Below are 144,179 nucleotides of genomic sequence, written 5' to 3' on the forward strand. Positions count from 1 at the left end.
TCAAGAATCCCCAACTGTACTTCCAGCCTAAAGAATTGCTTAAGGGAGACCATCTATTCTTGAATAAGGTTGAAGTAAAGGCTTACCAAGGATTATGTCAGCAGCAGAGAGGAACAATTAGCATATTAATTATTTGGCCTTACTTATACTGCTGTTGTATGCTGATATATTGTTCATTTCAGGAATTCTGACTTTGACCTATGACCCAGGAGTTGTACTACCAGGTATTTATCCAAAGGCTACAAAATGCTGATTTGAAGGGGCTCATGCACCCCACTGTTTATCGCAGCACTATCAGCAATAGTCAAATTATGCAAAGAGCCCAAATGTCTGTTGATGCGTGAATGGATAAAGAAGATGTGGTGCAAATATATATATATATATATATATATATATATATATATATATACACATACACACACACACACACACAATGGAGTATTACTTGGCAATCAAAAAGAATGAAATCTTGCCATTTGCAATGATGTGGATGGAACTAGAGTGTATTATGCTAAGCAAAATAAGTCAGAAAAAGACAAATACATGATTTCATTCATATGTGGAATTGAAGAAACACAACAGATGAACATAAGGGAAAGGAAGGAAAAATAAGATAAAAACAGAGAGGGAGACAAACCATAAGAGGCTCTTAAATACAGAGAACAAACTGAGGGGTACTGGAAGGGAGGTGGGTGGGGGGATGGGCTAAATAGGTGATGGGCATTAAAGTGGGCACTTGGGATGAGCACGGGGTGTTATATGTAAGTGATGGATCACTGAGTCCTATTTGTGAAACCAAAGTACACTCTATGTTAACTAATTTGAATTTAAATAAATAACTTTTAAAAATAAAATACAAAATAAAAAGAGATTTAAAGATTTTCTTATAAAAAATTCTAAAAAAATAAAAAAATAAATTCTGATTTTGAAATCATTAATGTCAAGCGTTGACTTAAATGCAATTATTAATTGCCTTGTCTGTCTCTCAGTTGGGGATCCAATCTCATTCAACCTTAGAGATCTAATATCTAGCAGAAGGTCCTAAACATGGTCAGGACATGATGAATGTTTGTTAAATGGCAAGAGGAAGCTCCTTGTAACTAGTCACTCACATGTACTCCAATTTACTGGTATTTTTATTTTTTATTTTTTATTTTTATTTTAGAGAGAGAAAGCATGCACAAATGGGGAGGAAGGGCAGAGAGAGAGAGAGAGAGAGAGAATCTTAAGCAACTATCTATATACTCAGCACAAAATTCAGGAATATAGTACATTTTTGAGAAATTGAATCATTATTATTAATGTCAATGTACTTTATTTTAAAATTTTTTATAGTTTGTTTATTTCTGAGACAAAGAGAGAGACAGAGCACAAGTGGGGGAGGAGCAGAGAGAAAGGGAGACACAGAATCTGAAACAGGCTCCAGGCTCTGAGCTGTCGGCACAGAGCCCAGCACGGGGCTCAAACTCACAAAACCATGAGATCATGACCTGAGCCAGAGTTAGATGCTTCACCACCTGAGCCACCCAGGTGCCCCTACGAATGTCAATATACTTTATAAGCAAATGAAGTCTTCTAAATTGTTTGAAAGTGTTTGAAAACAATTTGCTTTTGAAGGTGTATCAATATGTCAGCTATGTTGTGCAGTGAAAACTATTCCTTGTGGGAAAAGTGAAAATGTGTCAAGTTTTCCAAACCCTTATCTGTTTATAGAACACATGGAAACTTACCACCAACTGCACTGGTTCTCAGTGACGCAGGAGCTCTTCCGCCGCCCTCCTCCATGAGCATCAGCACTTCTGGGAGTTATCGCCATGTTTCCCACACAAGCTTGCAACAGTCTATCCCAGTGGGCGCTATCACTGCTTCCCAGTAACCTTCTGCATCACATTGCACCACCCTGTGCTCGCTGCTGCTTTGTACCTTTGCAGGCCTGCCCCAATTTTCTGATTAACACAGGGTTGTTTGACTGGTATCCTTACCTATTTTTTTAAGTTTATTTATTTTGAGAGAGAGAGAGCATGAGCAAGGGAGGGGCAGAGACAGAGGGAGAGAGAGAAAGAATCCCAAGCAGGCTTTGCACTGTAAGTACCGCAGAGCCCATTGTGGGGTTCAAACTCACGAACCGTGACAACATGACCTGAGCCAAAATCAAGAGTTGGAGGGGCACCTGGGTGGCTCACTTGGTTAAGGGACTGACTTCAGCTTCAGGTCATGACTTCACGGTTTGTGAGTCTGAGTCCCACATTGGGCTCTGTACTGACAGCTCAGACCCTGGAGCCTGCTTCAGATTGAGTGTTCGTGTGTGTGTGTCTGTGTGTGTGTGCCCCTCCCCTGCTCACTATCTCTCTGTCTCTCATAAAAATGAATAAACATTAAAAATTAAATTAAAAAAACTAAGAAATGAGTTGGACACTCAACCAACAAAGCCACCCAGGTGCCCCTTTACCTATTTTTTTCTTGTTTAATATTTTTTAATGTTTATTCATTTTTGAGAGAGAAAGAGAGTGTCAGCAGGGGAGGGGAAGAGAGATGAGGGGACAGAGGATCCAAAGTAGGCTCTGTGCTGAAAGCAGAGAGCCCAGTGTGGAGCTCAAACCCATGAACCATGGGATCATGACCTGAGCTGAAGTTGGACAATTAATTGGCTAAGCCACCCAGGCGCCCCACCTACATTTTTAATAGGTACCCCTGTCTCTGTTGGTTACTCTCATCGATTCTATATTAATATAGAATATAAAAAACATAAAATATTTTCATTTGCTCATATTGTCATTTATGGACACATGAGAATAGTTAAAAAATTTTTTTACATTTATTTATTTTTGAGAGATAGAATGAGACAGAGCATGAGACGGGAGGGGCAGAGAGAGAAGAAGACACAGAATCTGAAGTCACCTCTAGGCTCTGAGCAAGCGTTCAGCACAAAGCCTGACATGGGGCTCAAACCCACGAACTGTGAGATCAGGCCCTGAGCCGAAGTCGGACACTCAACCGACTGAGCCACCGAGGCGCCCTGAGAATTTATATAGTTTTAAGCGCATATTTTAATGGCATTTATCCATGTACCATAATTGATTAAACTAATCCCCTAGTATTGGACGTTTGGTTATTTTCTTTTTTGCTATTATAAATAATGCTGCAATGACCATCACTGAAGTCAAACCTGCACATTTCCTTAATTTTTGCTCTAGGATCATAATAGTGAATTTAATCTGTTTTATAGGCTTCTTAAAATGAGGAAATGATTTCATAAGTAGTTCAAGGACTGAATAGTTTTCAGAATGTAGAGGAGTAACTGATAAAAATAGAAAACACTAACAATCGGACCATGCCTATGCCAGCTTAATGACCAGCTGCGACAATTCAAGGAAGAGCTGTCCAGTGGCCCAGAGCTACTATCTTCCTGGCTACTTTGGTTTTGTGTAAACGCTGCTTACCATCAAGTAAACAATGTGGTTTTGAAAGAATTTTCAGATGTATTCTTGCTTTTGCTTTAAATATGTAACGAAGACATTTGAATCTAAAGAAAACTACAAACAGAATAAGAACTAAATGAGCTCCTTTAATTTCACCATTTTTTACCTGTTTGAGTCGTATAAACATTGAAACAGGCAGGAGAAGTAGAGTTTATAGAAGAACACATTCCGGAGAAGCTCTTAAGGGGAACTCTAGTGATGGCAAAGAAAGGGCTTCAGGAAATTTCTAAAGCAGACCTGGCTGTTTGATTTGCTAGGAAGCACAGGAAAACTGGCTGAAAAATGGAGATTAGGAAGGAGACCACAGGTCTCACCATTTATGTTAGTTCTGCTTTGTTCCCTCTGCTGGCTTCTTCACGGTCAGCCAGAATCTAAATCCGGTTTGTGAGGGGGCAAATCCCAGGTCAATTAACTACCTCTTATTCCAGTCTTCCTTTTTCCAGAGTGGTTCTGTTCACCACAACCTTTACTCACTGAGAGGAAATTTCTCCATGTCCACATAGATCTCCCAGTTTTGACACTATGGGGTGAACTTACAAATTAGTCACCTGCCTAAAATAATAATAGCTATTGTTTATATGTGCCATGCACGTCCCTACTATTTGATTTTACCCTCACAATAAACCTAGGTTGCTGTAGTCTAACAGAAATCTGGCCCAAGCTTGTTGAAACAATAAGAAGTTATACTGGTTCATATTTTTTACAAAAAGAGCAAAAATAATACTGGCTTCAGGCAAGGTTAGATCAGGGTTCTGTTTTCATTCCCCTGCAACTCTGTTCAATTTTACATGTCTGCTGTGTTCAGAAGCTAAATTCCCTGGCTTTATGGAATGGGTGCTGGTGATAGTGGGCACCACTTTTTTGCTTTTTGAAACATTGTGAAGTAGGCTTCAACATATGAATTTTGTGGGGACACCATTCAGTCCGCAGTTTTTCATATCTCCTTAGCCATCCCAGGTTCGATCATTAGCAAGGAGAATGAGATTCTTGTGATTATCTTAGACGGACCAGGTGGGGTAGAAAGAATTTGGGGAAGTCAACTATAAAGTGTATGGAAAACTACGTAAAAATGAGGAAACTGAGATGTTACGGGGTCGGCGAAGGTCATGTACATAACAAGTGGGAGAGTCAAGATTTAAACTCAATGGGCTCTAAGGCCCTTGTTCTTTGCACTCCATGAAACTAGTGTCTCTTGTTTGCTCTTCTAGTTTGCAGTTTATCTGTTCTTTCTGGTTTTATTTTATTTTTTTTAGTCTTTTTTAATGTTTATTTTTGGGAGAGAGAGAGACAGAGTGTGAGCAGGGTAGGGGCAGAGAGAGAGGGAGACACAGAATCCAGAGCAGGCTCCAGGCTCCAAGCTGTCAGCACAGAGCCCGATGTGGGGCTGGAACCCACGAACCAGAAGATCCTGACCTGAGCCGAGGCCGGATGTTTAACTGGCTGAGCCACCCAGGCGCCCCAGTTCCTTCTAGTTTTAGACTATTTCCTCTTTCCACAGCAGGTACCTTGCCCTGGCCTTGCCACCAGAGTGGATAACCCAGGACCCCGAGCTCCATGCCCCACCTTGGGCTAAAGGCACTGAGGACCAGGCCCAAATGTGAAGGTCCCCATTGGTCTTTGGACTGCTATTTTAAAACTTTTTACAAAGTCCTTCCTTCCTAAAGGCATTTTAAGCGTTCCTTCTTACCTTCTTTGGTGGGATGCCACCCTCTACTTTCCTGACACCCCCACTCTCGTCCAATCCGCGGCTTGCAGAACCCCGAGCACACCTTCCGTTATCTGATCTCCTCACACTTTGTGCTCGCTGCTCAATCTGACCGGAGGCCCCTGATTAGATTTTGTGCCCCTCCTGATGGAAAGAATAGAAATGGTGAACTAAGATACCACGATACTGTGATTTATAATGGGACATATAGATTTGATCTTCATCCTTGTTTCTGTTTTACAGACCTCCTAAGTCTCTTGGAATTTCCTGAATGATAGGAGCCAGGCAGCGACTTTTGTTATAGTATTTGGTCTCTTACTCTTGGTTCCCGAAATAGCTCCAGAGCCTTAAAGCTGAAAGGATTGTCTTGTTATTTAGAACAACCACACAGGAGTTTATCTTACCTAGGTGACATAAACCCTGACGGGTTCCTCTAAGGTTGGGAGCTGGTTGCCAGGGGAACCAACCATGATCACAGGATGGCGCTTTCAGTTTCACCCTCCAACCTCCAGGAAGGGAAGAGGGGCTGAAGGTTGAGTCAGTTGCCAGCGGCCAATGATTTAATGAATCGTGCCTATGTCATGAAGTCTCCATAAAAGTTTAAAAGGACAGGGTTTGGAGAGCTAGCGGGTGAAGGTTTGAGGGTAGGGGTGTGTTCAGACAGGGCATGGAAGCCCCACCCCTCACCTTCCCATATACCCCGCTCTATGGGTCTCTTCCATCTGGCTGTTCCTGAGTTACACCTTTTTGAAACAAACCAGGAGTCTAGTAAATAAATTGTTTTCCTGAGTTCTGTGGGCTGCTCTGGCACACTAATCAAAGCTGAGGAGGGGTTTCGGGAACTTCCGATTTATATATACTTGGTCAGTCAGAGGCAAATGGTGCAACCCAGACCTGAGGTTGGCAAGTGAAGTGGAAGTGGTGGGCAGTCATGTGGGACCGAGTCCTGTGGAAATACATTTCTAGGTCCAAGATGGAGCTGCTCTGGCGTCAACAAACTAAAATGTAGATGATTTCTGCATCCCTGTAAATGCTCGCTTGAACACAATCTCAGTATATCCAGCCAGCCAATCCCCAACTGCCAAGAATCTGTAATTATTTCCTTGTTCCAAATAAGGTCAGATATGTGACCTCAGCCAATCAACTGAAAAATACTTTTCCCGTATTCTGATTGACCTGCCAGCCTTTTAAAGAAACCCCCGACCTCCGAGCCAATCATGCCTTGTTTCCATATTGCCTCTTCTCACATTTTATAAAACTCTCTCTTTCCCGAACAGCCTTTCGGAAGGATGCCCCACTGCATCTGAGGCACTGGACTCCACCAACCATGGATTACTTTCCAATGAATAACGACATCAAACTTGTTATTAAATTGCTTTATTTTTTGTCGATTGAGAGTCCTTAACCCGTGGGATCTGACACTCTTCCCAGGTTGATACTGTCAGAATTGAGTAAAATCGTGGGGCACCCAGCCAGTATCCCTGAATTGCTTCGTGTGTGGAAACCCACACATCTGGTATCAGAAGGGAGGTGGTAGTGTCATCGAGTGATGAGAGTAGGGGAGACACAGATGGAGTATTCTTTTTGTCCCTTACATGGGTTCAAGCCCTCTCTTCTGTTCCCTGGCTGAGTGACTAAGGAGAAGTTGCTTCTGAGCCTCGGTTTCTTCCTTTGTAGATTATGGATACTAATACTCAGTTCATAATGTTGTTCTGAGGAATCAGTATCTTTCTGTGAAAATACCTGACAAGGGGCCCCTGGGTGGCTCAGTCAGTTAAGCATCCGACTTCAACTCAGGTCACGATCTCGAGGTCTATGGATTCGAACCCCTCATTGGGCTCTTTGCTGACAACTCAGAGCCTAGAACCTGCTTCAGATTCTGTGTCTCCCTTTCTCTCTGTCCCTCTTCTGCTTGCACTCTGTCTCTCTCTCTTAGAAATAAATAAACATTAAAAAAATAATAAAAAATACCTGATGAGTAATAAGTTACTTAATAAATGGGAAGTCTCACTTCCTTCATAAGTTTTCCTTCACCTTCTCGACCTGAAGTGGTTACTCTCCCTCTGAACAGTCGCAAAAACCACAGCTAACACCACTGGTTTGACTATTAACCAGGCGTTATGTTGTGATAATTCTTCTGTTGTGGTCTTAGACTTTTACTAAAAACTTGTAAGTATGAACTTTCCAATTAGATTATAAGCAACTTGCCATCTCTGTATCATGCAGCATAGTGTTTTGCCCAGTCTGGAAAGAATACCCTGTGCAAAACTTTCTCTTCTTCAGGCATAGTTAACATTATATGCTAAGTAAATACCTATCATTCTTAACTATGAAGCTGATAGTAGAGACACGACCTAGGAAGCCTATGTCTCCCCTGCATTTTGAAGGATTGCAGGGGTCATTGTCAATAAGGACATAGACTCTTATTGTTGTTGTTGTTGTTGTTGTTGTTGTTGAGAGAGAAAGAGAGAGAGAGAGTGTGTGAGCGGAGGAGGGCAGAGAGAGGGAGCTAGAGAATTCCAAGCAGGCTCCATTCTCAGTGCAGAGCCTGATGCTGAGATCGATCTCACTAACCACAAGATCACAACCTGAGCAAATATCAAGAGTAGGACGCTTAACTAAGCCACCCAGACACCCCCACGTTGTATTCTGATATGGATGTGGTTAGTACTAACTCTGAGATTCCCAGTCACCCCACTTAAGCCCCCACATATGGTCTTGGGCCACAGTTCCCATTTCAATACTCTTTTATCCCAATTTATAAAGATGGCTTTTGCCTTGGTTCCTGTTGCAAAAGTTGTTTTCCTGGTATCCTTCTGAGTATTCCATGCCAAGAATGACAAGATGTATTGTCCTAAGTAGGAACTGAGGATGAAAAGGGATGTTATTCGTACTTATATTAAGACTTACTTATACTAAGGCTTACGTTACTCATAAGACATGCTTATATTAAGGCATCACACAGGACTGTTCTAGGCCAACTATACATCCTTCTCCTGGTACTGGAGTTTGCTTACATTTGCTTCTTTCCTTGAGGGCCAAGAGCCTGTCCCTGAAACCCAGGTTGGTTGGTGAGTGGATATCCTGGACAGTAACTGCCTTACCACAGGACAATGTCTTTGCCCTCGTGGATGGACTCCTGTCGTCAGCTGAGACAAAGTCTCCCATCCCCTTCCTAGGGGAATGAGTTGGGCTGAGTCCCAAGATTAGTGCCTGTTTTACTCTGAGAAAATAGCCATGTTTCCATGTGATTGGGCACGCACTGCTGTTAGCCAATTGTCTGGTTAAAGTACAAGCAGTGCTCAAACAAGGGCACAAAGACACAAGGCGCTTTGCACGTAGAGGATTCCGACAGGACCATGTGCGCTGTGATCTACAGTGCTCCCAGCCCTGCACCAAGTACGTCAATGGGTCAGAGTGCTTTTGGAAGGTCCAGCAAACCTATGTCACCTTGGCCATGACTCCCATGCACCTTCCCTCCCACCCCCAGCTTTTCTCCTGGGGGCTCTCTCCAACTTTCTGCCAAGTCATGAACTTGGGCTTTTCTGACTCCTAGTTTTAGGTACCACTTGACACCAAACTTCTCAAGACATCTCTACCTGCCATTATAATTTCTCCTTGAGTGAAAAGCAGTTTCCCTAAAGGTCATATTAAAAATGTACTTTCATGACATTTGAGTGGCTCAGTTGGTTGAGCAGATGATTTTGACTCAGGTCGGGATCTCATGGTTCCTGGGTTTGAACCGTGTTGGGCTTTGCACTGACAGTGCCCAGCCTGCTTCAGATTCTGTCTTCCTCTCTCTCTGTCCCTCCCCTACCTCAAAAAAATTTTTTTTAATTTTTTAAATTTATTTAAAAATTTTTTTAACATTTACTTAATTTTGAGAGACAGAGAGAGACAGATCATGAGCAGGGGATGGGCAGAGAGTGAGGGACACACAGAATCAGAAGCAGGCTCCAGGCTCTGAGCTGTCAGCACAGAGCCCGATGCGGGGCTCAAACCCATGAACTCTGAGATCATGACCTGAGCTGAAGACAGACACTCAACCGACTAAGCCACCCAGGTGTCCATAAAAATTTTTTGAAAAAATAAATAAAAATGCACATTTCCCTGAAGGGAAAGGATGCCAATTGTGACATATAAGATATAATTTCTTTTGGGTTATCAAATAAGGATACTTCAAAAGGCAGAACTTTTAAAGGCGTTTGGGAGGGTGTCCTAGACATATTTGCCAAAGGGTTTATCAGGATAGTTTCATCTCCTTGAAGGTATGTCTGTTAAATAGGAGGACAAGATCAGAAGAGTCCAGTTAAAAGATCTTCCTTGAAATAAGTTTAGTCCCCTTTTCCTGGTCTGGTGATCTTTCCACTTCTGGAAATTCAAGTAAACTCTATTCAATAAGCATTTATTGAGGCAAACTTTGTGCATGGTATTTTACTAGGCACTGGTGATACCAAGGAGAATAAGACATGGGCGTGGCCTTCAAGAAGCTCAAAACCTGGTGGGCCATTCAAGAGAGAATTATATACCCCATAAAACTTGCTATCTGCCCTCATTTAGTCAAAACTTCAGCCCCAACATGTTTTATTTCATTTAAAAATTATATGTGGACACCACACACACACACACACACACACACAATTAGAAAAACAAAAAATTGCACTAAAAATGACCCAACACCCTGAGAAAGATTAGATTATACACGTCTCTTTTAAGGAACATTTCCCATTAGGTTGCAAATGCATTCTAAGTCTCTATGACCTCTAAAGATTTTTTTGTTGTTGTTGAGTCTGTATGTATAAAGTAGATTAAATACAACTAGAGTCACATTTACAGTAAATTCGAATGCATCATTCCTTCCCTCCTGCAGGAGCCAGAGAAAAGACAAAGGTGGTGGAATGGAATATCACAGCTAAAAGCTGCAACCTGCACGGGAGATGTGCTTGCTCTGGTTTTCTTCAAAAGACACATGGGTCCGGATAAGCACCCATGGGCACATTTAGAAGGAACGTTAGCAAAAGTCTTCTAATTACTAAGTCACCTAAAAACAGACTGAGGTTCCTTGAGGTAGTGAGTTCTTTTTCACTAGTTTTAAATAAAGTTGAAGCTAGACAACCTGTTGAAAGGGATGCTATAAAGATGAAGATGCCTCTATTTTTTTTTAATTGCCTCTATGGGCTGTACTCAAGGGAGGGAGGGAGGGACCCCCAAGGATGCTGGGCCAGTTTGAATGGCACTGAACTTTTTGAAGGCTGCCTTGTTTTTCTAAAATATGGCATATTTATTGAATGAACCTCTTCTCTTGGAAATGGAAGGAACTTGATAAGACACAATATTATCTAATGCAGGTTTGGAAACTCCCAAGGAAACTAGGTTTAGCGATCGGGTCCCCAGGTTTTTCAATGTAGAAACTCCCCTCTGTTTGAGGAATGACTCACTTGAGGCTGAAAGGCTATTGCTTAAAAAAAGAGACAGAATCTGGGACGTTAGTCAAGCATTTAGAATAAAGTTTAAACCCAAACTGGAATCAGTGCCTGGGTATTCATCGACTTTGCAAATGAAAACAAAATACAGTTGAGAACAATCTGTTGAGATTAAGTAAGGAAGGAAGAGAGTCATAGGTACATTTTCCTGTTTGTGAAGATGCACTTTTAATAATGTTCTTCCTTATAATGTGCCATCGATGACAATTTAGATACAAGTTTTAAACCAATTGCACATTTTTTTCATAACTGTTTTAAAAAGGACTGTATCACTCATCTGAAAAAACCGGTCACTATGAAATTGTGATTTATAATAAGAAATATGTATTTGGTCTTTTTCCCCCTTGCTCCCACAGAGCTCCTAAAATGCTTGGAATTTTCTAAGTGGTGAGAGCAATAAAAGTATCTTTTGTTATGTTAATGAAACGACTTTGGAAAGCATCTAGGGGAATTGGAGCCAATCTCACTGTATGAAGGTCTGAATTTTTAATCCTACTTCTCAACCTTGAGGGAGGGGAGAGGAGCTAGAGTGGAATCCATCACCAAAGGCTGCTGAGTTAATCCCTAAGGTCTGTGTAATGAGGCCTCTGTAAGAAACGAAAAGGACGGGTTCAGAGAGCTTCTGGGTTGGTGAACACGTGGAGATTCAGGAAGAGTGGTGCACCTGTGAAGGGCTTGGAAATTCCATGTCCTCGTCCTATGCATCTCTTCTATCTGGCTATTCCTGAATTAGATCCTTTTATAGTAAACCAGTGATCTAGTAAGTAAGATGTCTCTCTGAGTTCTGTGAGCCACTCTGGCAAATTAGTCACACCTGAGGAGGGTCTTAGGCCCCTCTGATTTACAGCCAGTCAGAAGTACAGGAAAAAACCAGGACTTGTGACTGGCATCTGAGGTCCGAGGAGGAGGTCATGGGAGCCTCCCATGACCTGTAGTTGGTTGGTTAGAAGGATGGGTGACACCCTGGGCTTGTGAGTGGCGTCTAAGGTGGGTGAAGGGGAGAGACAGTCTCATAGGATTAAGCTTCTAACCTATGGGGTCTGATGCTATCTCTGTAGATGTGGTGGAATTGAGTTGACATCTAGCTGGTGTCCCACAAATTACTTGTTGGTGTGGGGAAACCTCCCAGCCCCAACACTGGAATTAGTATCAGAAGCTATTTATTTATTTTATTTATTTAAAAATGTTTTAATGTTTATTTATTTTTGAGAGAGAGAGAGAGCGAGAGAGCAGGGGAGGGGCAGAGAGAAAGGGAGACAGAATCCCAAGCAGGCTCCATGCTGTCAGCAAGAGCCAGATGCAGGGCTTGAACTGTGAGATCATGACCTGAGCTGAAACCAAGAGTCAGATGCTTAATCGACTAAGACACCCGGGGGCCTCCAGAAGCTATTTGGATGCTATAGAGCATCTCAAGTATTTGCTTGGTTCGTTGTCTAGAAAACTAGCATTCTTAGATTCAGAATTCTAATAAAATATGCCCTTCATAATACGAGATCTTGCAATCCATCCCTGCATCATTTATAGCATTGATTCATCTACATAACAACTGTTCTTCTATGTTTCCTAAAAAAAAAATCATAATAATAGCTTATGCTTACTGAATCCATATTCTGTGCCAGGCATAGTTCTTTTTTAAATATTTATTTATTTTTGAGAAAGAGAGACAGAGAGAGACAGAGAGAGAGAAAGAGAGAGAGAGCACGAGTAGGAGTGGGGCAGAGAAAGGGAGACACAAAATCCGAAGCAGGTTCCAGGATCTGACCTGTCAGCAGAGAGCCTGACGTGGGGCTTGAACTCATGAACTGTGAGATCATGACCTGAGCAGAAGTCACAGGGTTAACCAACTGAGCCACTCAGGTGCTGCAGGCATTGTTCTTTAAATGTATTAACTTAAGAAAATCTATTTTAGGGGTCCCTGGGTGGCTCAGTTGGTTGGGTGTCCGACTTCGGCTCAGGTCATGATCTCACAGTTCGTGGGTTCAAGCACCACATCAGGCTCTGTGCTGAATGCTTGCTTAGAGCCTGGAGACTGCTTTGAATTCTGTGACTCCTTCTCTGTCTGCCCCTCACCCACTCACGCTCTGTCTCATTCTGTCTCTCAAAAAATAAATAAATGTAAAAAAAAATTAAGAATAGAAAATCTACTTTAACCCGTAATTTAAAAAACTTTTTTAAAATTTAAAATTTTTATTTATTTATTTATTATTTATTTAGGCTAACAATCAAAAGGAGAAGAATAGACCTTTTTCTTTTATAAGCAGTATTTTTGTCAGTGACACATGTAGCAGAAATTATCTTTGGGGTTTTGTTTTTGTTTTGTCTTCGGTTTTTTTGTGTGTGTTTCTCAAGGGCCTTGTCATGCTTCCCTTTATTGGAGCTTGTCTTCAGAAAACGGAACTGATTCCAAGACTCCTAAGACTCACTTGTATCAGAATCTCTGCGGGAAGAGTGCTTTAACAGTTTAAACATTTTAAAGAGTGCCCCCCAATGATTTGCATGGACATTAAAGTTTTGAAACCCGCTGCTGTTACCGCTACTGAATTTCCTAAAACCCAGGCAGCCCCTCTCCTTTTGGAGCCTGCACTGTCAGGGTATTCCTCTTCTGCAGTTTCTTGATTTTTCTCTGTCACTGGTGCTTTACTCTGTTGCAAGCAAAATGGAAACCCTGCCTCATCCTGAGAAAATATATTTGGAGTCCTCTTCCTGTATTTCTTTTTTTAATGCCATATTTTGGGGAAGAGGTAGAGAACACACACTCTGGACAGAGATGATTCTTGTTAAGAAGATCAGTCACTATAGAAACCCATACACTGTCAAGATTTGAACCTAGAGCTATCCTTAAAAGGAGTACACGCTTATGGCAAAAAATCAAAACAGTGCAAAAGGATACATACACGTTGAAAATTAAGGCCCCTCCCCCCAGTAACACCCACCACAGACATACTACTGTGGCCAGTTTATGGGGTGTTCTCCAAGGACACCTTATGCACATCAAGCATATAGATGTACACATAACCCCCTTTTTGTACATAAATGGGAGCATACTGTACACAACATTCTATGGCTTCCTTTTTTCATTGAATAGATCCTCTTTTTTCACTTCATGGGTCAAAAGATGAAACTGAAACTTCCTCAATGCTATGCTCATTCTGTTTCTAGTCTTTCCAAATTATGCTTCCTTCAAGACGTACTTCCATATAACTGTAATGAAGTAGCTGTGGATTACTCAATGGCACTCTCTTATTTGGATTCATCCTAGGTCAATCTTAGATTCAGGCAACAATATTGCACAGCTTACAGCTAAGAGGAAGCTAAAAAGAATGCAGGATAGGAGAAATTGCTGAATCACATACCAAGTCTCTGTTAGGGCAGTAGTTTTCAACTGTAGATTCTGACCCACAGATAGGCTGTGAGATCCATTTATTGGGTTTCAAAATCCAGGATACATTAGAATGTAAGAAATGTAGAATAGAAAATATATACAGCACATATAGAAGAGGTTAAGTATTATTTGATAAAACATTTGTTTCAGTTTTACATTCACAAGCACGTGTGTGTACTCGTTTCTGACAGGAACTATATCCCGAACTGAAGTCACAGAAAAACACAACAAAACGAAACAAAACATTGTCCCCACACGTTCTCCTGGAGAAAATAAGTCCATTAAAACTTAAGTTAGAGGTTTGCGATCAAGTAAGTTTGAAATATGTCTGAGAACCAATTTGGCTTTTGGAGATTCAAAACTTATGTTAGTATATGAAAATCCCTGTATAGTTTTACAGTGAAGAAGCTTGTTTAACCAAAAATTTCTCAAAGATTGGCTGCAGAACTTTTTTCTGTATTTCAAAGATAGCATTAACATCCTCCATGGGTGTGAGAAGAAGCACAATTTCATCTGTGTTGTCATGGGCTCCAATTTCTACTGACAGCTGTCTTCTTTGAGAGTGCTAAGTCCTGTCCCCAACCCTGATTTACTTCTGCCTCATTCCGAATGTTAAAAGGAGGGCTATGACCTCAGTCGGTTGAGTGTCAGAATCTTGATTTTGGCTCAGGTCATTATCTCACAGTTCATGGGTTTGAGCCCCGCATCTGGCTCTGTGTTGGACGTTCAGAGCCTGCTTGAGAATCTCTCTCCCTTTCGCTCTGCCCCTCTCTGCTCACTTGCTCTATCAAAATAAATAAATAAACTTAAAAAATAATAAAACACATAAAAAAACAAAATAAGCAAAAGATGGTGGTTATTCCTTCGACAGCACTCAGAAATACTTTTGGAGTGCCTGCCACGTACATGACAGTCACTGTTAAACTTTATTTTTAGAAAAATTCCTACTTGTTAATTGACATTTAAAAGGTATATTTTCCAACGGTGCTTGGCTGACTCAGCCACAGAAGCATGAGACTCTTGATCTCAGAGATGTGAGTTAGAGCCCCATGTTGGGTGTAGAGATTACTAAAAAAATAAGTAAAGTTAAAAAATAAATAAATAACAAGTAAAGTTAAAAATAAGTAAATCACAAGTAAAAAAATAAGGTGTACTCTCCAAATGATGGAAGATAATCATTTCATTGTACTTTGTACTAATCAGACCATATCTGGAACACTGTTCAATTCTAATCACTGCCTTTTTAAGTATAATCTATTGTCAAGCTAGCTAACATACAGTGTATACACTGTGCTCTTGGTTTTGAGGGTAGAGTCCCATGATTTGTTGCTTACATACAATACCCAGTGCTCATCCCAACAAGTGCCCTCCTCAATGCCCATCACCCATTTTCCCCTCTCCCCTGCTCCTCCCATCAATCCTCAGCTCTCTGTATTTAAGAGTCTCTTATGGTTTGCCTCCCTCCCTCTGTTTGTAACTATTTTTTCCCCTTTCCCTTTCCCCATGGTCTTCTGTTAAGTTTCTCAAGTTCCACATATGAGTGAAAACATATGATATCTTTCTCTGCCTGACTTACTTCATTCAGCATAATACCCTCCAGTTCTATCCACATTGTTGCAAATGGCAGAATTTCATTCTTTCCTATTGCCAAGTCGTATTCCATTGTATATATAAACCACATCTTTGTCTATTCATCAGTTGATAGACATTTAGGCTCTTTCCATAATTTGGCTATTGTTGATAGTGCTGCTATAAACATTGGGGTACATGTGCCCCTATGAATCAGCACTCCTGTATCCTTTGCATACATTCCTACTAGTGTTATTACTGGGTCATGGAGTAGTTCTATTTTAAATATTTTGAGGAAACTTCACACTGTTTTCCAGAGCGGCTGTACCTGTTTGCCTTTCCACCAACAGTACAGAGGGTTCCCATTTCTCCACATCCTCACCAGCATCTGTTGTTTCCTGAGTTGTTGATTTTAGCCACAGTGACCAGTGTGAGGAGGTATCTCAATGTACTTTAGATTTTGTATTTCCCTGATGATGAGTGACGTTCAGCATCTTTTCATGTGTCTGTTGACCATCTGGATGTCTTCTTTGGAAAAGTGTCTATTCATGTCTTCTGCCCATTTCTTCAATGGGTTATTTGTTTTTTGGGTGTTGAATTTGGTAAGTTCCTTATAGATTTTAGAGCAACACAGACAAATGAAAGTATTCTCAGAGAAAAGAAGGGAAAATGGAAAAGGAACTTAAAACCATGCCTATATGAAACTGTTAAAGAGGTGTATATTTTTAGTCTAGAGAAGAGCAGATAATAAAGGCACACGGTACTCAGCTGGGTCTCCTCATATATGTAAAAGGAGATAGCATTTTTGTTATATATTGCTCTGGAGAGCATAATCCAGACAGACGGTAGAAGTCATGAGGAGGCATGTTTTAGTTTAAGCTAAGATGTGGATTAGACTCTTGCTTTGGTAATTAATCATCAGAGGCAACCAAGTAGAGGCTAGACTATCACCTGGCTGGAAAACTGTAGCTTTTAATTCTATTTTGAGTATTAGATTCTTGCCCTTCTTGCCCTTTGATCAGTCTGTGCGAAACCCAGAATCTGATGAAGGAATTAGGCCACACTGCACAATTCTACAATATATTTGAAAAGCTTTAGCTAGTACAAGTTGATACAGAACCTAGGTGCTTTTTTTGGAACTGTGTTACTCATAGCTCTAACTGACTACAATGTAGTGCGTGATCTCATTCATATTTTTGATGTGTATTTTCCAAGCATAAGTAGTATAAAATATCTCATACAATGACTTCAAGGACACAATTTCAAGATATGTATAACTTGCAGAGCCAGAAATGTAGTGTTCTGGCTTTTAAAAAATTGAAACTTTAAGAGAATTTTCTTAAAATAGAAGGAGTTGAACTTGCCCTGCAATTTTCTGGAAGAAAACCTGTTATCAATTTTCAGAGAATCATCCTGGAAAGTTCTCTCTGACTTTCAGAAGTAGGATGAAAATCATATCTTATGGGTATCATATCCTGTGTGTGGGTAGAGTGGCTCTATAAAGTGTCACTCATAGAGGCATGCCCTGAGGGTTGGGAAATGGGTGACAGGACAAAGCCAATGAATGCATGTGGCCTGAGGTGGGAGAGGGGGCCGGTCCTGATACAAGACGGAGGCTCTGCAGGAAGAGATGGGAAAAACGGGCAGGACCACAGCAATCAGGGGTTTCAGCATTTAGCAGAGCAGATGAGATTAAGCACAGACCTGGGCAAGGAGACTGGAAAGAGTAAGAGTCCCTTTTTGTTTCCAGAAGGTCACTTAGATGGATGAAAGGAGAATTGTATACTCTCAGATTTCAATCCATTGGTGTTGAAGAACAGAGAAGCCCACAGAATCTGATGGTAAAAATACTACTTTATATTTGCATACTATCTTTGAAATACTATTTTGAATAGAATAGGGTTTTGAAGAATATTTGAAATAGTATTTTCCAAAATTCTGTGTCATTTAATGGGACCAGATATAACACTGTAGAAACTTTAAAATATGCTTGAAGTTTTTTGAGTCCCAAACCTGCTTAATCACTGCAAAATTCAGGCTATTAAATGTCTTTGGAAGGGCAGTGAATTTAGTGGATATCAATAATAACTTCTGCATTTTATTTGTGTAGTAACTAATACAAAGATCATGTATTCAAATTTAACATTCTGGCCCATTTTGCATTTTGGAAGGTTAGAGTTATTTTTGTGATGCAAAATACTGTCCAGAGGGAAACTGGGCCAGGACATTGACTCAATTACTTAAAAGCATGAACAGCAGATCCAAGATGCATTTTATAAATTTATTCTGGTTTATTCTAATAAACCTTATGTTCATATGGTTTTAAGTCTTGTACCAGTGATTTCTCAAACTAAAGCAGAAATGTTGAGTATTATTTTCAAATCAATATTCCTCATACTTTGTGAACTTTCTTAGAAAATGCCAACTCTATTATTTCTCAAGTACGATATTAAGAATTCTATTCAGATCCATTTATCAAGTATTTTTTGAGGAGAAACTCGAAATACAAGGTATGACATGATAAAGAGGGAAATAGAAGGAGTATCGCATATAATAGATAAGGGTGTGGAGTCAGGACCTGTCAGAATTTAGATTCTAACCCTACCACTTACTACATGGGAATTCTTAGGGAAGTCAATTTCTCTGTGACTTGGTTTCCCCAATTGTGAAGCGAGGATAATAATAGGGTCCACTTCTTAGAATTGATGAAAGTTTTCAATGGACATGTAGAACACTCTGAACAGTGTCTAGCCTTTGGCAAATGCTCTACAAATGGTAGCTACCATTAATCAGAGATTTCTACTTGAAGTTCTAAGAATTCAAGGAAAAGCCTCCTTAATCTTACCACGTATTTAGCAGTATTGGGAAAGAATTTTAGACATTAGATTTTTGGGAGTGCCTAGCTGGATCAGTTGGAAGAGCATGTGACTCTTGATCTCAGGATTGTAAGTTTGAGCCCTACATTGGGTATAGAGACTACTTAAAAAATAAAATCTTAAAAAAACTTAGACTTTTAAAGAAATTATACATTTTACTGTTTCAGAATTCCAAATCAATGAACAAATGCAAATATAGTATTGTTTGGATATTTAAAATGAAAGAACTTCATTTTATTTATTTATTTTTTAATTCTGTTAATGTTTATTTATTTTTGAGACAGAGAGAGACAGAGTGTGAACAAGGGAAAGGCAGAGAGAGAAGGGGACACAGAATCAGAAACAGGCTCCAGGCTTTGAGCTGTCAGCGGGGGCTCAAACCCATGAACTGTGAGATCATGACCTGAGCCAAAGTTGGATGCTTAACCAACTGAGCCACCCAGGTGCCCCAGAACTTCATTTTAAAAAATGAGAGAATTTAGGTATATGTAGATTAAGGGACTTGCCCAAGAAGTGAAAGAAAATGAGTATCTTAGGAATTCAGTTTCTTTATAATCTTTAGAGCATTGCAAGCAAAAGTAAATAAATACCCAGAGCCAACTTGGATCACAGATCCAACACTTGTACTTTTCAGTGTTTTATGTACACAGCTTTAATTGCAAGATGATTTATTCCAAGGTAAGTTTAAATGAGTGTGTTGAGTCACCTTACCTTCTGGAAAGTGTACTCATTTGTTTTTCCATGGTAGCAATCTTAAGACAATTATCTATACATAGGCAAGGTAGAAAGATTAACTGGGAAAGCAAACCATATAATTCAAACCAAATGACCCGTTTGGTCTAAACTATCCAAATAACTATGACTATAAACAACACGGTTGGTTTTTGTTTTATTTACTTCATTTTGGAAACTGGAGAATCAGCAAAAAAGTGGATGAAGAAAGAACTGAATTATCCAAACAATTGTCTCAATTTTCTACTCAGGGACAATCACTGTTGACCCTTAAATTAGATAACACAATGTGCTATGAAAGGGTTTTGCCCTAAAATAAGAACCCTAGATCCTGTCATTTCACTACTATGCATAATTTCTATTTAAATTTTATGTTTGAAAAGCATTGCTATTATTAAGATGTTTATTCTATGCTGCTCTCAGCCAAAACCTGATAGTGCAGTGCTGCTATTGCCCATCAGCAGAAAGCAAGGTTAGCACATTGATTTCTAAATAATTTGTTTTGGAGAAGAAAAGGTCTTAGACATGAAGGCCTAATTTTTCAATATGCATGACTTATATTTTGTCTAAAATATAAACCTCGGGATCACCTATCAGTATGAAATCAGTTATTACACATAGAAACAAAAAAGCAGGGCACCTGGGTGGCTCAGTTGGTTAAGCATTTGGCTCTTGATCTCGGCTCAGGTCATGATCTCACATGGGATCCAGCCCTATGTCAGGCTCTGCAATGACAGTGCGGAGCCTGCTTGGGATTATCTCTTTCCTTCTCTCTCTCTGCCCTTCCCCCACTCACACACATGCACTCTTTCTCAAAATAAATAAAAATTTAAAAACAGTTAAAAAAAAGAAATAAAAAAGCTAGAGCAAAATCAAATATCTAAAAATATCAGAAAACTCTTAAAAGTATTTGTCACTATAGTTGATGTGAACTAAACTATTAACTACCTTAACTGATACTGACAGAACTCTACACTTAACTATAGAGTTGTTCCCTTTGATTGCACCTTCCAAATTATCAAATTTCTTTTCAAATTCATGTTTACTCATGAACTTTGACTCAAAAATGTTGACTCATTAAAAACATCTAATGAAAAAATCATAATCATGTAGAATATGTTACCTGACTATGGCAGTGTTAAATTAGAAATCACAAACAAATTATCTTGTTAGGGGCTCCTGAGTGGCTCAGTTGGTTAAGCCTCCGGCTTTGGCTCAGGTCAGATCTCGCGTTCGTGGGTTCGAGCCCCGCGTCAGGCTCTGTGCTGACAGCTAGCTCAGAGCCTGGAGCCTGCTTTCGGTTCTGTGTCTCCTTCTCTCTCTGCCCCTCCCCCTCTCATGCTCTGTCTCTCTCTGTATCCAAAATAAATAAAACATTAAAAAAAATAAAAAAATATCTTGTTATATTTGGGCGTCTGAGTGGCTCAGTCGGGTGAGCGTCCGACTTCGGCTCAAGTCATGATCTCACAGTTCCTGGTGAAATCTGTGCTGACGGCTCAGAGCCTGGAGCCTGCTTCTGATTATGTGTGCCCCTATCTCTCTGCCCCTCCCCTGCTCATGTTCTGTCTCTCTTTCTCAAAAATAAACATTTTTTAAAAAATCAAAAAATAAATAAACGAAGAAAGCAAAACAAAAGATGATGTAGTACTAGTATAAAAATAGACATAGAAGAAAAAATCCAGAATTTGAACTTGAGGTATGTGGTAAAATTGATTTTCTACAAAGGTGTCAAGGCATTTCAATTGGAAAGAAAATACTTTTTTTTTAAATTGTTTTATGTCTTTTTATTTATTTTTGAGAGACAGAGAGAGACAGTGTGAGCAGGGGAGGGTCTGAGAGAGAAGGAGACACAGAATCTGAAGCAGGCTCCAGGCTCTGAGCTAGCTGTCAGCACAGAGCCCAATGCGGGGCTCGAACCCAAGAATGGTGAGATCATGACCTGAACCAAAGCCGGACGCTTAACTGACTGCGCCACCCAGGCGCCCCGGAAAGAAAATACTTTTAACAAATGATGCTGTAATAACTTGATATTCTTATGAAAAAAAGTTAGTGTTGACTCAAACCATTTACAAAATTAACTCGAAGTGGATCATAAATCTAAACATAAAAGCTAAAAACTATAAAACTTGTAGAGAAAACCATGGAAGAAATTTATGTCACTTTGGTATGTTTTGGGGTGGTAAATTCAAAAAATCAAAATTGTAAAATATCAAGAAAAATATACAAATTTAAGCTTATAGATCACTGTGATAAGATGAAACTCATAGAAGTGAATATATCTATGCAACCACTCCCTACATAAAGATCAAGAACATTACCAACACCCCTGAAGCCTATCTTATGCCCCTTTCCCGTCAATATTTCTCCACCAAAGTTTACCACTTTTCTGACATCTGTCATTATAGTTAATTTTACCTATTTTTTAATTTCATAAATGTGGAATCATATAGGATGTCTTTGTATATATAGTACTGGTTCATTCCTTTTGTATATATCCTATCATATGAATATACCCCAATTTATCCACTCTACTTGTCAATAGTCATTTTGAGTTTGTCCAGTTTAGAGTTATTATTAATAAATTCCTATGAACTTTCTTATGCAAATCTTTTGGAGCGTATCTGCCTATGTGTTAAATATTTGAATGGAATTGCTGGGCCTGTTAAAGTATGCTTGGCTTTGTTAGATAAATGAGATATAATTTGTGTTTCTGAGAGGGTTCTGGTGCAGATAAGCAGGCCAGTAGTAGATTTATTTAGTTTCCATAATTCTAAATGTAAAGAGCAGTTGAAGCCAATGGGACTGAATCAACTTAAACTCCCATAACAGAATATGGGAGTTCCAGTTACTTCACATTACTGTGAACACCGAATATTGGCCATGCCATAAGTTTAGCCATTTATGGTGGGTGACAAATGATGTAGAGCACCCTTTTATTTGCTTATCAGGCATTTGGATGTCTTTCTTAGTCAAGTGTCAGTTCAAAAATCATCTGCCTATTTAAAAATTGCAGTGTCTGTCTTTCTTACTGATTTGTAGAAGTTCCAAATATATTCTGGATACAAGTTTTTTCTTGTCATATATGTATCTCGTGAATAGCATCTCCTATTCTGTGGCTTGCATTTTCACTCTCTTAATAATATATTTGTTGTACAGAAATTTTAATTTTAGTCAAGTCCAATTTAGCAATCTCTTTCATTATGTGTCTTGTGTTATATTTATGAAATCATTGCATGTCCTAAAGTCTTGGGCATATTCTCCTATGTTATATTTAAAAAGGTTTTTGGGGCACTGGGGTGGCTCAGCCAGTTAGGCATCTGACTCTTGATTTTGGCTCTGGTCATGATTTCCCAGTTCATGAGATCAAGCCCCAAATTGGGTTCTGTGCTGACAGCATGAACCCTGTTTGGGATTCTCTCTCTCTGTCTTTCCCTGCCCTTCCCCTGCTCACAGTTGAGCACTCTCTCTCTCTAAAAAATAAACGTAAAACAAAATAAATTAAAAGGGTGTTTTTTTCTTAGACATTTAAGTGTATGAGCATCTGGCATAGTTTTTTGATGTCTGTTTTTGAAATTTGTTTTCTGATCCACTGATCCATTTGCCACATTTGAATCAATACTATGCTGTTTTTATACCTATATTTAAAAATAATTTTTGATATTTGATAGTGTACATTCTCAATTTTGTCCTCTTTCTTCAATATTGAATTTGTTATTCTTAGTCCTTTAGATTTTGATATAAATTTTAGAATCAGTTTTACTAAATTTTCTAATACTTCCCCCCCAAATATTCTTTGTTATGGAAAAAATTGTCATCTTTAAAGTATGGAATTCTCAAATCCATGAAGATAGCACAACATTGATTTATTTGGGTATTATTTAATTTTTCTCTGTGATATTTTGTTGTTTTCTGAATATATGTCATGGATATTTTTCATTAATTTTTTTCCTTAGGTATTTGATGTATTTTGATGCAATTTTGTTACATTGTTTTAATATTTTATCTAATGTCAAAGATTTTATTATGTAGTTTTTTCCCCTAGCTTATAGAACTACAACTGATTTTTATATATACTGACCTTATATCCAGTGACCTTCCTAAAATTACTTATTAGTTCTACTGGTTGATACGAAGCTCTTTCTGATTTTCATGTGCACAATTGCATCATCTGTGAATAATGACTATTTTATCTCTTTCCATTCTTTGTAGATTTACTTGTTTTTCTTGTTTAATTGCATAGTTTTTATTAAGTAAAATGTTGAATAAAAGTGGTGATATGGATATCCTTTTCTTTTTCCCAGGAAGGCTTTAGAAATTTCATCATCAAAGGTACTTTCTGTATGAGTTTTGTAGATATCTATGTTTCAGATAGACTGTATTATTTTTCCTTATTTGCTGAGAATTTTTAGCATTAATAAGTATTTTCATATGAAAGCATATTAAATTTCAAGAATGCTTTTTGGCATCAACTGAAATTATTAAATGATTTCTCTCTTTTGTTTTGTTATTGTGATAAGTTACAATGATTCATTTTTCAGATGTTAAATGAATTTTATGTTCCCAGGAATAAACCCATCTTGGTCATTATGTAACATGTATATCTGTAAGAATTCAATTTGCTAATATTTTATTTATAATAATGAACCTATGTTTATGAGTAAATCTATAATTTCCTTGTTTTTATAATTTACTGTTAGGTTTTGATACCAATGTTATGGCCATTAGGTTAAATGAGTTGGGAAGTATTCTCTCACTTATCTAGAAAAGTTTAGGATACTTCTTTTTTTCTTTTACATGTTTGGTAGAATTTACTAATGTCCCTTGGGACTGGAGTTTGCTCTGTGATAATTTTTTAAAAGAATTATAGATGGAATTTCTTTAATAGTATAGTATCATTCACATATTCTGTTTCTTTTGGTTCCCTTTTTGTAAGGGATTTGTTAACTTCATCTAAATACTCAAATGTAGTGACATAAATAGTTCATTCTCTTATTATCCTATTAATGTCTTTAGCATCTATTTTCTTTTTCATGCCTGTCTTTGGAACTTCTACCTTTTTTGTGTTAAATCTTGCGATCTTGTGTTTAATATAAACCTCAAAGAAAAAGTATTTTGTCTTGTTGAATTATCTCAATTTGTTTTCTATTTCTTTGATTTCTGATCTTATGTGTATTATTTCCTTATTTTGTTTAGATTTAAGGTTTTTTTTAATGTTTTATTTATTTTTGATACAGAGAGAGACAGAGCATGAGAGGGGGAGGGGCAGAGAGAGAAGGAGGCACAGAACCAGAAGCAGGCTCCAGGCTCTGAGCTAGCTGTCAGCACAGAGCCTGACGTGGGGCTCGAACCCACGAATGTGAGATCTGATCTGAGTTGAAGTCGGATGCTTAGCCGACTGAGCCACCCAGGTGCCCCTATTTTGTTTAGATTTAAATTGTTAATTTTCTTTTAGCTTCTTTAGTTGGATGCATAAAACAGTTAATTGATAGTATTTTTTTATTGATAAATATTTACATCTCAGATTTTTCCTCTAAGCACTGCTTTCACTGAGTTTCATGACACTAAATGATATGTTTTCATTAGCATTTAGTTCAGAATTTTTCTAATTTCTTTCTGATTTCTTATTTGGGCAAAAGCTATTTAGATGTATGAAATTTCCATGCATTTGTGGTTTCACTAGTTATCTCTCTGTTGTTGTTTTTTTAAATTTTTTTTATGTTTTTATTTTTGAGAGACACAGAGAGACAGCGTGAGCAGGGAGGGTCAGAGAAAGAGGGAGACACAGAATCCAAAGCAGGCTCGAGGCTCTGAGCTGTCAGCACAGAGCCCAATGCGGGGCTCAAACCCATGAACTGTGAGATCATGACCTGAGCTGAAGCCAGAAGCTGGACGCTTAACCGACTGAGCCACCCAGACGCCCCTGTTGTTTATTTTTAACTTAGTTTCTTTGTAGTTAGAGAACATACTCTCTATGATTGTAATCTCTGATATTTGATTAGTCTTGATTTATGACCTAGCATATGATTTATTTGAATAATTGTTCCACGTGTATTTGAAAATAATGTGTATTCTACAGTTATTGGACTAAATTTTATATAATGATTAGGTCAATTTTGTTAAGTGAGTTATTAAAATATTAAATAGCCTTATTCACTCTTTTCTGCTTGTTTATCAATTATTAAAAAGATTCGTCTGGTTTTGCCCCTAATCCTTTAACATTAGCTTTGTATATTGTGAAGTTATATTATTATGCAAACAACTTCATTTTATTTTTAAATTAAATATTATTTTATTTTACATGAGATCTATCCTCCTTACAAAATTTTAAATGTACAATATATAATTATGACCATATGTGCAGCAGATCTCTAGAGCATATTCATCTTGCTCAATTGAAACTTTATGCTCATTCAGTAACTTTCCATTTCCTCCTTCCTTCAGCCCCTGTCAACCCTGCTTTGCTTCTGTGAATTTTTAGATTCCTCTTGTAAGAGAGATCATGTAGTGTTTGTCTTCCTGTGGCGGGCTTATTTCATTTAGCAAAATGTCCCCAAGCTTCATCCATGTTGTTGCAGATTGCAGAATTTTCTTCAAGACGGAATTATATTCAACTGTATGTAAGTATATGCCACATTTTCTTTATTCATTTATCAGTGAATGGACATTTAGTTTGTTTCCACATTTGGCTATTATGAATAGTGCTATGTGGGACTTTAGTGTGCTAACGTTTCTTCAAAATCTGAATTTTGTTTTTTTGTATAATTTTTCAGAAGTGAGGTTGTTGGATAATATTGTAATTGTTTTTAAATTTTTGAGGAACTTCTATACTGTCTTCCATAGTAGCTGAACCATTTTGCATTCCCACCAACAATGTACAGAGCTCCGACTTCTTCATATTCTTGCCAACACTTGTCTTTTGTTTTTCTGATAATAGCCATCCTGATAAGTGTGAGATGTTATCTCATTTTGGTTTCAATTTGCATTTCCCTGATGTTTTGTAACATTCAGCATTTTTTTCATATGCCTGTTGATCCTTTATATGTTTTTTGAGAAATGTCTATTCATATCTTTGGCCCATTTTATTGGTTATTAGTTTCTTTGCTATTGAGTTGTAGGATATACTACATATACGGTTTGCAAATACAATTTCCCATCTTGTATGTTGCCTTTTCATTCTATTGATTCCTTTCTGTGGAATTTTGCAGCTGAAACTACTTGAAAATAATCTCGAAATGAATCTCCTCTTTCTACCTGAATCTCTAAGTGATTATACCTTTGAAATAATCTCTCTTCCTCTGTCTTTTACATTTCTTTATAATTACCCTCTCTTCCCTACTCTGCTTCACATCTCTGGGGAAAGATTATACAGGAGATATTAGTGAACTAGACTTGTGTCTTGATGGTCTAGTTCAGAACCATGGAGAGCAGCCTATATGATTTCAACTTTTAACAGTTAAGATATTATTATAGAAGGATTGTTGGCCTTGTTCGCAACCAATTCGAGCAGGACTGTGAACATTTCCATAGTTCTTGATACATGCCACTAAACTGGCTTTCAAAAGGGGGACGTTAATTTACAGAGCTGCCAAGTAAAACTTCTATGATTTCTCTCTTTATATCCTTCTTTCATTATCTTACACGGGTGGTGAAATGAGTGACTACTGTGTACTTGCTCTCAAAAAACTCAAAATTTAGATGAGGGAACAAATAAGAAAGCTAATGATTATATTATAATGAGATATATACTATATTAAGGTATGCTGTGAGACATGTAGTAGTACACGATATTGCTAAACTTGAAAGAGAATTATCTCACGAAAAGGTGAAATTTGAGCAGAATATCTTTGAGGACCAAGACACTGGGGAGAGGATAAAGGCCAGGTCACAATATATCCTAAAATGTCATGTTAGGGATTTGGGCTATGGAGAGTCACTGAAACATTTTATGGAAGTGAATAACATGTTTAGATATGCATTTTAGAGAGTTCACTCTAGAGAATGGCATTGAAGCTGAGCAAGGCTGGAGGCTTTGAAAGAGCAATTAATGGGCTACTGAAAAATTGAGGTGAGGTATAATGAAACAGTAAAGTGAGACAATATATGAGGATGGAAAGAAGTAGGACTGATTTGAGAGATGCATAAGAACAAAAACATAGGAGGAATGATTTATCATATAAATAACAAAAAGCAAATACATTTCTCATAGAAAGGAATCTGTATGTATGAAAAACATTTTATTTTTATCATATTTATGATAAATCTTTCTTCATGTTCTGTTATTTTCTGAATATCCTTTTTTGTAAATAGTTGTTTTAAATTTTGAAGTAGTAAAATTTACTTATTTCTTCTTTTATAATTCTTTGTATTCTTTTTTTGTGTGTGTGTTTATTTATTTGAGAGAGACAGCATAGAGCCCATTGCAGGGCTCAAACTCACAAACCAGAAGATCATGTCCTGAGCCAAAATCAGGAGTCAGATATTTAATCGACTGTGCCACTCAGTTGCCCCTGTTTTGCTCATATTATTAAATTTAGAATTGAATTTACAGATTAATTTGGGAAGAACTGCCATCCTTACAGTGTTGAGTCCATAATCAAAGTGTATCTATTTACTTAAGTATTCTTTTAATTTTTTTAGTATTTCAAAAAAGTTATTTAATTTTTCAATAAAGTTTTATAGTTTTTTCCACAAAATACTTTCATGTTTTAAAACTTACATGTACATAAGATATGTAAATATATATTATATATATTCCAATCAGGTCAGATATTTAATTTCTATTGAAAGATGTATCTTTTTAAATGTCTGTTTTCTAGGTTTCTGTTGCTGATATATAATAGCACAATTTATTTTTTGATCTTTTATCTAGCAAACTTGTAGAACTCTTTCTGTTGTAAATAACTTTTCTATGATAGTGAAGTATGTTTTCTCTAGAAGTAATATCTGTCAAATAACAAGAGACTTACTTATTTTTCTTTCTGATCCATAGACCATATATTTCTTTCCTGCCTTATTATGCGAACTAAGGAGCTTCAGTATTATGGTGCATAGGAGCAATGATAATGTTCATTCTTCACTAAAGAAGCTGATTCGTCAAGAGGACTCAGCAATACTGAACATTAATGCACGAAATAGGGAGTTTCAAATTATAAAAAACAAAAATTCATGGACCTGAAATGAGAAATAGGCCAATCTACAATTATAGTTAGAGATTTCCATTCTTCTCTCAATTAATAGATGCACATTAAAAAATCCACTTTAAGTCTAAAGACACAGAAGAACATATCCTTCTATGAGGATAGATGTAGGGGTATAAGAATAGATATAAGAATAGTGTTGTGGATAAAACTGCATCTATATAAGAGGAGTATTGAATTCCTAATCTCCATATGTATAAATATGACTTTATTTGAAAAAGGAATCTTTGCAGATGAAATCAAGTTAGATGAGGGTAGGACCTAAATCCAATCACTGGTGTCTTTAAGAGGGGGAAATCTGGAGACACCGAGACATAGGGAAGCAATCCAAGTGACAACAAAGTCAGAGATTAGAGCCAAGAAATGCCAAGGATTATCAGTATTCACCATAAGCTAGAAGAGGGAAAAGGAAGAGGATTCTTCTTTAGAGCCTTCCAAGGGAGCATGGCCCTGTTGACACCTTGATTTTGGACTTGTATATTCCAAAGCTGTCAGTAAATAATTTTCTCTTATTTTAAGCCACTCAGTTTGTGGCAATTTTTGTTACAGCAGTTCTAAGAATAAACAGACAATAACGGCGCCTTGGTGGCTCAGTAGGTTAAGTGTGACTTGATTTTGGCTTAGGTCAGGATCTCATGGTCATGAGAATGAGCCCCATGTCTGGCTCTGCACTGACAGTGTTGAGCTTGCTTGGGATTCTCTCTCTCCCTCTCTCTGTCTGCCTCTCACTCTTAAGTGCGCTCTCTCTCAAAATAAACAAACATTAAAAAAAACTTTAAAAAAATGAACAGATATTAATAAGATAACAGATATGCGTAGAAGGTAAAGATATAGAAGACTTGAAGATCATGACCAATCAATGTTACTTAGTTAACATTTAGAGAACATCCTTCCAAAAAGGGCAGAATACATCTTTTTATTCAAGTATGCACAGAACATTTACCAAGATAGACCATAATCTGAGCCTTAAACCAACTCTTAATAATTTAAAATTATGAATTAATAATAGAAACATGTCTAAAGAGTCCCAATATTTGAAAAATAACTGGGGGTGCCTGGGTGGCTCAGTCAGTTGGGCATCCGACTTTGGCTCAGTTCATGATCTCGCAGTTTTTGAGTTTGAGCCCTGCGTTGAGCTCTGTGCTGACAGCTCAGAGCCTAGAGCCTGCTTCGGATTTTGTGTCTTCCCCTCTCTCTGCCCCTCCCATGCTCATGTTCTGTCTGTATCTCTCAATAATAAATAAAAATGTAAAAAAAACAAAAAGAAAAGAAAAATAACTGAAATTTTCATTGATTGAGATAAATTTCTAATTCAGAAGTATAGATTTGAATGTGACATCTTTTTTTTATAACTGACTTTTCTAATTAGGTTATTCTTGTTCATTGTTATTGATTTTATGAATTTAGGACCCTTTGTTGAATACTTTTTATTAATTTTCATGATGTTTTTTCAGTAAATTTGTCTGGGTTTTCCAAGTATATAAGAGCCTGCTTTTTCTTTTTAAATATTTATACCAGTTATTTTTATTTCATTTGTCCAAAATTTCAGAACAATATTAAATATTAATAGTAATTTACAGTGCTTTATGATTTTTACCAGAATGCCTCCAATGTTTATCAACTTCTCAAAGAGATTTGTGATCCTAAAAATTAAGAATCATTGTTTAGAATCATAAGTTCTTTTTTAAAAAAGTTTTTAATGTTTGTTTATTTTTGAGAGAGAGAGAGAGGCAGGGCATGAGTGGGAGGGAGGGGCAGAGATAGAGGGAGACACAGAATCCAAAGCAGTGTGCTAACAGCTCAGAGCCTGACACGGAGCTCAAACCCACGAACTGTGAGATCATGACCTGAGCCGAAGTCAGATACTTAACCAACTGAGCCACTCAGGCATCCCTAGAATCTTAAATTCTTAGCATTTATTCCTCCTTAATCTACAGATGATGATTCTTGAGATTACAAAGGTTAAGTGACTAGTGTTCCAAGGTCTTATAACTAGGCAGTGGAAGAACCATGGCTAGAATTTCTTTCCATTTATGGTTTTGTTGTTACCAAACTTTACAACACAAATTGTAATGCATTTCCTTGTCTCTGATCTTTTTAAATTGCAAATTACTGCAATTGCACTTTTTAAGCAACAGGCTTATTGAGATATAATTCACATACCATACAATTTCATTCACTTAACTGATACAATACAGTGGGTTTTTTTTAGCACATGACAGAATTAGGCATCCTCATCACACTTATTTTAGAATATTTTTTATCACCCCAAAAGAAGCCTGGCGGCCCTTAGGGATAAGCTTCCAACTCTGCGACTCCTTCTCCTCACTCCTCCTGGCCCTAACCTATTTTCTATCTCTATGAATGTATGCATTCTGGATAAATCATATAAATGGAACCATATGTGGTCCTTTATGACTGGCTTCTTTCACTCAGCATGTTTTCAAGGTTCATCCATGTTGTAACATGTGTCAGTAATATTAACAGTAATATTCTGTTGCATGGTATATACTTACTTATTCATTCATCAGTTGATGAATGTTTGGATTGTTTCCACTTTTTGGCTATTATGAATAATAGCGTTAGGAAGGTTCACATACGAGTTTTTGTGTGGACATATATTTTCATCTCTCCTAAGAGTGAAAGTGCTAATCATATGGTAACGCTATGTCTTTCTTTTTTACTTTTAAAAAAAATGTTTATTTATTTTTGAGAGAGAAAGAAAACACAAGATGAGGAGGGGCAGAGGACCTGAAGCAGGCTTGGTGCAAACAGCTGAGAGCCCAATGCGGGGCTTGAACTTGTGAACTGCAAGATCATGGCCTGAGCCAAAGTCTGACACCTAACTGACTGAGCCACCCAGACACCCTGGCAATTCCATGTTTAATAGTTGAGAAATGCTTATGTTTAATGAGCTGTTTTCCAAACTGCTGCACCTTTTTCATCTTCCCACCAGCAGCAGAGGAAGGCTCAAAGTTCTCCACATCCTTGCCTCACTTTTTATTCTTTATTCTTTTGATTATAGCCATCCTGGTGGGTGTGATGTGGTATTTTATTATGGTTTTAGTTTTCATTTCCCTGATGGTTATTGATGCTAAACATCTTTTCATGTGCTTATTGCCTATTTATTATTTTTCTTTGGAGAACCATCTATTTGTATCCTTTGCCCACTTTTAAAAAAATTTTGAGAATATTTAAATGCTTAATGGCAGTTTAAGTTTCCTTTTTTTGTGAAATGACTTCCTGTCACTAGTCTCCTATTCCATTGTATTGTATTGTTTCCCCTTTTCCTTATTAATCATAATTCTTTAGGTAGATATATATTTTTTCACATCTGTAGTTTGTATTTTTGCTATCTTTGTGGTCTATTAATGAAAAGAATATCTTAAATTTAATTATCAATATTTCCTGTCAGGGTATGTACTTTTGGAATTTTGTTTAAGAGAGCTGTCCCTCCTCTGTCCAAAAGGGAGGCAACATAGTGTCTTAGGACACAGCACTTTCAAATGGATTCAAGAGGCAGATTATCTGACTTTAAATCACAGCTCTTCTACTTAGTAGCTTTGAGACAATTTAACCTCTTTTGACTCAGTTTCCTCATTTATAAAATGAGATGATATTAATAGTACCTAGTTCATTGGGTTGTTATGAGGAATAAATTAATTGGCATTGTAAAAGGCTTAAAACAACAACTAGACTTTTAATAAGCATCAAGTAAGTATTTGCTACTGTTATTTGCAGCTTTATTCTACCTAAACTGTTTTTTAAAAACTTTTTTTTAACATTTACTCATTTTTGAGAGACAGGCAGAGTGTAAGTGGGGGAAGGACAGAAGAGACGGAGAGAATCTGAAGCAGGCTCCAGGCTCTGAGCTGGCAACACAGAGCCTGACATGGGGCTCAAATACATGGACCTCAAGATCATGACCTAGGCTAAAGTTGGATGCTTAACTGACTGAGCCACCCAGGTGCCCCGACCTAAACTGTTTTTTTTTAATGAATTGGATTTTTGTTCCAAAGAGATAACCAATTATTAAAGCACCATTTATTGAATAATCCATCCTTTCCGTATTGTTTATGCTTCAAGTTGGTCTATCCTGCAGCTCTCTATCCTATTCCATTGGCCTATTTGTCTACAGCTGTCTTTTAATAACTGTATCATGACCTTGGTATGTCTGACTTTCTGGGAGAGTAAATCCTTTGAAATTTGTCTTCAAAATAATCTATTCTTAGACCTGTATTCTTAAATGTCAATTTTTAGTTTGTCAAATTCCATAAAATTTCTTCAGGTATTTTGACCGAAATTGCATTGAATCTGTAGATTAATTTTGGTAGAAGCAACATCCTTGTGGTGCCTCTGCCGCTACCAGGGAAAGCAGAAATTAAAGTTCCCCAAAAGCACATCTTCTCATAATTCACTTTCAGATAGGATTCTTGCAAGTATAAGCCTAGCTGACCAAACCCATATCAAATGATGATGCCTTAACTCTAAGAGCTGAAAATATGAGTTCTGCCTTCCCCTTGTGAGACCGCAACTGAAGAGAAGATGAACAGCCATATGAATATGATGAAGGCGCACTGTATATTTAGTCCACAACATCATTTCCAAATAGGTACGGCATTTTTCTCCCTCTTGGAAGCCTATACATTTTGCTTACTTTTCTTCTGTAGCTGCTTTTGTAATGAGGCTAGAAAAATATTGAACAGAAACAGTGATAATGATAATGTTTTTGAGAGAGACAGAATGTGTGTGAGCAGGGGAGGGGCAGAGAGAGACGGAGACACAGAATCCAAAGCAGGATCCAGGCTCTGAGCTGTCAGCTCAGAGACCAATGCGGGGCTCGAACCCACAGACCCTGAGATCATGACCTGAGCCAAAGTTGGACGCTTAATGGACTGAACCAACAGGTACCCCTTATTTATTATTATTTTTAAATTTTGATGAGAGAAAGCACACAAGCAGGAGTGAGAGGGAGAGAGAGAAAGAGGATCCAATCCAATGAGTGCGGAGCCTGATGCAGGGCTCTATCCCATGACTCTGGGATCATGACCTGAGCCGAAATCAAGAATCAGATGGTCAACCCACTGAACGACCCAGGTGCTCTAAACAAGCATTAAAAAAAAATCAATCATTGATTAAAATCTCTTATTTTAGAAGCATAAAGAAGAAAAATATTTACAAAAGATTTTTACCTGCAGATTTAATTGGAGAAGATTTATATGCAGTGTAAATACCTCTAATAAGTATAAGATAGAATTATGCGTTTTGGAGTACAAAATTGTGGTCATGATTCATCCTTAAAATATTAGATAATGGATGTCATGTGTTTTAGAATGTTAATAAATAATCTTAAAACATCTAGTGCAGTAAATAGAATAGAAAATATGGGCCAATATGTGGGTTATAATATATTTAAATCTTTTTTCCCCCTAGCATTTTAAAGCGACATAATGCAAAATCTTTGAGCTTAAGAAACTTTTCGTGTATGGATTTTCTGGGCAGCCTTTGACCTCCAATGCTCTGACATACAGGTAGGTATCTCCTATGTGAGAACTATGTACCCAGGAATTTGCACTGCTTTTACTAGGTTTTAAAAGTCAATACTCAATAGCACCACCTACTGTTGACACAATGAAATTTAATAATACTGGAAAGAATAAAAGATTCTCAGATCTTCACATTGAGATGAATACAAGAAATCTTCTACCCTCAACTTTCTAAACTTACAGATAAAGAATGTGTGGTTCAAGAAGGATAAGTGACTTGTCCAAATCCACAGATTTCTTCCTAAAACTACATATATTGTTGTAAATGAAAATTTCTGTAGGCGCTTTCAAAGCAAGGAAACTTGTGGAAAAGCAATTTATCCTAGTGATCAAGTCTCGGGTGAAACTGTGCTGGTCCTGTCCCTTGCTCCATTACTGGTTATCTTTGGGCAAATTAATTAACTGTCCTGTGCCTCAGTTTCTACTTCTAAAAATCGGCAATGCAAGTACTTCTAAGGATTTGTGTGACAAGTAGAAGTAATAGAGAACGTAAAGCATCATGCCTGGTAGATAGATAGTGGCTAGTAATGGTGACATTGTTTCTATTCACAAGTGGTAGAACCGCTTCTTAACCCAGGCCTCTCTGATGTCAGTGTCTGTGTTCTTTAAACTTGACTTCACTAGCCATCAGAAGAGACCAGAAATACCACACATACAAAATTAAACAATCAATGCATGTTTGATAACACAGTGTACTAAAATATGAGCCCATTGGCTTAGGAGAAGTCTTATGTCATTCTTTGATTTGGGGGAGAGAAGGAAGATAGTTCTCATATTTAATATTGGAAAAGAGGTCCTTAGTTTTGTGTGTTATTGTTACTATTTTGTCTAGTAAGTTTCCTCTCTTTTGATAGACCCTGTCCTTTTGACCTTGAGGTTGGACACATGGCCAAAGCCTGGCCAATCATAGCACCTCATTTTTCCTGGACACAGTGAATAGTCCAGAGGACATGAGATACAAAAAGGGCCAATGTCCAGAGGAATCAGAGAAAGGAGAGATGTGTGGTATACTGGACCCCATAACGCTACATTCAATTATATACAGACATATTCTGCAGAGTATCTTATTAATAAGCAGTAATGAAGTGCAGTGGACACCTGGACTTTCATCCCACATTCCCTCTCCTCCTCTTCATTTAGCAACAGAAGCCTATGTTTTGCAGTCTCTGTTGGAGACACATGAGCTTGCGAGACTCATTGAAGCTAGTAATATGTGAGTGAAGTTATTGAATGCCATGAATACAGTTGATCTTAGTCATGTGGTTTTCCATTCTCTTTTGTCCATTCCTGCAGCCTGGGAAGCAAGTGTGGCAGTGACTCAGCTTTAACCTTTAGATGAGGACATCTTAAAAGATGAACCCCTTAGAAGACCAGGATAGACTAAGAAACAGATTTTTACAGCAAATTACTCACCCACTGTGTGGATGTGGTGATAGATTTGTCAAGTCAGTGCATAAGACAAAAATCCATTTAGGCTCAGCCATAAATAGGAATGAAGTGCGGATAATATGCTACAACATGGACGATCCTTGAAAACATTACCTAAGTAAAGGAAGCCAAACACAAAAAGCCACACCTTGTATGATTCTATTTATATATGTAATGGCCCGAATAAGTAAATCTTATAGAGACAGAAAGTAGATTAGTGACTGCCAGGGGAAGAGAGTGCCTGCTGTGTACCTAGCTTATTTCTAGGGTGATGAAAATGTCCTGGAATTAGATAGTAGTAACGGTTGTCCCACTTTGAATATACTAAAAACCACTGAAATGTATACTTTAAAGGGGTGAATTTCATGGAATGTGAATATCTCAAATAATTTACTTAGGCTAAAATACTCTTTTCAGTCCATGTCAGGGGTGCCCAGGTGGCTAAGTTGCTTAAGTGTCTGACTCCTGGTTTCAGCTCAGGTCATGATCTCGAAGTTTGTGGACTCAAACCCTGTGTTAGGCTCTGAGGTGCTGTTGCACAGCTTGCTTGGCTTGGGATTCTCTCTCTCTTCCTCTCTCTCTCTGCCCCTCCCCGACTCATTATCTTCCTCTCCCAAAATAAATAAGTAAATTTAAAAAAATATTTAAAAAATAAGAGTCCTTAGAGAGGCTAATACAACTAGCTTTAATTTTAGTGTAAAAAATGCATTGCCTTTTTAAATTCTTACTTTGAGTACTAAATAAAGTAGTATGTTTGCACTGAGGAGCCTCATTACACAAAAAATGTATGTTATAACTTGAGTCATACTCACTTGTATGGGATTCTCACACAAGGGATTAAGATCCAAGGTATTCAAAAGGGGAAGTGTACTCCTGGGGATACAAGAGGATGTGTTATGCACAGTTTTAAGGAAATGAATTTACAGATCCTCAACTTGCACGTTACCTTTTCTAAATTGATTTGTGGCTAAGCTGTCATGTCATTATGTCCTGTTGTCCTTTCCTACCTCCCCTCAATTTACAGGAGAAAGGCATACCTCTTGCCTGTCATAAATTCTTACCAAGGTAAAAACCTCAGGGTGTCAACCAAATCCACAATTTGAGATACTAGTGTTGGGGAAGCCTCCTCTAAATCAAGGCACCATAAAACCATGATAGAGCATTGTAGTTTTTCTTGCCTTATATTTTTGGCATATAATTCAGAAGAAATTCAGACGAGATCGGGCGCATTCAGAGTGGTATGGCCGTAGATTAAGTCAGAAGAAATTCAAACAATTGAGTGACCCTATAGTAGAATCCCTTTCATTCACCTCTACTTATGTAACGGAACAATCTCTAAAAAGGCAAGCTAAGAATGGAAGCCAGTTTAGAACTACATTCGGTAAAGAATTACTGGCATCCTGCAACTCCATCACAATGAAGAAAACATCCTAGCATAGTGAAAAAAGAACGTGGCGGCGGACGACTCAGATGTTTGCAAGCATACCCGTTGCCTGCGACCAACAAACATACAGTAGTGCCAGGAGTTTCCCCCTTGCACGCGTGTTAATTCCAACATCCACAAGAGCACACATTTCTGCTCACTGGTTGAGTCCACGTTCGTGGTAGTCCGTTTCTAAACGTCCGGTTGTATTTAAACGATACAAGGTCTGCTCAGGCCGGCGCCACGGGAAACAGGCACACACCGGGCGGGCAGCACACTCTTCCGTGAGCAGGTGCAAGGGTGCTGCACTACGGGGAACGTGGGAAGCAGCGCGAACAGCCACATTATCTGCCTACTGTTTCCAGGGAAAGCCTTGGAGGCTCCAAATAGGTCCGGGCCGCGTGGAAGGCGAGGGAGCTCCCGCACCACTGTGACAGCACGGATCCCGAACGTGGACCCAAAGGTTCACCCCTTGCCTCTCGCTGGGCTTTGCCAAAGGCTTGGGGGAGAACCAGGCCTAAAGTAGCGCGTCTCCGGCTTGGCCCCGCCCACCATGCATATAGCCCCGCCCCACCCCGTAGGGGCCCACCCATCGCACCACTTCCGGCGCCTGCCTCCCAACCGGCCTCCGTCGCTCTTCACTTCCCTCTCCTCTGCTCGCTTCTCCGCCCCTCGCCTCCTTTAATACCGTCACGTGAGGGGCGAGCGCGGGGCCTGCTGGGACGGGTACTGCCGGTGGGTCAGGGTTCGGCCTCAACATGGCGGTTCCGGTCGACCAGTGACCGAGGTTTTGCCGTCGGGAGGACTAACTGGCGATTGTCGGCGTCTCCACCTCTCAGGGTGGAATGCGAGGACGCCAGGGCGAGCCCTGAGGAGCGGCGGTGCCGGGGAGGGGCCCGTGGTGTGTGCCTGGGAGCCAAGGCAGCGGGTCTCTTCCTTCTGTTGGACTCAAGGCTTCAGTGTGGGGCCCCGCCCGGCCGGGCTAGGCCGGCGGGCGGCGGCAGTAGCTGCTGCAGCCGCAGGATCAGCCTCTGAGAGTGGGCCGGAGGGCGGGCGCCGCCGCTGCTGGTGCCGCGGCGATGGCCCAGTGTGTACAATCAGTGCAGGAGCTAATCCCGGACTCCTTCGTCCCCTGTGTCGCCGCGCTGTGCAGCGACGAAGCCGAGCGGCTCACTCGTCTCAATCACCTTAGCTTCGCGGAGTTGCTTAAGCCCTTCTCTCGCCTCACTTCGGAGGGTATGTGGTCTCCTCCCTTCTTCACTGTCCTCCCTCAAAGCCGGGCCGGGAAAAGGAAATTGGGACGGGCAGGGAAGAAAAGGGCAATGTTTACATCTGGAGCCGGTAGAGTGGCGTCTGGGGCTGGGACACCGGGGTGTCTCCGGTGGCGGCTGGGGGAGGGGCCACGAGTGAGGCTGTCAAGACCGCGCGGCCCTAAGCTCTAGTTTTTCTAGGCACTTTCCTTCCCGGGATAAGCCCGGCTGCTGGGTAGTTAGTGTGGGGCGGGGGCGGGGAAAGAGCCCCAGAGAAGGGCGTTGAGACGGCTTTCAACGACCATAGGGAGGGGAATTAGGAAGTTACAAGGCAGGTAAGGATCGGAAGATGCTGCCTTAGACCAATGAGGTCTTAGTAAAGAAGAGGAATCATCTTTCCCTGGGTGTTAAACTGGGCTTTCAGTGTTGTTTTGAATAATATTCTTATGGTAGTGGGGCCTAGCCTTCTCTTTTTAAAGTTTGTTTATTTTGAGAGTGAGAGAGCAGGGGTGGAGCAGAGAGAGAGAGAGAATCTCAAGGAGGCTGTGCATTTGTCAGCACCGAGCCTGCTGCTGGGCTTGATCCCATGAACCCGAGCGAAAGTCTAGAGTTGGATGCTCAATTGAGTGAGCTTCCCAGGTGCCCTGGGGCTTATCTCTTTCTAAGCTTCTATTTAGTTATGTTTTTTCTTTAAAAATATAAACATTTTCTTAGGCATATAGTATTTTTAGCCTCTTGTGAAAAAAGTTATAAAAATAATAAAGCTTGTAACTGCCTTTGTCTGATGGATGAGGAAGTAAGGACAAGTTGTAATTATTCTAGATAGTTGAAATTAAATAGATTTATAGGAATGGAAAAGTCCCAAGATTTAGTTTTTCAGATAAAAGTTTAATCAACGGGAGAAATGTGTCCTTTATTGAAGAGCTGCCTGTTTTCATCACCTTTACATTCTTTATTAGTGAAAAATAAGCATAATAAAACTCTCGAGTATTTAACCGATATACTTACCTTTGTAAACAGAACATGCAAAGTGTAAATAAAGTTCTTTCTTACTAAGGTCTGAATAAAATGAAGGGGGCTGTGACAAAGTTTTGACAAGCAAATAAATGACAGTGATGTTTATTTGGTTTTGATGATTTCCTCGCAAAAAGTGTTGTGCCATAAATGTATGTATTCACATGCCACAGGTGTGTATTCTTTTGAGAGACTAGCTCCATAAGTTCACTTTATTATTTAAAGGAGAGTGGGAGCTGTCCAAAAAAACAAAGTTTGGGAACCTTTGGATTTTCTTCAGCTTGAATCTTAGCCATCAGTATCAGCTCCACCAGTGATATACTAAATCAAAAACAACAAAGTATCTACATTCTTTTTGTTTGTTTTTAAAATGTTTATTTATTTTGAAAGAGAGCAGGAGTAGGGGAGAGGCAGAGAGGGAGGGAGGGAGGGAGAGAGAGAGAGAGAGAGAGAAAGAAAGAAAGAATATCCCAAGTAGAGAGAGAGAGAAAGAAAGAATATCCCAAGTAGGTTCCATGCTGTCAGTGTAGAACCCTATTTGGGGCTTTAACTGCGATCATGACCTGAGTGGAAATCCAGTGTCAGATACTTAACTGACTGAACCACCTAGATGCCCCTAAAATGCCCTACATTCTTAAGATTTAAAAAAAAATGTGAGAATCCGTTTGACTTTGATGTGTATGCCCTTTTCATCTTTGTTGATGAGGAATAATAATGCTACTACCTGATCCCTGGTTTATTTAGCTCTTCTCTTTTAGTTCTCGTTGAATCCTGTGGAGTAGGTTTAAATTTGAGAACATTGAGACATAAAGATGTTAACTTGTTCACAGTCTTATATGTGGGAAAGATTTAAAAACAAGCAATGTGACTCAAGGTGTTTGTTCTTAAGTCATCTTATCTTAGAGCGCAGTGCTGTCCAGCAGAAATATATAATGTGAGTTACATATATAATTTAAAATCCATTAGAAGTTACACTGTGAAAAAAGTAAAAAGCAGGCAAAATTAGTTTTAGTATTGTATTTAACCTAGTATTTCCAAGATATTACTATTTCAACATGTAATCAGTATAAAATATCTTAGTATTTTATATTTTCTTATGGCTAAGTCTTTGAACTTTGGTGTGCATTAAGATTTACATTTTAGTTTGGACTAGACATGTCAAGTGCCCAACCCAATAGCCACATCTGGCTGGTGCTTCCTGTATTGAACAGTGCGGTGAATAGGGGCTCACCTCAGAATCTCTCTGATTTCCTTCTGTAAACTGCAAAGGATTTAGGAAGAAATAAAGTGAATCGGACTTTCACAGTAGGTGGAGAGTTGGTGGAAAGGAAGAGTGCCAGCATTCCTTGTTGATGATGGGGATGAGGTGAGAATGGCAAAAGCTAGAAATTACGATTGAGTGGTTCATTGAGTGGTTCGGGAGCAGCGGGGAAACTGTCCTTATCAGAGTACAGTATAGTAAAGGAAGATGCCTAGATAAGGAAGGATCTTGAATTCTAGGAATGGGATTTTGGAATTCATATCTAATGGTAAATGTGTGGCAGTCATAGATTCTTGAGCAAGGGTATCAAATTGGGGAGATTAGGATTGTATGCTTTATAATGAAAAATAGGAGTTGATAAACATTTCAAAGTTTAAGATGATTAGGACATGGACTTTGGTGGTGGCATTAGAAATTTGGTGAAAAGGACTAAATTTTTCTATAGCTTAAGTTTTTGCTGATAAATAAATTTTAGGGTTCTTAGCTATCCAGAAAAGGCTACTTTTTTTGTCTTAAGTCTGGGAATTCGTTGAAGATAGCTTATCTTTAAGCAATGAGGCATGAGAATATAACTTCAGGCACATATTTAAGAACACAACTAATTAAAACAGCTAAAATTTCCTTAGAAGGAGAAAGGAATGTTAAAAAATGATTGGACTCCATTCTGGCGTGTGGGTGTGTTATTATTTCAGGTCAAAACTTGCTTTGACTATTGAGATATCAATGTACAGTGCTGGGTATTTCTGGCCCCCCCCACTTTTTTTTTTTTTTTTTTTTTTTTTTTAGATTTCAGTAGGAAAAACCCATGGTTTAAAGCTATGGTGGGGAAGGGTTGATAAAACAAATTTGAATACCATGCATGTGTAGGCCTTAAAAATAGAGTTTAGACTTGATATATTAGGCAGTGGAGAGTCATTCTACATTTCTTGGATACATTTTTTTAAATCAACAAGTATTTCTTTATATTAAGTACTAGTGAGTATATATATTTTTCTTATCATTATGTTGGATATATGTTTGAGACCTAAAAGAATATATATTCATCATTTCAACACATAGTTTGTAATCTTACTATTGCTTAAGAAATTTCCAGTGGCCATCTATTTCAAAGTATTACTTAATCAAACTTCACTGTTTTTGCTATCACAGTGATAGTTCTTCAGTAATTTTAAACAGTGTTTGAATGCATCATTTAGACATTTTTAAGACTTAAGAAAATTTCACTTAAACATCAACTTTTGAAAGTATTTGACTGTCACTTTCAAAAAGTATTATTTTTAAGTGGAGTAAATTTATTTTAGGGTTTAAAAATAACAGAATGTAATTTTTATGTAAATCTTGAATATTTTCTGAAGGACCTTTGAAGGAAATTTACTGCCTCTACTTTTCTTTAAAAGGAAGTATTTCATCAATTTTAACTACCATGTTAGTGTGACTAGGTAATTAACCTACAAATTTTTCAAGTACCAAACTTGGGATAAATTCAAGTCAAGTTTCAAAATTTAGATATATATGTTGTTTGTGTCATTTATGTACAAGTTATGATTATTTTCCAGCAATTCAGGTTTTCTATATGTAGTAAAGTTTCATGTGTTAAGTAAAAACATAAAAGATACTATTATCATTTTTTGAAATATATTCCATAGAACATACACATTACCCGAAAATGAATTTTGTGCTCAAATAAGTTTGCTTCAAATAGCATGTGTTTGAGAGAATTACAGTGTCATTTAGCACATTAAAGGCTCTGGGAGGACCTGGCATAATGAGACCTTTTAAAAATGTAATCCTGTGTTTCTCAAATTTATTTGAACATGGAGTTGATTTTTCTAAGCAACTCTTAACTAGCTTGAGGAAACAGTAGTCCATGGAACTGCACAGAGTGGGAAATCTTACTTCATAATGCAGTATTCAAGAAATTATATTTATGAGGCCTCCTGGTTGACTCAGTTGGAAAAGAATGCAACTCTTCATCTCTGGTTTGTGAGTTCGAGCCCCACATGGAGTGTAGAGTTTACGCATATAAAACTAAATGCAAAAAAATTATATTTTTATGGTAACCTATAAAAGTAAGACAATGGTAGAGCTGAATTTCATTTTGAAATTGAGATGTTATATGATTTTTGATTTAGCTTTTGTGATACACTCTTAATGAAGCCAAGATTTTGGAGTTTTTGTGTAAAACAGTATTTTAATCATTCTTAGTTCTTCTTCTCTATTAGGTTAGTTTTGGGATATTCCAGTGTTTTACTTTTCTACTGTTTAACACATTACTCCAAAACTTAGCACTTTGGGGAGAAAAAGCATTTCTTATCTCATTTTGTCAGGAATCTGGGAGTAGCTCAGCTGGGTAGTTCTGTCCCACGGTCTCTCTTGGACACGTTTCTCTTGAGGTTGCAGTGGCTCTGTCAGCCTAGATCATAGTCATCGGAGCTGGAGGATCTGCTTCCAAGCTCACTCATGTGGCTGTCAGCAAGGCTCACCTCCTCACTGGATGTTCTCCTGAGGTCTCTGCTCTGTGCAGTGTAGGCCTCTCCATAGGCTCCTCGAGTACCCCCCCCCCCATCCTATGACAGGTCTGCTGAGAGGGAGTGATGAAAGCGCACCCAGCAGAGATGCTGTTGTCTTTCATAACCTCATTTCAGAAGTGACGTGCCCTTACTTTTGCTGTGTTCTGTTCATCACATAACAACGCTGGGATTTAGGAAGGGATCATACAAGTGTGTGTATAACACAAAATATGGAATTATTAGGGACTGTTACAGAGGCTGGCTGCCACATCTGTTAACTCATTTCTGGATTTATTAGTAGGATTATCTAATAAACGATAAACTCATTCAGAATTTAGGAGGAAACTAGAATGTCTTTTTTTTTTTTTAAAGTAACCTCTACCCCAAACTTGTGGCTTGAACTCATGACTCCTGAGACCAAGAGTCACATGCTGTACAGACAAAGTCAGCCAGGCAACCCTAGAATGTTTTTTTTTTTTTTATGTTAACACTTAGGAATCCTAACAGATAATTAGCCAATTTAAAAATTTGTGAGATGTTTGGTACACACGTGGCTACTTAATGTTTTTTGACAATTATAGATCACCTTTAGGGAGAATACTTATACAGTATTTTCTAAAAAATACCAGAAATGCAGCATAGTGTTTTCATTTTTCATTTTCTCTATTTCATAGTTAGACAAGCTAGGAAGTTTAATTAGGGAAGGAGCCTTGTGTGTATTTATTTAAATTAGAAGACAATTATTGAAGAATTCAGAGAATTTTCTACCAAGCTTCCCACTACCCAGAACCAACTAATAATCCTCTTCTTACATTTACATTGTATTTTTTCCTTTTCTTTAAAAAGAAATCAAACATTATACGGTTAAAGTTCCCTTTCCTACCTTTCTTCCTTTTTTTTTTTAATCATAGGCAGTCATTATCATGGAACTTGTATGTATACTTTCTTTTTTATCAACTTTTTTATTTTAATTTTTTTAATGTTTATTTTTGAGAGCTAGAAAGACAGAGCATGAGCAGGGGAGGGGCAGAGAGAGAGGGAGACAGAATCCAAAGCAGGTTCCAGGCTCTGAGCTGTCAGCATAGATCCTGATGCGGGTTTCAAACTCACGAACCACAAGATCGTGACCTGAGCTGAAGTCCGATGCTTAACCAGCTGAGCCACCCAGTGCTTTTTTGCATGTATACTTTCTTTTTCTTTTTCTTTTTTTCATCATTTTTTAAAAATTTATTTTTTTTAAAACATTTATTTATTTTTGAGAGACAGACAGAGGAAGATCATAAGCAGGAGAGGGGCAGAGAGAGAGGGACACACAGAATCTGAAGCAGGCTCCAGGCCCTGAGCTGCCAGCACAGAGCCTGACTCTGGGCTCAAACCCATGAACTGTGAGATCATGACCTGAGCCAAAGTTGGACGTTCAACCGACTGAGCCACCCAGGCGCCCCTACTTTCTATATGTATATTTATTTTTACAAGTGTACATATTTTGTCATATGTAATATTTTAAAAAGATGATTATGTTAATTAAAAATTTAGAAGTCAACAGAGGACACATAGGAAATTTAGGAAGACATTTGATGTAACTTTATTTTAAAATAGAGGCTTCATAAAGGGGGCTCAGTCAGTTAAGTGTTTGAATCTTGATTTCAGCTCAGGTCATGATCTCAGAGTTGGTGGGTTTGAGCCCATGTCTGGCTTCCTGCTGACAGTGTGGAGCCTGTTTGGGATTCTCTCCCTCTCTCTGCCCTTTTCCTGCTCATACATGTACATTTTATCTCTCCCTCTGTCTCTCTCGGGGGGGGAAAAAAAGCTTGATATAAAAATTCTCCACTGAGGAAAAAAAGTGTTACTATTATTTTTTTAATGGGTAGTCATTAAATAGCCGGTTTTCCAAATTGCTGCTTCTTTAAATATGATGATCCATGCTGTACTTGAAATAATGTATGTGGGGGCGCCTGGGTGGCTCAGTCGATTAAGCCTCCGACTTCGGCTCAGGTCAGATCTCACGTTCGTGGGTTCGAGCCCCGCGTCAGGCTCTGTGCTGACAGTTAGCTCAGAGCCTGGAGCCTGCTTCTGGTTCTGTGTCTCCTTCTCTCTCTGCCCCTCCGCCTCTCATGCTCTGTCTCTCTCTGTATCAAAAATAAATAAAACATTTAAATAAAAAAAAGAAAAAAAAAGAAATAATGTATGTGGTACCTCCTGCTTTCATTTTTTCTTGAGCACCTAACTATATAGTTATGTATGTGTCAGGTTTGGTGCTTAGTGCCTTACACTGAACTATCTCATCTAACAATATCTCATCTAAACTCTTAAAGTAACCCTATGAAGGAGGCATTAATTACATATTATAGATGAAGAAATTGAAGCATAGAAAAATTAAAAAGTTGTTAGGATAACCCAATTAATGTGTGGTGGGCTAGTATTTAAAATGTGACTTTAAAAATTGAGTCCATAATAAGTATAATGGACTGCTTTTAATACTATTATGGAAACTAATGATCTTGTTTGATTATATTTATATGAAAAAATATGCTCATATTTCCTATTGTGCACTGTGGACACTGTCTTCTTGATACAGTCTTCTGCAAACCTATCCTCTGACCTAAAGTTCTGAAATGCTAGTTATAAATCCTGTTGACCGAGGCAAGGCCTATAGCAGGGTGAAGTCAGGGGGTTTTGGGGTGGGAGAAGGGATCTGGGCATTGTTTGTTTGTTTGTTTTGAGTAGACTTTAATTTTTAGAGCAGTTTAGGTTCATAGTGAAATTGATCAGAGAGTACAGAGTTTTCGTATACCTCATGTTCCAGGACATAGACAGCCTTTCCCACTATCAACATCTTGCTCCAGGGTGGGCACTGACTTTTATGATAGTAGAATAGGGCTGAGAATGCAGGCAGTATACTGGGAGAAGCAGAGGAAGTCCACATGTAGCACTTAATTCCACTTTTTTTCCCTTTACTATATTCAGCTTTGATACTACAGATCTCACAGGTCACACTGCCCTGGACTGGCCTGAGGGTGAGTGAGAATTAGAGATTTGATATAGATGGGGTTGGTTCCTGGCAGCTCCAAAAGGTAGGGGGAAGGAAAGGACCTACAAATAGCAAAGTTGTGAGCAGTAGCATTGAGGGAGAAGGTTAGACTGTCTAGCTAGCCCTTTTGATGGATAAGTCAGTTGTATTTCTGGAAGACTTCCACTTGGAAGATTTGTGCATTCTTTTTGTAAAGTATTAACCCAGTTGTTTATTAGCCTTGTTGTTGTTGTTATTGTGTAGGATTAATTTCAAGTTTTCTCCTTTTTTTTTTTAAGTGCATATGAGAGATCCGAATAATCAGCTTCACATAATCAAAAATCTGAAGATAGCAGTAAGCAACATTATCACCCAACCACCACAGCCGGGAGCCATTCGGAAGCTTTTGAATGATGTTGTTTCTGGTAGTCAACCCGCTGAAGGATTAGTAGCTAATGTGATTACGGCAGGAGATTATGACCTCAACATCAGTGGTATGTAGTAAGTTTTATTACTGCTATGTAAATGAAGTTTTCTTTTGTCAGACAAAGTAATTCTGTATCTTGGGAATCATTCAATACTTAAATGCCTACTGGGTGCTAGAAGAGACTGGGAATACAGTGTTGGGGAAAAAAACAGCCCTTGCTTTTACAGAGGTTACAGTCAAGTAGGCAGCCAACTATGAATTACATCATTCCATTTTTTTTATAATGAAAATGTTTTTATAGTTCTAATTGTAAGGTTAATAGAAGGCACAATGAGAACAGGAACTTTGGCTCTTTATTTTCTTTCCAGTACTTAAAAGTAATGCCTAAAACTTATGTACAATAAATCGAATGAAAGAACTAGCAGTAGCTAGAAAGCAATACATTCTTTTGTGACATAGGTGATACTAAAATAAAAAGCATTAAGTTTATTTTACTTTTTATCCTGCTTGGTATTAAGTTGAAGACATTTTTATAACATGAGTAAATATTTAATCTTTTCTAAGAGCTTAGTTTTTCATTTTTTATTAAAACATTTTTTTAATGTTTATTTTTGAGAGAGAGAGAGAGAGGGAGACAGAGCATGAGCAGTGGAGGGCCAGAGAGAGAGGGAGACACAGAATCCGAAACAGACTCCAGGCTCCGAGCTGTCAGGAAAGAGACCGACGTGGGGCTTGAACTCAAAGACTTTGAGATCATGACCTGAGCCGAAGTCAGATGCTTAGCCCACTGAGCCACCCAGGAGCCCTTCTAAGAGCTTATTAATCTGATTTAAGTGGTAAATGTTTTCATAGTAAGATTAGTAGGTGAAATATTTATAAAGTGAGTTCTGTGTTTGATGTGACTCTTTTCAAGAATGAAAAAGACTTATTAGAGACAAAGGATAGACTTTTAGAGGGAAAATATTAAAAGTATATCATCTAAGTAGAATATTTTGGCAACCTAATAAAAAATATTTGTAATCTAATATTTTAACACCTAATTGCGTATTTAAAGATTTCCTTAAACATACAAAGAGAATTTAAGTGGTATGTTTTAGGTCATAAAGTTAGTTGGTTGCACTTGTATAGTTAGAAATATTTGTAGAATTATTTTGTCTTTCTATGTCATTAGTTCATTTGATCATTTTAAGTTTAGATTATTTTGGTTATCTTTTATACACTAAAAGAATCTGAATTTCAGGTTCCATCTTTTGAGCAGTTCCTGGCATGTTTCAACACAAGAAAAATTTGGTTACTTATGGGAGTGAGTGTCGGTTTGAACTATGGTTTCCTTGTCATAAATGGGAAATTCATGTTAGAACATGAAGGACAATACATGCCAGAGGGTCCCAAGGTTTTATATCACCATGTGCATTAGTTAATTGGATAATTTGAATGAGTCACTTTTTAAGATTTGGTTTCATTCTTTGAAGACAAGAGAATTTATCTAGATTTTTTCTTTTTTTTCTAATGTTTATTTTTGAGAGAGGAAGAGAGAAAGCTTGTGGAGGAGAGACAGAAAGGGGGACAGAGGATCCAAAGCGGGCTCAGTGCTGACAACAGACAGCGCAGAGCAGACGGAGCCCGATATGCACTTGAACTCACAAACCGTGAGATCATCATCTGAGCCAAAGTTGGACGCTTAACCCACTGAGCCATCCAGGAGCCCCTTTCTAGATTCTTTCTTAAGCTTTTTCTAGAACTTTAATCCTGCGATTCTGTTTTATAGGGCCTTCAACATTTTTGTTACTCATGCGACAAATATTTATTGATTTTCTACTGTATGCCTTGCATCGAGGTCATAGAGATGAATAAGACATGTTACATGAGTTCATAAACTGGTGGGGAGATAAACATGTAAATTAATTATCAGAATATATTCTAATTTACAACATCTTATAATCACAATACATTGTAATAGGGATATGGCATATCTCATATGCCAGAGTGTTAAGAGTGCACAAAGAGGGATTAACTCTCATATTTAAAAAACAAAAGTAACTTTTTTATACTGCAGATGTCTTCCTAACCTCCAAAGCCCACAATACCTTTTACTTAAAAAAATTTTTTATCAAAATGATATGTGCACATAGACATAATGCTGAAAAGACTCCCAAGGAAAAAACAATAATGATGTGCTCCGTGCATCTCTTCCCCATCAGTTCTTATAGTGGTTTCCTCTAGTATTAATGTTTTTAAGTAATATTTCCATATGGGTATCTATGACCTAATCAATTATAAATTTTATTTATTGATTTCTCAATGTAATTGATGAAGATTTAGTTTAATTATTCCCTTTTCTCCTTTCCCCATCTTCCTAATGTAGTTTTCATAATTTTTGGTTAATAATTCAGCATTTACAATATTAAGATTCAATATTGTTCACTTCATTGCAGAGCCAAATATTGGGCTCGTTTGTTTTTATACACCATTTCGTTGTTTTACAACTCAGTAATTCCCCCCTCCCCCATTTTTTTTAAAGTAAGTTCTAGGCCCAGCATGGGGCTTGAACTCATGACCCTGAGTTCTGGAGTCAGATGGTCTACAGAATGAGTCAGCCAGGTGCCCCAATTGCCTATTTATTTATTTATTTATTTATATTTATGTTTGAGAAAGAGTGCAAGCATGGGAGGGGCAGGGAAAGAGGGAGAGACAGAATCTGAAGTAGGCTCCAGGCTCCAAGCCATCAACACAGAGCCTGATGTGGGGCTTGAACTCACAATCTGTGAGATCTTGACCTGAGCCCAAGTCAGACGCTTAACCACTGAGCTACCTAGGCATCGCCGCCCCCCCCCCCCAATTGCCTTTGTAAAAAGCAAATTTGCTTAGAGTTCTTTGTATCTCTTGCTAGTCTTTTAAACTTTCAATAGCCTCTTCATAAGATTTTCTGATTGACAGATTAATTTATCAGGTAATCCATTTATCAGGATCTCCTTCCTGAACCTTCCTGAAGTTTTCTCTCTTTAGACTGCATTCTCAGTGAGGAATGATATCATCTGTTAGTGGGGGGAAGATTTGGCTCTGGTGGTGCAAAAATCCTAGTACTACAATGGTTTGTGGTTCTCCAGAGGACCATGGCACATAAATAGGTGCATAGTGTATCTATGTATCTGTGGTTTTATTTAAAAGTTGTTTGGTTTTTTTTTTTTTTTTAGAGGTGGGAAGACTAATTAGAAATGTCTAAAAAGGCTCATGGTGGGGGGAGATAATGAAATAAAAGTTGTGAAACACTGTTCTGCTGCATGTTGGTCTCGTTACTTTTCTTGGAAAAGGCTTGTTCCACAGCTGTCAGCCTGGGGATTTCCTTCCCTTTTCTGTAGTCTCTCCGTTTTATCTTTTTTGGACTATTTTCCTAATCTGGTGAAGGACATCTCCAGTAGCTTCCTGAGAAAAGTTACTTGGAAGGTAAAGTTTTTTGAGCAATAAATGTCTGAAAATGTTTTTAGCTTTTATACTTGGTAGTTTGGGTGTATATGTTAGAAATAATTAGAATATATTAGAAATAATATTAGAAATAATTTCCTTCAGATTTATTCCACTTCCTTTCGGCTTATGGTATTGCTGTAATGAAGCTGGAGGACTCTAGGATACCTATCCCCTCATTCTCTCTAGCCTTCAGAAGCTTTTAGAATCTCTTTATCTCTGTTTTGACATTTCATGTTGGGCCTGATTTAACACTTTTTTTTCACTCATTGTATCAGCAGCCCCTTTTGATAATTTGGGCATACATACTCTTAATCTTGACAAATTTTCTTATATAGTTTCTTGGTTAATTTCTTCCTCATTGTTTATCCCTGTTCTTTCTGGAACTACTTGTTAGTTGGATGTAGAAGTTCTGAGTTGCTTCTTTAACTTTCTTTCTTTTTTTATAAATATTGTTCATTTCCATCTCTATGTCTTTTTGTTTTACTTTCTGGGTGATATCTTTGACTTTATTTCCTAACCTTCTGTTGAAATTTTAATGTTCTGTGGGGTGGGGGGTTTGAAACTTTGTCTTGCTCTCTTGGTTTTCCTATTTTGTACTGTGCAGATCTTGTGTCATGTGGTATTTTAATGCAGGATATCAATAAATTGTCATCAGCTTCTTTATTTATTTATTTTTTTAATTTTTTATGTCTTTTTACTTATTTTTGAGAGACAGAGACAGTGCAAGCAAGGGAGGGTCAGAGAGAGAGGGAGACACAGACTCTGAAGCAGGCTTCAGGCTCTGAGCTAGCTGTCAGCACAGAGCCCGATGCGGGGCTCGAACCCACAAACCGTGAGATCATGATCTGAGCCGAAGCCTGACTCTTAACCGACTGAGCCACCCAGGCGCCCCTGTCATTGGCTTCTTTTAGTATTTAAGTTTTCTTTTATCTTGTGGTTTCTTCTCATTTGTATTCTACGTTTTCAGTTTGTTTTGGTCACTTTTTCACATTGGGAACTTTTCAAATATCTGGTGAGCCCGTGGTATTATTTTCTATTTCAGATTGAGGCATTAAAAGCCCCACTGGGCATAACAAGTGCTTGTTATCTAGCAGACTTATGGACTGGGTGGTGAGGCTGTGAATAGGCTCAGTACTTAATGTTCTTTTATTTGGGGCAGTTACGTTTCTCCAGAGAAAGATGCTCAAGTCTGATGTCTGACTATCTGTAAAATGGGGGAGGGGTTTTGTGTTTTGTGTTTTTGTTTTATTTACTGTTTTGTGTTTTTTTTTTTTTAACAGTCTATTAAGGTAGTTTGGTAGATAGAGAACATCATTTCCCATGAAGATTCCTTTCTCTTTAACCAAATTATTATTTTCTCTTCTTTTCTTTTCTTTTCCTTGGTGCTGAGTGAAAATACACTTTCATATTCTAGCTGAACTAATTTTGACTGATTTGGGGGGAAGATAAAGATTATTGGTTGGTCAGAAAGAAAAGGGGTTTATAACAGAGACTAGTATTGCCATTCTCCGATTTTTGCCACTTTTCATATAGATTACAGTGTTTCTAAGAATGCTTTTTTTCTCATAGAGAAATGAACATGAAGTTGTTACATTGATAGTTATATGGCACCGGGTTAGATATTATTATTATTAGGCCAAGATTGAATGGCTTTTTCCCCCTCTTTACAAACTTCCAGTTGGTTAATGTAGTATTGTAATGTGAACAAAGTATATTTGCTTTTTCAGTGATTGAGATGAAATGTTTGGTAATTGACCTGAATAGGTAGGAATAGAGTATCCTTTAGTAAAACTGTGATTCATATCTGTTTGAACTTTGTGAAGTGATCAGTCTAATGACTTAACTTGCAGTTTAAAAACCAATAAAGAAAAGTTGTAAAATGCTTAGCAAGGAACAAAAGAGGTTTAACATTTTAAGAATTACATTATATACATTTATAAGAAGTGAAATCACACTTTATATTTGATTCCAAGGTCAATATACTTTGAAACTTCATTTAAAGAAGTTTTGTTATTGTCATACTCAAGTAATCAAATTATAAAGTAGGGGTTGTCAGCCTTACTGCTATTGACATTCTGAACCACATATTTTTTTGGGGAGCGGTCTTGTTCTGTTCATTGTGGGATGTTTTGCATTGTTCCTGATGTACTTGCCTAGAAGCCAGTAGCACCCATCCCCATCCCTAGGGTGACACCCCAAAGTATCTCCAGACATTGCCAATTATTTCCTGGGGGTCAAAATCACTCTTGGTTAAGAAACCATTGTTTTGAAGTGATGTTTATGAAGAGAAGCCACTTGTAACAACAAGACTAATGGCAGAGGCACAAAAGTTTTAGAATCTTTTTACTCATCTAGGTAATATTTAAAGGATTAAGTAAGTTGTAAGATCATTGTGTAGGTTTAGGAATAAGTCAGTTTTATTTTTGCAAATATTTATTCTCATATGCAAATATATTTGTGTGTATGGCACAAACATGTACACATTTTAAAGCAGGGGTAGAAAATGCTTGTTTTATATTTTTAAGTACAGGTGAAAAATGCTTATTTACTATTGGGAAGCTTTCACACCTTTTAGGAATATGGACTTGAAATTTTGTCTGTTGTAAATTGATTCTATTGAGGAATTTAAACTGTTTTATGTCTTGTTTATTTTAGCTACTACCCCATGGTTTGAGTCTTACAGAGAGACCTTTCTTCAGTCAATGCCAGCATCCGATCATGAATTTCTAAACCACTACTTAGCATGTATCCTTTGACCTTTGTGTTTTATTTATTTATTTATTTTTATTTTTTGAGAGAGGGAAAACGCACGAATATGGGCAAGTAGGGAAGGAGAAGAGGGAGAAGAAGGGAGAGAATCTTATTAAGCAGGTTCCTTGCTTAGTGTGGAGCCCAAAGTGGGGCTTGATCTCATGACGGTGAGATGTTGACCTGAACTGAAATCGAGAGTTAGATGCTTAACCAACTGAGCCACCCAGGTGTCTGACCTTTGTGGTTTCTTAAAATCAAATGTTTTGGAAATTAGTAATCTTAGAAATAGTTCTATGAAGGCAAATTAAAAACATTTTTAAAAATATTTATTTCTGAGAAAGAGACAGAGCAGAAGCAGGGGAAGGGCAGAGAGAGAGAGGGAGACACAATCCAAAGCAGGCTCCAGGCTCCAAGCTGTTAGCACAGAGCCCAACGTGGGGCTCAAACTCATGGTCCCTGAAATCATGCTCTGAGCCGAAGCTGTACGCTTGACCAACTGAGCCACCCAGCTACCCTCGGGAAGGCAAATTTTTTGAGAGGACAGAGGAGAATAGAAAAATTATTTTTTATTCATGATGCTTCAAGTTTTTGTCACTGCTATTTTGTTAAAGGGAATCCTATACACAAGGCTGGTTTTAATAAGTTAATTTTTATTACAAAGTAAGAATAGTGAGGGCTTGCTTATTTTTCTTTTTTTCTCCAGCTCAATATTTCATGTTTAGTAAGTTTCTGAGCCATTTTCCAAAGAGTAAATGTGAACTCTCATTGTTAACTGCTTTTGCTGATTGCCTCGATTAATTGCTTATGCAAAAGCTCATATATAAAAGCAGTTTTTCCTTTTTTTAGTAACCTGTTTTATAGCTGTTAACCTCTTTTGATGATTATGACTTTTTAGTTTTATTAATGAAGTTGCCGAGAAAAGTTAGGTAGGATGAAGTATGAAACTACAGTGAGATGGAATGGAGAGGAGCAAAATTCAGCAGAATTGTTCATTGTGTTGATGTATAATTTTGATATTGTACATTTTTATGTTTATGGATTTTCTTATATATGTAAAATAACCTAAAAACTATCATCAAAAAATATTTAAGATTTAAAATTTTGAGTTACTTGGAAATGCTTTAGAAATTATTTTGTGTTTGCAGTGAAAATCTATGAAATGAGATTTTTTTTAGCTTAGAAAATTTCCTTAAAGTTTCTTTTAATAGGATAATATTTCTCGTTTAATGATAAGTGATAATTACCTTAATGTGGTTTACAAGGTATGTTGGTAGCATCATCTAGTGAAGCTGAACCTGTGGAACAGTTTTCAAAGTTATCACAAGAACAGCATCGAATTCAGCACAACAGTGACTATTCCTATCCCAAGTGGTTTATACCAAATACACTTAAATATTATGTACTTTTGCATGATGTAAGTGCAGGAGATGAACAGAGGTAAGCTTTATTTTTTTAATTTAAGAATTTTCTCTGTTACATGATTAAATATTAGCACATGACTTGTTTAAATTTTAGATGTATTTTTTTTTATCTAAGAAAGTAAAAGCTTACTAATAAAACACTTAACTATATCTTTTATTCCAGAATTACATTCAACAGCTAAGTCATTTTATGTTAGGTTTCATATGTGTATCCAGACTTCCCTTTCACTATATATGTTACTACAATCTTTGTACAAAAGTGCATGCATTTTACACCTGTAGGTCTTAGCTGTTATTTCTTATGTTAAATTATTTCTCATTTTTTTTCTTTTCTCCTTCTTGGTTTTTTTTTTTTTTTAACTTTTCACTTCTTGACTTTTTTAAAAGGCTGTTTTCACTCTTCACCCTATTGTCACTTTATATTTTTAGCCTTGATGTTTTCAGTATCAAAGACATCTAGACATTTTCTTTTCTTTCTCTTCTCTTCTCCTCTCTTCTTTCTTTCTCTCTTTCTTTTGAGAGAAAGAATGGGCACAAGTGAGGAAGGGGCAGAGAGAGAGAGAGAAGCGGGACTCACCTGTGGCTTGAGCTCACCCAGAGCAGGGCTTCTGCTCACCCGAAGTGGGGCTCAAACTCAGGAACTGTGAGATCATGACCTGAGCCGAAGTCAGATGCTTAATGACTGAACCACCCAGGTGCCCCCAGACATTTCCTTCTTATGTGCCCTTTAATGTTCATTATTAGTGCTTTCCTATAGTCCTTTTCTTTGGAACAAATGATTAACTTGTCTTTAAAAATATAGCAAGTTCCTGAAAAATAAGATAACATAATAAGCAACTTTATGATTTTGGAGTTTATTTTGACTTTTGGTTCAGGATGTGGATCAAATTAATCTTTTGTTTCAAACTATCAGTCTGATAAATCAGTGCCATTTAGGATATGCAATCAAATGATCATTTTTTGCCCTTGTTTTGAGCACATGCCATTATCTTTTAAATAAATATTCCTTTTATGTATTTGTTATTTTAATTTATTTAAAAGTTTTTATTTTTAAGTAATCTCTACACCCAATGTGGGGCTCAAACTTAACAGCCCCAATGTCAAGAGTTGCATGTTCTACTGACTGAACTAGCCAGGCACATTTTCCTTTATAACCAAAGAATTTTTCCAAGAAATAATTAATATTTAGGATTTGTTTTGAAATCATAAACAGGCTGTAGCCTGTGGATAAAGTATACTACATAAATAGAAATCATTTGAACTGGCTATTCAAATTAGTTTCTATCTATAGAATATGGTATATATCTTTCATATTGAAGAGTTGTACCTAGGATGTTTAAGTGGTAATTCAGGTATTAGATTAGTGATTCATATATTTATCAGTATCACCAGTAAAGTGAGCAGTTTATTTTATTGTACTTGAGTGTAAATACATAAACTTATATCTGCTTGTATACCTTTATAACTTTTATTTATCCAGCCTTAATTTTATAGTTTGTAAATATGATTCAGTAATCTTGCAGGCTTGTTATTTGTGTAGTATTGTCTTTTGCATTTGAATATAATATAAAATTTTCCAAGTTCCCCCCCCTCCCCATGGCTGATTGACTTAAAAAGATACCATTTAAATTAGGTTAACTCTATTTACTAAAATTTCAGTTTTCATCAGAAGATGATGTTTGCGTTTTAGGCTGGCTATCTTACCACTTGAATTAATTTTTCATGTACCAACTAGCATAGCTTAGTTAACAAAGTATGGAAATAAAACAGCTTTCTGTTACATCTAAGATGTAACTCATGGATTCAGCTATTATAAATTTTTCAAGAAAAATGGGTGGATTTTATTTAATACCTCAGCTGCTCTTGATTTTTCTCTCCTTTTCTATCTTCGAACTGTATCCCTTTGAAAACAACTAAGTGAAGGGTAAACTGTAGCAGTGAAAGATGTTTTATAAGTTTTGGGATGCTTTACTTTTCTTTTTCAGCACTTACATTTTTTGATGAGTGCTTGTTTTCTAAGATGGAATTTCCAAAAGCTTACTCCCCCAAATCTGGTCCTTACAGTTGAAAGAATTCTTGATCTATAAATTTGAAGCCATTCTTTGGAAATTTACAGTGCACATTAGTAAGTGGAAGGCCTGGAGGTGATCTGCTGGCTTTGTTTACTATAGTTCTCCAACTAGTTTGACCACCAGAATGGTCTCTTTGAACAGCCAAGATTATCTTGCAAAATTTTATTCTTTGAAACACATTTTGTTAACTCTGCTTTAAGGTGATATTCATGCTAGCTAAATTTCAGTCAGGATCATGATCTTTGTTCTAATATTTTTTACTATTTTATCTCTGATTTTCTGTTCTGCCTTTTTTAGGGATTATTTTTGCATTATTGTAATATCTGTTATTGCCTAAGGTATGCCCTCCATTTACTACAAACTTTTTTCCATTTTTTATTTTAGAGCTGAATCAATTTATGAAGAAATGAAACAGAAATACGGAACTCAGGGTTGCTATTTACTTAAAATTAATTCTCGAACATCTAATCGAGCATCAGATGAACAGATACCAGATCCTTGGAGTCAGTATCTCCAGAAAAATAGTATTCAAATCCAGGTATATGTAAAAAACAATAATGAAGCAAACCACAAAAGCTGTACTTTAGTTTTATGACATAATGGCATCACTGTAGAGTTTTTTAAGGCTTCATTTAACTAGTAGAATTGTTAATATTTATTTTATGAAATCTGGCTAGTTCTGATCTGTCAGCATGTGAGCTCTTAATTCAGTGGTTTAAAACTGTTTGACTAACACATAATCCCTTATGTGTACTCCTTTCAGGTGTATAATATCTGTGTTAATTGATCTTTTCTTAAAAGGTGAAAAGTGAATTACATAAGAATTAAATGAGATTGGCTAGACATGTAGAGAATAGAAGTTTTTACTTGTATATATAATTCCTTATGAATGCTTACAGTCAATTCTTTATTATCCACATGCTCTGGGGTTGCCTTCCTTCATTTTCAACATGCTGTTCTTATGGCCCACCTTTTGGAGCTCATACTTTTTAGGTGGGTGGGCTTTTTTCCCTAACTTTCCTTTGATTTTCTTTCCTTCTGAATTTTTAGGAAGTGTTATTTCTTCCTAATTCTCTCCTTTCTTAATCTAGACTCCTAGACTAATGTTAATTATTTATTCGTTGACGTGGGCAGGTATAAGGTTTCATGGTCTGTTGGACTTTCAAGATAGAATTTGCCACTTGGTATAGTCAAATGCCAAGTTCCCATGTTTAGTTCAGATAATCAAGAGTTGACTTTTTTTGGGGGTAGAAGGGGGATTTTGTAAGTAAATGGAAAATATATTTGTGTTTTGTACATTTGAATTACATTGTGTACTCTGTGATACTGTTTTTCTGAAATATCACTTATAAAGTTTATGTAATTTTTGATGTCTTTATATATATATATTGTTTGATAATCTGTTTGCCTTATTTTTCTAATATATGGAATTTTTGATCCAGATATAGTGTTACACTGATATTTACTCACTTTAAGAAAATGCTGGAGGAAAGTGAGAAAAAAGAAAAACTAGTTGCATATGAAGAGTTTTATTTAAAAAAATCGTCTTTCAGGACCTCAGAACAGAGATAATATTGAAAAATGGCATTTATTATTATTCTTATTATTCTTAGTGTTTACTTATTTTGAGAAAGGGAGTGTGAGCCAACGGGGGAGGGGCACACCCTGTGAGATCATGACCTGAGCTGAAATCAAGAGTCAGATGCTTAACCAACTGAACCATTCACGCATCCCCCAAAAATGGAATTTAGAGTACAGCAATTCTAAGGAAGGGAAACATATGTCAGATTGTCCAGTTTAACAGAAGACCGAGATATCTGAAATTCTGTAGCCCAGGATTGGAAGATAGCTTTTTTATTTTTTATTTTATTATTTTGAGAGAGAGAGCAAACGGGAGAGGGGCAGAGAGAGAGAGAGAGAGAGAGAGACAGACTCTCAAGCAGGCTCTATGAGGAGCCTGACACAGGACTCAATCCCATGACTGAGATTTTGACTTGAGCCAAAATCAAGAGTCAGACGCTTAACTGACTGAGCCATTCAGGCACTCCTGGGGGATAGTTTTAGACCTTATCAAATCTAACCTCTGATCTACTACTTTAATTTCCTTTACCTATGAATAACCTCATCTAGTTAGTACTCACTCTCTTCCCAAGTAACCTGTCCCATGTATGAACAGCTGGAGGATCAACCGAAATTTATCTTCCTTTGCTTATATTTCTTGGTCCTTTGGGACCAATCAGTTTTTCATTAAGTTATCTTTCAAATATAGAAGATAGTTTTCATGTCCCTTCTATATTTACCAGGCTAAATATAACCAGTTTTTTCAACTCTTTCCTGAATGGTAGTTTCAGATTGTTTCTTGTCCTCATCACTTTTATTAAGTTCTAGTTTGTATATTTCCCTCAAAGCATGACACTCAGAATAATACCTCAGAAAAGTGCTCTCACGGAGTAGTCTGAGTATTTATATTTTAAGGGGTTTTTTTGTTGAGAAACCAGTGCCTTTGTACAAATATTGCATTGGATATTTTTCTAATGTACTATGATAGATTCAGAATTTACTCCAATCTGTTAACACCGTATCCATAACCCAGGAGGTTCTATACCGTCCTCTTATTTCCCCCTGCCTGTCTCTAGTAGTCCTTCCCTCTTGGCATTTATTTCTTGCTTCAGAAAACTGCAGGTGTTCATATACTTATTCCATATAAACAGGTAAATTGAGGTAGAGATCATTTGAATTCAGAAGAATTAGGATAGTAGATTGAACGTGAGAGGGCATTTAGGAATATAGTAGGTGTGGATTAGAATGGTAAAATATATGGAAGAAATTAAGAATTTGGAGAACTAAAAAAAAGTATCTTGCTAAAATAAATGAGGCTTATCGTTAGCAGAACAACCACAGTGGATGGATTGGGTGGTATCTTAAACATGGTTAATTTACTAACTGCTAATGCTTTTTTATTTTATTTTGATAGGACTCATATGAAGATGGCCCTTGTACTATAACTTCAAATAAGAATTCTGATAGTAACTTGCTTTCATTGGATGGATTAGATAACGAAGTCAAAGGTCTTGATATACTTTCTCTAAGTTTCTCTTTTGGTTGAAAAATCTGCACTATTGTCAAAGCATGCTAATCTCTATAGATAAAAGATGGGGAAATTTTCATAATAAAATGGGAAGATTAGCTTTTCCTTTGATGATTTTTTTTTGAATTTGACATTTTTTGACATTTAAAATTCGTTTAACAAGAGTAATATATACTATTCCTTTAAAAAAAATTTTTTAGGAAGCAAGGGGGAAGGTCCTGTGTGCAGCATTAATTATTCCCCAAATTGACATGATTTTGAGAGCTTTATTTCTGTATTTTAAATTACAGTTTTTGCTAGTGATAGTTTGCAAATTAAAAAGTTTTTTTTAGTATTTATTTTTGAGAGAGCACACATTTGGAGGAGGGTGGAGAAAGAGGGACACAGAATCTGAAGCAGGCTCCAGGCTCTGAGCTGTCTGCACAGAGCTTGACGCAGGGCTTGAACTCACAAACCTTGAGATCATGACCTGAGCCGAAGTCAGATGCTCAACAGACTGAGTTACCCCAGACACCCCTTTCATATTATTTTGTTAAAATTTTCTTATTGCTTAGCTGTGATATTTAAATTTGTTCTTTATATTATTTTAACACTGTATTTTTCTTCATTTATTTATATGAATATAATTTTTTTTAATTAGAGAGTGCATGTGCACACATGTGAACCAGGTAGTGGGGAGAGGGAGGCACAAAGAGAGAGGAGGGAGAGAATCCCAAGCAGGTTCTGTGCTGTCAGAACATTGAGATCATTACCTGAGTCGAAATCAAGAGTTGGATACTTACCCGACTGAGCCACCCAGGCTATTTACATGAATCTTTAAATTGCTATTACATGTAACAAGTATTAACCCAAGTCCTGTAGTTTTGGGAGAGAAAAGGTAAATGTTATTGTATCTTAGACTTCTGAGGTACACAGAAAGATACAGGGTTCCAGCATTCTTCTTTTTTTTTTCTTAAGCAGTATGGTAGTAATATCACAATTTTCTGTTGCATTCTGAGAGTAAAAGAAAGATCTCTTTTTCAGTAGATGGCTTACCAAATAACTTTAGAGCTCACCCACTTCAGTTGGACTCATCCAGTGACGCTTCTAACAGCATTGATGGCCCAGAGCATGTAAAATCTGCTTCATCATTACATGAGACAAAGAAAGCAAATACTGGAATTATTCATGGTGCATGTTTAACCCTTACTGATCATGATAGAATTCGACAGTTTATACAAGAGTTCACTTTTCGAGGCCTTTTGCCACATATAGAGAAAACAATTCGGCAGTTAAATGATCAGGTAAGATTTAATTGTTCGGATTAGTATTTTTAAATTTTCAGTATATTAGTATAAGTTATTTAAAGTAATGGAGTTTTTTTTTTTTTTTTAAGATAGACTATGTTAGGATTTATTAGCATCACTGTCAGTGATGAAATTCTCTTAAATCCTAGAAGATACATACTCATTTACATTAGGGATTTTGCTAGCATGTTGGACAGTTTTCTTTAAATCAGTGTTGTTAAAGTGACTATTTGCTCACTATATATTACAGCTTTTTAGTTATTTAGATTTTTTTGTGTAAAGGCAAAATATTAAATCTCATATTTGTAACATATAATTTTTTTTGGTAGTTAATATCAAGAAAAGGCTTAAGTCGATCTCTGTTTTCTGCAACTAAAAAATGGTTTAGTGGCAGTAAAGTTCCAGAAAAAAGCATTAATGAGCTGAAAAATACATCTGGATTGCTGTGAGTAAATTATTATTGTTTTGTTTTTCCTCTGATTGGTGTTTGACTCTGTGATGACCGGCAAAAAATGATTATCTCTTTAGTTTTTTAGTTTCATATTGGTTGAAACTTAGGTAGATAAGAGCAGTGACTATAAGCCAATTATATTAAAAAATGTTTTTAAACCATTAGGTAATTGGATTTCTAAAAATAAATAAGAACGGAGAAAGTCCCTTACTTTGGGTGTCTTTCCCTATTTATAAAAAGATGGAGTTAAAAGAATATTCATTAATAACTCACCTAAATAAAATATTATGGTCTAGTGTTCTGAGTTATGGCATATATTTAGAAAATTTTGTGTTAAGGGAAAATAAAATTCATTTTGTGTTTTTGTGCTTATATATAAAGTGAGTCACCTAGAATTGACCATTTGCTTCATAGTTTGACCATGGAGAAAAAGCTTGTCTGTTTTTGAGAAGCTCTTAGTATAGGGCTATAAATTATATGAATATAAATGTTTCTAATATCTTTGAGAAATGACAGTATGTCACTGGTGATAGAATTCTTGTTGAATCAGATTAGTTTTCCTGATATCTTACACTCAGTTATCTAGCTTGTTAAATGTTTTACAATATTTAATGGTTCAGGGGTTATAAATTATAAATTGCTTTCTTAATTCATTTTATACTTATAGGTATCCACCGGAAGCACCAGAGCTTCAAATCCGAAAAATGGCTGACTTATGCTTTTTGGTGCAGCATTATGATTTGGCTTATAGTTGCTATCATACTGCAAAGAAAGATTTTCTTAATGATCAAGCAATGCTTTATGCAGCTGGTGCATTGGTTGGTATTCTGTAATATTATAATTTCTTATTTCTGCTATCATAAATGATTTAGCAATTTCTCTTTATGAAATGGCAAACACAGTACCTAGGGATAAAGTTGTACTGAAAGAGGATATAATGCTTTTTGGGTTTTAAATTAGTTTATGTTGAATCGATGGATTTTCCTCAAACTAGTACATTTAAACATGGTTAAATATAATGGTTGATGTCTTAGCTTTGGCTAGTACCTTCTAATTTTTGTGTATGTTTTCAAAGTTTGAGTTTCTGTTATTATATTGAGTATAAATTTTTTTTAGCAGATGCTTTTAGACCTATCAAAAAATCTTTTAAAATTGCTTACATGTTTTTTTTTTCTGATGTAAGACTATATATTGGTTAAGAACATGTACTTTGGTGTGAGACAGACTGTCATCTTAGGCAAGTGTTGAACATCTCCTAAGCCTCACTTTTTTCACCTTACGATGTGAACCGTAATGGCATAAGTTTAGATGAAGAGGTATAAGGGTATGTGATGTGCCTAGCACACTGTCTTGTATGTAACAAGTTGTCAGTAAGCATCAGCTATGTTTTTATAATTGATAATGTAAACCTTGGTGTGTCGGAGATTTATTTTGAAAGGGAGAGAGGGTGAGCACCAGCAGGGAAAGGGCAGAGAGAGAGAGAATCTCAAGCAGGTTGTCAGTGCAGAGCCAGAGCGGAGCTCAAACCTGTAAACCATGATATCATGACCTGAGCTGAAACCAAGAGTCAGGTGCTTAACTGACTGAGCCACGCAGGCACCCCCAGAAAGAATTTAATATACCTGTTGCCTTATAGTATTTTGATGTTCCTTAAAAATTGTCATACTTATATGTGTAATTTGCTTTTTGTATATAGAAAAGAATAAAATTAGCACTGTTGCTTTCTACATAATCACTTTAAAAACATGTAAGCTTGTAAACAAAAGTGTGAACAAAAATGTATGGGAATAATTGGTAATTATCATGTAGGCATTTGTTAGTGATTGCCATTTATTTTGCATTTATTTTAATATGTATGTATAAAACTGAAATAGGCAACTTAAAAATTTAAAGGTAAAATAGCAAAATTATATTACTTTCTCTTTTTAATTTTGTAACTTTTTTTTTTAATGTTTACTTTTGAGAGAGAGAGAGTGAGCAGGGGAAGGGCAGAGAGAGAGGGGGACAGAGGATCTGAAGTGGGCTCTGCATTTGACAGCAGAGAACCCGATGTGGGGCTCAAACACATGAACCATGAGATCATGACCTGAGCCAAGTTGCAAGCTAAACCAACTGAGCTTCCCAGGTGCCCCTGTAATATATTTTTTTAATGTTTATTTATTTTGAGAGAGGGAGGGAGAGAATCCCAAGCAGGCTCTGCACTAACAGTGCAGGCTTGATCCCATGAACTATGAGATCATGACCTGAGCCAAAATCATGAGTCAGCTGCTTAACTGACTAAGCCGCCCAGGTGCCCCTTCCTGTAATACTTTTTAATGAAAAACATCTGCTAACTTTTGGAAACTTTCTTCAGGAACTGAAAATATGCCATCTTTATAAATTGAAGTGTTTGAAAACTTACATGAATTTTCCTTGGCTTGACATTCTGTAATCTTTTATTATAGTGATCTAAAGTGATGACTATATGAATATGAAATAATACTTAATGTTATTTCATAAATATAACATTATGAATTGATAAAATTTTACCTTATGTACTTGCTAATTCACTGTTGGTATATAGGTAGATCTTATAAGGTATGGCAAAACATTTCTGTGGTTTCATGGTGTGTAAGCTTTTTAATTTTTATCTACAATCTGATAACTGCCTTTAAGCCATTTAGGTGGAGGTATTAGTAGCAACTGTATGAGAGAAAATAGCTTAGCAATGGAAAATAAAGGCATATCTGCTGTAACATAGTATATGTATACCTGAAAATCCTTGTAGTCTATAAAACTGTCCTAAAAATAATAGGCCATGGAGAAAAATAGGGTTGGGAAGTCTTCTTAAAACCTATGTATGTGTCTTTGAAACCAAAGTACAAACAAGAACACAAATTATGTTTGTACCTTGAGAGATGACATATGTAATCTTGTGAGACTGCTCTAGCATGCCTAGAAGTTACTTAAAAGAATAAAAAAGAATACACAAAACTAGTATGTCACTACTGGCTGGGAGTAGAGGCAGGGAAGAAGAGGTCCTAACCAGTTGTGGTGCCACGATGGAGGGTGGGGTGGGAAGTGCAGACCTGGGCAGTACAGCTTCTCCGGGGAGTGAGTCTGTGAGCACCAAAACTCGGGCATCTGGTTTTTGTTTTCTTCAAATACAGATAAAGGGAGCTCCTGTCTGGGTAACAGCTGAGCTCAGGGCTTGCTCCTTTCCTGCTGAAGGTTATAATTTTATATTTGCTATTTTTGATCCCCTTGCCTAAGAAAAATTGTTTATAAATGAATACAAATTTTAAATGTGTTGATACCACTTTTCTATTTACCATTCACATATTTATCTAATTGATAAGTTCACAATGTGTTGTAGTAGAACAGACTATATTGCCTGCCTTTTTAGAAGATATTTAGTTACGGTATCTTTAAAGTTAAAATAAATATCATAGCAAAACCAGTAATAGGAATTCTTAAAGAAATACTGGTTTTTTTGTAGTTCAGTCTGTTATATAACTACCTTAACTAACTGAAAGGGTGAATAGGTCATTCTGGTTCTTGATGAAAAATTTTGTCAAAAGTATTGATCCATTTATTGATGACTATAATAAATGATTTAATAGTTGATATAGTAACTGGGGGTGTTCATTGAATTTTCTCACCAGAACTGTAAAAATGACGTCAGTTTTGTTTGAATGTATACTGATTTAATACTTGCAGATTTATATTAGAAAATAACTTTGAATTTGGGGGCCTATTTTTCTCACAGGATTTTTTCTTAGTACTTATATGTGTAATATATATAGTTTGTGTATAGTAAATAGGTATTTTATACAACATAGTACATTTATAGTATATATAGTATGTTATATATATAGTATATAGTATACCATATGTTCAATACATATTTGCTTTTTTGTATAATATAGAAATGTGTATTCATTGTATTAGTTAAAATATAAAGTAGTTCAGAAAACATGTTTCAGAACTGTAGTGTATTTTGTCACATGGGTATAATGTATTTTCTTTAAGTTTATTTATTTTGAGAGAAAAAGTATGGGGGAAGGGCAGAGAGAGGAGGAGAATGAGAATCACAAGCAGGCTCTGCACTGTTAGCGTAAAGCCCTTCATGGGGCTCAAACTCACAAACTGAGATCATGACCTGAGCTGAAATCAAGAGTCAGACACTTAACCTAACCAGCTGAGCCATCCAGGTACCCCTGGATATAATGTATTTTCATTCAGTTTGAAATATTGAGTAAATTTTCGAGCAAACACTGCTGGTACTAAGGATAGAACGACATTCTGAAATAGATACATTTTACATTGTCATGTAACCTGTCGTCTGCCAGATTAAAGGTCTTAGTTATTCTCCAGTTTTTAGATAATTATTCATATTTTTTGTACTTTAAAAAATGTAGAGAAATACATTTTTTCCTCATAAAAGTGTTGGCATTAACAGTTCCCCCCAATTTATGAAGATTTAATTTATTTCTAGTTAAATTTTTATTAAAACTTGGTCTATAAAAGGACATATCGTAGGATATTTTATGAAGAAAGCCAAAACCCTATTTGAGTCTTTCTTTCTAAATTCATGAGCACCATTGTATATTTTTTGCATTAATTTAAGGCATAGACATTGACAATAGATTAGCTTTTAAAAATCAAATTAAAAGAGTAGCAAATTGATAGTAATACAGGTCTATGAAATTAGGTCTTTGTGCCTTTTATATGGTATAGGGTATACATTAGAGTGTGTAAATGGCTGAAAATGTATATAGTTCAAGCTGTTGTGAGTTCTCTTTTCATGTTCTGATGCCAGTAATTAGAAAGAAACATACTTTATTTTGTCTTGCTCTAGATATTCTTATCAATGCTCTCTTTCCTCAGTGAGGAATAGGGAAGAACAGAGAGGAGGTGGTAGCAGAATCTTAAGCTAGTTGTATAGATACGCCATAACTCAAAATGTTTGTCAGATCTTCTTGAAAACCTCACTTAAATTCTGAATGACAGACTTGGGTATTTGACTGTAGAATTTACAGACTAAAAGCATATATTTTATATTTTTCAAGTCTGCATTAATTCATGAAATTTATATGTCATTCATAAAAAACCCCCAGCAAACTTCCAATTTTTAGGCTAAACATCCAATTTTTAGGCTTCCAAATGCTAAATTATAAGAATATTCCTTCTTTTGAAATAGTATAAACAACGTCTTTTTCCTTAGGAAATGGCAGCAGTGTCAGCTTTTCTTCAGCCGGGAGCACCCAGGCCATACCCTGCGCATTACATGGATACAGCAATCCAGACGTACAGGGATATCTGCAAGTAGGTGTCTAGAATGTTTGTGTTCTGTCCCTTTAGAGGTAAAGTTAACACTTATCTTATTATTAGATTTGTTTTTCAGGCTTTAAACTTAAACAAGCTGCTAAATCAAGTCATTATACTCAGAGATAAGATGAGGTTTTTTTTTTTTTTTTAAAATTAGTATTTTCTTACATCCCTTATTTTCCTGTTTTGTTTGGATTTGTGCTTAGGAATTTGTTATATGTTACATGGGTAGTTGTATTGTGAGGACAGCTCTAACCTAAACTGTTCTTAAGCCAGGGGTTAGCCATTTTGAATTTTCCTTGTTAAATAGGCAGAACACAGAGAATTAAGTAGTAGTTCAGGGAAGAAAATAGGAAGTGTTTTGTGCACACATAATGAGCTCTCTTGGAACTCTATAGGAGTTAGAACTCACCACCTGTAAGGAGACTATGATCCGGTCCACAAAGTGGTCAGAGAAGGTTTCATAGTAGTTTTGAGGAACAAATCTAAAAGAAAGGTAGCTGGGACTTGACAGCCATGAGTACATTTGAGGAATTGTGATTGGCAGGAATAATGTTTTAGAAGAACATCACTGATAAAAAAGGAAATGGAGCCTTGGCTAGGGTAGAGGGTGTGCATGAAAAGGTGCTTAGAGACATTGGTGTGGAGAGCCTTCACTCTCATTTATTATTGTTATTCTTAAGCTGTAGTTAAAATTTATGTAGTAGCAAATGGAGAGTCCCTGAATATTCATACAGAGCCTTGACATAATAAAAGAAAATTTTCAGAAAGATTGATCTGACTCTTCTATAGAATGGATGGGTTGGAAGACAGATAAAGAGGCAGTCTTGTTTCTTATAATATTGTTTAAGGACTAGTAATAGCGGTGTGTTTGCAACACAGCACTAATAATCATTAATGTTTATTTGTGTTCCCAGCATTTGCCACTATGCCAAAGTAATTTATATGCCTGTTGAATTTTTACAACAAATCTGTGAAATGGTGGATACTATCATTATCCTCACTTAGAGATGAGGAGAATGAAACTTAGAGTTTAACTTGCCCTTGGACCGCAGCTAATTGGTGGAGCCAGTTTTGGATCCCACCTCTTACACTTTACGATCTATTCAAGAATATATATGTACATTTGGTAGGAGATATGCCCTCTGTGAAAGAGGACCCATTGAAGGATTCTGAAAAGGTGATGTTCAGAAGGTAGAAGAACTAGGAGAGTGAGGTGTCATGGAAACTAAAGTAGTAAAATACTTCCAATGAGTTTGAATATTGTTCTCAGAGAAGATTTTTCTTGTTTTCATAAGGCACAGAGTTTTGGTGAGATGCACATGGAATGATGCAAAAGAGAAGGCATAACACCTAGTGACCCAGATAGCCAGACAAGTCTGGCAGTCTAGTTCTGTCCTCTGTCTGCTATAGACTGTCAGCTTTTTCTGAGTCTAATTTACTGTTCTGTAAAAAATTTACCTTATAATTTTCATTCTAAGTTATCAGATTTATCATCAATTTAATATATATTTTGGGATTAATGAGAAACACTGTATTAATTATACATATGCATTTTAAGAAGCTCCCTGATCTCAGAAATATTAAAATGTAAGTAAATTTTCTTGAAGTACAGGAAATATTACATTTACAATGCCTCTTCTTAGAATGCCATGCATCATCTTTTAACTGGTGAGATCCTATTTATCTTAAAAGATTTCCTTAAATATTTCTTTTATGATGTTGTCCATTCTGTTTCTCTTGCCAAATCATAGTATCAGTTATTCCCTGTTAGTTATCTGTGTTTTTTTGTTTGTTTTTTACAGAGAGAGAGAGAGAGAGCACATATGCGATGAGGGAGAGGGGGAGAGGGGGAAAGAATTTCAAGCAGGCTCCACTCAGTGTGGAACTGGTTCGGGGCTCAGTCTCATGATTAAGATTATGATGTGAGCTAAAATCAAGAGCTGGATGCTTACCTGTTACTCAGGTGCCTGTTACCTGTTTTGTACCAGTTTCTGTTTTTAGGTAGGGATTATGTCATGGAGATTTTTGAATTCATAGCACTTCCAATGCCTGAACCAAATGATTTTTTTTTAATGTAGATGTTTTTGTTAATTCAAAATTTTAGCCATTCTGACATGTGTGAGGTGATATCTCATGTGATTTTGATTTGCATTTCCCTGGTGATGAGTGATGAGCATCTTTTCATGTGATTGTTGGCCATCTGTATGTCCTCTTTGGAGAAATATTCTTGTCTACTGTCCATTAAAAATTTTTTTTTATGTTTATTTATTTTTGAGAGAGGGAGACAGTGTGAGTTGTGGAGGGGCAGAGAGAGAAGGAGACCAAGCAGGTTTCAGGCTCTGAGATGTCTGCGCAGTGCCTAGTGTGGGACTTGAACTCACAAACTGTGTGATCATGACTTGAGCTGAAGTCAGATGCTTAATTGACTGAGCCACCCAGGTGCCCCTCTTTCTGCCCATTTTTTAAATTGGACTGGTGTTTAATTGTATTCGGTGTTGAGTTATACGTGTTCTTTATATATTTTGGATAATAATCCTTTATCAGGTCATTTGCAAATATCTTCTACCATTCAGTACGTTGTCTTTTAGTTTGGTTAGTTTCCTTGTCTGTGTAGAAGCTTTTTATTTTGATGTAATCTCAATAGTTTATTTTTCCTTTTGTTTCCCTTGCCTTGGGAGACATCTAGAAAGGTGTTGCTATGGCCAGAGTTAGAGAAATTACTGCCTATGCTCTCTTCTAGGATTTTTATGGTCTCAGGTCTCACATTTAGGTCCTTAATCCATTTTGAGTGTATTTTTGTGTGTGATATATAAGACAGTGGTCTAGTTTCATTCTTTTGCACATAGCTGTTCAGTTTTTCCAATACCATTTGTTGAAGAGACTTTTTCCCATTGGATATTTTTGCGTCTTTTATTGAAGATTAGTTGGCCGTATAATTGTGAGTTTATTTCTGGGCTTTCTCTTCTGTTCCATTGATCCATGTATCTGTTTTTGTGCCAGTGTCCTACTGTTTTGATTACTAAAGCTTTATTTCTTTTTTTAAGTTTATTTATTTATTTTGAGAGAGAGAGAGAGAGAGAGGGAGGGAGGGAGGAAGGGAGGGAGGGAATATGAGAGCAAGGAAGGAACAGAGGGAGAGATAGAATCCCAAACAGGCTCTGCACTGACCGTGTATAGCCTGACTTGGGGCTTGAATACATGAACCGTGAGATCATGACCTGAGCAGAGATCAGGAGTCAGACACTTCCCAACTGAGCCACCCAGGCACCCCTGATTATTGCAGCTTTATAATATAATTTGAACTCTGAAATTGTGATACCTCCAGTTTTGTTCCTCTTTTTCAAGATTGTTTTGGCTATTCAGGGTCTATTGTTTCATATAAATTTTAGGATTATTCTAGTTTTGTGAGAAATGCTGTGGGATTTTGATAGGGATTGCATTAGATCTATAGATTGATATCCTATCCATATAGACATTTTAACAGTATTCTTTCAATCCATGAGCATAGATTGTCTTTTCATTTGGTTGTGTTGTCTTTACTTTCTTTCATCAGTGTTTTATAGTTTTTAGAATACAGGTCTTTTATCTCTCAGGTTAAGTTTATTCCTAGGTATTTTTATTATTTTTGCTGCAACTGTAAATGGAATTGTTTTCTTATTTCTGTTTCTGCTATTTCATTATTAATGTAGAGAATTGCAGTGGATTTCTGTACATTTATTTTATATCCTGCAATTTTAATGAATTCATTTATGAATTCTAGTAGTTTTTTTGGTGGAGTCTTTCAGGTTTTCTGTATATAGTATCATGTCATCTGCAAATAGTGAGAGTTTTACTTCTTCCTTGCCTATTTGGATTCGCTTTCTTTCTTTTTGTTGTGTGAATGCTGTGGCTAGGACTTCCATTACTGTGTTGAATAAAAGTGGTGAGAGTAGACATCCTTGTCTTGTTACTGACCTTAGGAGAAAAACTCTCACACTGAGTATGATGTTTGCTGTAGATTTTTCATATAAGGATTTTATTATGTTGAGGTGTGTTTCTCTAAACCTACTTTGTTTTGAAGGTTTTTATCATAAATGGATATTGTACTTTGTCAGATGCTTTTTCTGCATCTATTGAAATGATCACATGGTTTTTATACCTTCTTTTGTTGATGTGTATCATGTTGATTGATTTGCAAATATCTAACACAAATGATGTTTTTAAATGTTGCTTGAATAAACTAATAATATCTTGGACTTGGTAGCATTGTAATCTAATAACTGACCACATGGAGCAAAAAGGTGGGGAATCAAACAAAAATAAGTAAAAGGATAGTGTTAAGATAATAAGAGTGTTTATAAAGTTTACTTAAGAAAACTCTTTAAGAGGGGCGCCTGGGTAGCTCAGTCAGTTGAGCCTCCGACTTTGGCTCAGGTCATGATTTCACGTTCGTGGGTTCGAGGCCCGCGTCAGGCTCTGTGCTGACAGCTCAGAGCCTGAACCCTGCTTCAGATTCTGAGTTTCCCTCTCTCTCTCTGCTCCTCCCCCGCTCACTCTCTGTGTCTCTGTCTCTCAAAATAAAATAAAACATAAAAAAAAAAAAAGAAAACTCTTTAAGAAGGGAACATATTTAAGGGGCATCTGGGTGGCTCAGTCGGTTAAGCATCGGACTTGAGCTCAGCTCGTGATCTCACGGTTTGTGAATTCTGGCTCCACATGGGGTATGGAGCCTGCTTGGGACTCTCTCTCTTCTCTCTCTCTCTGCCACTCTCCTGTTCATTCTTTTTTTTTCTCTCTCAAAATAAAGTTAAAAAAAAAAGTAAACATATTTGAGCATATATATGAGTAGGTGTTACTAATTAGGAGTTAGGCTTCTGTGTTCATTAAGATAACCTTAGGTGTTCATAAATACTAACCTAAGAAAGAGAATGAGTTGTAGTAAGCTTATGGCAGATACTTTTTGAAAGTAGAAAATTGAATTTTTAAAATATCACTGTTGAGAAAGAGCCTCAAGTTAGTAATCTTTGTAATTTTAAGGCCAATTTTGATATAAGGATCAGAAAATTAAAAAAGCTTTGCTATTTCCCAACAAAAGATTCCATCTTAAAATTTCACAGTAAGAATATTTTTATTTATTTTTATTATTATTATTGAGAGAGAGAGGAGGAGGGACAGAGTGTGAGGGATAGAGAAAATCTTAAAAGCAGGCTGCATGCCTATATGTGGAGTCTCTCATGACTGTGAGATAATGACCCGAGCTGAAATCAAGAGTCAGATGCCTAATCAACTGAGCCACTCAGACACCTCTATTCTTATTATTTTTAATTTTTTAATGTTTTTTTATTTATTTTTGAGAGACAGAGAGAACGTGAGCAGGGGAGGGGCAGAGAGAGAGGGATACACAGAATCTGAAGACAGGCTCCAGGCTCTGAGCTAGCTGTCAGCACAGAGCCTGACATGGAGCTCGAACCCACGAACTGTGAGATCATGACCTGAACCAAAGTTGGACGCTTAACCGACTGAACCACCTAGGCAACCCTATTCTTATTATTTTTAATAATGATATTTTATTATTTTAAATTATTGTTGATGGTAGTCCATGAAGAAAAATCAACTGTGTGTTTATACAAAGATTTTTAAAGATTTTAAAAATGTTTTTATTTATTTTAGAGAGAGAGACAGACAGAGCATGAGTAGGGGGGGGCAGAGAGAGAGGGAACGCAGGATCTAAAGCAGGCTCCAAGCCCTGAGCTGTCAGCACAGAGCCCAGTGCAGGCCTTGAACTCACAAGCTGTGACATCATGACCTGAGCTGAAGTCGGATGCTAAACTGACTGAACCACCCAGGTGCCCACAAAGATTTTGCTCAGGAGTCAATTAGGCATCACTATGCCTCGTGCTGTCTCCAGTTGAAATATCTCAGTGGTACTACTAGATGGAAAGCACCTAAGTATTCCTCAAAGTAGCCAGTAAATTAAAACACACATAACCACAGTTTACAGTGAGGAAAGAGAAAAATATGGGTGAAATGTTTATATTCTTCTCGCTTCATAGCAAGTTTTATTTGTTAACCAGCAGCTGGTTCAGATAAGTTAGGTTCTAGTGTTTTGTGTTTAGAAAAGGTGGCTTTTCACTTTATTTTTACTATGAAATTATATGATAATAAAAAGTTAACCTTTTTGGTAAGTTGAAAACAAGAACATGGATTTCTTTTTACTCAAGAACTTGAATTGGAACTTTTATGGAACATGTAGTAACTATGATATATTAAGTTATTACCGTAGTGCTAATTATATTTTTCTTGTCTTTTCCTCTTTAGGAATATGGTTTTGGCTGAAAGATGTGTATTGCTTAGTGCTGAAATCTTAAAAAGCCAGAGCAAATATTCAGAGGCTGCAGCTCTCTTAATACGGCTGACCAGTGAGGTACTGAAAATGTATTTACTTTAATAATGTTTCATAAATTTTAAAAATGTTTCTTTTTTCTTGAGAGGGTGTGCAAAACATAAAAGTAGAGGGGAATTTCTTTTTGGGAATTTACAGTGTGACTACTTTATTTGTTGAATTAATTTTAAATGTGATATTTCATAAATATTTTATGAATTTATTTTATTTATAGATTTTAAATCTACATTATTACTAATCACAAACATATTGTACATCTGTGAATTCGATTCTGACTTATGCACAACTATTTATTTAGATTTTTTTCTTTTGAAATGTTTTACTTTGAGTATAGTTGACATACAATGTTATGGTTATTTTCAGATGGATTCAACTTCTCTCTGTACTTTACACTGTGCTCACCACGAGTGTAGGTACCATCTGTCACATACAGCACTGTTATACTATAGTATAGTATCCTTGACTATTCCCTGTGTGTGCCTTTTATTCCTGTGACTTATTCATTCCATACCTGGAAGCCTGTATTGCCCATTCTTCTTCACCCATTTTTGCCCATTTCCCCAGTCCCTTCCCTCTGGCAACCATCAATTCTCTATATTTATAGCTCTGATTCTACTTTTTATTTATTCATTTAAGTTTCCACATATGAATGAAGTCATATGGTATTTGATTTTCATAGTCTAACTTGTTTCACTTCACATAGTACCCTCTAGGTTCATCTATATGTTGTTGCAAATGGCAAGATTCATTCTTTTTTATGACAGAAATATTCCTTTATGAATATATGTATCCATTTGTATATCTGTGGACCCTTGGGTTGCTTCCATATCTTAGCTATTGGAAATAATGCTGCAGTAAACAAGGTGTGCATCTATCCTTTCAAATTAGTATTTTTGTACTCTTTGGGTAAATAAATACTCAGTAGTGTGATTACTTGATTATAGGGTAGTTCTATTTTTAACTTTCTGAGGAACTCCATTTTATTTTCCACAGTGGCTACACCGGTTTGCATTCTCAGCAGTGCATGAGGTTTCCTTTTTTTCCACATTCTCACCAACAGTTTTTTCTTGTGAATTGAGTTTAGCCATTCTGACAGGTGATGTCTCATTTTAATTGTGATTTGCATTTCCTTGATGATGAGTAATGTTGAGCATTATTTCAAGTATCTCCTGGGCATCTGTATGTCTTCTTTGGATAAATGTCTGTTCATGTCTTCTACACCACTTTTTAATGGGATTGTTTTTGGTATTAAGTTCTTTATATATTTTGAGTATTACCCTTATTGGGTATATCATTTGCAAATATCTTCTCCTATTCAGTAGGTTGCCTTTTTGTTGGCAGTTTTTTCACAATGTAAAACTTTTCATCTTGATACAGTCCCAATAGCTTATTTTTGCTTTTGTTTCCTTTGCCTTATACATAAAAAGAGACATTTCTAGAAAAATGTTGTTGTGGTCAATGACAGGGAAATTGCTGCATTCTCTTCTAGGATTTTTATGGTTTCAGATCTCACATTTAGGTCTTTAATCTATTTTGAATTTATTTTTGAGTGATGTAAGAAAGTGGCAAGTTTCATTCTTTTTGCATGTAACTGTCCATTTTTCCCAGCACCATTTATTTAAAAGACTTTTTCCCATTGTATTTTCTTGCCTCCTTTATCATAGATTAATGGATCATATAAGGGTGGCTTTATTTTGGGACTGTCTATTCTATTCCATTGGTCTGTATATCTCATTTTTGTGCCAGTACCATGCTGTTTTGACTTTTAAAGCTTTGTAGTATATCTTGAAATCTGAGATTGTGATACCTCAGCTTTGTTCTTTTTTCTCAAGATTGCTTTGTCTATTCAGGGTCTTCTGTGGTTCCACAAATTTTAGTAGTATTGTTCTGCTTCTGTGAAAAATGCTACTGGTATTTTGATGGGAATTGCATCAAATTTGTAGATTGCTTTGGGAAGTATGGTAGTTTTAACAACAGTAACTCTTCTAGTAGATAAGCATGGATTATTTTTCCATTTATTTTTATCATCTTCAGTTTCTTTCATCAGCATTTTACAGTTTTCAGAGTACAGGGCTTTCACCTTTTTGGTTAAGTTTATTCCTAGGTATTTTATTCTTCTTGGTGCAGTTGTAAATGGAATTGTTTTCTTATGTATAATAATATTTAAAGCAACATGCATGCGCATCATTCTAATATGCAGTTGATACTTAACAATGATAGTCACTGAAGACTTAAATCTTGTTTTCACAATCATCGTAAGCATTGAAAATAATATATATTATGAATATTTCAAAAGACAGAAAAAGCAGTCCATTGTTTACAGCAGGTATTATTAAGTTGCACTGACTCCTGGCTTGTAAAGAAGGGTAGTGTTCTGTGAGTGTGGTTAAAGAACAAAAGAACAAAATCCAGTACCTCCTTTACTTGCCTTTTAAATGTTAATATACCCTATGGCTTTAGTCCTTGGGCCACTGTAATTTTTACTGTACACGTTTTTGAGGGTGATCAGTTCTTAGTGATGATTTTTACTCTTAAATCGGTCTCTAACACTGACCTCTCTTTGATGTTTATAGATTTGGTAATGCCAGCTGCCTTTTAGACTTACCTACATGGATGTTTCTAAAGCACCTTAAGTCAACTTATCTAAACTGAAACTTTGTTACCTTGTTGATCATGATTTAAAATTCTGGTTTCCTATAACCAGCTAGTTTCTTGTTTGCTCGGGGCAGAAACTAAGATGTGCCGATATTCTCCTGTACTATCAGTAATCCAGTTGGGTGTTTTTTGTTTCTCTCTTTTTTTCAATTTATTAAACATGTTTTCTTTCTGTATCTCCAAATAATTTAACCCCCCCCCCTTTAAATCCCTCCTATTGCTGTCTTGGTTCATGTCCTTAATGTCCTTCTGGACTGTGGCCCTTTTCCTGTTTGTTCACCTTGTCTACAAGTCCTTATACAGTCTCTTTCTTCAGAGAGTTATCTGCAGTACCCTGGGTTATCCTACGTGTCTCTATCCTCCCCTCGTATAATGCTGGAGGACCTGACTTGTCATAAAACACTGGAAATCATATTTCAGTTCTTGAGTGTAGGGAACGGTGTTGCCTTCTACATTTTTGTCCTTTGTGCCTAACACTGGCTTTGGCACATTGTGTATAATTTATATATATTTCTTCAACTGAACCATTAATTATTCTAAAAAGGTTCCATAAGACATAACTAATTAGGTTAAGGGATGATATTAACAATGTTGAGTAAATAATGCTCAGTATGAATAGTTGCTAGACATAAACTATTTGGTAGAGCTGAACATGTAGACTCTTGAGTGTGATGATATATTGTAATAAATCTTAACATGGGTTTGAATATCTTGCTGTTTTTCAATCTAGGAATTATCAGTGAATGTAAAGGGAATTTATATTTTAGGAGCTTGAATAAAATTTATTTAGAGAAAATTCTTCTGTCTGCTTTGCAACCTTGTTATTTTCTGTCATTCTCTTTTCCTTTCCAAGTTTGTTTTCACTTTCTCAAACCTGGATAATTTGTTTTGTCATGAAATTTGAGGGAATTTACCATTGTATTGCTTTGTAGTAAGGGGTGGGGTGAATGGTGGTACATTTCCCCAGAAATTGTGGTTCTCAGTGGGTTTTTTTGTGTTATACCTTCCAGATACTTCTTTGAGATAACTAGAAAGCAAAGACGGTGAGGTACAGTGTGTATAAAGTTATGTTAAATTTTAATTAATAATTATAGTCATTACACGTATTGTTACTTAAAAAGGCTGTGTAAGATGCAAAAAGAGCCCGGTCTTGAGGACAGGGAACTGAGTCACATACTCTTGACTCCTGAGTTATGTTTCCTAGATTTTTGCTAACACTGTTTTGGAAGAGACAGCCATGAGGCCTGGGTGGAAGTAGTTGTACTTTGGCTTAATTTTTGGACTGCAAAAATGGATCAAGTGGATCTTATTATTGTTAGGCCCTGGGATTCTCAGAATGACAAAGCAAACCCAGGTCATGATAAAATATGCCACCTTTACCACCACATAGGACAGCATGTCTGAATTTGGTGCTTAAGATTTGATGCTTTTCTTCTACTAATGTCTTTGTTTTTGTGCTGAACATTTACTTTGGTCTAAATAGCCCCTTTGTTATTACATTCAAACACAGTAAATCAGTTTTTTACTATCAGGGAGAGTAATAGCAGTTTTTACAAGGTTCTTCACCTTCGCAGGAACTGTTACTGTGGTAAACTGATCAGCTCATAGCGCCTTTCCTACCAACTTGACAGTTACGCAAAGAAAAAGTCTGAAAGCCATCCTTGAGATTTGATTCATTTAAGGTTGTGCAACCAGGGCCTGTATCAGTTCTGTTTTTATGGAAGTGTTTATTGAAGCCTCTACCTCAGATGATTTTCTCCCTATATTTTCATATTTTAGGTGAATGTTGCAGTTTTTGTTAAAATTATCTCTTGTGTTGTGGGCAGAGTTTGTATGCTAGAGTTCTTGCTGAAGTAGTCTCACATATTTTTTTTCTGAGTTCCTTATGGAGTGTAATAGACTGTTCATGTCATACGAACTACCGCTATAATAAAATTTTATTCTTCAACTCATTCAAAGCCTCTGCTTTCTAGATAAAACTATCACTTTGTGAAATTCTTTCATTTTTCTTCCATCAACATTGATGGCAGTTGTGATTCTTTGCAGGGCTATCTTTTGGATTCAGAGGAAGGTTTTTTCTGCTTTAGGTGTCACACCATAAGAGATAGGGACTACTACTGAACAGAGTTGCGGTGAGTCATGAGTGTAGGGCATTCAGCACAGCGGATGGACTCTTCCTCGGAGCGGCCATACTGGTTTCCAGAGTCAGATTTTGCTTCAGCTAAATTACTATGTGTCATGGACTTCAGGTCTCTTCTAAATTGGTCAGCCCTGGAGTATTAAATTTGACAATGCTGAGGGTTTATGTCCTGGTATCAATTAGGTTACTCATTAGAATGATTTACATACCATAAAAGATTTCTGGGGTATGTTCCTTATCTTAATCAAAATGTCCAGGATTGCTGCCCTTCCAAGTTTTTGAGTTTGATGAAGCCTCATAGGAACTAAAAAAATATGTATGTCATTATGCTGTAGGTTTGTATGTGACAGCATGTGTTTGTATGCACATATTAGGAATAGACCTAATTTATAGCACTTTAAAAAAAAAACCTCTGAAATACTATTGAGAAGCCTAAATAAATTCTGAAACAGAAGAAATAATTAGAGAGAATTGCTATTCCAGATATTAAAATGTTGTAAAATTACAGAAATGTAAACTTTTTACAGTGATAAGAAGAGACAGAGTAATGGAATAGAATGAGAATTTAAATACAACATAAGAGAAGGTGTCATTAAAATTAGTGGGAAACGTTAGGTTATTAACCAAATGGTATTGTGTCATCTAGGTGTTTGGGGTTGGATTCTTGTCTTACTTGTTATATGATAATATCATAGCTTGATTAAGTTATAATACAGAAAATGTAACAGAATATATAGGAAGACATTTTTTAAAATCTAGGAATGATATCATCTTTTCTTAGTTTGACACAGTATCTTGAAGCTATAAAGGCAAAAGATAGTATGCTTGACTACTAAAGAATAAACTCTTTCATGTAAAAACTGGGAGATACTAATGCAAATGCATGACAAAGACCTAATATTGATTAAACGTACAAAGGGCTTTTAGAAGCCACATAATGACAAAAACCCATTCACAAAAAGAGTATAAATGGACACTTCATAGAAAAGATACAAAGATCCGTAAACATGTGAAAAGATTACCAGCCTTACTGGTAAATGTATGTTGAGCAAAGTGTCATTTATTTCTTTAATTAAAGAGGTAAAATTTTTTAAAAATGAGTTTTGGCTGAGTGGATTGGAAAACATACACACTCATTCTCTGTTGAGGAGACTGTATGTTGGTATTACTTTTTTTTTGTAGTAGTTTGACTCTATTGGTTAGAATTTGCACTTTATACATAGCTTTCATTAACCCACTGGTTCTACCTCTAGAAATGTGTCTACTAAAAATGTATAATTACTCTCAAAAATGATCTTATAAAGATGTTTATCAAAGTATTTTTTGTAGTAACAAAATTCTGAAGCAATATTAAATCAGTTAGACACTATTAATAAATTATGATATATTTATTTAACAGGATACAATGTACCTTTAAAAGAAATGAGATGTAGGTATCTTGGAAGGATGTCCATGATATTATCATAAGTCAAAGAAGAGATAAAGAATATTCTGTATAACACCATTTATGTATAAAAAAGTACATGTATTTTTAGAAAACTGTATGTATTCACCATAAAAGCACAAATATGGAGTGAGAGAAAGGACAAACACCAATACCAAGCTGATAACGGTAGTTACCTCTAGAAAGGTAGAGGAAGCATGGGGTGGGAAAGAAAGATGTTCACTTTTTTTTTTTTCAAAGATTTATTCTTTAAGAAAAAAGTCTTTTTAAAGAAGAAAACATTTTCTTAAAAAATAAAAAAAGTATACTCCCTAGGTGCCCTAAGTAATTCTGATGTAAACCCTTGGATAAGAACTGCTTGTTAATTGTACATTCCTGATTTTCCCACTTACTAGCTTTTGGATCTTACTTAGAAAAAAACATCTATTCAGGTATTTAGTTTTTGTTGCAAGGGTAATAATATCTACCATTTATTGAATGCTTTCTAGATTGTTTCCTCAGATCTGTTTCCACTCTAATTTTGTGATTGCTGCAGAGATAGTTATAATAATCAATGATCTATGAGCACTATTTGATGTAACTATAATTTGTTGACATTATTGCATTTAAAGTAAATGTTTTCTGTTTTCAACTTTCCCTGGGGAAAATAATGGCAGCAGAACACATGGAAGGGCATGGTAAGTTCAGCTTGAGAACAGCTGAAAACCTAGAGAAAGTTTTGGTGAAAATGTTGTTGATACTTGATCAGCAACCTTCACTACTTTCTCAGTTATTTGTAAAGTGATGATGGCTCTTTCATTTGAAAGGTTGTCCTTATGGGTGAGGATGTAAATGCAGTATGTGGTTTTTATAGACACTGTTGTAAGAGTCTGTTGAAGTGGAAAGTATTTTGAGTTGTACCATTTACTAGTAATAATAAGAGGTGATAATCTTGGAAGGGAAAGCCTTCTAAATTTTTTGATGAAAAGCAGTCATTTTGGCATTCTTGAATTAAGCAAAAATTGAGAATTGCTTTTAGAGGATAAAGTAGTAGATTAGATTATCTCATAATCTACACACATTCTCTTTTTATCTTTTTTTCTTGGGTGGATGGAAATATGCTATCGGATGTTACAGGTCAATTACCAGAAGAAATTAGATAATTGTGAATCTTGTATTTTTCTGTACTCTCTTTTCTGGTTTGTCTTTATTTAGTACACCTGTATTAAATTCTCAGTTTATATACTTTTTTGCCATTTGAAAAGGGATTACATTTCTTCAGAGATTTATTACATGGTACATATTCATAACCATACATTTGGGTTTATGAAAAGCAAAATAAAATATTTCATAATAGAGAATGTTTTGAAGGATTTAAAAAAAAATTGTGCTTATTGGAAGAAAGAATCATCAAGATTGGATTGCCCCTTGATCTCTACCCTCAGATACCCTTAAGTGAAACAGTGAATATGCTATATATTATTTTTAGAAAGTAATTTTTTTTTTTACCAGTTACCATTTTACTTTTAATTTTGTAAAACTAATCTTATTTTCTTTTAAACATTCAATAGGATTCTGATCTTCGAAGTGCACTTCTTTTGGAACAGGCGGCACATTGCTTTATAAACATGAAGAGCCCCATGGTTAGAAAATACGCGTTTCACATGATATTGGCAGGACATCGGTTTAGTAAAGCAGGGCAAGTGAGTGTATTTTCTTTAAAAAATAAGATATTTTAATTTCTGTTATAGTTTTATATTTTATAAATGTATATTTGTCAATTTTTTATGATTTAAAATTAATCCTAAAGATGGAGGTAAATTTTCTTATATTGGTAAGGGCATGAGATTTGGATTTAGATAAATGTGGGTTTCAGTCTTGATCTTCTTCTCACAACTTGACCAGGGTTAAGTTAGTTCTTTGAGCGTCAGGTTGTGTACTTATAAAATATGAAAAATTTCTCAAATTTTTGTGAGGTTAAACCAAATTGTATATGTGAAGGGACCAATATACTGAATATATTCAGCCAATTTTAATTATCTTTCACAGTGGTTGGTCTGTCCCTACTTCAGCTCTAGTCTTCTGTTATCTCTCATAGGGCTTTATAATGATATTTTCTAAATATTTAATGAATAGAAATCATCTCTCTCTTGTACCTGAATGCAGTTGGATTGGAGAGATGTTTAATTTATATCGATTAATTTAGAGTGATTTTCTCCAGCTCCAGTTGCCCCTTTAAGCATTAGTTGGAAGGATTTTGCTGGAGGCAGAGTGGTAGCAGCAGTAAATGGTGGTTTACTATAAATATAGATAGACATGTGGCTTGAAGAATCCTCCCTTTGTGTCTGGGACTCTTGAGGAACTTAGCATGAACTTAGCATAAAATCATAGTTTTATCTTTTTATATGGTAGGACAATACAAAGATTTTTAAAAATTTAGTTAATGGCAGTTGTATTAACATGCTTACATTTTTCAAAGTCTGTGCTAACCAAACATGCCATTGTTTCTTTTTGTTGATTTAATTTTTTTAATATTTATTTTTGAGAGACAGAGTGTGAACGGCGGAGGGGAGGAAAGAGAGGGAGACACAGAATCTGAAGCAGACTCCAGGCTCAGAGCCAGATCTGGGGCTCAAACTCACAAAGGGGTGAGATCATGACCTGAGCTGAAGTTGGATGCTTAACTGACTGAGCCACCCAGGCACCCCTGGTTTTTTTTTTTTTAAGTTTATTTATTTTGAGGCAGAGAGTAGGGGAGAGATGGGAGAGATGGGAGAGATGGGAGAGAGAGAGAGAGAGAGAGAGAGAGAGAGAGAGAGAGAGAGAGAGAGAGAGAGAACGTACTCCACACACAGGCTCGAACCTATAAACCATGAGACCATGACCCGAGCTGAACCAAGAGCCTGTCAGTCAATTGACTGAGCCACCCAGGTGCCCAAAACATACCAGAGTTTTACATCATATGTTATTACAAAGGTGCAAAGAAACGAAAGTGTCCAAAATTACTTCCAATTTCATGTAAGAAGGACAGGACTTTAAAAAACTAGTATTTCAAGATTGGGTTCCCTTCTCTATTTTTGGAAACTGGCAGGTAAGAAAATATGTGAGCTTGCTTTATATTAGATGTGAAACTGTAAAGATACTTATAAAATTAAATATCTTTATAATAATTGATAAACACCATTAATTAGAATTCCTCAGATTCTAAAGTGGAAAAAAATTTTAAACCGTCACAGCATTTCTTCCATAGTAAATGCAAATGCATCTGAAACATTTTTTGCCATTGTTTATCTTTATTTAAAAGTCTTCTGTTCATGGGGCACCTGGGTGGCTCAGTCAGTTAAATCCAACTCTTGATTTTCATTCAGGTCATGGTCTCACGATTTTGAGATTGAGCTTACATTGGGCTTCATGCTCATGGCATTCAACCTCTTTGGGAGTCTCTCTCCCTCTCTCTGCCTCTCTCCCACTCATTCTCTCTCTCTCTCTCAAAATAAAAAACTTAAAAAAAATAAAAGTGTTCAGTTCAAAAATTTACAAAATATATAAAGTATGTGGTTCCCTTTGCTTGGGAGGAAAATTATATACCTCATTAGGAATGGTCCATTGTCTCTTATTAGAAACAAGTCATTCTTTCCCCGCATCTTTGTCCACTTTTGTGAATGGTTTCATTTGTGAACATGATGATGTCATTGGAACTGGAAATAGCCACACATATTCATCATCTGAAATTATAGGGCATGTTGCTTCTAGGAAATGCATAGCAATTTAAAAATGCTACATGTGTATTAGGTTGACATACATTTACTATTTGGCTGGTTAATCGCCTTAAGCTGTAGTTATATCGTGGAGTTAATAATTCCAGAGTACCTGGTTTTGTATTCTGTGAACATTTTATGTGTACCCTGAATCTCTTTCCCAGACAGTATATAAGGAACTGAAAGCATGACTAGAAATGCTTTTCTGATGGAAAAGCAAATGCGTATCCTCTTGAAGGTGGTCAGAACAGTATCTTCCTTGGAAGGAGGGACAGAGAACACAAAGGCCAAATTATTTCTGAGAAGCACCACCTTTTCATGACATTTCCATTAAAATGTGTGTTGTTGGCAGAGATGGAAGGATAATAGAAGAGATCTTGTGTATATAGTAATGCCATTTCTCAGTCCTCCCTGAGAATTTGTGCTGAATTGCTTATCTTGTCCCTAGAAATTTTTACATTTTAATTTTTTTATTATTTTTTAAGAGGGAGCGAGTCTGTGCATGGGAGTGCAAGCTGAGGAGTGGTAGAAAGGGAGGGAGGGAGAGAATACCAAGCAAGTTCCATGCCCAGTGCACAGCCTGACATGGGGCTTGATCCCACAACTGCAAGATCATGAACTGAGCTGAAATCAAGAGGTATATACCTAACTGACTAAGCCGCCCAGCCGCCCCTAGAAAAATTTTCTAGGCTTTTTCTCCCCATTAGTTTTTTTTATTAAGATTGTGAACAAGTGAAAGGCATTAAAAAAAATAAACTGGCATTACCAAAGATTAAAATTTGTAATTTTTTTTTAACGATAATAAAGTTACTAAAGAAAACTTAAGGAAGTGCTGAGGAGGGGGCGCCTGGGTGGCTCAGTCAGTTAAGCGTCCAACTCTTGATTTCATCACAGTTATGATCTCACGAGTTTGTGAGTTCAAGCCTGGCATCAGGCTTTGCACTGACAGTGCGGATGGAGCCTGCTTGGGAATCTCTATCTCCACCTCTCTCTCTCTCTCTGCCCCTCCTGTTCTTACTCTCTCTGAATAAATAAATAAACTTAAAAAAAAAGTGCTGGGGAGGATATAAGTATATGTGTCCAAGTATACCCCTAGACAGTCTTTCAATTTTTACTTTAAAAGGCAGACTTTAAATCCTTTTTACCTTTTAAATCACAGATGCTTTTCCAAGAAATCCTAAAAATGCATTTGAACTGAGCATTTTGACATATTCAGTTGTATTTCTGTATCTCTTAGTTTTAAGACTTGTTATTTGTATTCCTTTTTACTAAATGCAGTATGGAGATTATGGAAATATTTCCTATTTCCTAGAAACAAGACTTTCCCCCCTATATTACCATAATACAACAATTAAATCAAGATAAAGTACCAGCAATATTTAGACTCCGTGCAGGTTTTGACAGTTGTCCCTTACAGCATAAGGGTCCTGTTCAGAAGGATCCTGTGACCTTCATACTTTTGAAGATTACAGGCCAGTTATTTTTGTAAATTATCCCTCAATTTAGATTTATTTGGTGTTTCCTTCTGATGAGATTCAATTGGGTATCTTTGTAAGAATATCACAAAAGAGAGATGAGTTCGTAAATTGTATGGTATTAAGTGGCAGATGATTTTTATTTGTTTTAATTATTTATTTACAAGGAAACATTTCTTTTAAAACATGAGCAGTTCTGGATATACATGCTACAAAGTTTATAATCCACCCTGTAGAGCAAAGTAGGTACAAAGGTATACTCTGACGCAAAAGGTTCAGTGGGGAGAAGCCTCTCCCTTGGTACCAAATCCGAGTTTTAAGATAAAGGTTGTCTGAGTTCAGAGGGTGGCAGTGATAGGTAATTAGTGCCAAGTAATAGCTCATGGGTGTGGCAGGATATAGCAGTGGGCAAAAGAAAAGAATATATCCCACCCTTACTCCCAAACAAAACAGTAGTTTAAAAATGTGTATACATATATTTATTTATGTATACACATATGGGGTATTCATTCAGCCCACTGCAGTGGTATAGAGATGATCATAACAGAATTAGTAGGATGGTTCTCAGTTGTAACAACCAAGCTTCTGACTAAGTCATGACTCCATATGCTACTGTTCTGAGAACTCCCAGATGGTTTTTTATAAAGTCATTATTATTTCTGACTTCTTAGACTTCCTGCCCTTGGACAAAGCAGTTAACTTCCTGCTTCAGGACCTCTTGGTTTTTAGTAATAATTGCAAAGCATTTTCATAAATGTTAGTTTCATTTTTTTCATCATTCCAGTCTCTGTTAGAGGAACTTTCAGTTAACAGTTATGTGATTCTTTGTGTGTGTATTTATTTTTTATAGTCTAAGAGAAATTTGGATCGTAATAGTTTGTTTTATTTTCTTACAGAAAAAGCATGCTTTACGCTGTTATTGTCAAGCCATGCAGGTTTATAAAGGAAAAGGCTGGTCTCTGGCGGAGGATCACATTAACTTCACTATTGGGCGCCAGTCCTATACCCTTAGGCAACTGGACAATGCTGTGTCTGCTTTTAGGCATATTCTAATCAATGAAAGTAAACAATCTGCTGCTCAACAAGGGGCCTTCCTCAGAGAGTATCTTTATGTTTACAAGGTGAATGCTTATTTTCAGGAGTAGATACTAAGATTATATTTAAGTTATTATTTTCAGCAAAAAGCGTATTCAGTGCTATCTAGTAGGACTTGAATAAAACGGCTTTCTTAGAATTTATATGATTATCTGCCATAATAAAGTGTGGCAGGCTATGCTCTTTAGTCTTAGATGTGAGTTGCATTGCTCTTCTGCAGTTCTTTAAAAGGGGATTTTAATATTTCAGTAAACATTTGATTTATGTGGGAATTAAAACATTCTGGACTATTCATTATTTTTTTTAATCATACAGATTTTTTTATATTGGGTTCTCAAACCTTCCCTTGGAAGAGTACATTCCTCTTTTTAAGATCCTTATGAAAGATGAGGAGGTATGGGTCTGTGGGAAGTAGACAAATTATTATTGTCTAACCTAGAAACATTAATAGGAAGGGAAAATACTTCACTGAGACAAGAGGATAGAAAATATAAAACATTTTTTTACAGAAAAAGTGGAAGGTTGTGAATTTTTTCTCAGGACCTATGGATAATGAATATTTTATCTATCATGCAGAAAATACCTTTTCTACTTTATTAATTTGAGCTCATATGGGTTAGAATTTTGACAGGATGCTATGATGACTCACAAGAAGTAAAGTGCACCAAAATAATACTTGCAAGTTTTAACATCCAAAGAGAGCTAATAACTAGCTGAGTAACTTTAGGAAGATTCTCTTGGGCCAGAATAAATGATATCTAAAATTTTATGATCAGTGTATTAAGTGAAAACTAGTAATTCTTTATCTTAATATTCTTCCCTAACATGTTTTTAATACCTTGTATATTAAAAAGTGAGGACGCAAATATGAAGAAAATGGAGTTTTGTCAAAAACTTTCTTTTGTATTTCTCCTAGAACGTAAGTCAGCTATCACCAGATGGCCCTTTACCACAGCTACCTTTACCGTATATTAACAGTTCAGCCACACGGGTTTTCTTTGGCCACGACAGACGACCAGCAGATGGTTTGTAAGATTTTATTTGGCCTTTAAGTGCTTTTTTCTTTACTTAAGAAATGATGTTGTATTTGCTAAAGAATATTTGAAGATAAGTAACTCTGTACCATATCACTTAGCATCCTGTCACTTTGAAGATAACCACTACTATAGTGGTTTTTTTTTCTGACTCTAAAAGCCAAAAATAACAAAATAGCTATAATTATAATAGGTTTTCTCACATAATGTGAAAAATGCTCACGTTATTACATATCTTTTAACAAATTTTTTTTAAGTGTTTATTTTTGAGAGAGACAGAGCACAGGCAGGGGAGGGGCAGAGAGAGGGAGACACAGAATCCAAAGCAGGCTCCAGGCTCTGAGCTCTCAGTACAGAGCTCAGTGCTTGAACCCATGATCCATGAGATCATGACCTGACTCAAAGTCAGATAACCAACTGAGCCACCGAGGTGCTCCCTTGTTATTACATAATCTTAATAAACAATGTTAATGGCTATAAGATACCTTATTCAGTATAAAGTATTGTCATGTTTGCTTCTTATATAGTTGGACTGTTTTCTTCTTTCCCTTATATAAACATTATGATGAACATTCTTGTGGATAAAACATGTTAACTTTTTATTATGGAAATTTATTATTAATCTATAATTCATTAGTAAATTTATTAACTTTATTATGGAAATTTCAAATGTACACAGAAGCAGAGAACAATTGCCAATATTCTGCTGTCCTTGTTGTAAGACTTTTTAAGATATAGGCTTATTTTCTTAGGATTGAACCTTATAATGGTGGTACTGGGCCAAGAGTAAAAGTATATTGATACATGTTAAAGTAAACTTTGTGATTCTATGCATTCTTATATTTAAGCTTAAATCCTTGAGATTTAATTTAGCATTTTATTTAAAAATATTTATCAAGATGTTTATGGCAGCATTGGTTTTAATAGCAAAAAAGAAAAGTGAAACAGGAAAAGAATTGATAAATTTTGGCATATTTGTACCAATGGATTCATCGTGTAGGAGTAGTTCCATATGTTTCAACATGGATAATACACCATAATGTTGAATGAAAACAGTTACAGAACAATCAGTCAAAAGTGATTTTATTTATATAAATTTCAAACCTATAAACCAGTTCTGTGCATTATTTATGTGTACATTCGTGTGATCAAGTAAAAATTAAGTATGGATGAAAACACTGTACTTCAGCTTTGGAATAGCTCTGGGAGAAGTGCTTGTGGAGATGAAGGAGAGCAGGAGGACCTGGGGGGTTACCCAGAGGGCAGGAACTCTTGTCTGTAGCATTTTATGAAGACTGTTTCGGATCTTGGGACAAATGTTGGCACTTGTTAAATTTTGATATATAAATATTTGTTATTCTCCATATGTTTCTGTATATTTGAAGTATTTCATAGAAAATTATTTAGAATATTAGGAAAAATATATTTTTTCAGAGTCCAGAAGAAAAGAACATCAGTATTATAAGCCAAGTTCCAGTTAGACCAGGGTTAATAAGAGGTTATTTTTCTCTCAGATAATTTAATAGGCAAGAGTATGCATGCATATATATTTATTTGGACTTTTATTTAAAATATGTTTCAGAGGTGCCTGGATGGCTCCGTTGATTGAGCATCTGACTCTTGATTTTGGCTCAGGTCATGATCCCAGGGTTGTAGGATTGAGCCCCATGTTGGACTCTGTGCTGAACATGGAGCCTGCTCAAAACTCAATCTCTCTCCCCTCCCCCCCCCCTCACCTCTTCCTCTCCATCTGCCCTTCTCCCCTGCTTGCACACGCATTCTTTTTGTCTCAAATATGATAAGAATAAGAATATGTTTCATTGAAGGCAGGTGTTAATAAATGTGTGTGTGACACTTTTTTTTAGGTGAAAAGCAAGCAGCTACTCATGTAAGTCTCGATCAGGAATATGACTCTGAATCCTCTCAGCAGTGGCGAGAACTTGAGGAACACGTTGTAGCTGTGGTTAACAGAGGAGTAGTTCCATCCAGTTTCCACCCCACACAATATTGTTTGAACAGTTATTCAGATAACTCAAGATTTCCATTGGCAGTTGTAGAAGGTGATATACTTGAATTTTTATTCATGGTTTATTATTTACAGCTTATGCAAGGTAATTTTCTGTGTGCCAAAAATCACTGGAAGCCAGGCATGCAAAAATAAGTTAGGAATTGTTACTTAGTAAGCTGCGTTTATAAAACCAGGCACTGTGTAATACTGGTATATACGGTGTGCTATTAGAATAGAGAAGAGAGAATGACATTCGTTACTACATAGGAACTGGGGACATCTTCTAGAGGAAGTAATTTTAAAACAGTCCTGCATAAATGGACATTTGTAAGCTGGCAAAGGACAGTCTATGCAGAAATGCAGAGCTGTGAAAGTAAAGTGTGTTCAGAGAATTGAAGCACAGGGTGATAGATGGGGTTTATTAAAGTTATTAATTTAGGCCTTTCTTTTTGTAGAACCAGTAACAGTGGAAGTGGCTTTTAGAAATCCTTTGAAGGTTCCACTTTTGTTGACTGATTTGTCATTGCTGTGGAAGTTTCAGCCTAAAGATATTCGTGGAAAGGATAATGAAGAAGTTAAAGAACTAGTAAGTTATTAAAAGGTATTTGTAATAAGCATGTTTCAGTAATAGCCTAGCAGATGTATAACATTTCCATTTTCTGTGTTGTGAGCTACACTTCCACTTTTTTTTAATGCCTATTTCCCCTAGTTATAAAAAGTATGATGTATGCTTATTCTTCAAAATAGAGAATCCAAAAAACATATGGAATAAAAATAAAACTGTCTTTTCAGTATAAGAAATAACCACTTTAACACTTTTCTATGTATCTTTCCAGTCATTTCTATTTGTATGTTTTCGCTCATATATGGGAATTTTTGTACTGTGTATGTTGGGTTTTTTCATTCTGTTGCTTTATATGCACATCTTGATATTAACATGTCTTAATATTTCATTTCTGTGTAATGTTCCTTCATGGATGATCTATAAGCTCTTCTGTCTCTCTATTGATAGTGGTTTTAGCAATTCCCATTCGTTGACTCTCATCATAATTCACTGGTGAAAATTTGGGTGTATACTTTATTCATCCTGATAATTTCTGTAGTAAAGATTCCTAGGCATGAAGTTAAAACATTTTAGGGAAATAAGTATGTAGTGTTCTGTTGGTTTCCCAAGAGGTTATAATAAAGCTTTTCATCAACAGCACATGGGATTGGATATCTCCTCTTTGCAACATTAAGCATTCTTATGGGAAAAAAAAATTGATTTACTAAGTAAGAAAAATGCTGTTTTACTTTATTATTTTCCATCACATTCATTAATTACTGGTGAAGTTGAAGTTCTTATATTTCCTCGTTTTGAATTGTCTTTATATATATTTATATATTTATCTTTTTCTTATTTATGTCTGTAATAAGCTCTTTATATATCTAAGATTTTTTTTTAAGTTTATTAATTTTGAGAGAGCACACACGTGTTGAGGAGGAGCAGAGAGAGGGAGAGAGAATCCCAAGCAGGTTCTGTGTTCACAAACCAATAGATCATGACCTAAGCTAAAATCAAGAGTTGGACACTTAATCAACTGAGCCACCCAGGCACCCACCCCTAAGATAGTTATTTTTGAAGTAGGAATGACCTGGACAAATAATTTTTGTTACCAAGCTAATTGTAGCAGAAATAACTGGGAAAATCTATTTTTTATCCACTTACTAGGCTGTTCACTACTATCTACTATATAACTTGTACTTCTTTATACTACCTTGCTATATGCTTTAATCATTATTTGGAACTGGGAAGTCCCAACATTTTGGCGCTGATTTTTGAAGGGAGAACTTGAAAGAAGATGTATGTCGTACTAAACATTACTATAAAATTATTTCTCAAGTGTTTCGATTTTTAAAGATTGCCTTATATAAAGTCTTGTTGGTTAAATCCATTGAAGACATTTTGTGATTACACTCATTGTGAATAGTTCTAAAGATTGAGATTTTGTAGGCTCTATTCTGACTTGAATTTTAGCAACCCCATGAATTTTTCTCCTGTTTCTTTTGATGCCTGGAATACAAATAAGCATATGAATGGTTCACTCTTGGTAGAGTTTCTTAAAAGATCCATTAGCTTTTTAGTATATTAGTATGTTTAATATAGGAGGTTTATTAAAGTGAGATATTTCATTGTGTATAATATAGGAGGTTTATTAAAGTGAAATATTTCATTGTGTATTTCATTGTATATACCTTATCCTCTAAATTTTAAACTCCTTGGATTTCTTCATAACTTTTTGCTGCTGATGGACTAAGATACTGGAATTTAGGGAAATGTAATTTTAGTGTCTCGTGTGAAATAACTAGCTTCGTGGTAAAAGTAAAACAGTGTTGATGAGGACCAGTTTTACCCCAGGTGTGAGTCAGCTATGCTTTGTTATAGGACCAAAGATAATAGGCTCTTACAGAAGTCATTGATTTGGAGGAGACCAGCCTTTTTTTAAGCTCTCTTCTACTGCCTTTATTCTCCACTAGCCTTTTATGCATCTTGCTTAGGCTGCCATTACTTTATATAATTGGCCAATTTGGAAAAAGAGGCCAGTCAGAGTAAAAGATGGAGAAATTTTCTCTTATTAAACTAAATGTCCATTTTGGCCATTTTTAACCATTAGTAACTGAATTTTATCTCTTGAAGTTTTATCTTCTTGGTGGCTGCAACTTTGAGTAGATCACTTATCCTCCTCACTTGAATTGGACTGAATGAAATGGAAATATATATCACATGTTACATCACTCCAGGTGTGAAAGTCAAACACGTTGTATATTGATCAGCACATAAAGAACCTAGTAAATACTAACTGTAATTATTGTTATTGTTCTTATATATTGACTGTAGGAATGTTAATAGTCTTCTGATACTTTTCATTAGAATATATATTTTACAAAATATTTTCCAGGTAACAGGTGAACCTGAAATGATTGGAACTGAAGTTATTTCAGAATTTTTAATTAATAGTGAAGAATCTAAAGTGGTAACTATTTTCTTACTATTTTTCTGTCTTAAGCCTTTCAAAAAGTAAGATGCAAACAGATTTAAAAAATTAATTTATTCAGTTCATTTTATATTCTAATTTTTTTAAAAGCTAAAAATTGGAAGATTAGGAAATAGGAATTGCACAAGAGGAAATTGGTGAGGGAAGAGTAGTCTTTGGTTTGTTAATTTGGTTTCTTAATTTTCAAAGAAGCCTGGTGAAAAGTTTTTGGGTTTTTGGGGGGAGTGGTGGTCAGTATGGTAATTTCATATAACATTTGGTTGACCAGAATATTTTGTTGTTTGTTGACTTTGAAGTGTTGGTTAAGATCTGCGCCTGTAATTATAGAATTTATAGATTTCCTTTTGAAGAAAATGCTTACCAGTATAAGAAATTAACTGATTATTCAAAAGCTTAGGTCATGAGTTTAATTTCTGCAATATTGTAGAACTTAGGTATTGCACTATTTAAGGAATTATGAAAACAGATAATAAGAGTGACTTAAATGTCTCCACAGGCAAGACTAAAGCTCTTTCCCCACTGCATAGGGGAGCTGCATATTCTGGGAGTAGTGTATAATCTTGGCACAATTCAGGGCTGCATGACAGTAGATGGCATTGGTTCCCTTCCTGGATGTCACACAGGTAAAACTGTAGCATTGCTAAACAGATACAGAACTAATAATTAAATCTCCATAAAATAAAATGAATGAAAATGGAGTGTTTTTAAAATAGGTTTAATGTACCTTTAACACAGGCATTTAGTCAGATTATTTGGATTATTTTAAACTCTGCCATTGCTTCAAAAATAAACAGTTGTGTTCCTTTCTAATGTATTTTGTATCTGCAAAGTAAGTAAATCCTAAATGAGAAATTGAGCAGCATACAGTAGGTATGGTTAAAAATAAAAATAAAATGTGCCTAATTCTTTGATTAACCCTGCTACTCAATAATTGTCTAGAATTTTTCTAGAAATAATCTGAAAGTTACAGTATTCAAACTAAATTAATGTCACTTAACATAACCAAATTATTTTAGGGCATTGATTATTTTTTGTTTCAGGAAAATATTCCTTGAGTATGTCAGTCAGAGGGAGACAGGATTTAGAAATTCAAGGTCCTCGACTTAACAATACAAAAGAAGAGAAAACATCTATTAAGTATGGTCCTGATCGGCGATTAGATCCCATTATCACGGAGGAAATGCCACTGTTGGAGGTATTTCACTTTTTAAAATTTCATGGTCTTAATAAATTATGTATAAGGTCAGATATTTTCAATAAATTAATTTTAGACTTTGAAAGTACTGATGTTACATTGAACCATACTTTTTAATTATTGCTAAGCTAGGCTTAATAGATCTAATTTACAAAGATAAGTCACAGCCAGGTTTTAAAATACGAACCTCAAAATATTGATAAAAATCAAGAAAATACATTTATGAAACACTTTGTTTATTAAAGTCAATGGCTCTTTTTTGGTAAGATTCAAAAATAATACGGGAATTAATGCTTGTAAAAAACTTTACACAAAATAGATAAGTAGATGTATAAGAAACAGTATTCCCTTCATTCTCTCAGTTTCCCACCGCACTGTACTTTTATGCCATATAAGTTCAAGCTTATTTAGTTGCAGAAGAAACTGATGCTAGGTAGCATAAGCCAAAAAAGAGAAAATGTATTCCTTAGTTAAAGGATATTGGGACATTTAGAAGCTAAAGTATTCTAGAACAGCAAGTCTCAGGAAAATAAGGAAACTTAGCACCTCCAGGAAATTTAGCAGCAAACGTTTGTAAACCTTTTGAAATATTTGCTTTAATTATGACCTTAGTCTAACAACTTTTACAATCTTTGTGCCACTTTATTGCTAATTTCAAGTTTCTGGGAGAGAAATCTGGCCTACCTTGGCTCGGTTGTCTACCTGCGGGGCAGACCTATGGCAGGCTTGTGCCCTGTGACAACGCTTGTGGGAGGTCTCTCCTCCTGCCTCCTCAGCTTTTCTTCGTGGGGGAGTTAGAAGCTTAGCCACTCACTACCTTCTAAAAGTGCTAGTGATACTAAATTGGTGTCTTCTCTTTTCAGACCTTTCACTGAACACTTACATGTAGTTTTAGTAGTTATAAGTGGAATCATACTGCACATTTTACCCTTACTCACTTTTTGTCTTTAACAACATAACTTGGTCTTTGTTTTCATTCAGTAAAAATTGCTCATTTTACAGCTATATATGGTATTCCTTTGTTTAGATATGATAATATATTTTAATCATTTATCTGTTGATGGGTGTGGTTCTGGTTTTTCATCATTACTGATAGTTCTGCAGTAAATCACTTTGTGTTCTAGTTTAGATTAAAGTGGAATTGCTGAGTCAAAGGCCATATAATTGAAATGCTTTGTAATATACTACAGAATTACCTTCAGCAAGGCTGTAGCAATTTGCACCCATCTTGAGAATGAGAACATCCATTGCCTCACATTTATGACATACTGGGTATTATCGCTTTTTTTTTTTAACTTTTGCAAACCAGATTGGTGAAAAATGACATTCTTTTTATTTATATTTCTCTGATGTATTATAAGATTGATCAGTCTTCACATGTTCATTGTTCATATGATTTTTTTTCTTCTATATGTTTATATGATTACCTGTTGATATCTTTTAAATTGGGTACCATTTCCCTTTTCTCATTGGATAGTTTTTATGGGCACTAATCCTATGCCTGAAGTGAGGAGGGTGAGAGATACTCATGAAAAAATAAAGGGGAGGGTTGTGTTGAGGGGAGGGTACTGCTGAGCCACATGTTTTCTGCCCAACTTTTACATTTGCTTAATTATGGTAAATGTAAATAGTTATGTAGGGCAAATAAAAGACTTATAGACTGACTTCAGTGCTAGCTTCTGTTTGATAAATATTTCTTATATTCTAACCTTGATTTGGCATCTTTCACCATGTTAAGGCATTTAACACATATGAAGTCCTATCTGATTGTCCTTCATTGCTTCTGAGTTTTATAGACATTTATTGTCAAAACTTTTACTGTCTTATTTTTTAATGTCTCTGTTCTGTTTTAAATCAAGGGAATAATACTCTTCTGAATGTCAAGGGTAATGCATCAATCTTATAGTCCAAATTACCATTAATTATTGGCAACTTATTATACCATCTTCCTAATATACTAGTATCCTTAAAGTATGGATACCTACTTTTTGGAGTTTTTTTTTTTTTTGGTTGATACCTATTCTGCTTGATAATAATTCCTTCTCTTTCTTTGTCAATACTGTATTCTTGCTTTATCATTTTTTAATCTGGCAAGCCAGATTAAAAATTAATCTCTAATTTCTTTTTTCTTCTACTTGTACCATTTTTATAATCGCTTGTCAAGTTCCCATAGTAATGCCCTAGATTTTTATTCGGATTTGCATTGCTGTACCTAGGAGCTCTAAGGCTGAAGATGGATTGAAATGATTTGGGATTCAAATTTATTTTAGGGCTATTCATCATTATTTATTTATTTATTTATTTATTTTTCAGCTTATATATATTGAGAGAAAGAGTGCATGTGCGAGCAGGGAAAGGTCAGAGAGAGAGGGAGAGAGAGAATCCCAAGCAGGCTCTGGCCTGTCATCGCACGGCACAGGGGCAGACACAGGACTCTCTCTCACAACTTGATACTGTGACCTGAGCTGAAGTCAGAAGTTGGACACTTAATTGGCTGAGCCATCCAGGCGCTCCCATCATTATAGTCACTAACTGATAACCGTTTTCTTGGAAATCTGTACGTAAGAATTTGCTAGAGCTTACTTTTTAAAGGGAAGAGAGTGACCTCTCTGGTTAAATTGAAGTCAGTCCATAGAGGATGCCAAAATACTCACTTTTTACTGATTTTACTAGCTTATGGGGTTTTTTTTTAAAGCTTATTTATTTATTTTGAGAGAATGAGAGAGCATGAGTAGGGTAGAGGCAGAGAGAATAACAGAGAGAGAGAGAGAGAGAAAGAGAGAGAAAATCCCAGGCAGGCTCTGTGCTGTCAGTGCAGAGCCTGACTTGGGGCTTGATCTCATGAACTGAATGGTTCAAGACCTGAACCAAGATCAAGAGTCAGATAGTTGAATGAGTGAGCCACCCAGGTGCCCCAGTTTAGACTTTTCATTGTACCTAATCATTAAGATATTCTTTATAACTAAGATTGATAAAAGTACAAATGGTTTTTAAGTGCAGCACTTCTCAAATGATATGTTATTATGTATAGAGCCTTTCTTTTAGACTTCTTTCTAAGCTCCATCTCTAATAATCTGACCTTAGAAAGTTTCTTACGAAATGAGAAAAATTGAACCAGATGATGTTTAATTTTAAATCTGTTTATACTCAGTAGTCTTCAAAATTATATATATGTATTTTTTGATATTACTTGTTCTATATGTTTTCTTGCATACCATACTGGGTTTAAGAAAAACTTTATTGTCACAGATGCAGTTTTCCTTGCTGAGGGTATTTTAGCAGAGGACCTCTTATTCTACATAATAACTGGGGTTTGGTTTATTAAACACAAAAGCTTGTGAAGTGAATAACAAAAAAACACAGTACATCCATGCCATAAATATTTTGCCTTAAGAAAATATATAAATATACATTTATTCACTGTTTTGTGGGGGAGAGAATTTAGGTCAAAGGCCTTTTCTTTAATTTTTTTTTAAATGTTTATTTTAGAGAGAGACAGAGCATAAGCAGGGGAGGGGCAGAGAGAGAGGGAGAAATGGAATCTGAAGCAGCCTCCAGGCTCTGAGCTGTCAGCACAGAGCTTGCTGTGGGGCTCAAACTTGTGAACTATGAGATCATGACCTGAGCTGTATTTGGACACTTAATTAACCAGCTGAGCCATCCACGTGCCCCCTTTTTATATCCACTTTTAAAGCTTCTGATATCCAGAGAATTTGCTTTTCTTAAGACTATGTTCATAGTGAAATTCCTTTTAAACTTAGATTAAGAAACTTAGGTTTTTCCACTGGATTTTTATAACTCCTCTGGGACTACCAGTCATAACTTCATTAGAACATTTTCCTTATACTTTTACCTTTATATTCCTCCTTTCTTGGATACTTTCAGTGTACTTCCAACATTTACCCTTAAGGATCTTTTATTTTTAATTTTATTTAAGTTTATTTATTTTGAGAGAGAAAGCAAGTGCACTTGTGTACAGAGAAGGGGGAGAGAGAAAGGGAGAGAGAGAATTCCAAGCAGGCTTCACACTGCCAGTTCAGAGCCTGCTGTTGGGCTCTAACTAACAAACCATGAGATCCTGACCTGAGGGAAAAGCAGGAGTCAGACGCCCAGCTGAACCACCCAGGCACTGGACTTACGGATCTTTTAAATGCAAATAACTTACTAGTGGTTGCTAGCCCATATTTCCAACTCTATAATATTCACATTACCTTATCTGGAATCCTGAGGCCAGATGTATGTTAGAAATCATATTTTCCCCTTAATTTTTAGAAGCCATTTGTGTGTATGTGTGTGCATGCATGCCTGTTTGTTTTTTTATCTAACGTGTTATCCAACCTCTGTTGGATTTGTGGTAGCATCTGGAAATCAAGAAAATTAGTATTGTGTGACTGAACCATGTGAATGAATATCACACTAAATGGGCAAGGTATTAAAACCTCTGTTAAATTGGGTTTTGCTCCCATGTGAGTTACTAAAAGTTTGAGGTCATTTGGAGCTTTTTGGTTTAAAATTATGGATATGAATCATGGAACTGTACATTCCTTCCTTTTAAGACTTATTGTGTATGATGTATAGATAAATAGTTGAGCTACTTTTCAAGTTGACATTGGTAAGGACTTTGCAACTGACAATTATTTAACAAATAGCCATGTTAAATTTCTTATGTCTTCTCTTATCCGTAGTCTACACAGTTGTCAGAGTTTTGCTGATAGCTCACTTGTCACTAATGTTTTGTCTTTACTTCATAACTCTGAAATCTGCTAGTGAATAACATTTGTCTCTGTCTCATCTTTTCTAAAATGGTGTTGTTAATTGCCACAAACTCTGGGAGACACCAAAGAGAATTAATAAAGTTCTCTTTATAAAGAAATAAATAAATTGTTATTCATTAGAGGTTCAGAATTTTTAACAGACAATATAATAATATTTTTTCCCTCCAATGCAGGTATTCTTTATACATTTTCCTACAGGGCTCCTCTGTGGAGAAATCCGAAAAGCATATGTAGAGTTTGTCAATGTCAGCAAAAGTCCTCTTACTGGATTGAAGGTTGTTTCTAAACGTCCAGAGTTCTTTACTTTTGGTGGTAACACAGCTGTTCTAACACCACTAAGTCCTTCAGCCTCTGAGAACTGCAGTGCGTACAAGACTGTTGTGACAGACTCTGCCGCTGTGTGTACGGCACTCGTGTCATCGGCTTCCTCCGTAGACTTTGGCATTGGCATTGGGAGTCAGCCAGAGGTGATTCCTGTGCCCCTTCCGGACACTGTTCTTCTGCCTGGAGCTTCAGTCCAGCTGCCAATGTGGTTACGTGGGCCAGATGAGGAAGGTGTCCATGAAATTAACTTTTTGTTTTACTATGAAAGTGTTAAAAAGCAGCCTAAGATACGGTGAGTATTCTAAACATTTCTTGATTTAACCTCTGTGTTTAATGTATGTGTACAAATCCAAATAAACAGTTTGATATTTATTAACATGTCATTGTTTATTAAAAAAAAATTACCCCTTCCTATATTATGCATGATGTTTATAATTGATCTTGTCCCTAATGTAAGTTCTGAGTAGCCAAAAATGGAAAAAATTGGGCTACTGTAATCTTAGTGGCTTCTGTTAATTTCATGATTCTTTGATTCAGCCAAGTACTATGTACTATGGCCAAAGTTACTACATAATAATGAAGCGCAGAAGTACCATTTATATGTGAAGACAACCTGTTTATAGTCATCCTGTGTCAAGAAAATTGTTTTGTTTTACTTTCCTTTTCCCTGTGCTTTCTCCTGATTCCTGAGAATGTATTGGCGGGGGGAAGGGAATATATATTTGCAGAACAGATGACTAGAATGGTGTTATAATAAGGGCCACTGAAGAAATTTGCCTTGGCACTCACAAAGATCTGTGGCCTACATATTATTAAACAACAGATTATTTTATTTGTGATAATGCTGTTGTCATTTTTGTAAAATTAACTAGGAATAATTGTATTACTCCATTTATTAATGGAATATCCAAAATACCTTACAAGACTTTGAGGACAAAGTGATACAGTATTTATAAGCATGGGGACATATTAGATACTCAATATTCATTCTCCTTCAGAGTACAGTAGAGCATACTCTGGCCAAGGCAGTCAGAGAAGGCTTTGTGGAGTATAGTAGTGGTGAAATGAGCTTCCAACGAAAGTAAAGATTTCAAAATTTGGGTATCAAGGGGGATAGGCAAGAGAGTTGTGGATATCCCAGGGAGTGGCTGTAGATATAAATGAAGATGTTCAGATTGGGAAATATAAACTGAATATAGTTTGATCACAGTGTAAAATATGTATAAACAAAGGGGAAACTGTTAGAACTAATGAATTCCATAAAGTCAGGATATAAAATTAACATATAGAGATTGATTGCATTTCTGTATGCTAATAACGAACTCTCAGAAAAAGAAATGAAGAAACTAGTCCTATTTACAATTGCATAAAAAAGAATAAAATACCTAGGAATAAATTTAACAAAGGAGTAAAAGACCTGTACTTCAAAAGATATGCTGTGTTCATGGATTGGAAGAATTAGTATTGTTAAAATATTCATACTTACAAAGCAGTCGACAGATTCAGTGCAATCCCCATCAGAATATGATTGGCATTTTTTACAGAATGAGAACAAAGCATCCTAAAATTTATATGGAACTACAAAAGACCCTAAATGGCCAAAGCACTCTGGAGAAAGAAGAATAAAGCTAAAACTATCATGCTCCCTGTTTTCAAACTATACTACAAAGCTATAGTCATCAGTGCAGTATGATACTGGCACAAAAAATAGGCACGGATCAGTGGAACAGAATAGAGAACCCAGAAATAAATGCATGTGTATGTGGTCAATTAATCTTGACAACAGAGGCAAGAATATACAATGGAGAAGATAATCTCTTCAATAAATGATTTGGGAAAACAGGAGAACTGCATGCAAAAGAACGAACCAGGACCATTACCTTATACCATAAACAAAAATAAATTCACATTGGATTAAAGACTTGAAAGCAAGATTTGAAACCATAAAACTCCTAGAAGAAAACATAGGCATTGAGCTCTTTGACATTGATCTTAACAATATTCTTTTGGACCAGTCTTTTCAGGCAGGGGCAACAAAAGTGAAGACAAATGGGATCACGTCAAACTGAAAGCTTTTGCACAGTCGGAAAGAAACCATCAGCAAAACAAAAAGGCATCCTACTGAATGGGACAAAGTATTTGCAGATCTTATATCCAACAAGTGATTAATATCCAAAAAATACAAATAACTTACACAATTAATATTAAGGAAACCCCAACTTAGGGATGCCTGGTTGGCCCAGTCAGTTAAGTGTCGACTCTTGGTTTCGAGTAGGTCATGAACTTGTAGTTTGTGAGGTCGAGCTCCATGTTGGAACGGAGCCTGTTTGGGATTCTCTCTCCCTTTCTCTCTGCCCCTCCCCCACTTGCTTTCTCAAAATAAATAAACTTAAAAAAAATTAAAAGAAAAAGAAAGTCCCAATTTAAAAATGGGCAGGGGATCTGAGTAGACATTTTCCCAAAGACCTACAGATGGCCATCAGGCACAAGAGAAGATGCTCAGCATCACTAATCAAGGAAATGCAAATCAAAACACAGTAAGATATTACCCCACACTTGTCAGATTGGCTGTTATCAAAGGCACAAAATAATAAATGTTGGTGAAGATATGGAGAAAAAGGAACCTACATATACATGGTTAGTGGAAATGTGAATTGTTACAGCCCCTTAAAAACAGTATGGAAGTTTCTCAAAAAATTAAAATAGAACTACCATATGATCCAGCAGTTTCAATTCTGGGTATTTATTTGGAGAAAACAAAATCACCAATCCAGAGATACACTCTCATATTCACTGCTGTATTATTTACAATAATAGCTAAAATGTGAAGGCAACCTAGGTGTCCCATTGATAAGGATAAAGAAGATGTGGTGTGTGCATGTGCACACAAAGACACTTGGAGGAACATTAGCTATAGAAAAGAATGAAATCGTGGCATTTGTGACAACATGGGTGGACCTAGATGGGTATAAGAGAAAAGACCACATTATTTTACCTATATGTGGAATTCAAAAAAACAAACCAGAAACAGACTCCTAGACTCAAGAAAGAAGCTGTTGGTTACCAGAGTGGGGAGGGGTTGCTGGTATGGGTGAAATAGGTGGAAAGGATTAAGAGGTACAAATTTTTAATTATAAAAGTCATGAGGATGCAATGTACAGTGTAGAGAATATAGTCAATAATAATTACAATAGCTTTGGATGATAGGTGGTAACTAGATTTATCAAAGATGTCATTTCATAATATATGAAAATATTGAATCACTGATTTATCACTGAAATTAATAGGATATTGTATTTCAATTAAACTTTTAAAAAAAAACAAATTTAGAAGATAACATTAAAAAAAAAGAAGTAGTGTAAAGGGGAATTAGCACTGAAATGTAAATAGCTCTATTGTGGTGGGCCTTCAATTCCGGCTGAAAGTTTGGAGTTTACTTGGTAGGGGATTAGTTACTTTGGAACCACTGTCAAAGAAGCATAATCAGAACATTGCTGCATGAAAATTATTTTCATGTGCCAGGCTGATGAGTTTGGTGAGCACACATGACTAGAGTCCAGGAGACTGTTAGTTTTCCTTCTGAACTGAGAATGAAAGAATTGAACTGAAGTTACACGAGATAATTTTACTTTATTATGCCCTTTGGTTTTTTGTTTTGTTTTTTGAGTATAAACGATCCTGAGAGCACTTAGGTTTTAAAAGCTTTATATGGAATTAGAGAATCATAACACATGGAGAGGTTTTTACCTTAAACTTGCTACTTTTTATTTCTTCAGCCACAGAATATTAAGACACACTGCAGTCATTTGTACCAGCCGATCTCTGAATGTCCGGGCCACTGTCTGCAGGAGTAATTCTCTTGAAGATGAGGAGGGCAGAGGGGGCAATATGTTAGTCTTTGTGGACGTGGAAAATACCAATACTGTAAGTTGGTTTAAAACTAAATTTTATTTTTAATTATATTAGAAGTGTTTCCTTTGTTCTTAGTAAAGGATTCTTTTTTCACAAGATCGCAGAAGCTAGGAGTTTAGGAATATTCATATGCAACAGTGTAAAACATCTTAATTTTCCATTAGCTTTGTGATTTTAAGTCTCTTCAAATAAAATGACCTGGTAGCATTAACGTGGTACATATTCATATGAAAGGTAGCCCCAAACATGAGTAATTAAACTCAAAAGAGATCTCATAAAGTGCTTTCTTGTTTCACCATTGAGAATCTATTGATGTAATTAAATTTATAAAGTGCTGTATTAGGATTTCACATTCAGTATTAACTTGATAATCTTTACTTACACATTTCTGAGAGTACCATTTCCTTTATATAAAACATTTCAAACATTTTACCATTCCTATTTATTTTTACACTCTAAATATAAAAATGAGTATTAAAGAAGGGAATGTGAGCTCCTGATTAAAATAGCCTCTTAGTGGGGCACTTGGGTGGCTCAGTTGGTAAGGCGTCTGACCGTTGATCTCCATTCAGATCTTGGTCCCAGGGTTGTGTGAGTTCAAGTCCACATTGGGCTCCACTCTAGGTGTGAAACCTACTTAAAATAATAATAATAATAATAATAATAATAACAACAGTAAGAATAATAATAATATAGCATCTTAGCATCAGATTGATTCAGTTCAGATACTTAAATGAACTGTTACCTCTAATTGTGTAGTGAATTCTGTAATGTCCTTTGCTTTTAGCTTCATAAATTTGTAAGGTTGCTTTTAAGGATATTTGGGGTTTATATGCTTACTACTTTGGTGATCTTCAAAGAAAAAAACATTTGTAAAAGTAAGAAAATTGTAATAATTTCAAATTAGCTTTTTCCAGGTGAATAAAAAAATTGTATACAGATTAACTTTATGTGCATTGGCTGTGTATAGAGATTGATTTGTTCAGTTGTTGTTTATTTTTGCCTTAATGAGAATGAGGTATCTCAGAAAGATGAGAAGGAATAAAAAGAAAATGCTACAGTTTTGATTAAAAATTGATGACAAATACTGTTTGGTTAAGTACTATGAGTAACTCATTATGATAGGTTCTCATGATTGAATACTCCACTGGGAGTACATCATAATTAAATACAGTTCTTGTATAAAATGTTGACTTCTCTGTTTTAAGTTAGTTTAAGGAGGGATTTAAATAACTTAAGCTTTCTGAAATGTATATTATTTTTTTTCAAAATAAAAATTCTATTTCATGCTAATCAATACTTGCTTTGGTAGCAGAATCAGAATATTATTTACATTAGAACATTCGAAGTTCATGCTCCTAAATCCTAAATGACTCTTATTTCTTTTTGATAGAGTGAAGCAGGTGTTAAGGAATTCCATATAGTACAAGTATCGAGTAGTAGCAAACACTGGAAATTTCAGAAATCTGTAAATCTCTCTGAAAACAAAGGTTTGTCCCTTTTTCCCTCTTCATAGTAAATTCTCAAATCTTCATTGCTTAATTTTTTTCAGAATAGTATTATAATATCAGAAGGTTGTTGGTACCTTTTTTATAATTAACTTTTTAAGCATTAAATTGTGACTCAAATTACCTATCTTAATACATTCTTTCCCATTTTTTTATTCCCTTCCACATCATTCTGTTTGCATTTTCTTTATTCAGTTGGAAAATCAGTGCCAGAATAGATCACTTTCAAAATTTCAAACAGTACAGAAACATAGACAAGTATGTGGGAGGTTCTGTCTGTGACCTTTGCCATTGGTAGACTCTTGTTTCTGTGTATAACTTGTACCTCTGCAGTGATTGACTTTATCCCCATACAAAACCTAAAAGAATATACATACTTGTGATACATATTGACAGATTGTTTTCCAGAATATTTCTGTCAGTTATCCTGGGAGTAACACGAGAATGCCAGTGCGTGGAAGAGTGGAGGGGAGCAGATAAAATGAAATTTGCTCTTTCTGGAGAAAAATTATACAGTATATTTCAAAAGCTATAAAAATATTTAAACTCATACTTAGCCTTTCAGTAATCCTTATTTTTATAATTTATACAAAGGAATTAATTCAAAGCATATACTGAGAGCAGGGCAGTTTATTGCAAGGTTATGTTTAACAGGGAGAAAATCAGTGTGGCTTTAATATAAATTAAATTATAACTCCGACTATTTTTTAGTCACTAAAATATATTAACATTTTAAAAGTGTCTGTAATAGCAAGGAAATGCATCATAGCACAATATTGATATAAATCATACATATAAAAAATACTGAAAGGAAATGAATAAATGATAGAATGGTGGATTGTGGGCTCCCTGGTTCCCAGGTTCTGATCTGATTTTAAACTTTTGTTTATTTGTAACGTCTCAAACACACACACAGAAGCACGTGCGCGACCATGTATTTCAAGAAAATTGAATTTCATCTGTTTTAAGGGCTCAGTAAAATTTGCTTTATTGAGATGAAAACAAAGATGTTTCATTAAACATTATAATTATGAATTATTTTCCAATTTTACTTAGGAAGTCTGAATAATAAATTAAGTTTTACCATATCAGAAGCTGAGAAAGACATTTGAAATTTTTTCTTTTCTTTCTAGATGCCAAACTTGCCAGCAGGGAGAAGGGGAAATTTTGCTTCAAGGCAATACGATGTAAGGAAAAAGAAGGTAGATTCATTATATTTTCAGACGTTCTTAATGGTATTTTATATTTCATGCCAATGATATGATTAGTTTGTTTTCCCCTGTCTTTTAGTTGCCACACAGTCCTCAGAAAAATATACCTTTGCAGATATCATCTTTGGAAATGAACAGGTATGCAATATGCACGATAGCATTTGATCTTTTGGATCAAAGTCAAGGTTCTGGAATATCTGTTTTGGCAAGACTGTTGCTTTAGTAATCCTCAGAGTCTCCAGTGGGCTTTGTAGCTTCCCCTCATGCTCTGAAACAGACCAGAAATACTGTATTATGCCTTTTTAAGTAGTTATTCAGACTTTCTTTTGAGGGTATCACAGGAAAAAATATAAACCTTGATATTAAAAAAAGAAACCAGATATATAAGGGAACTGGTTTATTAGGGAAAGTGGTCACAGTAGAACATAAAGATGATAATTCTCTGTGAATTTTGGTGTATCATATGGTTTTGAGTCCAAAATAATAAGCTCTTTTGTAGGCTAAAATCTTTTGTCCAAGACAGTGGTACGTCAACTTAATTATTTGTAAGAATAACTCGGAGCAGTGGTTTTCAGACTTTCAGAAAATGTGCATACGAGTCGCTTGGGGCCCTTGTTAGATTCACACTCTGTTCCAGCAGGACTAGGGCGGGACCTGAGATTCTAAGTTGCTGTAAGCTGGGGCACCTGGTTGGCATATTCGGTAGAGCACGTGACTCTTGATTTTGGGGTTGTGAGTTTGAGCCCTACGTTGGGCATAGAGTTCACTTAATAAAAAATATGTATACTAAATTACTATAAGCTCCTACATGATGTTAAGGTTATCAGTCTGCAGACCCTCTTTTTGATCTGGGAATTTTGTAAAGATGAAAATTTTGCTTTCCTGCCTCCAAAACTTTGATTCATTATGTCTTGGATGGAGTTTAGGAATATGCATTTTTTCTCTCCCTCCCTCCCTTCCTGTTTATATACTTTGAGAGAGAGAGACACAGAGACACAGCACGAACTGGGGAAGGGCAGAGAGGGAGAGACAGAGAATCCCAAGCAGGTTCCACACTGTAGCGCAGAGTCTGATGTTGGGCTGGAACTCACAAACCGTGAGATCATGACCCAAGCCGAAATCAGAGCTTAACCGGCCGAGCCACCCAGGTGTCCCGGGAATATGCATTTTCAGCCAGCTCTGCCTATAATCTGAAGAGGTGATCTGGTGATTTGCTTTGAGAAATACTGGACCAAGGGTGTACACTTAGATGAGTCATGCCCTGGTACTGTTACCAGTGTTACTGTTTGTGTTACTGTTTCTTCTTTGGGGTATTTTTTCTTTGATAGAAGAGTCCAGACATTCTTATGCTTTTGTATTTCTCTTATCATTTGCCTTTATCTGACACTCCTTGTGGCTATCATTTGACTATTTGAAAAAATAGTTATTTAGAAATATTTCAGAGTACCAAAAGCCCAGTAATTCCTAAACAAGTATACTTTTGGCAACATCATGCCTTTTGAAAGATTGAATTTAGGTTTTATGATTTCATTTGTCCTTTTCATTTCATTTTTAAATTTAAAATCCCTAGAGACATAGTCAAGACCCTTAAATTATATTGTTTTATCATTTTTATTGTACTTATTGGCATATAATTTTGTATAGTAGTACCAAAGAAAGTAAAAACAAAAACAGACATTTTTCCTGTTGATAATCTGGTTGAGTAAATGGAACTCACTACGCACTACAGAATGATGAGAAAACTATGGGGACAATCACTGACCAGAAAATAGTTCACTCTTAAAGGGGAAAATGTGTATATTTATTAATATTTAATAATTAACTTGAAGCTTAGCATCTGTATATACTATAGCCTATAATACAGAGAATCCTAAGTATGGACATTTAATTATGAAGTATAATATTCCATTTAAAGGAAATCATATACTTCCAGTTTCATTAAAATTTTTTAGAACATTCTTTTCTCATGTTCTCTTCCTTCAAGTAGAAGAGCCCTATTAAGACCAGTAACTCAGTTTGCATCATTTCATTGGATGTTGTCTAGTGTTCTAAGTATTTGAATGAGAACTATTTCTGTTATTTGAATAGTACAAAAAGTCTTACTTTTCAATAATTTATTTTTTATTCATTTTCTTGAGCTACCCATCATCCTCTCTGGATACTTGGAAGGTCAAACCTAATGTCATGGCAGTGCAGATTAATTATTTTGAGGTAACAGCTTTAAGATTCAGGGTAATTGAAAACATTTATGTAGATTCGTGATTTTCTTTTAACAGATAATAAGTTCAGCAAGTCCATGTGCAGACTTCTTTTATAGAAGTTTATCTTCTGAATTAAAGAAACCACAAGCCCAGCCATCTGTGCTCGCTGAAAAACAGTCAGTAGAGGATGCTGTGAGATTAATTCAGAGGTGCAGTGAGGTGGATTTGAATATTGTCGTATTATGGAAGGTACGTGTTATTACATTATTTCAGCAAGCCTTGATTATGGATATTTGAGCCTTAAGCCAAAGAACAAATGTAAGCTGATATTTTCATTTTTCTGCTTAAAATTTTCAGTTTCAATATTAAAGTTGTTTTAAACTTTATTTAATCGTTCCATAATGACTTTTTACTTAAAGAAAGAATTCAAACTACATAACTTTCTTCTTTGCTGTTGTTACTCCTGAGTGGTGCTAAAAATATTGTAGACTTGCTATCCTCCATGAAAACAACTCTTATTATTATATTCTTTATATATATTTACATAAAAATGTTTGAAAAACACTGAAAAAGGAAAAAATAGCACTGTAAACTTTCGGGTACCCATTCCTCAGGCTCCATAGTCACTAATTTGTTACTGTTCATCTTTCATCTATTCCATTAGCCCCTCTCCTTTGTTTTCTTTTATCTTTACCTTCCTTTGTTATTTACTGTAGTATTTTTTTAAATGACATAATATTTTATCTGTAAATTTTCTGTATTTACTTCTAGCAGATGAGGACTTTCTTTAACATCTCCAGAGTATTGTTATCCCGTTCGACCAAACTAACAATAATTCTTAATTATGATCTATTGGTTGGTCTGTTTTCATTTTTTCCAGATTATTTTAAAATATTTTAATTAAAGTCATATCCAAATAAGATCCACACATAGCAGAGCAAAATGAGATTGTTTAGAAATTAGTCTTCCTTAGAGTCACCTGAACTATATAATACAGAGGACGCTTGTTTTGCACAGTGTACCCTTTCTATTTTAGACATTTATAGTAATATATAAATTATACATATTGCATAGAATATATAATAGAATTATATGCTTCTTTTTAAAAAAACAATTCTATAGTGAAATTAAGGATCTTGGATAAGGATATTCACCTGAACTGTGTGGGAAGGTTTCATTTGATGTTGTCTGATACCAGGGCTCACTCACATAGAAGTATTTCCATAGTAGATGATCAAAACATGTGCTTTTAAATTGGTTCAGATTCTCTAGACTATTCTTTTTATCAAATCACACATTTTTAAATAAACTTTCTTGAAACCAAGCTGGCATGAGTTTTTTTATTATTTTTTTGCATGAGTTTCAATAAAACTGCTTAAACAAATTGGTTCTTTTGTTGATTACAGGTGTTTAATATTAAAAAGGTCAGTTACACATTTTTAGCTTGAAATCAAATGTTCTTGAAGCTTAGAATTAGGAGGATTCTGTTTTCAGGCTTAGCAGTATTTATGCAGACATTTATGTCTGTCGAATCTAATAAATTGGGCTTGTTAAAAAAATTTTAAACCTTTATATTTGCATAATGTGAAAATAACAGTGTATCAGAGCTATTTACATATTATATTTTCTCTGGGACAGAAGCAATTCAAGGGGGAGATGAGTTATGTGCTGGAATCAGTATTTTGATATAGATGAAATCAGCCTTTTTTTTTTTTAAGTATACAGAATTAGGTTTAAGATATCTCTAAGGGTGTGACATTTCCACTTACAAGATTTATGATTGTATTCACAATTATGTTCTACTAGGTGATAAACTCTGTGGCGTTTCATAAGCATGTACATTTTGCCTGTATTTTGGTAGCTCAGTAACTAAAAGGCTTGTGTTATAGCATTAGTTTCTTAAGAGCTCTCAAGAAAACTCGAAGAGATTTTAAGATGTGTCCCTCAAATATCCAGGCCCAACTGTATTATACTGAGGTGAACGGATTTTGACAGATTCTTTATTGATTGAATGAATAAATAAAAGTAGAAATGCTGACACAGCCACCGTGTTGATCATTGATAAATAGCCATAATATTTCTACTTTCCTTCAAATATTGCATTCATTACTTTTGAGGAACTGCCAAGCAAGGTAACATTTTTATGCTTTGTATGTCTTAGGCTTATGTAGTGGAAGATAGTAAGCAGCTAATTCTGGAAGGTCAGCATCATGTCATTCTTCGCACTATAGGAAAAGAAGCCTTTTCATGTCCTCAGAAACAGGTAATAATAGTGTTTGCTTTGGTTCTTCTGGTGAACTTGAGGTTTTTTGTTTGTTTGGTTTTTGAGTTTTTAAAGGGGTCTGCTGGTATGTGCAGGCTTTTATATTGAGATTTAAGTGGGGGTTGGTGGCAGAAGACAAATTAGAATGAGAAATGAACATAAATTAAAATCCATTAGTATCTTGTAGGAGTATCAGGTATACTTATGATCTTGAGGTTTCCTAATAAATATTCTATATCGAAGCTAGAATTCATAGTTATAAAAAGAATTAATTTCCTTGAGAGGAAGGGAACCATGCTCACAGCACTGCAGATCTCCAGAGGGGGCATATCATGAAAGAAATGTAAAGGATGGCCCCTGGAGTTGTGCAGCAGTTGGGAATAGTGTTTAATATGTTTTCTGATTTCTCATAAAATACTGTTTCATCTTACCAACAAGTTCTTGTAGTATATATGAACAAAATCTCCAGTAATTCAAATAGTGACCTTGTATTGCATTTATAAATAATGAATCTTAATTTCAAACTTTCTCATTGTTTTTGAAAACTTATTTTGAAATAATTTTCAAACTTACAGAAAAGCTGCAAGAGGTATAAAGGACTCTCTTATACCTTTTACCAAAGTTCACCAGTGGTTAGCATTTTACCTTCTTTGTTTTATCAGTTTTTCTCTGTTTATGTACACAATTGACTTTTTTCTTAATCATTTTTAAGTAATTACTCTCAAGTAAATTTGCAGAAATGCTTCTTCTCTATCCCTATTTACCTCACTGAATATTCCTATGAATAAGAATAGTCCTTTAAATAGGGATGCCTGGGAGGCTCAGTCAGTTAAATGTCCAACTTCAGCTCAGGTAACGATCTCAGGGATTGTGGGTTCGAGCGCCACATCGGGCTCTGTGCTGACAGCTGAGAGCCTGGAGCCTGCTTCCGATTCCGTGTCTCCCTCTCTCTCTCTGCCCCTCCCCCACTCACTCTCTGTTTCTGTCTCAAAAATAAACATTAAAAAAAAATCCTCTCCCAAATCATTACACAAAAAAGAATAATGTCTCAAATAATCACAACTATGAACTAAATTCAGGAAGTTTACCATTGATGCAGTACTCCTGTATAGTCCATATGCCCGTGTCATCAGAGTTCTCCATTATAGCCTTGTTTGTTTTTTCCTATCAGGATCCAGTCCAAGATTATGCATTGCATTTATTTGTCATGTTTCTGTAGTCTCCTTTAATTTGGCACAGTTTCTGAGCCTTGATTTGTCCTGTGTCCTATGATACCTTTGAAGAGCATGGGCCAGTTATTTTCATGTAAAATAATACGTCTTTGGTTTTCTCTTGTTTCTAATGACTAGGTTAAGGTTAGACATCTTTGGCAGGGATACTACAGAAGTAATGTTATGTCCTTGTCAGTGAACTACATCAGAAAGCTCTTGGTATTTATTTGTTTCATTATCATGATGGGTCACTTGATTAAGGTGGTATCCACCTAATTTCTCTACAGTAAAGTTACTGTTTTTCTAATGAGTAATTTGTGGAGAAATAATTTGGACCTATATAAATGTCTGATTTCTTATTAAACCTAGTTCCACTAGTTTTAGCATCCATTGGTGGTTCTACAACTTGAATCAGTTTTTACTTTGATGATTAATAATGGTAATATTCCATTAGGTTTAATGAAGGTAACAAGTTTAACACTGGACCTATTTCTAAATATAAGAAAATTGTTTTTTCCCTTTTAAAGTCCCAAGCTTTGGTTGTGTATGTTATAAAGTTTTGATGATTTAGAGTATCTCAAACATTGGCAAAATAAGTATTTAGAAAATGAAGAAGTGATTTACATGAAACTTACTCTTGGGGTACCTGGGTGCTCAGTCAGTTAAGCATCAGACTTTGGCTTAGGTCATGATCTCTCAGTTCCTGAGTTTGAGCCCCATATCGGGCTCTGTGCTGTTAGTCAGAACCCATTTCAGATCCTCTGTCCCCCTCTCTTTCTGCCACTCCCCTGCTCCCACTCTCTCTGTCTCAAAAATAAACATTTAAAAAACTTGTTATAGTTTCATTTTACATACCATGAGTACCATCTCCTTCTTATTTCTCTGTATTTCACTTTTGAAATATTTTATATTCTCTTTGTGTGACTAACTGAGCTTGGGACATGAAGAAATTTCATCACACTGTGAATAGATTTGGAGCCCAGAGACTTTCAGATTCATGATCTAGTTTAAATTACTTACAAAACTTAATGAACTTTAGCTTACTATTCACTTGTAAAACCAGAATAATAATTCTTTACACCTTACCTTCTTGTGGTAGAATTGTCATAAGGTAGAATCAGATCCTTATTGTCAAACTGCTACACCAATATTTAGTGCTGATTGTGAAAATACTTTTTGCTACTCTAAAGCTGGGAGAGGGGAAAGTCTTTTAAATATTCTGTCTTAGTAAATTATGTCAGACCTTTGGTATCCTTTCATGGCCATTGTTCATATATTTTCCTCCTAATAAGTGGCATATAGAAATTTATTTAGTATAATTTAGAAGTCTCAAATAATAGCTTATTTTTTGATGATTGGAATATATTAAACAACAGTACATTTTTGAACTTTCTATTGAAGTGTAAGATAAATACAGAATAGTTGAATAGCTCATTGAATTTCACATATTGAAGAACACTCCAGTATAACCAGGACCCAGATAAAGAAATAGAACATAACCAGCACCCCAGAAAGTCAGCTTCTATTTTTTTCTTCCAGAGGAAACCTCTAGTCACTTTTCTCTGACTTATAATCAAAAGCAAATTTAGTTCTCACTTTTACAGATATATAGGTCAGGGATCAGCAAACTTTTTCTGAGAATAAGCAGGTGGTAATATTTTAGGCTTTACTGGCCAGAAGATCTTTGTCTTAATTACTCATCTCTGTTGCTCAAGTCCAAAAGCAACCATAGGCAGTATGTAAACAGATGGATCTGGATATGGGTCAATATAACCTTTTTTTCCCAAAAAAACAAAAAAAACAGGAGGCAGGCTGACTTTGGCCCAGGGGCTATAGTTTGCCAATTCCAGATGTAGATCAGTATCCAACTAGGCTAACAAGAAATTAAAACTCAAAATTTTCCTGGATGGTAAAGGGAAATGGAGAAAAAATTGTTAAGAAAAAAATACCACTAGAAAGGGGATAATATTCTCTGTTTTCAGTTAGGTGATTATGATATTTATTGAAATGTTTACAGTATGCCTGACGTTGACTTTTACACGCATGCTAACCTTTGGTTAATACAGATGAAGTGTTATAATCTATAAACACAGCAGTTTATTTTCAAGATGAAATGTTAAGGCAGTTTTAGTTCTTTAACTATTAAAGCAGATGCTATGCAATTGCATGTCTGTAGCTTAAGTACTAAGCAGTAAGGAATTTTACTAGATGAGACCCACAACAGATTTTGAAAGTACTATGAGACTTTTTTTATAAATGAGGAAATTAAGTCTTAAGGTATTAAATACCTTATCCAAGATCATAGAGCTAATTGTGAAGTTGTTGGAATTCAAGTCTAACTCCAGCACATAATAAATAGGGAATGAATAAATGATTCTGATCCTAGATTCTTTTTAAGTTTATTTATTTATTTTGAGAGAGAGAGAGAGCATGAGCGGGGGAGGACAGAGAGAGGGAGAGATAGAGTCCCAAGTAGGCTCCATGCTGTCGGTACAGAGCCCAACATGGGGCTCCAACTCAGGAACTGTGAGATCATAACCTGAGCCATGACCAAGAATCAGATGCTTAACCAACTGAGCTACCCAGGTGCCCGCCCCTGATTCTAGATTCTTTATCTTAGATTGTATCACAGATGATTCTTTTCGTTTAAATAATAGCAGAAAAATATTGTTATGCTTTCTTTTATCTCAGCTGGTTTTAACTACTTTTGTTTATATATGCTTTATTTTAACAAGGCAGTGTTTTTATTGTCATATATATATATTTTTTTCTTTTCTCAGGAGCCACCAGAAATGGAACTATTAAAATTTTTCAGGCCAGAAAACACTACAGTTCCTATAAGACCATCAGTAGAGCAGCTTTCTAATCTCATTAAAATGAGTCTTCACTATCCAGAATCATTTAATCATCCATTTCATCAAAAAAGGTCTGAGGTTTATTTTTGTTAAAAATTTTCTACAATGCATGTGTGCGCACCCACGCAGACACTCTTAATATACTTATTTTAACAATAGCATTAACCCAAATACTGAAGAAGAAATTCAGAATAATATTGAGTATCTGTAAAGTGCTCTTAAATAATTTACCCTTTACTCTGATTACTGCACGTTGCACCTGTGGTTAGAGATGGATATTTGCTGTAGACACCTCAGTTGTCAAAAGTTTCAGTGAGCAGGCTTATCACAAAGTCAAAAACAAGAAAAAAAATACTTTTTTTATGTTTGAAACAAATTTAATGTAAGAAATGACTATAGATTCGTCAAACTGTTCAAATTTAGATAGCATCATTTACTTAAGATTTACTAAGAGCTAAACTTCTTGGACAATGATATTTAGTTCAGTTGAACGATGCAGTTCAAACTCTGTGGGTCTACTTATATGTGATCTTGGTTTTTTTGTAAATGTGTTTTCTCTTAAGGATTTTCTTTAGCTTCCTTTATTGTAAGAATATAGTATATAATTCATATGCCATTCAAAATATGTGTTAATTGACATTTTGCGTTATTGGTAGGCTTTGGGTCAACAATAGGCTATTAAGTCCTGAGGTATCAAAAGGTGTGCACGGATTTTTGACTGTGGGGATTGGAACCCCTAACCCCTGCGTTGTTCACGGGGTATCTATATTTGTAATTTTGGTAAGTAGATTGATTACATAAACTTAAGGTTCTGTAAATAAGAGTCCTAAATCAGATGGCACTTCAAAAAGTTGCTGGTTTCCAAGTATAAAAAAAAAATGGAGAGAAGTCTATTAGAACCAGTCTCTATAAGTGAAAATTGAAGGTATGAATTTTGGTGAGGTCACCCTGGATGGGGTGAGGATGGGGCGGGATAGAAGAACAAAAAGAGAACAGTGGCCTCCAGAGCAGTGATATCTGAGAAGAAAGCTAAGGAGAAAGCCATGAAGAAGACTAGTTGAGAAGTAATTAGGAAGAAAAGACCAATGCGGAGGAAGAAAAGACCAATGCGGAGGAAGTAGTATCTCAAGAATTCACTGAGAACAGTTCAAAGAGAGAGAAATGGGTTAACTATTTAAAATGCTGCAGAAATGTCAAATAGTAAATGGATGAAAAAGTTACTTATTGAATCTGACAGTGAACAGGTTGTTGATGGTGTTTTAGAAGTATGTTACAGTATGGTGGGAGTGGAATCAGGAGATAGTAGGTTGAAGAGACATTGGGAGGTAAGGAAGTAAAGATGCCAGTAGAGACCACCTATTCAGGAAACGGCTATGAATGGGGATCCAGGAATATCCACTCAGTATGTTTTTCTTACTGGGTAAAATACGGATATGTTTGTGGTCTTGAAGGAAATGATGGGATTCAGGGAGAACAACAGAGAATCCTTAATAGATGGAAAGATACCTACACCAAAGAAAGACAGGGTTAGCTTTGGGCTTAAGAAGGGACCTCCTTACTATGGAAACAGGGAGAGAAGAAAGTAGGGAGAAATTTTAACACATTTACACATTCTAGAGTGCCTCCATTTTAGGGAGTGTTTCTAGGAGCAAGGTTAAATACAGTAATGTAGGAGATAAGAGAATAAAGGATAGAACATCTTTATTTTAAGATTTTTAAATTTAATTTTGAGAGAGAGAGAGAAGGAGCACCAGCAGGGGAGAGGCAGAGAGAGAGGGGGACCGAGGATCCGAAATAGGTTCTGTGCTGACAGCCGGGAAGCCCCTTGAGGATCTTAAACTCACAAATCGAGATCATGACCTAGCCAAAGTTGGATGCTTAACTGACTGAGCCACCCAGGCGCCCCAAGGACAGAACATTTTTGAGAAGTGAAATTTGAGGCTAACTCCTGAGAGGCATGAGAAGCAGCTGGCTAAGGACACACAGAATGCTGGGCGAAATTAAGACCTTGACAGAAACTTAACGTCAGAAGTATTTAAAATGGTAACTTAAATGGTGCTCACCATTTTTAAACCTTTTCATTGTTAAATATAACACACAGAAAAGTGTGTTCAAAGATCAAAAAAAGTGTGACCACAGGTGATAAGTATTTGGGAAGATGTCGAATGTGTCATCTACTTAGACCGTAGAGTTGTCAGTATTAAAAAGAAGAAAGCAAATTCAGGCTGACACTTCTAATAATTGAAGCCAATAGATGATATGGAAGAGAAGCCGTGGAGTGGGGGTCTCTCCTGCAGGTGGTAGGTCTCTGCTTCCCAGTGGAAGGTGGGAGGTCAAGCAGGGGGTTCCCTCATCTTTACCTCGGATACTTCAAGATACTCATCCTTTCTCCCTCCCCCAAAGAATCTGCTATACTCGTTACCATTGCTGGTTTTAGTATCTTACTACAAGCACATAAAAAGATTAAAAACCATGGAGTAGTTTATGAACAAAAAAATGGGTGTTTTGACAGAAGGGTAGGAGGAAGAAATCCTCAAGAAGTGGCCCTGAGAACTACACGGATGATACATTCTGACCCGAGATACCAAAGAAGTTGGAAGAAAAACAGCATCTGTTGTTGAGAAGGCTACAGAGGATGCTGTGTACTCAGCTAACGTTCAGTCACAGCAAGATACAGAGACATAACGAGATTGAGGGTCTAGAGGAGTGTTCCTAATGTAATCTAGAAATGCGGGAGGGGTGCAGCCGCAGGAGGTTTGGTTACGGCAGGAACGAGAATATGAGAAAGAGTATATGACCAGAGACGACAGAGGTGTGACACCCTGGGTTGAGCTGCCATAGCTTCAAAATAAGAACCCACATTAGACGTTGCTTATGGGGCTTTTGCATCCTCAGCACTTAGCGTATCTGATCTCACCGAATCCTCCTAACAGACCCAAGAGGTAGATACAGTTACTGTTCCCAGTTTGCAGTTGAGAAAACTGAGGTACAGAATCAGTGAGCTGACATTGGAGCCTGAGTCTAACTATAGAGCCTATGCCTTTATTAATGCTAAGTTTGTGGTGGGGGGATAGTGGTCAGCAGTTTGGTCTCGAGGGACTGTTTGTGCCTCATCAGATTAGCATTTTTGAAAAACTTTTACATAAAATGGTTTTTAAAAAAATTTATTTATGTATTTTGAGAAAAAGAGAGCAGGGGGAGGGACAGAGAGAGAGGAGACACAAAATTTGAAGCAGGCTGTGTATGAGAGAGACTATGAGATCATGACCTGAGTGGAAATCAAGAGTTGGATGCTTAACCAACTGAGCCACCCAGGCACACCTAGGTTTTACTATCTCTTTATTCTTTGTGTTTATAGCATAAAATGTTAATACTAGTATGTAACAAGGCTTTATTTGTGCCCGAGTTAGGTTCATTTATCATATTCTTGATTTGAACATACACCAGTCTATTCACGTGTCTTCTGTCACTGCCTGCTTACTAATGCATTAGTAATTTATTAATTCTCAAGTGATACCAGAAACTGCGTTACCTGGGTAAATGTGTCCACTTAAGAAGGCTTTCCTCATAATTTGTTCTATAGAAAGAATTTTCATATTCTCTATAACACAGTGGCTTTTATGCGAATTTGGTAGAAAAGCAAATGTCAATCTAGTCCAGGTTCTCAAAGTAATTTTCAAGAAATGTAAAGAGAACAGGATTATTTGTTGGCATTTACATGATTTATTTTTTCTTTATTGATCTTAGTTGAGATTATATACTTTTGTTTTTCATTTTGAGAAATAACTACCTAGAAACACTTGGGTTATTGTTTTATGAGTAGCTATAATAAATGGAAATAAGGTCGTTTTGTAGACGTGTATATTCTGGTATTTAGTATGCAAGTATTGTAGTGACAGGTTTTTCTTCTTATTTACACAAATAATTTGTCTTGAGTAATTTGGAACTCAGTATTTTTCCCTACTTGAATCTAACTATTTTTAAGGAGATTGTTAGGTATTCTTAAGTGTTATTTTCAAGAAAGTTGATTTAAAAAAGAAAATACACAGCTTAACCTTCTCCTTTTTCTCCCATAGCCTTTGTTTAGTACCAGTCACCCTTTTACTTTCCAACTGTTCTAAGGCTGATGTTGATGTAATAGTTGATCTTCGGCATAAAACAACAAGGTAAACATTGTTTTGTAGTTTAAGATTGATTTGAGAACAGGTTGATTATGGATATAATCACCTGATGAGGACAGAGAAAGTTTATCCAGGCCTGCCCTGGGTGTGTGTTTGGTTTCACGGAAGCGTTCTAAAAGAGCTACAGAGGATTGCCTCAGCATTACAATAGTGCTAAAATCACAGGCAGTGTCCAAAAGCAGCAAATCGTTTTGATCAGAGATAGAAATTTTCATAAAAGTTTGTTGGTGATAAAGAACTCCAAAATTAAAAATCAGCAAGTTTGTGATAGAACTTTCTTTAAGGTTTTTCTTTTGTGTTTGTAGTTATAAAATAAGACTTACCCCCCAAATTACAGGCACACTCTTCCTTATCTGATATCTCAAGGCTAGATGCTTTTCGGAATTAAGAAATTTTGGGATTTTTGGAAAAGTAATATGAAGCATGCATGGATTATTTCTGTATAACACTCCAAATAGGATCTGGGGCAGGTCTCTGGAATCCAGACACATCCTGTGTATGATTATGTGTGTCATAAATTAATGCCTTATTGGTAGATACTGGGTTACTTTGCATTTTTCAGCATTAAAAATGGTTGCAGTATGATAAGCATTCCTGTATATGCATTTATTTTTAGGTACAGATAACCAGTTGGTTAAAAGCTGAGGTTTGAAATCCGGTTCCATCATTTACCGGCTGCTGTTGTGAACGTTAAATGAGATAACACTTGTGCCTACAATATAGTGTCTATTAACAAATGCTAGCTATTAGAACAGTAGTAATACTAGCTATTATCATTGTTGCTATTAAGAAACAGTTGGCTTCGTGAAAAAGTTTCTAGAAGTAGAATTGCTAGATGAAGGGGTTGTGTTAGTGGGACTTGGGGAAAAAATTTATGAAGCAAAAAGCCCTCAAACTTACCATTTTCTTTCTCTCACGTAGTCCAGAAGCACTGGAAATTCATGGATCATTTACATGGCTTGGACAAACACAATATAAACTTCAGCTTAAAAGCCAGGAGATACACAGTTTGCAGCTGAAGGCCTGCTTTGTCCGTACAGGCGTTTATAACCTTGGGACACCGAGGGTATTTGCCAAGTTATCGGACCAAGTTACAGTGTTTGACACGAGCCAGCAGAACTCCATGCCTGCCCTGATCATCATCAATAATGTGTGACATCTTGCAAATTTGTACCGAAATCCACAAGAATCAGTTTTATTTTACCGAATGGGTTTTAACAGCAGTATTTGTTATACCTGACTTGTTATGGAGGTTGGTGTTGGATCGCTGCAAAATACTTTTGACTTGTCAATCTGTTGATGATGCAAAGCACGTTGGACTGAGAATACTTATATTCTTTTTTTGTATTTCTTTAAACCCTGGTAATAATTTACATGCTCATAATACAGAATTTCAACATATCCATGCACCTTATTAAGCCCTATCTTAAAAACCAATGTCTAAGTCTGCTGTTACAACTTATTGATGGAATATGAATATTGCCACATGATTTTGAGGAAGGAAAGGCCTTGTTGGCAATACTCCTGTTAAGCCATTAGTCTATAATTCCAGCTTTACTGTGAGGTTCTGTAGAGTGTTAAATACAAATTTTCCTGTCTTGCTTCACACAATTCTCTAAAATCCATTTTGAACTTTGGTTATAGAGTCTTCATACTTCAGTATCTGGTGGTTCCTATGGCTTATACATAACTTTGTAAAAAGAAAAAAATTTTTCTGATGCTTTGAATATAGTTTTGAAAGGAGTTTGACTTTTTTTTCCTCATTCATCTCAGTATAGGGTGCACTATTTCACAATATGAGATTTTTTTTGTCATTTAAATTATCATATTCTTTATTATGTAACTTTAACATTTGAGTTGATCTGTTTAAAATATAAATCTCAAGTTAATTAAAAATAAGCTTTTCAAAAATGTATTATATTTATAACAAATGTAAATAGAATAAAGACATGCTATTCACTGTATAGATTTATTAGATGCCTTTTTTTAAATTCTGAGGACATAATATATTCTTTATTTAAATGAATGCTAACCATATTAATTATAGCAGGACAAACTAGTTTCCTGAGAAAGCCTTCTTTTCAAACATGAAGTACAAGTCTGTTCCGATAGCCCTTGTCGGCCGTGTTTTACATGAGCAAACAAATTTTGACTTTAAATGTGTCATGTCTGACATCCAGTTAAAATTTAGAGAATTGTTTTATTTCCTGGGAGAAAGGAAGATCATGCTTACTGAACTACTGAAAACAACCACATTGCAGTCTGATGCTGGGTATCGTAGACTAGGTCATTTAGCCTTCCTGCTGAAGAAAAGTATAGAGTCTAAACAAAAGAGAAGAAAACATCTTACAGAAAACAAAGTGTTAACAGTATAGTCAATTTTTAGTGGATCAAAATCTGGGGAAAAGTCTAAAGAGGAGAGACCAACATTTGAGGCTACTTTGTCTTGTGTTTATCTACTTAGGAAGAAGCAGCCGATAGGCAGAGTCTTACGTTTGACATACTTTGAAACAAGTCTGGGTCAGGAGAAATCATCTAAACCGAAGCAAGAAGACAATGTTTGGAAAATAGGCACAAGAAACTAAGGTTCAGTGAGAAAGTTTTAGATGTTTATTTGGTGTTCCAGAAGGAGAGCGAGGGTAGGGCAGAAGTGGTATTTGAAAGGAATCTTTCAGAATTTTCCAAGATGAACATCAAATTTCAGATGCAAGTGGTTTAGTAAATCCCAAACAACAGAAATACCAAAAAGCCAATATCTGGATGCCATGTAGTGAACCTGCTGGGAGTTAGAGAAAAGGGGAACACAACCTTGAATATAGAAGACAATTGGTAGCATAACGAATAGCATATTTCTGAACAAAATGGAAATCACACTCTGGTTTCTCTTCAGATTGCTTAAATCTTTTGCCTTTTACTAAAAATAATGGAAATCAGAAAACGGGGGGTATCTTCAGAGGGCTGAAAGAGACTAACCACCAAGCCAGAATTTAAACTCAGACAAATAAAACCTAGAGTTTATTTCCAGGCGATGTTTACCTAAATCTTCATCTTTCCCTTCATTCTGCAATTAAGTATACAAATCAACAAGAAGCTGCACGTAACTCCTACCTTTGGCACAACCAGACAGAGAATACGACTAACTTAAAATTTTCTGTACCTGGAGAATGTAGCACTGAATTCCAACAAACTATCTCAAGCATCTACTACAAGCCTTTGTAGAGAGTGGAGGTGGGGAAGACAGGAATCCCAAAGGAAGTGTGGAAAAGAGACAATAGAACACAGGGTTTAAGGGCCAGCTGAAGTCACTCTCCAAAGTCTACCCTTCGGTGAAAGTACTCAAAGATAGGGTGCCTGAGTGGCTCGGTCAGTTAAGTGTCTGACTTCGGCGCAGGTCATGATTTCACAGCTCTTGAGTTCAAGCCACACGTCAGGCTCTGTGCAGAAGTGTGGATCCTGGAACCAGCTTCAGATTCTGTGTCTCCCTCCCCGACCCCCATGCACTGTCTCTCTCTCTCAAAAATAAATGTTAAAAAAAAATGTTTTAAGTACCTCAACAAGAGACCTGGCAAATAGAGCTCTGATGACATGTGGGGCCTCGTAGGAGCAGCAAGAAACAGTGTCCATTCATCAGGTAGCTCAGGAAATGGGAATAAACCGTATCAATTGGCTACTTAGAAGAGAATTGAGTATTTTGAAGCTTGTGCAGCTCAAAGAACTTTCAATCTCAACTGATTTTTTTCATTAAATTTCATGCCCTTAGGCCTGACTTCCAGAAGACTCCATTAAAATGCAAATAACCTGTGAGTGCCCTAATAGCCACCCTAATCCGTAAGATTTGCCAGACTGCTTGTAAGAGCACGCTCCCTGTGGACTGGGACACGGGAACAGTGCCTAGAAGGAAGGTGAGGCGTGCTGGTGGGAGGTGCAGGGGTCGGGGCAAGGGTCTGGAGGAGCCAAAGAGAAACCTTTGACCCATCCCATTTTGCTTAGGGTCAGCCGTGTCCGATACCGCATTGCTTGTTCCCAGGGTTACTGGGCTATAGATCTTGGCCTCAGAAGAGTTTGCACGTCCTGTAGTTCCCCCTCCTCCCCAGGTTTGTTTTGATCTTTAAGCTGGGATAGAAGTCAGCTTTATTAACCAGCAGTGCGCACTTCCGTAGCTATTGAATTAATTATGCTCTACTTGGTGGGAGGAAAGGACACTTCTAAGAATTAGATGTTTTTGTGAAAGGCAAAGCCATTCTCTTTTTGCATTTGAATGGTATGTCTTAGTTCAGTAAACATTCCATGAGGATTATCCTTTCACGGCTATTACGGCTATTACTATCTGTTGATTAGAAAGTCTGGTTTCCAAATAACTTATTAACCAGAGGAGAGGTTGGCTGGCACAGGCAACTCCTGGAATCTTACCCCAGAACCCTGATGCAGGCAGATAAAGGAAGAAGAGGAGCTTTTCCTAAGGCTGACCTCTGTAACTGAAGGAGCATGGGCTGTGGTGCGGGCCAGACGGAGCCGGGCTCAGCTCGTCTGGAGCAGGTGGAATCCTGCGCCTGTGCTTTCAGTGGTTGCCACGGTTTATTCTAGTGCATATCCCAGCAACCCTCTAAGGGGAATTGCACAAAGTGAGGAGAGAGAAAATACCTCATTTTCCAGATTCAAGAACATTGAAGATTCAAAACCCAGGCACAGAGCAATTCCTGCTCAGGGCTGTGGGGGCGGGAGGTGGGGGGCGTGCCTCTGAGTGGCTCAGTCAGTTGAGCGTCTGACTCTTGATTTAGGCCCAGGTCATGATCCCAGCGTAGTAGGATGGAGCCACATGTTGGGCTCCTCACAGAGCTTGGAGCCTGCTTGAGATTCTCTCTTCCTCCGCCCCTCACTACTCACTTGAGCACCTGCTTCCTCTCTTTCAAAACAAAACAAAACAAAAACTAAAAAAAAACCCCGCAGGGTTGCACACTTCCCTGAAAGGCGGCTGGCACTTCTGGCTCTTGGGCTACTGCTCATCTGTTCCCAGCTCCACATTCAGGGGCGTCTTGCTCTGGTAAAGCTTGAAATTGCCCTTAGTGGGAATATTTACCCCGAGGAGATCAAATGGTACACATTAGGGCTTGATGTATTGATTTTTGCTGTTTAGTTCTCAGAAAGCAATGGAGACTATAATCATGCAGATTAAAAGTGTTGCATTCAGGTATTACATCATGAATAGCACAACTCTTTGAGGAAATCTCTCTCTAGTATCTGAAAACTATTGTCCAGATCAGCAAAGCAGTTGCTCATGTCACTGATGTGGACAGCATCAGGTGAGGCCTGGCGTGTCTTCTCACTTTCCTCTTCCTCAACGTAAACAAAAATATCAGCCAGACTCCTTGCAATTATTCTCATTTGTTGATCACAACATAAGTTGATTGTATAAGAGTTTGGCAAGACTCAACAAAAGCCTTCGGTGAGGATCAGTGGGCTATATCGAATTTGTAATATAGAATATTGCATATTTTATTTGTAAATTGTGCTACAAAGACTTAATATTTGTTTAAGAACTTTTTTCCTGTAAGTTTATGAACATTTCCCAGCATATCTCTGGGTATGGGCATAGACCATAAAAAAGTTCTGACATCTACATTGCAGTTAGCCAAGAGCTAAGGTGTCTAATGGAATATTCCAGACATTAGTACTCAATAGGGCATCAGTTCTCAAAGCGTATGGGCGTAATAAATGGGGTCACTACTAAAAATGGAATTCCATGGACTACTTCCCTAGAAATTGATGGTCTACCTACCTAGACCAATTCTCTTGGTGTGGTTTGAGTGTGGAATCTTGTTTTTGTTGTTGAGGTTTGTTTATTGCTTTTAAATCTTGTAGTTTTGGGAGCCTGTGTGTCTCAGTCAGTTAAGCATCTGTCTTTGGCTCAGGTCATGATCTCACAGTTCCTGAGTTCGAGCCCCACATGGGGTTCTGTGCTGACAGCTCACAGCCTGGAGCCTGCTTCAGATTCTGTGTCTCCCTCTCCTCCCTTCCCTGCTTGCTCTCTCCTTCTCAAAATAAATAAACACTTAAAATTTTTTTTAAATTAATGTTGTGGTTTTAACAAGCCCTGAAGCTAATGAGGGGGCCTGTACACCACACTTTAGGGAACATTGCCTTAGGGAGCTTGTGAAGTCCTGTGTGGTTTTTTTTTTTAGTCAAGTTTGTTTCTATCTAATTTTTAGTCACATCATAGAAATGTAGGCCAGTGGTTTAGATATAAGCCTCTGAAATATGACAAATTGTTCAAATATTAGTTTTCTACTGAAGGATATTGAAATAAAAATTCAGTTTATAATAGCTCTTATGCTCAATTAGTTAACAATTAGGCTGTGGTTGATGTTCAGTCTCAGCTTGCCTCTCAACTTTATTATTTCCTGGCCATTGATCATCCATAACTGTTAGCTTTTGATGTCAGTTTTGCCACTCACAAATACTAGGTATAGGTTTATGAGAGCTGTACGTAGGATGGCCGTAAGTTTTCACTGAAAATGAGATATTTTGAGAGTCAAAGGGGGTGCTGTTAGCAATTTCAGTGGGTCAAACAGGCATAACCTGGGTCTGTTCCAGGCACACTGGGATGTGTGTTCGTATGAGCCTTGGCTTTCCTTCCTCTCAGGTTATTTGCTGACTAGTGTGCTACAGGGAACTCTGCTACACAGAAGTACTGTAGTTCACGAAGTGGCCATAAAGACTCGTTCATAGATGCTGGAGAAGTTCTCGTTCCCTGCCTTTTAGCAGAAATGTTTACTCAATTCTTGGGGTGCCTGGGTGGCTCTGTTGGTTTTGCATCTGACTTCGGCTGAGGTCATGATCTCACCTGTCAGTGAGTTCGAGCCCCGCAGCAGGCTCTGTGCTGACAGCTCAGGGCCTGGAGCCTGCTTCAGATTCTCTGTCTCCCTCGCTCTCTGCCCCTCCCCCACTCATGCTCTGCCTCTGTCTCTCAAAAGTGAATAAATGTTAAAAGAATTTAAAAAAAAATGTTTACTGAGTTGAGATGCGATGATGAGTGGCAACATTCGGCTAATCTTCAGATTGGAATCAAATGGCAGAATTCCTTGATACTTAGTAGCCAGAACCAGGGCTGAATTTTAGGCCTGGGCTGAGAAAGCCTCTCCAGGGGATATAGGCTACTGGCCTCTCTAGTTCCTTAAACCCCCTTCATGTAAGTGCGGAGGACCTGCACAGTATCTCTAGCCAACATGCACATCTTGAGCACCACTTCTGTCAATGTTGATTGAACTTGCTAGTGTTAAGTGAGATAACTGATACTTGAAAGGTTTGATAGCCATCTTTGGATTACGGACTGATGGGAAATTTTCAATGGCTAAACAGCCATCCCTGGGTTAGGTGCTTCAAGTGTTTTTTAACTACCAGGTGGTTAAAACAAACTTAATTTATATATCCCGTGTTGGTGAACGATTTTAAAGTAAATTATACTCAGTATAACATTTAACTATAACTTATGTAAATGAGTATAGATGCACGAAAATGGAATATTTCCTCTTAGACTGATAAGAACTGTCATAATAAAACAATGCTTTAAGCACAGTATGATAAAATAGTGTTTCCCAAAATGTTTTCCACTGAATAGGATGTCTATAGGTATTAGATGAAAAAATAGTTTCCTAACTGCTTATGTGCATTCATGGGGGTTTCCCAAACATATCTGATCAGGGACCAGCTGCCTTTCCTTGCCAAGCATTTTTCAGAACTAGTGATAATGCTCGTAGACTAGAGATTGGCAAATTTTCCTGTCAAGTAGCAGATAGTAAGCCTTTGTGTCTTCGGGATCATACAATCTCTAACTGCCAAACATGGTATGTAAATGAATAGGTGTGTGGCTGTTTTGTAAATAAATACCTGTTTTTTGTAGATAAAGTTTTATTAGTTTGACACTGAGTGACAGCATCAGTACATTTTGGCAACCTGAACAAGACCAGAGGAGACAGGAGGAGAAAGGAGAGAACAAAGCATAGTGAGAAGAAATGCCTCACTCCTCTCTGGCAGGTCTCCCTAGAATTCAGCAAGTGACACCTGAAACCAGCCATATCCACCAGAGGGCACCAGGAGTGCAATCTTGCATTGGTGCCATCCTGACCTTTTGCTTTTAAAATGTTGAAATTTATCATTTTATGAGGTAGCACTTAGTGGAGTTTAGGTTAGCATTTTCCTTCTGCTACAGAGAATTAGAACCAGGCAAGTTAATAATTTACCAACCTAACAGTAGTGAGATTAAGCCAGGATATACTTCATAATTATAACTTAATGGACTTTCTAGTAGCCGTTACCTCATCCAGAGAATCAAGATGGATGGATTTTCTTAAAACTTTCAATAATTTAAGGCACTGTAAAGTTTTACTGATCAGAAAGTCCTTTTCATTTGTCACAGTGCAATCAGAAATGGAGGCTACGTTGGGAAATTATTAAATCAACAAAATCTCTGATAAAAGATGACGGTAAGAATTCTCTCATCCTGGGGCACCTGGTTGGTTCAGTCATGGAGCACATGATTCTTGATCTCGAGATTGTGAGTTCGAGCCCCACCTTGGGTTTAGAGATTACTTAAAAAATAAAATGTTAAAACAAAATTCCTCCACCCCTACTTGTTGGCCATGGACAAACCTCTTAACCCCTTTATTCCTTAAATGCAGGATTCTTTTATGGTATATTTATGTCAGATAATGGGTTTGAAATAGGGCACCCAAGTGGCCCAGTCAGTTAAGCGTCCAACTCTTGGTTTTGGTTCAGGTCATGATCTCATGGTTCCTGAGTTCAAGCCCCACGTTGTGCTCTGTGCTGACAGTGGAAAGCCTGCTTGAAATTCTCTCTCTCCTTATTTCTCTGCTGCTCTGCCAACTGCGTACTCTGTCTCTCTCTTAAAATAAATAAACTTAAAAAAAATAAAATGTTTGAAACATGGTTGGCGTCCAATCCATAATTTGCTAAATCACACGTGGGCAGGCAACGTGTTGGAGTTTCAATGTACCTATAGCATTCCTCCCAAGGGGATGATATTACAGACAAGAAGACTGAAACTGGAAGACACCCCAGGCTGCTGGGGAGAACAGGAAACCTTACCAGCTGGATCCAGTCATTGGGGCAACTTTTTGAACCTTTCGCCCAAAAGTCAGAATCTGGGATTCTTTAGAAGTTGGCATAATCTTTAAAATTAAAAAAATTTTTTTTTAATGTTTTCTTTATTTTTGAGAGAGAGAGAGAGAGAGAGAGAGAGAGCGAGCGAGCTTGGGCAGGAGAGAGTCAGGGAGAAAGGGAGACACAGAATCTGAAGACAGGCTCTAGGCTCTGAACTAGCTGTCAACACAGAGCCTGACGCGGGGCTCGAACCCACGAACCATGAAATCATGACCTGAGCGGAAGCTAGACTCTCAACCCACTGAGCCACCCAGGTGCCCCATAATCTTTAAAATTTTAAAACAGAAGTTGCAGTATTATAAACTAAAATCTTGGTTTCAAAATTAGTACCAGAATTAGGGGATCGAGTATAATACTTGAAAACTTTAAGTATTTAAAGGGAGACTATAATGTTTTGTAAGCAATAAAGTAAGGGTCTGTGATTTGGGGCTTGTGGGCTTACTTGTAGATAATGGGCTAGAGCCTCTGCCAACAAGGCTGCTTCAGAGGACCTAGAGTGAGTGGCCCCCATAGCAGACCCCCTGGGTTTGAACCCACAGCGTTACCCTTTACCGAATGTGAGACCTTGGAAGAGGAAAGTGACGTGACTGCCCGTGTCAGTTTTCTAAGCTGTATGGGGTGACAACAACATTCTCATGTCACTGGGTCATTGTGAGGATCAAATGACTTCAGTCCACAAGTCTCTTAGTTCACAGATTGACAGTAAATACTCAATAAATTTATTGTTTTTAAACATAATTTACTTGGGGCACCTGGGTGGCTTAGTTGGTTAAGCGTCTGGCTTCGGCTCAGATCATGATCTCATGTGTGGGTTCGAGCCCCGTGTTGGGCTCTGTGCTGACAGCTAGCTCAGAGCCTGGAGCCTGCTTCAGATTCTGTGTCTCCCTCTCTCTCTGCCCCTCCCCTGCTCGCTCTGTGTCTCAAAAAAAAAAAAAATTAAACATAAATTACTTAAATTCCCTTTGAGAGTGCCCTGGTAAGCCCCTCTAACAGATGCAATTTGAAATGACCATATAAACCATAAACTCATAATCAATTCTAGCTATAGCAACCCTTACACTAAGTTTCCAATTTTGTTCAAGATGATAGGCTTTATTTCGAATGCAAGCTGAGGCCTCATACATATTAACCATGAGATTTGCTTCCTTCATATCATCCCTTAATACCTAGAGCCGTGCATGATGCACACTAGAAATTCTTGTTGAAGAATTTAATTGCTTAAATTACTTTTGTCGATTATATGACCTGAACGAATTTTGTGATTAGTGGTGCCAGTATGCAACAGCTCTTCAGTGGCTTTAATATAGCATATATGTGATGCTTTGTAAATGACAAATAGTCATAGTCCTGGCATTTAGCTTACCAAAAATGAGTTTTCAAAAGTAATTCACATAATTGCATGCTTAGCAATTCATTTTTCTGTTAAAAAAATGGGAAAAATAGTAACTGAGCCTTCTTTCCACGACAAAAAGTGTAAGGGATTTAGGAAAGCGGAAACTTTGGGTTTGCTTCTTTATTGTGCTTCCTTGCCAATATTGTCATAAAAAGTGATTTCAACTGTAGAAGTTATAATGTGTAATTTATTCAACAAATATTAACAGGCTCTTGCTCTTGCTCTGGCACTGTGCTTGGTGCTAGAAACACTGCCCTGGGTCGTTGGCTGTAGTGATATCTAATGTTAATTAAAGAGATTAATTTTTAGCTTAATAGGTGGCAATATTCAGGCGACAATTACAAAATATTGCATTTGTGAAGAACCAGAATTTCATGTTTAAAAGATACAGGAAAGGGTGCCTGGGTGGCTCAGTCGGTTAAGTGTCTGGCTTCAGCTCAGGTCATGATCTCATAGTCATGGGTTCAAGCCCGTGTCTGGCTCTGTGCTGACAGCTCAGAGCCTGGAGCCTGCTTCCGATTCTGTGTCTCCCTCTCTCTGCCCCCCCCCGCCCCCATTCATGCTCTCTCTCTGTCTCAAAAATAAAAACATTTAAAAATATGTTTAATAATAATAAAAAAATAAACATTAAAAATTGTTTTCAAAAAAAAGATACAGGAAAAGTTTTGCCATGTGCACTTACCAGACTAAGAAATGGAATCTTTTTACTTTTTACTAGTTATTACATTAAAATTTTTTTCACTTTCTTTACATACTGTAAAATTAGCTGCTTTCTGTATCCACTTTTGAGTTCCGACAAACATGTAGTCTCATGACCACCATCAACCCAGGTCCGGAGCAGTTCCGCTGCCTCCAGATTCCTCCATGCCGCCCTTGGCTTCAGCTTGCACGGGCGGCCACACCAAGGTAGCACAGCCTGGCTGGATGATGCTCCAGAAACTTACTGACCCAGTTTGGGAAGCTGGAAGTTAAGATCAAGGTGTTGGCGGGTTGGTTCCTTCTGTGAGAGAGAATTTATTCCCGGCTTCTCCCCAGCCCCTGATGGTTTGCTGGCAATCTTCCATTGTGCTTTGGAGTGTAGAAGGGTCATCCTGTCTCTGCCCTCATCTTCACCTGGCAATAATGACCGTCATTATTAACAGTGGACAATGGATGCTCACAGGACAGGAACAGGGGGCAGACTTCCTTTTCCTCTAGAGTCTTTGTCACCATTTATATATCTAACCCTGGAAATACCTTTATTTACAAATTACAATAGGTAAAAACAAAAAACTTTATTTTTTAATGTTTATTTTTGAGAGTGAGAGAAGAACATACACAAGTGGGGGGAGGGGCAGAGAGAGAGAGAGAAAGAGATTTGAAGCGGGCTCTATGCTGACAGCAGGGAGCCCGAAGCAGGGCTCAAGCCCAGGAACTATGAGATCACGACCCGAGCCAAAGCTGGAGGCTTAACCGACCAAGTCACCAAGGTGCCCCAAACAAACAACTGTAAAACTAATTTCCAGTCTCTATGCCAGGGATTTTAACTAAGCAGATCTGACTAAGAACCATGAATTTACATATTTAACAGCAAAAATTTTCCTATCTTAGGTTTCTTCAGGATTGTGACATTTTTATGAGTATAATGATAGAATTTAGAATTACCTCCTGAATGAATGTATAGTGTCAGTATTTACCATATGGCACTTATGCTGGTAAGTACCATAGTCTTCACATTATAAGTGGCATTTTGGATCCATTCCCCTTGATAACAAGGAACTAGAGTATTCTCACAGAGATTCTCGGGAATTATTTATATATTCAAGTATAATTAATGTGTATTAGTTTCAGGTGTACAACATACCGATTCAATATGTGTATATGTGGAGGAGTGGGAGGTACAGGCTTCCAGTTAAGCAATGAATAAGTCACAGGGATAAAAGGTACAACAAAAGGAACATAGTCAATGGTATCCTAATAGTTGTAAGGTGACAGACGGTAGCTACGCTTGTGGTGAGCACAGGTTAATGAATAGACTTGTCTGTCAAATCATTACGCTGTACACCTAAGACTAATGTAACACTGTGTGCCAACTATACGTCAATAAAAAATTTGCATACATTGCAAAATGATCACAGTAAGTCTAGTTACTGTCACCGTACAAAACTATACAAATTTTTTTCTTGTGATGAGAACTTTTAAGATGTGTTCCTTTAGCAACGTTCAAATATGCAATACAATAGTACTGACTACTCAACATGATGTGTGTTACGTCTCCATGACTTATTTATTCAGCAGCTGAAACTGGGTACCTCCTGATTCCCTTCACTCATATCAGGCACCCCCCACCCCTCCTTTCTGGCAACCACCAAGCTGTTCTCTGTATCTATATGCATTCTGTTTTGTTTTGCAGGAATTATTTTACATCACTCATCTAAAACTTACGGAGCAGACTTGTGCCATTTGCTCTTGCAATGCCTGATCGTTGCACTTTCTGAAGTGCCAATGACCCAAACTGTTTCATGGAGGCTTGAAGGTTTGTGGCAATGGAGGGTTGTCACATTGTAACACAACACAACACAACACAACAGCAACTGAAAATTAAGCACCAGACCCTCAGGCAGCGCTCCTTCGGTGACCTTTATCCCTGGCATCATTTTCCACTGATCTGCTTTCCCAGTTTCCATCCCATCATCTGGCTACCAAACCTCACTCTCTCCCTTTTTCCACCTGCCTCCTGAAATGCAATCTTCATGTCGTATGTCCTTATGGACCCTGTAGGATGCAGCGGAAAACAAATCTGCTTCCTTTCCTTCCCCTCCCCAATGACACACCAAAACCCACCCCGGTGAACTGAATGAAATTCGGGCACCATCCTACTTTCAGTCACCTTAAATCTCAAGAATGGCCTCAATTTCAATAACTAAAGTTTCCAGAGTGCCTGGCTGGCTCTCTCGTTAGAGCATGTGGCTCTTGATCTCAGAGTTGGGAGTTCAAGCCCCACTTTGGATGGAGAGCTTACTTAAAATTAAAAACAAAACAAAACAAAACCTGTTTTGGTAAACATGGCCTTAGAAAATAACTATAATTTTCAAGCACCTTATTTATGTATTTAAATTTTTTATTTTAATTCAAGTACAGTTAACACACAGTGTTATATTTGTTCCAGGTGTACAATATAGTGAGTCCACAATGCAATTCCGAGCACTTCGATAACCACGCAGTGTGAATTCCATAAAGTTAAACCTTTGTTTCTCGACTGAGAAGCCTTAAATGGGGCAGGAACATGGCCAACTTGCCCTGTTTTCTATTGAGTCTTCTCCCCTTCTCTCCTGGCTGCCTCCGAATCTTCTAGGATTTGGTGAGAGGGCTCCGTAGGAGACACGGGGTTAAGAAAGGTCTCCCCTCACTGGCACTGGCATTGATGTCCTCTGCACTCTCTGGTCTTGGTAGTTGTTTACCTCTGACTGTATCAGAAATGTTTTGTGTTTGGGGGAGAACTGCCATGGGTAGAGACCTCTCATCCCAAGTTCCTCAGAGGCGGCCATACCTCTGTGGGCGGTGGTTTACGGCTTGCTTCCTCACCTGGGTTTAGGGCTCCCACTTCCCTCTCAGGAACCCCTTTATTTTTATTTTGATTTTTTTAATGTTTTTTATTTATTTTTGATACAGAGAGAGTCAGAGCATGAGAGGGGGAGGGGCAAAGAGAGAAGGAGACACAGAACCGGAAGCAGGCTCCAGGCTCTGAGCTAGCTGTCAGCACAGAGACTAACACAGGGCTCGAACCCACAAACGTGAGATCTGACCTGAGCCGAAGTCGGAGGCTTAACTGACTGAGCCACCCAGGTGCCCCAGGAACCCCTTTAAATACAGCTGCAAGTGGGCGCTGTCTTGACCATGGCCCACACCTGGTACTCCGTGCCAACAAACTGCAAAGGCAGACTGTTCCCAATGCAGCCACCTCTCTTTGACCTTCTATCGGAGGAACGAGCCACAGTTTCTTGCATTTAGGCTTTTCCTCCCATGGGCCTGACACCCCCCTCGCGTCCCAAGTCTCCATGAGACCCAGGCCAAACTGCCAGTTCCCCCGAAGCCCTCTAGACTTACCCTGTTTAATACCCTTGAGGTGGATGTTGAGTCAACTGGACTGTGAATCCTGCACAGGCTGTTTGGTGCCTTCCTTTGGAACATGGGAGTACTTTCTACCTTTTGTGGTATTCTTAGAATTTGGGATACTAGTGAAAATGGAAACACAAGGACTCCCATTTAAAAAGCCTATTTCATTCATTATACAGGACAGTTTAGGTTTCTCTGTGTCATTATCCTCGTGTTATTGGCCATTTCCAAAGGTAATAACAACTAAAATGACCCGGCAAAACTTTTGATGTTGTTCTCTCCATTTGTAAGGAGTTTGGTTCTGTTCATTTCCATTTCATTTCTCTTCATTTTTTCAATTTTGTTCCCAATCACCCTGTATTTTCAGCAGAGTCTCGTTTTTGTGCTGCTTCCAATATAGACTTCACTTCTACATTTTGAGTTTCCACTTTTTTCAAGTCATTCTCTTCTTGTCCTTGTGATCTTATATCTCTTGGCCTCACGCTCATGTTATGTACAGGAGATTGCTTCATTTAAGTGTTTGTTTTCTAATTTGATGGGTAGACCTTTGGTCGCCTTTTCTGTCTGCTTTATGGCAACACTAATGCTTTTTCTTGTTTTCCCTTTTTCCATATACTGTTTTTTTTATATCCTGGTCTGGTTTCTAAAGTCATCCTGCAAAGAAATGAGTTCCTTGACCACTAGGTTTGCAAGAGGTTCGTGGAGAGAGGGTCGTGTATTTTGACAATGCTATGTTGCAATATTTGGTGTGTGTGCTCCAATAATTTCCTTGTAAACGAGGCTTATATATACAAATAACGTTAGTCTGTTATTTTGTAGCCAACCACGATGAATAACTGTAGAATTTCCTTGTGAATATTTGCCTCCATCCTGCCTCAGTGAAGGGTTTTTTCCTTACGAAAAGGTTTATCCATGTAATTTCTTGTCTCACCTGCCTTCTCTGTTTTTCTCAGATTCAAACTAGAGAGACTCCCATCTTGACTTTCACGGCAGAATATGCTTCTGGGCTTCCTTCAATACCTTCAATGCTTCTTTTGAGACTCTTTTTTAAGCTCATTTGTCTTTATCCAACCATCAACAGTAGGGTCTAATTGTTTGTTAGAGGGTGGACTAGTTTGGGCACAGCATGAGGTTTCAGTTAACAGGAGAGACTTGAGGGGCAGCTGGTGGTTCAGTCAGTTGGGCGTCTGACTTCTGCTCAGGTCATGGCCTCACAGTTCATGAGTTCAACTTCATGGGATTATCTGTCTCCCTCTCTCTCTGTCCCTTTCCTACTCACTCTCTCTCTCTAAATAAATAAATAAAAGGTGAGACTTGGGGCACCTGGGTGGCTCAGTCAGTTAAGTGTCGACTTTGGCTCAGGTCATGATTTCACAGTTCATGAGTGTGAGTCCTGCATTGGGCTCTCTGCTGTCAGCACAAAGCCTGCTTTGGATCCTCTGTCTCCCTCTCTCTGCCCGTCTCCTGCCTGCTCTCTCTCTCTCTCTCTCTCTTTCTCTCTCTTTCCCGCTTTTCTCTCTGTCTCAAAAAAAATATTAAAATTAATTTTAAAAAAGAAGAGGCTTGATTCTACCCCTATTAATCTTGGGTTAGTAATCATAGATAATTATAGGGAAAGTGACTTTTCTCCTGAATTTTCAGGATGCATAATTAAGCATTTAAAAATTAACAGTGCTCGGGACTCGATGAATTAATAAAGAGGACAGCACAGAAATGGCTTTATAATAAAAAAATTCTAGAGTAACAAGGAAAAATAAATTTTTTAAGTGTTCTTACATAATAAATGAAAGGTAAGCCTGATGCCATTCTTTAGAAAGCTATTCCTCTATTGTATAAAGTAGAATTGTCAACTCAAGGAAAGTTAATTAAAATATGGAATGTCTGTTAGCCTAAAACATTAAGTTTAATATTTTAAAAATTGGGACTGTCTTTCTAGCACATTTTTTATGCTGCATATTTCACATTAATGTATTGAATCAATCAGAAAATTGGATAATTGCAAGTCATTTTTATACGTAAAAGAAATGATTGTTGCTGATGTAATAATGAATGTAATATAATATAATGTAATGTAATAATTCTTAGGTTCTTATACAAAGGAGCTTGGGAGTGGCCATTTTATACAAACACTCAAATGCCTATTATAGTTATTTTAAAATGTAAATTTAGGTCCACAGCATAGGAATTTGGAATTGGAAAGTTTTCACAAACTCTCATTTGTCAGTTATAATTATTTTTACATGAAAGCTTAGATTCACCACTTGAACATGATGATCAGTTACAAATTGATATCTCCAACCAGAATTTCTGAGCGTCAGCCCTGCACATTTAAACTCAGCATGTTCTGAGCTATCCCACCTTCCTCTGCCTCGATGCTGCTACCAACTGCTTTCTCTCAGTTGACTACCGTTCAGCCACCCACCAAAGCCAGGACACACAGACTTGACCCTAACAGACTTGTCTCTCTCATTCTCCACAGCCAGTAAACTGTCATGTCTCGGCAAGGCTATCTCCAGTCACATGAATTTGTCTACTTTTCTCCTTTTCCATGGCTACTTCCAGACTCTAGGCTTCGGTGATGACTAGTCTGCTTTACTACAAGAGTTACCTAGCAGGTTTGATCCTCCTGTTATCCCACAACCAATCTAGTTTCTAAATTATATCCAGAGTTTCCTTCTAAAGTGCAAATCTGATCAAGTTATTGAAAGTGTTATGTACAGTGTCTGAGAAGCATCCTTAAAGGGAAGGGATATGCCTTCCTTCTCTCATTATTCTTGCGGAAGGCCAGGATGCATGACTGAATGGCTGGGGCCAGAGCAGCCATTTTCAGCCACAAGGTAGATGCCACATATTGAGAATGGATCAACAAGCTAGTAGAATTCCATAGTTCTAATGATAGCAGCATCTACATAGTAGTCTACAAAAGTAGACGTTTGTGAAAAAAAAAAACTTTTTTTTTAAAGCCATTGGTATTTTTATCGAACATAACCCTAACTAATAAAACTATATAGCCATTGCCAGTAAGGCTAGTTTCATGTGCCATATTTTATTTTTTATGCCCAATTCCTAATACAGCAGTTAATTTGTTGGGTTTAGCATTGTCTTGTGGACCAGTTATTCTTCCAAAGTCTCCATCTCCCATACTTATTTATTTAACAAAGTATTTTAAAAAGATTTTTAAAATGTGTTTTATTTATTTTGAGAGGGAGAGTGAGAGAGAGAGGAGAGAGAGGGAGGAGAGAGAGAGAATGAGTGAGGGAGGAGCAGAGAAAGAGAGAGAGAGATTCCCTAGCAGGCTCCTACAGACAGCACAGCTTGATCTCACAAACCATGAGATCGTGAGCTGAAATCAAGAGTTGGACCCTTAACCGACTGACCTACCCAGGCACCTCCCCCATATTCAGTTTTTTAAAGTCCAGTCTTTGAACAGGTTCCCTTCTCTATCTCCAAGGATGTTTATTTTACTATAAGTCCATCCTGGCTTTCCTTGTCGGCATAGCTGCTGCTCTCACCTCTGGCGCCCCCTCTGGCGCCCCCTCTGGCCATTGGGCAAGTAACACACTTCTCTTTGGCTGGAGCTTCTTCCATGCTGCTTGGCCCTAAATGTGGGCCAACCCAAAGCACAACGGATACTAAGCTATGGCACTGGAGCAAGATTTCACTGAAGGCTTGCTGTTAACAAGAACACCAGCTAGGGGCACCTGGGTGGCTCAGTCGGTTAAGCATCTGACTTCAGCTCAGGTCATAATTTCACAGTTCATGAGTAGAGTCCCATGTTGGGCTCTCTGCAGACAGTTCAGAGCATGGAGCCTGCTTTGGATTCTGTGTCTGCCTTGCTCTCTGCGCATCTCCTGCTTGTCCTCTATCTCTCTCTCAAAAACAAGTATTTTAAAAAAGTAAAATTAAACTTAAAAAAAACCCCAAAAACACCAGCTAGAATCTGTTTTCTAAACAGAGTAAAACTGCCTGGATGCCGAATTTTTCTAATTTAAGCAAAAGCATTAAGTCCAGTCTTTACCGATGAATCTGTCTTGATGGGCTTTTACTGGTTGACTGGGGGGCAACATAGATTCAAGTGCTGTTTTATAAAATTTGTGTGTTTTTGTAATGGGCTTGAAGCAAACACACATGACCATCACTGCATACAGGACATTAGCTTTGTTATCCTGAATGCTGGCTTCTAAGGTTGTTAACTAGACAGCATTCTGCAGAAGGTGGCCTGAAACAAAAGGCTCCTTAATGCTCACAAGACCTGCAGAAATACGAGACCCATGGAAAACTGTCTCCCAATGGAAGGGCATTATGTCCCTTGGGGGGTAACACTGAGCACTTGAGAAGCTTTCTTGAGTAATGTTAAGAGTAGCAAACACTTTTAGAATGTACTCCACCTGGAAAATTACCCATAGCATATAATCTTTAAAAAAAACAAGTGTTATATCAAAAAATTGTTAGACTTGCTAGCCAAGGTTCTAGAACATGGATGGGTTTAGAAACCGTATTTGTAACCTCCTGTGTTACATCATAAGATCTGTGCTAGCCATTTATCTCTTGGTATCACAACTCTATTGAAGATAATCAGAAATTCTTTGCAGATGAAGACCATTGTTCTATAGTCTGTATGTTCTCAAATCACAGGTAATGCAATTCCGGGATTCCCAATATTCACACACACTTTTCCATTTGCGGAGGCTGACACCTGGTCCGTTATTTCCTTTTTACTTCCTATTTTGGCTTTGTATGCATTTAAATGTTCTATAGTTAGTTTGACTCTTCCCGCATGTAAGGTGGTGTGATATTGTAGAGAATTTAAATTCTTGCCAGCTAATGTAGCTTTACCTTTAGTCCCTTATTTATAATGGAAATAACACAACTCTTGTATTTTATAGTATTTTTGTTTTTTTTCAGTTTTTCCTCGGAAGGACTAATATGATAGGAAAGATAACTGTGCTTTCTGTCGGTTCCTGAGACAAGCCCAGGTCCACATAATGGGGAAAGTGACTGGTCAAGGAACAGCACCAATCCAGCCACTGTGTTGGTCTAGGGCTCTATGCGTGCACGGCTCCAGGGACACAGCAAAATGGCAACTGGTTAAGACCATGATTAGTCTAGAATTTGAATTTTCTGGCTTGTAGTTATCAAGACCCTTCCTCCCAGTAGTCTGGGACAGCTGTCAGCGTTACCTGGATGTGTTGGAGACCCACTGTGGCATGCAGATTTTTAGCTTCTATCCACAGAAGGATGCTTCTGGCACCAGGGAACAAAGCCGTGTTCAAAAGCTCATCCAGAGATGTACAGAGGACGCAGAAACTAGAAATGTTTTTTATGACTATGCGTCTTTTCTGGATTGTTCCCTTCTTTCTGGTAGAACATCACGTATGTCCCCAGGCAAATCATGGGAATTCTGGATGTTTCATACAACCCTATGGTTTGAAATTTATTTAAGTCATGTGAATTTGGCTGAGATTGAGGATTTTGATACTATTAGGAAGTAGGAAGTCCCAACAGATGTAGCAGAAATCTTCTAAAGCAATTAGCTGGGACAGCAGAAGCTATAAAAGGGAAGTCATTATGCAAATACAGGGTCATCAAATTCCTCGAATAAATAAGGTCAAAACCCGTTTCAGAGCCAAAGGAAGGGAGGATGAATGCGTCATGGTTTCTTCCAGCACGGTTCACCGGACTCTGGCTGGCCTCACTCCACCCGGCTGACAGGAAAGACCCGCAGCTGATTTCTGATGGAAATGATGTTCATATCACATGCTAGTTTGCTCCCCACTCAGTATCTCTCTTCACAACTTTGAAGGTTCCCCCCCCTCCAAGTCAGGGAGACTCAAGAAAATAAGCAAGGGAAATAATCTTTGAAAAACATAGTCCATTTCCCACCTGTAATGTGTGTTTCCAGACAAAGTGTATCCATTTTCTCTTCATTGCTCAATGGATCGTGACAAATGGGTGTGATTCCTCTTTCTCCTCGCCTTCTTCTCTTCTCAAGACCCGGACTCGCGTTAAAAGAGAACTCTGGTTGCCTCCATTTTGACCTCAAGCTTTCTAGTTGGGTTCTTCTTTCCAGCTTATCTCTTGGCTCAGGTGGAAGACCCTGAGGGCAAAGTGCCACCTGCTGGGAACTGAAACTGCACCTTCAACAGAAAGGACCGCCCAGAGCCAGCGGGGACCCCCGCCATGATTGAATCCAAGACGTGATTTGACCTTCACTGCCCAGGTGCACGTACCCACCCACCTTTGCCCCACATTTTCCTTATAGAATCCTGGAAGTATTTTTGGCACTTTGGAGTTAGTCTTTGAGATGCTAGTCTGCTGTCTTGCCGGTGTTGGCCTCGCTGAAATAATTTCCTTTCTTGTTTCCTATCATTTCCTCCTCTGCCTTTGGCTTTTGTCAGAGGTGAGTGGCCAAACCTGGTCTGTTTGGGGACCGCCCCCCCCCCCCGGGGCCAGGGGCTCAGGCACTCCTGCGCCCCAGCTTACACTCTTATCTCACCTGAAGACTCCAGGCTAGAAGAGGAAATAAACCTGTTGTACACCTGAAAGTCACGGAACACTGAGTGTCAACTACACTTCAATTAATAAATAAAATGGAAACAGGGACAATCATAAACTTCATATTATTTTGAAACGTTATATTGTTATATAAACTATTTTGTACAGTCGTTTATAACAACAACTAAAGAGGCAAGAAACGGGTGCTATAATTCTGTAGTTCAGTTGTTGCCTAAATGAAAAAGCCTCAAGACCAAGAGTGCTTGCATCCCAACAGGTGAAGGGAGAGAACAATGGCATTGTGAGGTTGCCCTGTATTTCCCCACAATGATCGGGGCACCGAGCCAGGGAGGACTGAGCCAAACTGGAAGGAATGCAGGGGGAACGATCCAGAAGCAAGCAGGAGAGAGAAAGGACAAGCTGAGGCTTGAGAAGAAAGGGCAGATCTGGTGAGACAAGCATCCATTTTGGACCGAAGGTCCTAGAAGGGAAGTTTCGTTGACCTGGAACCTGAAGGTTGGTTTTCCCATCAGTTCTGGCGCACAGGGGCCGCGGAGGCATCCAGGGCCGTCTCCGTCACCCTCATGGCGGAGAGCAACCAGGAGCGCAACGGAAATCCTCTGAGCTGAATAGCAGAAGGCAAGTAAGGTGAGGTCTCAAGAACGTGACAGATAACTTGAGGCACATTAAACATTTTAAGAACTTATTTGAACAAACTCGATTGGAATCACGTAGTGCCGCACTGGGAGTGGTGAGGCGCGCTCCGCTGACAGGAGCCAAGGGAAGGGAAGCAAAGGAAGGACGTTATTTGAACGCTACTGCTTAGAGCTCGCATTGGGATTGGCCGTCCTTAGGGAGCTGACTTTGTAACAGGCCATTTACAGGGTTCCATTTTGGTTTGCTGACAGGCAGCCGGCCACCTCCGTCCAGTGGCCTCCTGTCTAACTTAACAGGAGTCACAGCCCTAAGAGGGTGTCCCACCTAGAAATGAGGAAACTGCTTTCCTCCGCAATCCCTTCTTGCTTTTTCCAGCCTGCATCCTGGATAGGGAGCCGCGGCCTCCAGGAAAGCACTTTCTGATGACCGAGTTCCTCAGAGTCCATGTGTCTTCTCCCCGCCTGAGCCCTGAGGCCCCCTTCTCATCACCGGTCCCCATTTCCTCCTGTCCACGCAGACAGCATGGGCCGCTCACCTGCTCCGCCTTCCGTGCGGCCACAGCAGCGAGGACACTGGGTTCCTTTTGCTCCCAGCCAACCGTCAGTTGCCTTCTGCTGTCCCCCGTTTCCAGCCTGGGAGGAAGCCCCACCTCTAACGGACTCCTGAATGAGTCACGTGGGTTACATTGTAGTTTGCCGGTTTAACACCCAGAGGGTTATGGGTGTCTCCTTCTTAAAACGTCCTGGGGGCTGTTTCACAGTCACGTCCATCTATACGGCACTGTCGGCGGTGGGACCGCCAAGCACGGTGGGTTTTTGGACTGCTGTTCTGAGCCACGGAGCCCACACCACATTGTCGCGTGAGGGGCTTTCCCCACAAAGAGACTACACGTTTCTTCTGTCAGTCATCCTGAGGTAGAGGAGACGGGGTCGGGGGACATCCTCTGGGCGGTGGGTCCGCACGCCCGGGGTGCCTGGAGATGCCGGGGCCCCACCGGGCCGTGGAGCGCACCGTCTGCACGGCGGTGTGTTGCGGTCGGCTCGGGACTTGGTGAGGTGAGGCGAGCAGCGGTTACACAGCACTGTCCCGTTTTCTGATTCCTGCCTCACTAAAAGTGAGTAGGAGCCGCTGTGTGGTCTCAGCTGTGCTCTGCTGAGCAGAGCGGAGCAGCAGAGTGGCCATCTTGGGGACAGCTGGCCCCAGCAAGGCTCATCGGAAGAAGCAGGGACCTGTGCTACACGTCCCTGGAGGCAGGTCCTCGGAAAGGCCGGAAAGAGGCAGGAAGGCCCTTTGAAGGAAGGCCCATGGGCGGAAGAGTCCTAATAAGTCGAACCAACAAAGGGGCCGTAAGCCCACTGTGAGGTCACAGGTGTGTGCCCCGGGCCACCTGACCTACAGCAGTGTCTCAACATTCCCCACTTCCCTTTCTCACCACGCTCACCAAGTGACCTTCAGATAAGGATTCAGCTTCCCACACATTTGCCAACAGGACAGGGTATACAGTTGTTCAGCCGTTCAGCAAGCTTTGTTTTGCCTCATTCATCAGTCTGCCTCTTGCGCCCATGAAGCAACCTTCCAGGAGTTTCACATGTCAGTGAGTCCCTAGAGGGTTACCTAGTGCTCACAAGAGCATTGGATGTGGGGGCCCTCAGAGCTGCGGCTGAGGTCCTGGCCTTCAGTCTCTGCACTAGCTTGCTAGAGCTACCCTGCAGGGTCCCGCACACTGTTGGATTCCACGTCAGAAATGTGTTTTCTCACAATAAACGAATTTATCTTCTAAAAAAATTTTTTTAAATTTATTTTTGAGAGAGATAGAGACGGAAGGGGCTGTGGTGGAGGGGGGATAGGGAGAGCAGGAGAGAAAGAATCCCAAGCAGGCTCCATGCTCTCAGCACAGAGCCCGATGTGGGGCTCAAACTCATGACTTGAGCTGAAATCAAGAGTCGACACTTAACTATTATGGTGCCCCCAGAAACTTATCTCCTGGAGGCGGGGGAGTCTAAGGTCAAGGTTTTATCAGGTTTGGATTCGAGTCATTTTGGATTAAGGCTCCATGCGTATGACCTCATTTAACCTTAATTACCTTTTTAAAAGCCCTATCTCCAATAGTCACATTGGGTGTTAGGGCTTCAACACGAATTTGGAGGGACACAGTTCAGTCCACAACATCCTCTCTACCCTCTCCCCTGATCCCAATAGTACTGCTCTGTGAGGCCCAAAGATCCAACTGCACTCTCCAGGTGACTTTTCTTTAAATTTTTTAAAAAAATGTTTATTTTATTTCTGAGGGAGACAGAGAGAGACAGAGTGTGAGCAGGGGAGGGGCAGAGAGAGAGGGAAACACAGAATCAGAAGCAGGCTCCAGGCTCTGAGCTGTCAGCATAGAGCTCGATGTGAAGTCTCGAACCCACAAACTGTGAGATCATGACCTGAGCCGAAGCCTGACACTTAACCGACTGAGCCACCCAGGCGTCCCCCACCCCAGGGGACTTTTCTATTGACTCCTCTCCACGAACCTCATCACCTCCCCATACTTTCCTTATTGTTGTTGTTGACAGAGCATCATGAGTGCACCCCATAGGATGACTCTCACCCCCGAATTCCTCTCCCCCTTCCTCATGCTGTCCCCCTGGGTGACTTCAGTGGGTGTGAGGCTCAGCACCCTGAACTCACATCCTTACAAACACCCCCAAGTCAACCTGTGTGCTCATGCCGACCCACTGAACTACTCCCTTCCCAGAATTCTCAGCTTATAGACTTACACTGTGGTTCTACCCGACTCACTTTGTAGGCCCTCAACCTTAAAACTGTTCTAAAGTCCAGTTCTCTTCTCCAACACCAGGCGGCTTCTAGAAAACAATCTAAAAGTCTTTAGTACAACAATCAGTCCTTCAGCAGCCACCTCAGTTGCCGTCAATGGAACTCTGTCTGACCTTCCTCTCTGGTTTCTCGCAGTAGCTCTGACAGACTATCTTGTTCCTCGTAGGCCTCCAAATATGAACACGCTTACTATGCGTCTTTACCATTCCCCACACATCTTGTGTATTAATACACTTAAATCTAATTCTCATAACAACCCTGTGAGGTAGATATTATTATTCATCTCTGTCCTCCATTTGACAGATGGGGAAATTAAGGCACAGAGAAATTATAGAACCTGCTTATGTTTTCCACAGCTACTAAGTACTAGACCTAGAGACTGAAGGCAAGCATTGTGTCTGCAGTCTCTTAGCCGCTCTGTGAAACTGCTTCCAGGCTTTGACCAAGGTCCTTACTCTTCTTCCAGAGAGAGAGTGAAGACATATATGGCATTGTGTTCTTGTCTTCCACATACTTCATTCTATGCTGATAATCAGTTTCTTTCCCCCTAGGCTCAGACAGAGAAATGGTATTTCTTTTTTTTTAATTAAAAAAATTTTTTACTTATTTTTGAGAGAGAAAGAGCATGAGTGAGGGAGAGGCAGACACACACACACACACACACACACACACACACAGAGAATCTGAAGCAGGCTCCAGGCTCCGAGCTGTCAGCACAGAGCTCCATGCAGGGCTCGAATTCACCGACGGCAAGATCATGACCTGAGCCAAAGTCGGACACTTAGCTGACTGAGCCACCAGGTGCCCCAAGAAATGCTTTTCCTCTTGTCCCTGGTAAATGCCTCCACCTGAGCTGTAAGTCATATTCCTTCCTCTGAGAACTGCTTCTCTCAGTTTTCCCCTGCCTTCAAATTCTTCCTCTCATTGGCTCTTTCCAGCTTTGGAAGTCCCCAGAGACCGATTTTGTCAGCACCCGTCAGGTTGAGTAAGCTCACGATAGCTGATGCGTTGCCCAACCCTGAAAAACGGCAGCATGATGTATCCATAGACAGTGACGAGCACCGCCTCCAAGGGAGCCAAGGTGTCATTACTATTCCCTTGAGACAAAGCTCGAATCTCAGCAATTCCCTGGGGCCTTCCCGGCTCCGTTGTTTAGCTCTGCTTGGCACTCGCCATACGACTACCAAGTGCTGTTATTGTCTTATACATTACTGTCCTGTGACAAGCAGACTCAACGTCCCTTGAGAACAGAGACTACATCCAATCTTATCTGCCTGGCCTGACATTTTGCATATAAAGAGTTTGCTTGATTCTTTAGGCACTGTTTTTCATCCAACTCAAATTTATTAACTGCTCTTACATCCTAGACATTGTTCTGGGAGTGAGTAGTGTATAAACAATGAATCTGATCAGATAGAGCCTATGTTCTAGTAGAAGGAGATGAACGATTAGGAAATGTACGTCAGGTTACAGTATGAACTATAAGGAAAAATAATGCAGGGGCACCTGGGTGGCTCAGTTGGTTAAGCATCCGACTTTGGCTCAGGTCATGATCTCGCAGTTTGTGGGTTCGAGCCCCACGTCAGGCTCTGTGCTGACAGCTCAGAACCTGGAGCCTGTCTTCAGATTCTGTGTCTCCCCCTCTCTCTAACTGTCCCCTGCTCAAGCTGTCTCTCTCTGTCTCAAAAATAAATAAAAAACATTAAAAAAATAATGCAGAAGACAGTGTTAGGGACTTGGGGGGGATTATTTTACAGAAAGGGGATTATTTTACAGAAAGGGGTCAGAGACAGCTCTGACGTTTGGTGGAGACTTGGGTGAGGTGAGGGAACAGAGACCTGGCTTTATCAGCATGAATGTTTATGAAGCTTCTGGCTCTGGATATGACGCCACTAACCAGCCACGTAATTTTAAACATTTAAAACATTTAAAAATTACGTCACTGTCTATGGATTTTAAACATTTGAAAAAGCTGAAAGAATTTTATAATGAGCACCAAATACCACCACCTCGCCTCTGCTGTAAGCATTTTCTTTACGGCACATCTCTCTATCCATCCTCTATTCATCCATCAAGTCATCTAATGATTTTTTAAAGCACTTCAGAGTAAACTGAAGACATTAGAATACTTTCCCCTATATACTGCAGTATACATAAGTTCAATTTTTTAAAGTTTATTTTTTCTGTGTTAAGTGCACATTTAATGATTTTTGACAAATGCATATATCCGTGTAACCCAAATTTTGATTAAGATATAAAATATTACCACCACCCCAGAAGATTCCCTGTTTCTTTTTTATTTTTTTTAAATTTTTTAATGTCTATTTTATTTTGAGAGAGAGACACACAGAGTGAGTTGGGGGAGAGGCAGAGAGAGAGGGAGACACAGAATGGGAAGCAGGCTCCAGGCTCTGGGCTGTCAGCACAGAGCCCAATGCAGGGCTCGAACCCACAAATCATGAGGTCATGACCTGAGCCAAAATCGGACGGTTAACCGACTGAGCCACCCAGGCACCCCAAATTCCCTCATGTTTCATCCCATCAACCCCTGTACCTACTGCCCTATAGGCACCCCTTCCCCCCAAATAGACTACTTTTGCTTATTCTAGAATGTCAAACAAATGGAATCATACAGTGTGTGCTCTTTCGTGTTTTTGAGATATGCTCGTGCTGTTGCATGTATTAGTGACTTTAGTACAAGTGAAACTGTAGTCCAGTGGGCTTCAGAGGACATTTAACAATGTCTAGAGACACAATGTCTA

At 37.3% G+C, this 144,179-nt stretch overlaps 1 protein-coding gene across 6 annotated transcripts; it reads left to right on the forward strand.

The window, feature by feature from the left end:
* The first annotated feature begins 37,506 nt into the window (after window positions 1–37,506).
* Window positions 37,507–118,744, forward strand: TRAPPC8 (trafficking protein particle complex 8). 6 transcript variants are annotated; one of them, XM_029922950.1, is made up of 29 exons: window positions 37,510–38,056; window positions 46,165–46,359; window positions 52,413–52,502; window positions 53,771–53,945; window positions 56,386–56,539; window positions 58,976–59,069; window positions 60,113–60,372; window positions 60,705–60,820; window positions 61,494–61,644; window positions 66,033–66,133; window positions 72,437–72,542; window positions 80,311–80,442; window positions 84,869–85,093; window positions 85,984–86,092; window positions 87,967–88,161; window positions 88,565–88,695; window positions 91,049–91,123; window positions 91,641–91,767; window positions 92,185–92,339; window positions 97,288–97,730; window positions 101,215–101,362; window positions 102,744–102,840; window positions 103,992–104,060; window positions 104,149–104,207; window positions 106,346–106,519; window positions 108,432–108,533; window positions 112,525–112,670; window positions 116,676–116,765; window positions 117,702–118,744. In XM_029922950.1, the coding sequence occupies exons 1-29, from the start codon at window positions 37,900–37,902 to the stop codon at window positions 117,934–117,936; spliced, it is 4,311 nt and encodes a 1,436-aa protein (XP_029778810.1). In that variant the 5' UTR covers window positions 37,510–37,899; the 3' UTR covers window positions 117,937–118,744. The 6 variants fall into 6 exon arrangements, with proteins under 6 accessions (XP_029778814.1, XP_029778810.1, XP_029778812.1 ...); XM_029922952.1 differs by having other exon boundaries at window positions 103,992–104,045; XM_029922951.1 differs by having other exon boundaries at window positions 60,116–60,372.
* The last annotated feature ends 25,435 nt before the right edge of the window (window positions 118,745–144,179 follow it).

This window comes from Suricata suricatta, chromosome 14 (genome assembly GCF_006229205.1).
Source record: "Suricata suricatta isolate VVHF042 chromosome 14, meerkat_22Aug2017_6uvM2_HiC, whole genome shotgun sequence".
Taxonomy (NCBI): Eukaryota; Metazoa; Chordata; class Mammalia; order Carnivora; family Herpestidae; genus Suricata; species Suricata suricatta.

Bases quoted from the DNA above. Each gene is read 5' to 3' on its own strand.
- TRAPPC8 (XM_029922950.1), top strand. From the start codon at position 37,900: ATGGCCCAGTGTGTACAATCAGTGCAGGAGCTAATCCCGGACTCCTTC. The intron at 52,503-53,770 runs GTATCCTTTGAC...GTGGTTTACAAG, and splicing joins TCTAAACCACTACTTAGCAT to GTATGTTGGTAGCATCATCT. The intron at 59,070-60,112 runs GTCTTGATATAC...TCTCTTTTTCAG, and splicing joins ATTAGATAACGAAGTCAAAG to TAGATGGCTTACCAAATAAC.